This window comes from Scyliorhinus torazame, chromosome 3 (assembly GCF_047496885.1).
Source record: "Scyliorhinus torazame isolate Kashiwa2021f chromosome 3, sScyTor2.1, whole genome shotgun sequence".
Taxonomy (NCBI): domain Eukaryota; kingdom Metazoa; phylum Chordata; class Chondrichthyes; order Carcharhiniformes; family Scyliorhinidae; genus Scyliorhinus; species Scyliorhinus torazame.
In genome coordinates, this window is record NC_092709.1 from 327,996,437 (window position 1) to 328,119,795 (window position 123,359).

The following is a 123,359-nucleotide window of genomic DNA, read 5'->3' on the forward strand; positions in this document are numbered from 1 at the left end:
ACCTCTGAGATCTCCTGGCATGTTGTACTCCTTCCAGATATGGGAAATATTGTTATGTATTCGTGCCAACCGCGCTTCTCCGCCATGTGTTAGTGCTTCGGAGGGGATTCCATCTACTCCTGATGCCTTGGTGTTCTTTAACTGTCAGGCGGCCTTTTCTACCTCGTGCTGGGATGGTAGCGGGTATCATACTGTGTGATGGAGTCGATGATGCTCGCATTGACGACAGAGTGTCTGATAAGGAGATCTTCAATGTGTTCCTTCCAGGGGGTGATGACTGCCTCTCTTCTTAATGAGCATCTTTCTGTTCATGGCCAGCAGTGGGGGGGAGCCTTGGGTGTTTGAGCTGTAGGTAGTCTTGACTGTGTTAATGAAACCTCACGTCTCATGGTTGTCACTAACCAGAGTCTCCTGTGCTTTCCCTACCCACCATCTATTCTTTAGGTTGTGATTTGTTTTGCTGGACCCCAGCCTTCAGCCATCTGTAGAGTCGCTTTCTTCCTCTCGAGTTGGGTTTACCGCTTCAGGTTCAGAAAAGCTTTGCACCTGTTGCTTATTAGCTCCAGACCCGGAGTCACAACACAATTGAATTAACCAATAATTCTTAGAACAATACCCAACGTCTTTGCCCTTGGCTGCCCAATAATTCCAGTCACCAGGTTTGTAAATTTAAACATAATTACATTTTATTTATAACATTTATAAGGGACGCACGGTGGCACAGTGGTTAGCCTCCGACCTTGGGTGACTGTCTGTGTGGAGTTTGCACATTCTTCCCTTGCCTGCGTGGGTTTCCTCCAGGTGCTCCGGTTTCCTCCCACAGTCCAAAGATGTGCAGGTTAGATGGATTGGTTACGCTAAATTTTCCCTAGATGGGATTACGGGGATAGTGTGGGAGATTGGGCCTAGGTAGGGTGCTCTTTTGGGAGGGTCGATGCAGAATCGATGGTCTGAATGTCCTCCATCTGCACTCTAGGGATTCTATGGCTCTAAGAACTATAATGAAATCTGCAGCAAATAAAACTGGTAAACTATTATCTAATTCCTAATCCTCCACTTTAACTTCCACTCCCCCCCCCCCCCCACCCCCCATCCTCTACACACACACACAAGACAGACAAACACAGAGGGGAGATGGGGGGCGAAAATAATAAATGGAAAAAGAGTCTTTGTTTCAGATGGTTCTCTTTATGTAGATCTTCCTTTAAAGTAAGCTTTCAGATCCAGGTATCTACCTGCAGCCTGTAATGATTTCTTCTGAGTGTCTGAGAATTCAAACTGAGCTCCTTGGTGTGGTGATATACATCACTGTACGTACACAAAAGAATCTGGTTTTGAGGCTTTAAAATTTATTTTCGTGTTTCGGGACATTTCCCCCTTAAGTGGGCGTGGTCCGGGGCTTCTGACATCATGAAGCTTGTGACGTAGAGCGTAGGAAGCGATTACGCATGCGAAGATTACTGGTCCTTTACTTGGGGCCTTTTTCGCAATTGTGCATGCGCGGCTTCTCGCACGTGCGCAAATGGACCTTCCCATTCTGTGCGCTCTTCCCGTAACTGCGCATGTGCAGCCCCTTTTCCAAGATGGCTGCAATTCAAAACTGCCATTCGTTGCTGTAAGCCTACCTCGTGGTGAGTTTTGGCACCTATTTTACCTTTTCTTCTTGTATGTTCCTCACAGAATTCTTGGAATTTGTCCAGGACTGCCTGGAAGTCGCTCTTGTTTTGCCCCTTTGAGTATTTGAGGTCTGGAAGATTTCAGCTGCTTCTGGACCCGCGATGATAAGTAGAAGCTTTATGTTCTCTGCATCCGCCACGCCATCTAGGTCGGACGCTACCAGGTAGATCTCGAACCAACGCCAGTTTTCACTGAGATTGCCTTGGTACCTGAGTGGTTGTGGAACCGGAATCCCGAACATCATCTTGGCTGGCTATTGTTGCTGGTTGTCAATGTTCGCTGAGTTGCAATTATATGGATTTAACAGTTCACTCCTGGAACCATGTTTTGTTATGCTCTTGTCGTAGCATAAGCTGCTTCCTTGATGTGCACTCTGACAAAGGAAGATTCAGACTTGGAGATAGCTTTAACAAGTTTATTAAACTATTAACAATTCTCCTACTTGGATTCAACGCTACTGTTAATCCTGCTATAGCTACTCAGACTGACAAACCAGTCTGCTACAATCCATGTGGTGGGAGTGATATTCAATCAACCCTGTGTCTGTACTCACTGAGAGTCTCCTCTGGAAAGAGACTGAGCATGTGTGATGTGTCCTTTTATATGGGTTGGTGTAATGCCCTCCTGTGGTAGTGTCACCTCTGTGTGTATCGTGACTGCCCATTGGTCGTGTCCTATCTTACTGACCTATTGGTTGACTGTGTGTCATGTCTCTGGTGTTCCCTCTAGTGTCTAGCTAGGTGTAGTGTATGTACATTAACCCTTTGTGTACATTCAGTGATGTATATCACCACACTTGGGTCTTTCCAAATCGTTCCATTGCGAAAGACCCAATCACCACCTGTTACCAGACAGGATAAGGCTTTTTTGCCAATTCATTAGCTACCAGTCAATCAATCGAACCGAGTCCCACCCCATCTCTTGGGTGCCGAGAATCCTGGGTCTTGCTATCCAAAGCTTGCAACACCATGTACTATGGTGCTCAGGGCTGTGTCAGGAGTCCTCAGTGCTCACTCGGGTGTTCTCTTCTTTTCAGTGAATGATTCTGGATGAGGGGCGAGAGTCTCAGTGGCATCTTTCCTTTGACCATTCCCCAACCCCACTCACCCCCAAACCTGGCGTGAGGTGAAAGAGCAGTTGAATGGGTGCATGAGACCAATATCCGCATCCTCATGGGGTACCTCAAAGATAGTCCCGTCTTGACCTTATCCAACACGGGGTGAGTGATGATAGACCTCACCATTGCTATTTGCATAGGGGAACATATCAGTGTTATCTGGGTCATGGTAACGCTTGTATGAGCATTGGAGTTTAATACTTGGGACCAATGCTTCCAAAGGGTTAACAACTTGGCTCCAATCAATGGCACTAATGTTTAGCTCTGCAGACTTTATTGGTACAATTAACTAATCAATGAAGCGTGAGACATCATATCAGGCAAATGGCTGCCTCTTGTGGCAGATGAGGCACAGCTTATAGAATCATAGAATTTTCAGTGAAGAAGGAGGTCATTCGGCCAATCGAGTCTACACCGGCCACTGAAAGAGCACCCTACCCAAGCCCACACTTCCACCCTATCCCCGTAACCCAGCTACCCCACGTAATCTTTGGACAGTATGGGGCAATTTAGTATGACTAATCCACCTAACCTGCACATCTTTGGACTGTGGGAGGAAACCGGAGCATTCGGAGGAAACCCATGCAGACACGAAGAAAACGTCCAGACTACGCACAGACAGTGACCCAAGCTGGGAATCGAACCCGGGTCTCTGCCGCTGAGAAGCAACTGTGCTAACCACTGTGATACCGTGCCGCTGATTAGACTGAAGCCGGCAGTTAGTTTGACAAGCACATACCTAGAAGGCAACCTCGTTCTCCCATTTCATAAATTCTGCAGAGGTGACAAGCCTTCCATCAGCCATTCCAGCCCAATGCTAACTCCTGATAGTTAAACTTAGTTGGCAAACAGATTTGAACTTCCATACAGCTTAACCCCTTTGTCCTTACAATGCTGCCTGAGTGTGGTTCTACTCATAATGCAGTTGTCCTCCCCAAGTGAGCGGATCGTCATGCCTCATAAGGCAGAGATTCAACCCATTTTTGAATCACCCATTCTACCATTAGAGCTTGGCCTCTCAGGGAACTCCACCAAAGGGCCTCACAGTAGCCCCCCCCCCCCGTGCTGATCCTCTATAATAACCTCCTCCCACCAACTTTCCAGCTCCCACTAAGGACGGGCACTCCCTCAGCGGTGCCAGCCTCCAGGCCCCCCCTAAAGCAAGGGGCATCTGAAATGAAGGGAAGGGAAGGCACCCTCCATCTGAGAATGAGAGACTGACCCCCACCCCTGGGCCCAAGTTGAATTTTCCTGTGTTCTGTGCATCCTCTCTGGTGCAGCCTGAGTATTGAACACCTTGGAGATTCATGGCTGTCTGAATGCTCACTTTCAATATCCTCCTTAGAGATGAGGCCGGCAGGTTCAACCTGTTGTAAACCTGTTGTAAAAGGTGCCGGTGTAACGTCACGCCAGCGCCCATTGAATATTCGGTGAAGGGAGAGGGTTTGAAGTGAGAGCTCGCCAATGACATGCTGATGGGTAACACGGTAGCACAGTGGTTAGCACTGTTGCTTCACAGCTCCAGTGTCCCAGGTTCGATTTCCGGTTTGGGCCACTGTCTGTGTGGAGTCTGCACATTCTCCGTGTCTCCGTGGGTTTCCTCCGGGAGCACCGGTTTCCTCCTACAAGTCCCGAAAGACGTGCTGTTAGGTGAATTGGACATTCTGAATTCTCCCTCGGTGTACCCGAACAGGCGCTAGAATGTGGCGACTCGGGATTTTCACAGTAACTTCATTGCCGTGTTAATGTAAGCCTACTTGTGACAATAAAGATAATTTTTTGAAAAATGTATTAATATGAGGTTCCGGGCTCCCACGGCGTGATCCACACTACCCCACCGGAGTGGGTGGGTGAAAACCACAATCCTGATCTCACTGGAGAGAATCCCGTTTTCCCATTCTCTCCAGATTTTGAGCCCGGGCCACCGTTCTCACTGTGTAACTTACCACCTTAATGTGTAAAATTGCACTTGATCTATTGAATGGCGTAGCAGACTCAATGGGCTGGGTGGGCTACTCCGGATACTAATTTACAGGTTTGTATTTTCACATGTACTTGTTACTCAACGTACTCACATACACTACACACTGAGAGCATAGACATGATATTTTAAATAAACACGTGGACGGTTAAAAGGAAGGAGCAAAATAAAAAAACAGTCTTTGGAGAGGAATTTAATAGAATTTCGGACTGGAAAACTGGAGTAGTGTCTGAACCTCGCACAGCGCTCACATCATCATGGTTATCACATGAAGCCGTTGACCAGTACCTCTCTGGAATTTGGGACACTGAAAAATAGCAGCTTGACAAAATATTGCATTGCTAATATAATAAATTGTCCCAAGGTGCTTCTTCGAGTTAACATAAAACAATATTTCACACCAAGCCACACAAAGAACAGGTAACTCAAAAACCCGGTCAGGTAGATAGCGAGGTGGAAAGGTTTAGGGAAGGAAAAGCAGACTTTAGGAACATCACAGCCGAAGGCATGAGCACCAATGTGGCTGATGAAAATAGGGGATGCACAGGAAGGCAGAATTGAAAGAGTGTAATATCGTACATGGCATGTTGTGGGGTTGGAGGAGATTACAGAGATAGGGTAGGGTCAAGGCAGCAAGGTGGAACAGTGGTTGGCACTGCTGCCTCACACGCCAACGACCCAGGTTCCTTTCCAAACTTGGGTGACTGTGTGGAGTTTGCACATTCTCCCCATGTCTGCGTGGGTTTCCTCCGGGTGCTCCACTTTCCTCCCACAGTCCAACGGTGTGCAGGTTAGGTGGACTGGCCATGCGAAATTGCTCCTTAAGTGTCCAAACATGAGCAGGTTAGGTGAGGTTACTGGGATAGGGCGGGGGAGTGGGTCTACCGGTGCTCTTTCAGAGGATAGGTGCAGACTCAATGGGCCGAATGGCTTCCTTCTGCATTGTATCAATTCTATGGTTCCAATGGAGGATTTGAAATCAAGGCTGAGAATTTTAAAATCAAGGTGTTGCTTAAGTGGAAACTAATATAGCCAGACCCAACAGTGCTTTTTGTGATCCATCCAGATATGGAGGTGGTTGGCCACACAAGTTGTCTGTTATCTGCATTCAAGCCTGCATTCCATGGACTCACGGGAGTGGAGGAGAGAACCATACAAGGGGGAGAATGGCCAAGGTCAGAGAGAGTAATGGATTTACTGCCAACTAAAACACCAAGGTGGAGGTGAGGGTGTGGTAGCGCAGATCGGCAGAAATATTGTGGTAAATAAAGGGCCAAAAGCTAGAGATCTGTGAATTTGAAAATGCAATTATAAGCTGACCAGGGGGGTAGTTTTTTTTTCCCGGATAGGAAGACAGAATGAAGGAGTGTTGGGACATTGAAGGGGAGAGCGAGACAAGGAAGCGATGTGCTGAACTGTGATTGATATATTGGGAGTGACGAGGCCTCATGACACTGTACAGTCAAACAGGTGGCAGCGAATTTGGGTTGGGGAGCTTGCATGGGGGAAGGGACGAAGGAAGGATTGGGCAGTGATCTCAGATTAATTTAAAATCATTGAGGGTGACGAGTCACTTGGTGCAGAGGCTGAGGGAATACAGCAGTGAAGGTGTCTCAGAAAGTAACTCGGCCTGGTGCCTGGCTGGACAATAGAGAATGAGGGTTTTAAATGAGAGGCGAGGGAGGTGGAACAAGGTGGGATGCTCAAAGGAGGGGAAGATGCCAGAGGGGTGAATGAGGTGTGATTTAGTGCGAAGAGTAACACTAACACCATGGTGGTCGCAAGTGCAAGTGGCAGAATGTTTTGTCAGGGGAGGAAAGGAGCCATCAGCCAGGTTTCAGTTGAGGTCATGATGTCAAAGCAATCGTCCGCAATGAGGTCACATGTGGCAAGGACTCTTTACTCCCAAGCGAAGGGATGTTGTGAGGGGAGATGCGGCGAGGAGCGGTGACAACCGGACCACTGACCGAGCCCACAAGGGCAGCTTTCATACAGGCTAGCTGGGGTTTGAAAGAAATTGGCCAGGCAGAGCAGGATGGAGGACCTGGGGTAAGGAGCCCTCAATGGGTCGCTGAGTGAGAGGTAGAGGGAGGCTGCAGACTTGTCGAAGAGAGAGTCAAGACTTTGATCCCAACAGGAGAGTAGGAAATTCAAGGAGTATTGAATGGTGAAACTAGAGAACTAGAAAATAAGTTACCGTGGCAGCTCAGGGCGTAAAAAAAAATCTTCCAAAACCCAGCTCTGAACCAGGCCCAGCCCACAGGGGGAGACCTTGGGGAAGGCGTGAAGAAAGCAAGTTGGAGAGGAGCAAGCCCACGTTGACAGAATCCTTTACCCTGGGATGGATGTAGGTCCTCCCTGGATACTGGGAGTTTTCTTTGATTGATAACCTCAATGACAGTCAGTATCTGTTCTGCATTGCCTGAACCCATGTGAGCAGGCATCAAGAATAATGAAGTCCAGCCCCTATCAAGACAAAGGGCCAAGGGTTAGGGACTGAACTGATGAATGCAATAGGTTAGTCGATCTGAATCCAGTAACAAATCAAGAGCAGAGACATCCTTGGGATTTGGGCAGCTATCGACTATAAGCACACGCACGCTGAATCAGAGAATTTGACTTTCTATTACCAAGTTACAAAAAGGCTTGTGAGGTGAATCTTTGATTCTGGGAAGGCATTCACGATTTTCTGAGTGCATTAACTTCCTCAATTTTATGGTAGAGAATCTTTTCCCAGTCTTCTCCTCTCTTCATGACCGTACAGCGAGTGTCCATTGTCTCCAAAGCACGGATCTCAGGTGGAATCTCTGGAGTTAGCCCAGCCTTCAGCACAGCCTCCGGGAACTTCGCCGCAGCAGCCGTCGCGAGGCAGCATCTAGGGATGCTGTCAGGTGAAGAGAATTAAGGATCAGGAAATATGTTTTTGTTTCATTTAATTATTTATGGACAGTCACAATGAAGGAAAAAGAGGCAAAGATGTCTGTCTCCTTATGTTGCTATTTTACAATGTCGAATCACTTATTCTCCTCTTCCCCAAGGAAACCAGCTCTTTCTCACTGTTTCTTTCTTCCTGCCCCATGCATCATGCCCACAAACATTCTCCATCCTCGTCACAACATCCCTCTCCCACTCATACTTCCTTTGTAGTTTGGAAGAGACATTAAACAAAGGTCCGAATCTGCTTGCTTGGTCAGTCACTATTCCAAGAACAGGGGGTCTTCGCTGCTGACTATCGGCCCTCCCTCAACTCACATCATCAAAACTAGTCAGCCAACAGGGGCAAGATATTCAGCTGCTCAAGCCTGTTCTAACATTCAATTATGTCAAAACTGACCTCTGTCTTAAATTCATCTTGGTACCTTTAATTTATTTCGGGAGGCAGTGGCGTAGTGGTATGGTAACTCGACTAGTAATCCAGAGATCAAGGGTAATACTCTGGGGACGTGGGTTCAAATTCCGCAAGGGCAGATGGTGGAATTTGAATACAATAAAAATCTGGAATGAAAAGTCGAATGATAACCATTGTCGATTGTCGTAAAAACCTATCTGGTTCACTACTGTCCTTTTGGAAGGAAATCTGCAGTGGGCAGCACAGGGGTGCAGTGGTTAGCACTGCTGCCTCACAGCACTGAGGACCCGGGGTTCGATCCTGGCCCCGAGTCACTGTCCGTGTGGGGTTTGCACATCCTCCCGTTTCTGCGTGAGTTTCACCCCCACAAAGATGGGCAGGATACGTGGATTTGCTGTGCTAAATTGCCCCTTAAATGGGAAAAAAAGAATTGGGTACTCTAAATTTATTGAAACAAAGGGAAAGAAACCTGTCATCCTTACCTGATCTGGTCTACAAGTGACTGCAGACCCAAAGCAATGTGGTGGGCTCTGAAGTTCCCTCAGGGATGGGCAATAAATGCGGGCTCAGCCAGTGAGGCCTACTTCCCAGGAACAAATTTTAAAAAAGAAAACCTGTTTTGAAATTTTCAACTGACCTCTTTGTTCACAACAGCTTTTATGGACAGAGAGTGCCAGATTGCCACGTGTGAGGAAATACTTCCTAATATCACCCCAAAACAGCCAGCTCTAATATTATGTCCCTTTATTCTGGTCTCCCCTCCACCAAAGGAACTAGCTTCTGTCTATCAACCCATCAAATCCGTTAATGATCTTAAACAGTTCAATTGCATTTCCTTCGGATGCTCTGGTTTCCTACCACAGTCCAAAGATGTGCAGCTCAGGGGGATTGGCCATCATACATTGTCCCTTAATGTTGGGTGAAGTTACGGGGATGGGGTAGGGGAGTGGGCCTGGGTAGGGTGATCTTTCGGAGGGTCGCTGCAGACTAGACGGGCTGAATGGCTTAATTCTGCACTGTAGGGGTTCTATGATTCTATGTATCTCATTGCTACCTCTGGGATCCTGCTGTGTGAAAAACCAATGCCTCTTTAGTCGTAGAATCACAGAATCCCAACAGTGCAGAAGGAGGCCATTCGGCCCATCTAGTCTGCATCGACCCTCCGAAAGAGCACCCCGACCCACGCCCCTGCTTATCCCTGCACCGCACCTAACGTTTTATTTTGGGGGGGGGGGTACATTTAGGGACAATTTATCTTGGCCAATCCACCCAACCTGCACAACTTCAGACTGTGGGAGGAAACCGAAGCACCCGGAGGTAACCCACGCAGACACGGAGAGAGATGACAAACTCCACAGTCACCCAAGATCAAAATTGAACCTGGATCCCTGGCGCTGTGAGGCAGCAGTGCTAACCACTGTGCTGTCGTGCCTCCCATAACAGTCTCCATCATTGCAATGCAGTGCGTGTGAAGTGCTTCAAGATATTTCATCCAGGTGTAAGGAGGTGTGATATGAATTTTTCTGCAGATAAATGGGTGTTAACACCTTGTTTCGCAGCTGAACAGCTCCTGCATGTTTGGTGCACTGATTTAAAGGTTGAACAGTTGAGTGAGCTCATGGTTGTCCTGTGCCATTACCTGTTTGTGCCCAGGTCCATTTGCTGATAATGGTAGGAGACAGCGACAGCAGAGTGAGGACACAGTAGATACTGATTCTCCTTCCAACAGCGGAGCATAGTTTCAATCACATTCTCATCATTCACAGTGGACGAACTGAAAGCTTGCGAGAGCTGCATGTTAAGTAAGAAAGTCAACAGGTTAGAGGTCGCCTCAGTGACCCAGAAATTGTCACAGTTACATTGAACCTCCCTCACTTCAGCTGTGGCCTCCAGCAAGCCCCCTATTCCATAAGCCCTGCCTCACTCTTTACTCTTTTGGGTGGTGGGGAACGGGGGGTGGAACGGGGTGGAGGGTGGGGGGGGGGGGGGCGCTAGTGGTTAGGGTTCAGCCGTGTACCTGGCATGCTTTGGAGTCTACCATCATGTTTAAGAGCTGGGAGGAATGAGACCATTGCTTTCAAAACACTTTGGATGCAGAGGCTGTTAATATTTTGCTGGGGAACTATTTCACTGCTGTTGGCTGCCCTATTGATACCTCACTGAAGTAACCATTCCATATACGAGAGTCTGGATGATGTACAAGCTGGCAGGTTCTTTGATCGCGGCGGTATCATAGTGGAGTCTGATGCGAACATACGAATTAGGAGCAGAAGTGGGCCATTTGGCCCATCTCGTCTGCTCCGCCATTCAATGAGATCAAGACTGATCTGATGTGATAATCCTCCACTCCACTTTCCAGCCTTATCTCCATAACCCTGGATTCCCTTACTGATTAAAAATCTGTCTATCTCAGCATTGAAAATACTTAACGCACCAGCATCTACAGCCCTCTGTGGTGAAGAATCCCACACTTTCACTGCACTTTAAGAGAAGAAATTCCTCCTCACCTTTGTCCTAAATAGATGACCCCTTACTCTGAGATTATGCCCGCTGCTCCTGGACTCTCTCACAAGGGGAATCAACCTCTCAGCATCTATCCTGTCAAGCGCCCTGAGAATCCTATATGTCTCAATGAGGTCGCCTCTCATTTTCCGTGACTCCAATGAGTACAGGCCCAACCTACTTAACCTCTCCTATTAGGAAAATCCCTCCATACCAGGATCAAACCTTGTGAACTTTCTCTGGACTGCCCCCAATGGCAGTATATCTTTCTTTTGATAAGTGGACCAAAACTGTTCACAGTATTCCAGGTGTGGTCAAACTAGTGCCTTGTAGAATTTAAGCAGACTTCCCTATTATACTCCATTCCCTTTGAAATAAACGGCAACATTCCACTTCCCTGCTGAATCTGCATGCTAGCTTTTTGTGTTATATGCACAAGGACCCTCAAATCCTTCTATGCAATCTTTCTCAATTTAAATAATACACAGCACCATTATTCTTTCTACAAAAGTGCATAATTTCACATTTTCCTGCATTATATTCCATCTGCCAAGATTTTTTCCACTCACTTAACATGTTTATATCCCTCTGTAGACTCTGTGTGTCATTCTTTAGATCCAAGGAAGCAGCATATAAATAGGCCAAGAAAGACAACAGTTCTGAGGATTGGGGGCAGTTTAGAATTCAGCAGAGGACCAAAGGATTGATTAAGAACGGGAAAATAGAGTACGAGAGTAAGATTGCGGGGAACATAAGAACTGACTGTAAAAGTTTCTATCGGTACGTGAAAAGTCAAAGACTGTTGAAGACCAATGTACAGTCAGAAACAGGGAAATTTATAATGGGGAACAAAGAAGTGGCTGAGCAACTAAACACATACTTTGGTTCTGTCTTCACAAAGGAGGGCAGAAATAAGATGCCAGAATTGTTGGGGAATACAGGGTTTCGTGAGAGGGAGGAATTGAAGGAGGTCAGCATTAGTGGAAAAATGGTGTTGGGGAAACTGATGGGATTGAAGGTCGAAAAATCCCAACGGTCTGATCATCGACATCCCAGGGTACGTAAGGAAGTGACCTGAGAAATAGTGGATGCATTGGTGGTCATCTTCCAAGATACTATAGACAGGGACAGTTTCTACTGATTAGAGGGTAGCTAATGTAACCCCATTATTTAAAAAGGGAGGTAAAGAGAAAACAGGGAATTATAGACCTGGCAGCCTGACATCAGTATTGAGGAAAACTCTAGAATCCATTATCAAATATTTTGAGTAGTGCATTTAGAAAACAGTGACAGAATCGGACAGAGTCAGCATGGGTTTATGAAGGGGAAATCATGCTTGACAAATCTACTGGAATTCTTCGAGGATGTAATTAGTAAAGTTGATGAGGGGGAGCCAGTGGGTGTGGTTTATTTGGACGTTCAAAAGGCATTCAACAAAGTTTTGAAAAATTTGTTCATGTGATGTGGCCGTCGCTGCCCATCCCTGAGCATTTAAGATTCAACCACATTGCTGTGGGTCTGGAGTCACATATAGGCCAGACCAGATAAGGACGGCAGATTTCCTTCCCTATAGGACATTAGCGAATCAAATGGGTTTTTATGACAATCGATAATGGTTCCATGGTTCGTCGTTAGACTTTTAATTCTAGATTTTTATTGTTTTTTTTTTACAAGGTTTCCCAGAGTCGCTCTGACTTTTTAATTGGATTGAATCTTATGTTCTTATGTTCTTATGATGATCTTACAGTGAGGCAAACCTGATTAAATTGCAGAAAAAGAGTGATTAAGGAGCGGGCAGATCAACATTCATTCGATTCAGGGCAGAACTATTCATGGACACCCAGAGGCGCACCAGATGTCATATTACTTACTGTAATATATGTTACTCATTTGCTTCATACCAAGATGCGCTGAAACTCAATGTTGATTAAAACTCGTAGTCGTCCAATAAAAGCCAATAATTTATTGAGTAACTAAAACAAATAAACTTGTGAGTTTGTTTTATCCCAACACTTTTACTAGATATTAAATAAGCAAGATTGAATAAGAATAAACTATGATTAACTACATTTGCACTCTAAGCTAACTCTCTACACCTCTGGTCACTAGTCACAATACCCATGAAGAGGCGGGAACTCAGATTGAGTCTGTCTTTATACCCCTTGTTCGTGCTGCCATCTAGTGATCACTTAGCTGTTATGACTATTCATTAACCCCTTATGTATATATCGATATGCAGATCCCTGCACCGGGAAGCAGGGTTACGAGGAGTTCCCTGCAGAAGATTCACTTTGACGCCCCCTCCCCTCGGGAGCAGATCTTTATCGTCCGGGCTCTCGTTAAGGATGTCCTGATGGTTAACATTTACGTTGAAGGTTTGGGGATGAGCGGGGTGGGGGGGGGGGGGGGGGGGGGGGGAGGCAAACATCTATCTCTCGTGCCCCTTGTAGCGTCGCCGGCAATCGATGCAGATCCTTTGAGGCGTCCTGACTACTTAAGTTGTGCTTTGTTTACTGGGTCGACCAAGGTGACCACACCCCAGGAAGCCAAACCTGTGCTATGGTGCCCATGCCGGGGGGTGCCCCACCTGTCTTCAGCACTCTGCGGGTTGAGGCAAACATAAAGCCGTCGGCCCCCTGCATGCCGGCCCTGCACGCCAGGCGGCAGCCCCAGCAGCCCCTGCGGCTGGCAGCGGGAGGAGGAGGAGGCACCATCATTCCGAATCCAGCCGGCGATGCCACATTTTTATTGAATCCAAATTCCACCATCTGCTATGGTGGGATTCTAACTCAGGACCCCAGAGCATTATCCTGAGTCCCTGAATTACCAGCCCAATGACAACACCACTACACCACTGCCTCTCCTCATAAGAGATTAGTGTGTAAAATTAAAGCCCATGGGTTTAGGGGTAGTGTACCGACATGGATAGACAGACAGGAAACAAAGGGTAAGAATAAACGGGTTTCATTCCAAATGGCAGGTGGCACATTTTGGAGCAATTGAACTATTAAATGGAGTAATAATTGAAAATTATTTAGGAACGATCCCTTTGGCCCTGAAAAATTAATTAAACAAGTGTTTACAAATAGAGCCATGTGGCTCACTTACCCATGCTAGAAGTTACATATATTCACACACAGGGCCCTGTCCTTTGCAGACTGATGGAGCATATCCGCACATTGTGCCTTTTTCAACCAGCCATTGACCAACCATTCCCTGGTTCATTCCCCATGGAAATACCTTGCCCAATCAGAGTTGACGTGCCAGGTTTGGATTTGAATAAAAGCTTGGTGGTTAGCTATTCCCTCCTGCATTCTGTGGCAGCACCTCTACCAGTCAGAGTCCACCTGCCAACCAGTCAGCACTCTCTTCTTGTGCAGTATAAATAGTTATTCCCTTTACTATTGATATTCTTGGTAACTGTCCTGTGAGTGCAAGATGAAAAGCTTTGACAGCATGCCTCCTTTTTCAGAAATTCTGTTTATTTTTTTTCTGTGTCTCTTTTTTCTCTCTCCCTTAATTCCCCCTATATGTCACAATTTTATTTTATATTTTCTACCTCATTTAAATCTAATTTGCATTTCCTGCTGTATATTTACTAGTTTGGATTGTTTGTGCCTCAGTGAGGATTCTTCAATGAGACATTATGGAGTCTCACTGTTGCTTGCCCTGTTCACAGGTGCCACACATCAGTGGTAAGGGCACCACATGAGAAAAATGGGAATCCCCAACGACAAACTCACATAGAGACTGTGGGCAGTTGTTGGCGAGTTGAATGGCCAACGCCGCACAGAACACCAAATCAATTATCAAAAAGAAAAAGCCAAGTACAGACCTTTGTGGACAAGGCTTCCGGCACATTGGCTTTGCCCAGTTTCTGGAACTCCTCCATCATCGTTTTTATCAAGACGCTATCCTTTCCTGACAGCAGCCAAAATATTCTCTCCATGTTGTACGGTTCCTGCAGAAGTAAGAAAAGTAGGTTCACGGTGTCAACTCGGAGCACTCTCATCTCTGGGTCAGAGGGCTGGGGATCCAAGTTGCAGAGCTTGAGTACAAAAATCAAGGCTGACATTCCAATGCAGTATTGAGTGGGTGCCGCGCTGTCAGAGGTGCTGTCTTTCAAATGGGAAGTTAAACAGGGGCCCCATATGCCCTCTCAAGTGGATATAAAGGATTCCATGGCATTATGTAGAAAGAGAGTAGTGATATAATCACTGGTTATGTAATGTGCTGGTGTTTGGCCGGTAGGAATTATGCACAATAGAATGTCTAGTTCTTAACTAGTTAAAACATATTATAAAATAAATGCATGGTTTCAGATAACTATGATAAATATATTACAAACTACTAATTATGATAAATTATCCAAGAGCTACTGCAAGTATGAATATCCACTAACACGACTATCTCCAGACTGCTTGAGGTACAGAGTCATGTGGTAGATTTACACTGCCACCTGCTGGTTGGAGGTCATTTACATTACTATTTAGATGATTGTTTGATTGATTATGGATAACATCAGAGTGTCCTGGCCAATATTTATCACTGAATCAACAGCACAAAAGCAGCTTATTTGTTTGTGAACAAATTGTTGATAGTGAGAGCTTGTTGTGTGTGAATTGGCTGCCACATTTCCCAAATTACAAGTGACTGGAGTTCAAAATTATTGCATTGTCTGTGACATTGCAAAACACCCAGTGTGAATTCAAATCTTTCTTTCCTATTCAGCTTGCCTGGCTGAGCAGGAGGTGTTAAGGAACCTCTCATCTCTTGCACAGGGACAGAGCTGGGAGATCCCTATCTATTGTGGAGTCACTGACTGCCTCTATTGAGCAGGCTTCATGTTCACATGCGTCTGTACGGCTGGACACTGTCGTGGAGAATCAATCAACAGACCCAGGAACCAACCTCAATATTACAGGCGGTTGGTCTAGATAGGACACGTGATCAGGATACAGGTGGTTGGTCAAGATAGGACATGTGATCTGTGATATGGTACGACTTAAGTAATGGCATGATGGGAAAACTGGTCAATGGGAAGACTGGTCAAAAGGTTTGAGACAATACCAGATAGACTGAAACTACTCATTCCAGCTCCCCAGGCCCAGGTAAAGAATGTTGCCCTAACCATTTTCAGACTAGTATGGCCATAGGCCAACTCTGCATAACATGAAGTCTGAAAAGATCAGCGAAGGTCGAGCCATTCCAAAACACCGGACCTCGGCAACTCCTGATAAAACTAACTCAGCATAACCCAGGGCCGTAGGAATTTAAAACAAAGATAAGTTCAGGAAGAAACAAATCTATTCTGACCTTTCAATGTTCCCTCCGAGGACTAAATAATGGTATGAGTGATATGACCAAACATGGTCTGGTCTTTGCTTCCGTTTGTATTTCCCATTAAACTCCTGACCATATTGTTGTCACATAATCTTGATAAAGTTAATGTATAAATATTAACTTAATTCTCTGCGAAAGTGCAGAACTTGTGAAAGACTGAGCAGTTTTGTTGACTGCCCTCTTGCTTCAAGTTTCAGCAGTTGTTTTCGAAACTAAAGCTTGTTATTCTGTCTTAACGAGTGTGTTGAATTTTTCTCTCACAGAAGCGAAAATATTGACTTTCACAGATCGGCGCAGGCTTGGAGGGCTGAAGGGTGTGTTCCTGCTCTGTATTGTTCTTTGTTCTCTTTGTATTAGCATACCTGAATGTCAATGGATGGTGCCAAGGAAGGTTTAATTGAATCAGCCAAAGAGAAGTCACCATTCTGAATGGTTCTGTGAATTATGTCATTTTCGTTGACGGCTGCGACTAATCGAATTGGAAGACCCATCGTTTGAGCAATATATCCAGCTGGGAAAGACAGGGAAGGAGGTGAAAGAGAGACAAAAGAAAATCCTGATATCTAAAAGGAACTTAGAACTTGGACGGTAACCCGAGCAAATCAGTATTCCTAGCTTGTTTTCCCATAGTCCATAACAACCGGGAATGCATGTATCTCAGTGCTACATTAAGCCTAGCACACCAAACCACAAGCCAATTAGTCAGTGGCGCGGCCACTAGTGGGCCTTCCCCTGGACCGCACCCCCCCCCCCCCCGTGGCGGGAAGACGGAAGTCCCACCTGTTGAGAGCTACCAGCCAGCCAGAGACCGGCTAAGCATCGCAGCTGGTGAGAAGGTGTCTGCTGCCGGAAAACACTTGGCAGAGCCCCAGGATTACAGTGCGACCCAGGCCACAGATAATTAATGTGCAAGGTCGGGGAGTTCATGGGATTGGGGGGGGGGGGGGGGGGTTGCGGTTCACAGGCAGAGAGATGCAGGGAGGTCGGCAGCAAGTCCCCCTTCTCGATAGCCAATTGCTCGAGCAGGCTCTGAGGGCTTTTGATCGACGGACACCCCACACCCTCCACCCTGCCATGGTGGGAAGCTGACCTCATGGTGCCAGGCCCACCTGCAGCTGGGTTTACACCAATAGAATGAAGCCTTTAAATGGCCGTTAATCGGCCTCTGCAGGGTTTCAAGAGGTGGCTCAGCGGGAAGGTCGACCTTGGGCCTACCCGTACAGACTATGGGCGAAATTCTCCCCCAACGGCGGGATGCCCGCCGACTGGCGCCAAAGCCGGCGCAAATCAGACGGGCATCGCGCCGGCAAAAAGGTGCGGAAGTCTCCGCATCTTTGGCGGCCTAGCCCCAACATTGAGGGGCTAGGCCGACGCCGGAGGGATTTCCGCCCCGCCAGCTGGCGGAAATGGCGTTTGTTGCCCCGCCAGCTGGCGCGGAAATGCGGCGCATGCGCGGGAGCGTCAGCGGCCGCTGTCAGTTTCCCCGCGCATGCGCGGGAGCGTCAGCGGCCGCCGAAAGTTTCCCGCGCATGCGCAGTGGGGAGAGTCTCTTCCGCCTCCGCCATGGTGGAGGCCGTAGCGGAGGCGGAAGGGAAAGAGTGCCCCCACGGCACAGGCCCGCCCGCGGATCGGTGGGCCCCGATCGCGGGCCAGGCCACCGTGGGGGCACCCCCCGGGGTCAGATCGCCCCGCGCCCCCCCCCCAGGACCCCGGAGCCCGCCCACGCTGCCTGGTCCCGCCGGTAAATACCAGGTTTGATTTACGTCGGCGGGACAGGCAATTCCTGGGCGGGACTTCGGCCCATCCGGGCCGGAGAATCCAGCGGGGGGTCCCGCCAACCGGCGCGGCTGGATTCCCGCCCCCGCCCAATCTCCGGGAGCGGAGACTTCGGCGGGGGCGGGGGCGGGATTCACGGCGGCCAACGGCCATTCTCCGACCCGGCGGGGGGTCGGAGAATGACGCCCTATAAATCTGCGGCTTCACCATCCCATCCAATTACAGCCCCCTACCCACCTCCAAGCTCGCTGCCGACGAGAACAGAAGGTTCCATCCCAGAGCACATAAACTGACATTCCTGGTGTCGTGCTGCGGGAATTCTGCACTGTTGGAGGCCCCCCTCTTTCCTCTGGGATATTAAACCAAGCCATCCTCTGTCTTCACAGGTGAATGGAAGTGAAAAGAAGAGCATCTGGTAAAACACTGTCACTGTACAGTTAAGCAGGGCTGCTGTGTGAGCCAGGATATTCTGCAGCACCCTTACCTGTGACATTGCCAGCTGCTCCAGTCGGCACAACAATCTCCACCACAGGAAGGGGAGTCTCCTTCATCGAAGGGCTACAGTGGAAGTATGCGTAGAAATGGTGCGCGACCTGCACCATGACACGGGTCCAGTTGATGGAGTTTAAGCTCATTATGTTGTGTCTCTTCACAAACTCGGTGTCAGCAAACACATTCCGGATTGGCTCGTCCAGCTCATCACTTGTGCCGTCAACTGAATGAAAAGCAAAGGACAGAGTCAAAACACAGCAATGATGTGGAGAAGACAACATGGAAACAGGACGTTCACACAAACCAGAGAGCAAACAGCTCTAGTCACAGAAACCCATCCCATTCACACAGATCTTCAACCATCTGTCCCACCTAATTTGCAATGACGTTTGCCTGAGCCACTGTGTTGTCTTTAAAGAGACAATCACCATAGCCACGAGAGGTGAACAGTTTGCGCTGACTGACATATTTACAATCAGAGTCACACTCTACACCATCTACATCAAATTATCAGTGAATAACCGGACAACATTATAATAACAATGACAATCGTTTATTGTCACAAGTAGATTTCAGTGAAGTTACTATGAAAAGCCCCGAGTTGCCACATTCCAGCCCCTGTTCGGGGTGGCTGGAACAGGAATTGAACCCGCGCTGTTGGTCTTGTTCTGCATTACAAGCCAGCTCTTAGCCCACTGCGCTAAACCAGCCCCTGGCTGTGGCCCAGGTAATATACTGAATGGTAGGGACACCAGAGTTAGAAAGTCAGCGCATTTCCAACATCAGATTTTACCCAAGGGAATATGAGGCTTGGTTAAATCCCTGCTCGCTGTTAAAAAAACAAAGTTAAAATGAACATAGCTTTGCTCTCCACCCATTGCAGATCATCATATCAAATAGAATTTGCAGTTCAAAAACAGGGCATTCGGTTCAGCTGGTCTGTGCCTCTACTCACCTTTCTTCATCGATCTCCATCAACCTATCCTTCCATTCTATTCAGGATATCGTCCGCCTGTGCGATATTCCAGCGGGTTATGGAGAGCATCCTCCAAGGGCACCCAAGGGCGGCAGTTTATTTAGACAACATCCTGATCACCGGAGTCACTGGGACGGAACACCTGGATAATTTAGAGGAAGTCCTCTGCCAGCTCTCCGAGGCAGTGTGTATTCCACGCGAAAGAGGAGGGAGCAAGGAGTTCCGCCGGATGAACCAGCTCTTTGTCCTTTCTGCCCATCATCCAGGGGCCAAGGAGCCACACTCCTCAAGAGCCAGGACGCAGAGATGTGCAAGACAGAAGATTCTGGGTCAGACATTGAAACAGAAGGCTCCATAGTCTCATAGAACATAGAATATACAGTTAAGAAGGAGGCCGTTCGGCCCATCGAGTCTGCACCGACCTACTTAAGCCCTCACTTCCACCTCATTCCCGTAACCCAATAACCTGTCCTAACCTTTTTGGTCACTAAAGGGAATTTATCATGGCCAATCCACCTGACCTGCACGTCTTTGGACTGTGGGAGGAAACCGGAGCACCCGGAGGAAACCCACACAGACACGGGGAGAACGTGCAGACTCCGCACAGACAGTGACCCAGCGGGGAATCGAACCTGGGACCCGGGCGCTGTGAAGCCACAGTGCTATCCACTTGTGGTACCGTGCTGCCCGTCGGTAACGACAGTTTGACCAGGGACAGGGCACCATCAGCCCCCCTCCCCCAGACGTTCAGCGTGGAAGCAACACTGCCCGCGCATTACGCTCACCCCGATCTGACTCTGCCACCACTGGAAACGTATCCACGGGTGAAGCGACGAAAGAGACCTCCTCCAGCCTCAACGACAGAGGGACTTACAGACTTCGGGAGGGGGGGGGGGAATGTAATAACCCCCACGAGACCGACAGGGATGACCAAATTGATCTCCTTATGGAGCTCATTGGATACAAGCTCGCCCGCTGAGGGGCGGAGACCTAACAGCAGGGCAGTTTAAAGCCGGCCAGGAATGGAACCGAAATCTTTGAATAGTCCCGGCTGGGACTGGAGTACTGCACACCCACCTTGCTTTTCTTGAACAGTGTGTTTAAGTCTTCACAGGACTCCTGTGAATATCACAATTGCCCAATCCTTGGCAATTTCTGAGTTCTGATATAATTCCAGTAATTTATTTTTGCATCTTACTCTCATGCAAGTTTACACAATCTGTCTCAATTGGATTAATTTCCTGTCTGAATTTAAAAAAATGATTTCATGGGATGTGGGTGTCATTGACTAGGCCAGCATTTAAATTTTAGGAGCAATTTAGCAAGGCCAATCCACCTACCATGAACAGCTTTTTGGGTTGTGGGGGTGAGGCCCACACACGGGGAGAACATGCAAACCCCACACGGATAGTGACCCAGGACCAGGATCAAACCCGGGTCTTCGGCACCATGAGGCAGCAGTGCTAACCACTGCACCACCGTGCTGCCCTCAGGCCAGCATTTGTTGTCCATCCCTAATTGCCCTTGATTCTGAATTCTCCCTCAGTGTACCCAAACAGGTGCCGGAGTGTGGCGACTAGGGGACTTTCACAGTAACTCCATTGCAGTATTAATATAAGCCTTGTGACAATAGTAAACGCGTTAAGGTGCTAAACTGGGGAAAGGCAAATTATGATAACATTAGACCGGAATTGAAGAATTTGGATTGGGTGCGGCTGTTGGAGGGTAAATCAACATCGGACATGCGGGAGTCTTTCAAGCGACAGTTAATTAGGATTCAGGAACGTCACGTTCCTGAGAGAACGAAGGATAAATATGGGAGGTTCAGGGAGCCTTGGATAACGAGGATATTGTAAACTTCGTCAGAAAGAAAAAGAACACTTTTGTACAGTCTAGAAGGGTGGGGACGGTTGAAACCTTTGAGGAGTATAAAGAAAGTAGAAAGGTACTTCCTTCCTACTAGGGCAGCACGGTAGCATAGTGGTTAGTACTGTGGCTTCACAGCGCCAGGGTCCCAGGTTCGATGGCCCGTGCAATCGCACAGACAATCACTGTCTGTGCGGAATTTGCATGTGACCCCTGTGTCTGCGTGGGTTTCCTCCGGGTGCTCCAGTTTCCTCCCACAGTCCAAAGATGTGCAGGTTAGGTGGATTGGCCATGGTAAATTGCCCTTAGTATCCAAAAAAGGTTAGGAGGGATTATTGGGCTAGGGGGATAGGGTGGAAGTGAGGGCTTAAGTGGGTCGGTGCAGACTCGATGGGCTAAATGGCCTCCTTCTGCACTGTATGTTCTATGTGCTGAAGCGGGAAGCTAGGAGGGGTCATGAAAAGTCCTTCGCAAGTAGGATTAAGGTGAATCCAAAAGCTTTTTATTCTTATGTAAAAACCAAGAGGATGGCCAGGGAAAGGATTGGACCACTTAAGGACAGTGGGGGGAATCTATGTGTTGAGCAAGAGGAAATGGGCAAGGTACTAAATGAGTACTTTGCGTCAGTGTTCACCAAAGAAAGGGACTTTGTGGAAGTTGATTCTTGGGTAGGGCATGTGGACAGTCTGGATCATGTTAACCTTGAAAAGGAGAGGGCAGCATGTGGTGCAGTGGTTAGCACTGGGACTGCAACGCTGAGGACCCGGGTTCAAATTCCAGCCCTGGGTCACTGCCCATGTGGAATTTGCACATTCTCCCCATGTCTGCGTGGGTTTCACCCCCACAACCCAAAGATGTGCAGGTTAGGTGGATTGGCCACGCTAAATTGCCCCTTAATTGGAAAAAAAATAATTGGGTACTCTGAATTTATTTCAGAAACATTGAAAAGGAGGAGGCATTGGGTCTTTGGAAAGATATTGAGGTAGATAAGTCTCATGGGTCGGATGGGATTTATCCCAGAACATTGAGGGAAGCAAGGAAGGAAATTGCTGGGGCCTTGACTGACATATTTGTATCCTCATTGGCTACAGGGGAGATCCCAGAGGACTGGAGAATAGCTAATATGGTACCGCTGTTTAAGAATGGTAGCAGGGATAATCCTGGAAACTATAGGCCGGTGAGCCTCACGTTGGAGGTCGGTAAATTATTGGAGAGAATTCTCAGGGACAGGATTTATACCCATTTGGAAACAAATGGACTCATTAGTGATAGACAGAGTGGTTTTGTGAAGGGGAGGTCATGCCTCACTAACTTGATCGAACTTTTTGAGGAGGTGACAAAGATGATTCATGAGGGGAGGGCAGTGGATGTTGTTTACATGGACTTCAGTAAAGCTTTTGCCAAGGTGCTTCATGGCAGACTAGTACAAAAGGTGAAGTCACATGGGATCAGATGTGAAGTGGTAAGATGAATACAGAACCTTATTGAGTTCACAAACCTTATTGAGTTCTTTGAGAAGGTGACCAAACAGGTGGATGAGGGTAAAGCAGTTGATGTGGTGCATATGGATTTCAGTAAAGCATTTGATAAGGTTCCCCACGGTAGGCTATTGCAGAAAATACGGAGGCATGGGATTCAGGGTGATTTAGCAGTTTGGATCAGAAATTGGCTAGCTGGAAGAAGACAAAGTGTGGTGGTTGATGGGAAATGTTCAGACTGGAGTCCAGTTACTAGTGGTGTACCACAATGATCTATTTTGGGGCCATTGCTGTTTGTCATTTTTATAAATGACCTGGACAAGGGCGTAGAAGGATGGGTGAGTAAATTTGCAGATGACACTAAAGTGGAGTTGTGGACAGTGCGGAAGGATGTTACAAGTTACAGAGGGACATAGATAAGCTGCAGAGCTGGGCTGAGAGGTGGCAAATGGAGTTTAATGCAGAAAAGTGTGAGGTGATTCATTTTGGAAGGAATAACAGGAAGACAGAGTACTGGGCTAATGGTAAGTATGTGGATGACGATCCCTGAAAGTTGCCACCCAGGTTGAGAGGGTTGTTAAGAAGGCGTACGGTGTGTTAGCTTTTATTGGTAGTGGGATTGAGTTTCGGAGCCATGAGGTCATGTTGCAGCTGTACAAAACTCTGGTGCGGCCGCATTTGGAGTATTGCGTGCAATTCTGGTCGCCGCATTATAGGAACGATGTGGAAACATTGGAAAGGGTGCAGAGGAGATTTACCAGAATGTTGCCTGGTATGGAGGGAAGATCTTATGAGGAAAGGCTGAGAGACTTGAGGCTGTTTTCGTTAGAGAGAAGAAGGTGAAGAGGTGACTTAATTGAGGCATACAAGATGATCAGAGGATTGGATAGTGTGGTCAGTGAGAGTCTTTTTCCTCGGATGGTGATGTCTCGCACGAGGGGACATAGCTTTAAATTGAGGGGAGATAGATATAAGACAGATGTCAGAGGTAGGTTCTTTACTCAGAGAGTAGTAAGGGCGTGGAATGCCCTGCCTGCAACAGTAGTGGACTCGCCAACACTAAGGGCATTCAAATGGTCATTGGATAGACATATGGACGATAAGGGAATAGTGTAGATGGGCTTTAGAGTGGTTTCACAGGTCAGCACAACATCGAGGGCTGAAGGGCCTGTACTGCGCTGTAATGTTCTATGTTCTATGTTCTATCGGTCAAAGAAGGCAAAGGTAGCAGTAGATGGGTGTTTTTCTGAATGGTAGAGTGTGACTAGTGGTGTTCCACAGGGATCTGTGCTGGGGCCTCTGTTGTTTGTTGTGTACATAAACGATTTGGAGGAAAATGTAGCTGGTCTGATTAGTAAGTTTGCTGATGACACCAAGGTTGGTGGCGTGGCAGATAGTGTTGAGGATTGTCAGAAGATACAGCAGGACATGGATAGGTTGGAGACTTGGGCAGAGAAATGGCAAATGGAGTTTCATCCGGCCAAATGTGAGGTAATGCATTTTGGTAAGTCTAACATAGAGGGGAAATATACCGTAAATGGCAAAACTCTGAGGAATATAGAAAGTCAGAGAGATCTGGGCGTGCAGGTCCACAGATCTTTGTGAGCGGCAACACAAGTGGACAAGGGTGTCAAGAAAGCATACGGAATGCTTGCCTTCATTGGACGGGGCATCGAGTATAAAAACTGGCAAGTCATGCCAGTGTTGTATTAACCTTGCATTAACGGCGTTCAAAAGGCATCTTGACAAACACATTGATAGGATGGGTATAGAGGGATACGGCACAAGGAAGTGCTGAGGGTTTTGGCAAAGGTTGGTATCATGACCGGTACAGGCTTGGAGGGCCGAAGGGCCTTTTCCTGTGCTGTATTGTTCTTTGTTCTATGGATTGAGTGGCTTGCTTGACCATTTCAGAGGGCAGTTAAGAGTCAACCGCATTGGTGTGGAACAGGAGTCAAAAGTAGACCAGACCAGGTGAGGACTGCAGATTTCCTTGCATTAGTTCACAAGCTGGGCTACTACAACAGGTAATGATAGTTTTATGGTCACTATAACGGAGACTAGCTTTATAATTCTGGATTTGATGAATTGAATTTAAATTCCACCAGCTTCCCTGAGTCATTTTCAATTATGTAATGAAACCACTGCTTCATAAGTAGCCAAAATGCAATAAAATGCGTGGTGGAATTGGTCTGTATCTCCAACAAAAACAAATTAATATAGAATCATCACTACTGTTCAATGTTTTAAGTTTTATTAGCCCACATTTTAGGTCACTGCAGGCAACATAAAGGATCTTGCCTTTTGCTGTTACCACCGCCCTGAATACAGTAGAGATCAACTGGGCATATATGGGGTGAAATTGGATGATACCAAGTGAAATACAGGCATGTCACAAATATGTATTGAATTTTCCACTGCACCTGATTTTGCTTCCACTGAAGTTCACAGAACAATAGTCCAGTCTCTTCTTGGACATTTGTTGTGAGTATCACTGCCAGGGTTTTATATCAAAACTGTTGGTAATATTTTCCAAGTCAATGGAAATAAACACTGGCGCAGTGCTTAACATGCCGTCGATTCACTCGGAGTCCTTTTAGCATTGCTGGCATAGACCAATTTCATCCCCATGGAATTATCCAGGCAGAAGGAGGCCCATTGATCCTGGGTCTGTAAATTAGGCCAACTCCTCTCCTCTTTCTCCCATACAAATGCAAATGTTTCAAATACCTTGTAAAGTGCTTGGTGAGTGGGGGGGGGGGGGGTCAGTTTACTCATTCTACTTAAATGAAAGTTCCTTCTTTGTTCTTTATATGTCAATATAGATATTGGATGTGATGTAGCTCTGTGCCATTAGGAGGACTTCACTCCTAGCCAAAGCACATTGGAAAATCGAGTTGTGCTTGCCTCTGATTTTCCAGGTACCAATCTCTCAATGGGTAGCTCGCCATTATCCAGCATTTGGTGACTCTATGCAGACTCCTGCTGATGTGAAAAGGCCTCGCAAAGTCCCCGCAAAATGTCAGTGTCATGAATAGGAAACAGTTACTAACCTGCAAAAACGTGGACGTTATCTTCAATGACGGTCGTCATCTGCAACTCTTGAATTGGACTACATCGACCACTTGGCAGCAGCACGATGATATTCACGTTGTCCACGCCCCGGACACTCTCAATGGCAGCGCTGCCAGTGTCTCCTGATGTTCCTATGGTTGAGATCAAGTTGATGGCTTTTTGCTTTGTTGAAGTTAATGGCTTAAGTTTCAGAGAACCCAGGCAGTAGTCACGATAGAAAGAAAACAATAAATCAAGCGATTAAGAAAACCTGTACATGGTACTCGGTATTACGGTATTACCGTAATGTCCCTTGGGGAAGGAAATCTGCCGTCCTTACCTGGTCTGGTCTATATGTGACTCCAGATCCACAGTAAAGTGGTTGATGCTGAACTGTCCTCTGAAATGGCCTAACAAGCCACCCAGTTCAAGGGTAATTAGGGTGGGCAACAAATGTTGGCCTTCCCAGTGACACCCATACCCCATGAAACTAAAATTAAGTCCTGTTCACTCATTAACCTTATGTTGACTACATTGGCTCTCGATCTCTCAATGACACAAACTTAAAGAACAAACAAAGAACAAAGAAAAGTACAGCACCGGAACAGGCCCTTCGGCCCTCCAAGCACGTGCCGACCATGCTGCCCGACTAAACTACAATCTGCTACACTTCCTGGGTCCATATCTCTCTATTCCCAAGCTATTAATGTATTTGTCAAGATGCCCCTTAAATGTCACTATCGTCCCTGCTTCCACCACCTCCGCTGGCAGCGGGATCCAGGCACCCACTACCCTCTGTGTAAAAAACTTGCCTCGTACATCTACTCTAAACCTTGCCACTCGCACCTTAAACCTATGCCCCCTAGTAATTGACCCCTCTACCCTGGGGAAAAGCCTCTCACTATCCACTCTGTTTATGCCCCTCATAATTTTGTATACCTCTATCAGGTCGCCCTTCAACCTCCATCGTTCCAGTGAGAACAAACCGAGTTTATTCAACCACTCCTCATCGCTAATGCCCTCCATATCAGGCAACATTCTGGTAAATCTCTTCTGCACCCTCTCTAAAGCCTCCACATCCTTCTGGTAGTGTGGCGACCAGAATTGAACACTATACTCCAAGTGTGGCCTAACTAAGGTTCTATAAGGTTCCTGAAATGCTCCCCTACAGAAACTTCTACCACCTGGCCGGGCTCATTCCCCAATACCAGATCCAGTACAGCCCCTTCCCTAGTTGGACTGTCTACATATTGTTTTAAGAAGCCCTCCTGGATGCTCCTTACAAACTCTGCCCCATCTAAGCCCCTTGCACTAAGTGAGTCCCAGTCAATATTGGGGAAGTTGAAGTCTCCCATCACCACAACCCTGTTGTTTTTACTCTTTTCCAAAATCTGTCTACCTATCTGCTCCTCTATCTCCCGCTGGCTGTTGGGAGGCCTGTAGTAAACCCCCAACATTGTGACTGCACCCTTCTTATTGCTGATCTCTACCCACATAGCCTCGCTGCCCTCTGAGGTGTCCTCCCACATTACAGCTGTGATATTCTCCCTGACCAGTAGCGCAACTCGCCACCCCTTTGACATCCCCCTCTATCCCGCCTGAAACATCTAAATCCTGGAAAATTGTCAATTATGTGTTCAAATTCCTCCCTAGCCTCACCTCTTCCCAGCTCCTCCAGTCCTCAGAACTCTACATTCCTCCAATTCTAGTCTTTTGAGCAGCCCTCAATTCCTTTGCTCTGCATCTTCGGCAGTCTTAACGCAAAGGCCAGGAATTTCTCCCCTTATCTTCTCTTTTAAGATGCCCCTTTAATCTCTTTGACCACATTTTTGGTCAAGTCAATTCTTGGCTCAATGTCAATTCTTTTTTGTCTGATTACGTTCCTGTGAATGCCACTTTTTAAACAACATTAATAGTGCTATATGAATGCAAGCTGGTGCTGATGAGTAAGTCAAGATTTTAAGAAATAATTAATGAGTGTAGGAAAGTGGGAGACGAATCTTAATGTCAGCACAGTATGCATGCAGCATAAAGAAAGTCTATGTAGGACATTGTGTTCAGCAGACGTAAAAAGGTTGGACATGCCAGCGATGGCTATTGGAAATAAAATAAGCTAGAATAGTGGTCCTTCAAAATGATTCATCACAATTACAGAAAGAGTTATCCTTGTGACTAACCTCGTACCACTGGTTTTAGTGAGATAGTCACGTCTGTTCAATAGTTACTAAATAAAACTAGCTAATAAAACCTATCTGGTCCGCAAATGCCCTTTAGGGAAGGAAAGCCTACATTTGACTCCAGATCCACAGCAATGTGGTTGACTTTAAAATGCCACTCAGGACAATTAGGGAGGGGCTACAAATTCCTGCGATGCCCACATCGCAAAGCCGAATTTAAAAAAAAGTCTATATCATGATATCCACATCAGCATATCATGGTGCAATCACACACACACTGATGGACAGGTAGTTGGACCAACCAACACACACACAACATCGCAGCGTGAGAGCACACGCACTATAAAACAGGGAACACCACAGTTCCCGCTCATTCTACCAGGAGATAGCTCACAGCACAGAGCTCACAGCGTGTCACTCAGACATAGACCATGTGCTGAGTGCCTCATCAAGATAGTGATAAGGCTGGGTCCACAGGTTAGCTGGTGAAGCACGAACCTAAGCCAGCAGTAAGTAGTTGTCGTTGTTTAAGACAATAAAACAGAGTTGTACCATCTACAGCTGTGTTGGATCATTTGTGCATCGGAACACCCAAAACGACATGATACCAGTAGGGGAAGCTAACCCGCGACTGTGAGACCTACCTACACCCTTTCAGAAATCCGCCATCCTGCTCCATGGAAAACATCAGCCCGCCACAGCCGCTCCGAATCGCTGGTAATCTCGGCGTAAACTGGAAGCTGTTTAAACAGCGCTTCCAGCTCTTCCTAGAAGCCACAGACAAGGAGAATGCATCGGACACCAGGAAGATTGTCCTCCTCCTCTCCACGGCGGGGCAACACGCATCCACATCTACAACTCCCTGGCATTTGCGAAAGGCGAGGACAAGACTAAATATAAGACGGTGCTTCTAAAGTTCGAGGAACACTTCAGCGTGGAAGTCAATGAGAGCTTCGAGAGGTACATTTTCCAGCAGCGCCTGCAGGGTAAGGATGAGCCTTTTCAATCTTACTTGACACACCTCCGTATCCTCGCACAGTCCTGCGGCTATGAGGCTACCTCCGACTCCATGATACGGGATCAGATAGCTTTTGGGGTCACCTCGGGCATCCTACGCCAGCAGCTCCTCAAAATTAAGCGCCTCACCCTAGCAACTGCCATCGAGACCTGCGTCCTCCATGAGAACGAGACCAGCCGGTACTCCCATTACCAGGTGGCCGAAACGGCACGGCACGGGTCCTACGAGGCGAGCGGGTCCAGTCGATCGAGTTCCTCCCGGCTCGTGGCCCGGACGAGGGCGGCCATTTTGTGTGCTTTCCGAGGCCTCACGCACTTGTACGCGGCAAAAGAGGGGACGTTCACGCAGAGGGACGTGATGCGCTCTACGCAGGACCGTACCACGCATGCGCAGTGGCGCAACGAACGCCATGATGTCACGACGTGCAGCAACTGTGGCTCCGCACATTTAAAGCGGCAATGTCCGGCCAAAGCGCGACAATGCCTCCGCTGTTGCAGGATGGGCCACTACGCTGCCTGCTGTCGAGCAGCTCAACCTGCCAACTCCCAACAATTCCGTCAGCCTCGCAGGGACGTGCGGGCAATTCAGCCCCCCTACACTGAGTCATATCTAGATAGTATGCAGACCAACGATACCGAAGACAAGGAGCCCTTCCGCGTTGCAGTAATCCACAAGAACCGGATGTCCCCAAGTCAGAACCACCAGCCGATGCCAGTGCACAGCATTAATCCGGGCGATGAGTGGTGTGCCACCCTAACGGTCAACCGATCACAGATCACATTTCGCTTGGACACTGGTGCCTCCGCCAATCTCCTCGCATGGTCAGCCTTCCAGACCTTGAAGGTTAAACCACCGATTCTGCCATCCCACTGTCAGCTGGTTGACTACAATGGAAACGTGATCCCGGCCACGGGGTCCTGCCAGCTCGATGTTACACACAACTCACACAAAGCTACATTGTCGTTTGAATTAGTTGGGTCCTCGAAGGACTCTCTGTTAGGCGCACAGGCGTGCAAAATCCTCTACCTCGTTCAGTGGGTACACACTCTGTCTCCAGAAGGCACGTCCGATTTCCCGGATGCAGACTTTAGGGCGCAGCTCCACTCACTCCTCGCGCACAACCAGGAGGTTTTCGAGGGCATGGGCACACTGCCCTACATGTACAGAATACGGCTCAAACCGGACGCCACCCTGGTCATTCATGCACCTCGTAGAGTCCCAGCACCACTCAAGGACCGCCTCAAGCAGCAGCTGCAGGACCTGCAGGACCAAGGAGTGCTTTCCCGGGTCACGGAGCCAACGCCATGGGTCAGCTCCATGGTGTGCGTCAAGAAGCCCTCCGGCGAACTCCGGATCTGTATCGACCCAAAAGACTTGAATAACAACATCATGAGGGAACACTACCCCATACCCAAACGAGAAGAAATCACGAGCGACATTGCTCGGGCAAAAATATTCACCAAGCTTGATGCCTCAAAGGGTTTTTGGCAGATTCAATTGGATCAGTCCAGCAGGAAGCTGTGCACTTTCAACACTCCATTTGGCAGATACTGCTGCAATAGGATGCCATTCGGCATCATCTCGGCCTCCAAGGTGTTCCATAGCATCATGGAACAAATGATGGAGAGCATCGAAGGGGTACGCGTCTACGTAGACGACGTTATCATCTGATCCACCACACCACAGGTGCACATCAGTCATCTCCAGCGTGTCTTTGCACGGATAAGAGATCAGGGCCTGCACCTCAACCGAGCCAAGTGCTCTTTTGGCCAGACTGAGCTGAAGTTTTTGGGGGACCACATCTCCCGGTCAGGTGTGTGGCCGGATGCCGACAAAGTGGCAGCCATCGCAGCCATGCAGCAGCCGTCAGACAAGAAGGCAGTGCTGCGCTTTCTCGGGGTGGTCATCTTCCTGGGGAAGTTCATTCCTAACCTTGCCTCACACACGACTGCTCTGCGCCACCTGGTCAAAAAGACAACGGAATTCCAGTGGCTGCCCGCACACCAGAGTGAATGGGAGGAGCTCAAGGTCAACTCACCACCGCCCCGGTACTGGCATTTTTCGACACCACTCGGGACACAAAGCTCCCAACTGACGCCAGCCAGTCTGGCATTGGGGCGGTACTCCTGCAACGGGACGACACTGCATCATGGGCCCCGGTCACCTATGCGTCGCGGGCCATGACCCCCACAGAACAGCACTATGCGCAGATTGAGAAGGAGTGCCTAGGCTTGTTGACTGGCATCGACAAATTCCCCGATTATTTATATGGTCTTCCGCGGTTCACTGTGGAGACCGACCATCGCCCCCTGGTCGGCATCATTCAGAAGGACCTCAACGATATGACGCCTCGCCTCCAGCGCATTCTGCTCAAGCTCCGGAGGTGCGACTTCCAACTTGTCTACACCCCAGGGAAGGATCTCATCATTGCAGATGCTCTGTCCAGGGCAGAGAACACACCGCCCGAATCGGAGGGGTTCGTTTGTCAGGTCGACGCACAAGTAGCCTTCACATCGGCCAATCTGCCGGCCACTGATGCACGTCTGGCCCACATTCGCCGTGAGACTGCGGCTGACCCCCTTCTACAGCGTGTAATGCGCCACATGACGGAAGGATTGCTCAAGGGGCAGTGCCCACAATTTTACAATGTCCAGGATGACTTGGCCGTCATTGATGGTGTCCTCTTGAAGTTGGACCGGATCGTGATCCCACACAGCTTGCACCGGCTTGTCCTTGGACAACTGCACGAAGGCCATCTCGGAGTTGAAAAGTGCAGGCGGAGGGCCCGAGAGGCTGTGTACTGGCTGGGCATCAGCGACGACATCGCCAACATGGTGCTCAACTGCCCCACCTGTCAAAGGTTTCAGCCGGCGCAACCCCCTGAGACACTTCAGCCCCATGAGTTGGTAACGTCCCCCTGGGCGAAGGTGGGTGTGGACCTCTTTCATGCGCTCGGCAGGGACTACATCATTCTGATTGACTACTTCTCAAATTATCCGGAGGTCATACGCCTGCACGACATGACATCATCAGCTGTCATCCGGGCATGCAAAGAAACCGTTGCTCGCCATGGAATTCGGCTCACCGTCATGTCTGACAACGGGCCTTGCTTTGTGAGCTAAGAATGGTCTTCCTTTGCCACTTTTACAACTTCACGCACGTGACGTCCAGTCCCTTGCATCCCCAGTCGAATGGCAAGGCGGAAAAGGGCGTCCACATTGTGAAGCGGCTCCTCTGCAAGGCTGCTGATGCTGGATCTGATTTCTGTTTAGCCCTGCTGGCCTATCGCTCAGCCCCACTGTCCACGGTCCTCTCGCCAGCCCAGCTGTTGATGGGTCGCACCCTCAGGAACACTGTGCCATCCATTCATGTTCCTGAACCTGACCATGCTCCAGTACTGCGGAGGATGCAACAACAGCGTGCTCAGCAGAAGGTGGCACATGACGCTCGGGCGACTGATCTTCCTGCCCTAGGGCCTGGAGACAACGTCCGCATACACCTGCCGGCGGGTGGCTGGTCGGCAACCGCCGAAGTTCTCCGCCACGTGGCTCCCCGCTCATTCCTGGTTCGCCTGCCTGATGGCTCCATTCGCCGCCGTAATCGGCTGGCCCTTCGTCTGGTTCCGCGCTCGCTACGAGATCATACACCGGCGGTGCCACGCCCTCCTGTTCCCTGATGTCAACTTCGTTGAGCTTCCTGCCACTTTGCCTCTTCCTCTCTCGCCCCTGGCCAGGCCAATTCCTCAGCCGGTGGATCCTGACCCACCCTTGAGGCGGTCAACCCGAATTCGTCGCCCACCTGAGAGACTTGACCTTTGAGCCTGATAGCACATTGGACTCACTGAATTGTTTTACAGTACTGTTAACGTGTTTCTCTCTTGTCGTTTATTGTTCCAGAAGTTTTCTCCCGTCGTTTGCTGATTGCATTTGTTCTGTTATTGGTACAACCTCGTTGTTCTGTTGCACCTGACACCTTCCTATGTATATAGTTTAGCTTCATGTACATATTGTAAATATTGCACACACATACTCAGATGCACTCAGTACACATTTCTATTTATTAGCATGTGGGCACATATCCTTGTGAAAGGGGGGAATGTCATGATATCCACATCAGCATATCATGGTGCAATCACACACACACTGATGGACAGGTAGTTGGACCAACCAACACACACACAACATCGCAGCCAACCACCAGTGAGAGCACACGCACTATAAAACAGGGAACACCACAGTTCCCGCTCATTCTACCAGGAGATAGCTCACAGCACAGAGCTCACAGCGTGCCACTCAGACATAGACCATGTGCTGAGTGCCTCATCAAGATAGTGATAGGGCTGGGTCCACAGGTTAGCTGGTGAAGCACAAACCTAAGCCAGCAGTAAGTAGTTGTCGTTGTTTAAGACAATAAAACAGAGTTGTACCATCTACAGCCGTGTTGGATCATTTGTGCATCGGAACACCCAACAAGGCAGTCTACAGGCCAACAACTAGTAGGAAAGATGCTGAGGAAAATATTTGCAAAGAAATGACAGAGAAGTGCAAGAATTATAGAGTAGCTTAAATGGAAGCTTCAATTATCCAAATATAGACTGGGAGAGCAGAAGTGTAAAGGGCAGAGGGACAAGAGTTAATAAAACTATAATCAGGAGAACTTTCTGCAAACAGTATTTGTAGGGTAATGTCATAGTGTTGTCTCTCACTGAGAGAGGAACTTGCGCCATGTCCTGATGTCTAACAATCTTGAATGTCGGATAAAGATTTTGAAGGAAAGACCACTCCCTCCTGCAAAATCTTTTCTGGGATAAGAAACCAATGTCTCCTGAGACAGCCCCAAATTAAAAGAGTGCGTTTCCAATCCAACAAGAAAGGAGGTACTGTGGGGCCTGGTCCTCAAGGATGAGGTGAGCCAAGTGGATCAAATTTAAATAGGGGAACATTTAAGGAGACGGTGATCATTGTATCATAAGGTTACGGCTGACTATGGAAAAGATCAAAGTACAATCCAAAGTAAGAATAGTTCCATAGGGATACTAACTGGAGCCAGGCTGGGTGACCCTGAGGTAATGGAGAGGCAGAGACGGGGCCAGCGCGGGCTACGTGACTCGGGCGAGATTAAAAGGAGTCCCTGCCGTGAGACAGGAAGCGGATGGAAATGCTACTGTTGCTTGGAGGAGACGCATTCAATAACCGGGTGAGAAACAGCAATAACTGTCCAACCGGTTCTGACAATGGAAGAGATGGCCCTTCATGGGCTTTCCAGTGAGAAATATAACCATTGTTGGTGCCCACTCACATTGTAATGGAGGAGCACATTCAACCAGGTTCCGGCTGGTAAAGCTTCACAGGACACAGGTATGGAAATGGCAGCATCTTGGCAGCACCAACTGCTCACCAAATTCTTGACTTTGGTTGCTATAATGCCCCAGAGGATGACTGACACACACCACATTTACCACACCCTTTGCCCTTCCATATTCCCTCTCTCCACTCCTCTCATATTCAGCCTTGACCAAGACCTCCAGCTGCACAATCTCATGGCATAACAATGAGGCTCAGGAGGAGCAAGCCAGCAGGGTAGTGATAGATATCAGGAGCACAGCATGCCATCTGGGCGTGACAGGAACCAAAGCCATAGAATTCATCCAGACCCTCTGCATCACCAGATCCTGCCAATATTAGGCATTGATGAGATAGAGAACGTGGCTCGTGTATGGAAGCATGTGTGTGTGTCCATTTCTCAAGCCAGAACGTCTCACAGGAGGAAAACTGGAGAAGGAGTAGGAGGGGCCACACCCCACCTCAGGACCTCCAGATCCTGGAGGAGGAGATCCAGGGATGGGACACAATGTAATATCCACCTAGTTATAGAACCTGCCCACAGAAAGCAAGGTGGCATGGCAAGAGATAACCACTACCGTAAGCACAGCAGATGACCACGTAGACTCATGAATTCAATGTAGCAAGAGGTTCCATGACCTGCTGTATTCCGGGAAGCTGCGTTTCTCAGCACAAACACACAGGGGTCCTGAGATTGTTCCCATCTGAATGCTGCACTTATGGTGGTAGGCCAGGCACATACCACACCTATAGTATGGGGACTTGTATTCCAAGATGCTCCTGCAGGTGTGCACACCCTAGGTGAACACTGTACACGTACAAGAGAGTAGTCCCTGTGGCACTATACATTTGTGAGGTAGCATGTCCCTTTAAGGAACGATACTTCGCGGGCCTCGTAATGGCCTAGAGCCTAAGTGAAAACTGTGCACAAACGTAAGCCTATCAGGAGTTTAGGCGCAATTCTGGCCGTTAGGGCATGATCAGAGTTAGCCCAGAAGTCATGGGAATAAGGCTTGTGTATTAGTTGTGCCGTCCAGCGTATATAGTTCACCTCAGTTCACTAAACCTCTGTTGTGTTTCAACACTGCCTTGTCAATTGCGTTGCAATATTACAGTTTAGGGGTACAGTTTATGGGCTAGTTTAGCACACTGGGCTAAATCGCTGGCTTTTAAAGCAGACCAAGGCAGGCCAGCAGCACGGTTCAATTCCCGTACCAGCCTCCCCGAACAGGCGCCGGAATGTGGCGACTAGGGACTTTTCACAGTAACTTCATTTGAAGCCTACTTGTGACAATAAGTGATTTTCATTTTTCATTTTCATTCAGTTAGGCCAACATTACTCTTTAGTAATAATCTTTATTGTCACAAGTAGGCTTACATTAACACTGCAATGACGTTACTGGTTACTGTGAAAAGCCCCTCGTCGCCACATTCCGGCATCTGTTCGGGTACACGGAGGGAGAATTCAGAATGTCTAAATTACCTTACAGCACGTCTTTCGGGACTTGCGGGAGGAAACCGGAGCACGCGGAGGAAACCCATGCAGGCATGAGGAGAACGTGCAGATTCCACACAGACAGTGACCTAAGCCGGGAATCGAACTTGGGACCCTGGAGCTGTGATGCAACAATGCTAGCCACTGTGCTACCGTGCTGCCCTTCATGTTGTATCTGCAGGACTCGAGGGCCCAGACTGGAGGGTGGGTGCCCGAAGCTACGGGCGATAAGGAACATGGAAGAGATGGCCATGGATTTAGCCAAGGTGCCTGCGTGGCTGATTCTTGGGGATGGAAAATTGCCTATCACAGGTCTAAAGGTTGGGATAGAGATATTTTGGAACATGGTGGTCACTGTGGTGGTGATGATGTTAGTACACCGAGCAGAAGGGGTCATTGGGGTGAGAGGGAATACCAAGGTTGAGTTTTATGAAGTGATGGTGTTGTGCCACTACTGGACTGGTGATCGAGGACTCAGGATCTGAGGACCCGATTTCAAATCTCGTGGAGCGGCATAGTAGCACAGTGGTTAGCACTGTTGCTTCATAGCTCCAGGGTCCCAGGTTCGATTCCCGGCTTGGGTCACTGTCTGTGTGGAGTGTGCACGTTCTCCCCGTGTCTGCGTGGGTTTCCTCCGGTTTCCGCCCACAAGTCCCGAAAGACGTGCTGTTAGGTCACTTGGACATTCTGAATTCTCCCTCAGTGTACCTGAACAGGGGCCGGAATGTAGCGATGAGCCTGCTCCACCATTCGTTATAATCATGGCTGATCATCAAGTTCAATACTCTGGTCCTGCCTTTTCCCCCCTATCCCTTGATCCCTTTAACCCCAAGAGCTATGTCCAATTAATTCTTGAAATTACACAACATTTTAGCCTCAACTACTTTCTGTGGTAGCAAATTCCACAGATTCACCACTCTCTGGGTGAAGAAATTTCTCCTCACCTCAGTCATAAAATGTTAACCTGGTCAGAGTTTAACCTGGTTGTCCTCTTCCGCCCTGAGTCATTAGAGGGGGTGGATTATCTTCTCTTCCAACGACCCTTGGGTGTCAGCCACACTTCTGTGATTGGACTTGTGGAAGTTCTGCGGGGCTTGCTGAACAAAAGAGAGCCGGAGCTCCCCAAAGAACACTGCTAAGTTTAGACCTTCTCCTCAAATGGACGAACACCACACAGTGGACGCAATTCTCCCATCGGGAGACTAAGTCCCGACGCCGGAGTGAAAACCGGAGTGTTTCACTCCGGCGTCGGAGGCATGCACAGGTTGCCGTCCTCCCCGTGGCCACCCCGCAAGGAGATGTCAGATGGATCTTGCGGGGCAGCGGAGGAAAGGAGGTCCTCCTTCAGAGAGGCCGGCCCGCCGATCGGTGAGCACCGATTGCGGGCCAGACCCCTTTTGAGCTCCCCCCTGCCGGTCGGTGCAGGAATCCCCCTCCCCCACAGGCCGCCCCCCCCAGCGTTCCCGCCGGCAGTGACCAGGTGTGGATGGCGCTGGCAGGAACCTGTCGTGTTGGGCAAGCCGCTCGGCCCACGGCAAGCGGCGATTCTCCCAGCGGGCAGCCGTGATTCGCACCGCACCGGTTTGGGGGGGGGTGGTGGGAGGCGTCCGAGTGTCGGGACGGAGTGGCGGGACTCGCGCGGCACCCGGGTGATTCTCTCACCCAGCGTGGGGGGGGGGGGGAGAATTCCGCCCAGTGTGTTTCAGAAACCTGAGTGGCCAAGATCACTCTTCAGTGAAGGCAGCTGCACTGTTAAATGTGCCGCTGCCTTTGCAAGTCTGACTCGTTCCTCCCAGAATGAACGGTGGCGCAGAGCCCTTCCATTCCCCTGAAAATTCAGGTCTATGAGAAGAGACTGCCACCTCACAAAAAGGGAAAGAAATCTGCAGGCAGATAAATAGCAAATGGGTGGTAAGTGGATGGGTGGGCCGATTGGGTATCAATGAGTAGAACTATGCCTTCAGAGAGAGGCATGGTTGAGATATTTTCTTTACCAAGGAAGAAGATGTTTAAGCAGTCATTGTGAATAGGAGATCATTCAGGCACTTGAAGGCTTTAAAATTGATGTCGAGGAGGTATTGGATAGGCTGTGTGCATACTGAAAGGACTGGATAAGGTGCATCCAAGCATGCTAATGGAAGCAAGAAGGCAAGTTGTTGGCATACACAACATTGCCTTACTTTACGTATTTAAAGGGCTGAATTATCCCCATGGTTACTAACCTACCTTCCAATGCAAACAGTTTCTTCCGATCAACTCTCATCAAAAGCTCTCATCATTTTCAATACTTCCAATAATCTCCCCTTAACGTACTCTGCTCCAACTCTCAGACTAAACATAAGAACATAGGACTTAGGAGAAGGAGCAAAGTCATTCAGCTCCTTGAGGCTGCTCCACCATTCAATAAGATCTTGGCTGCTCTGATTGTAGTCAACTCCATTTTGCCTTCTACCACCCATAAGCCTTGACTCCCTGAATTGCCCATAACATCGTCTCTACACCCTCTCCGACGCCTTGGCAGCTTTCCTAAAGTTCCCAGAATTGGAGACAATACTCCAGCTGAGGCCCAAACAATGATTTATCAAGTAATCTGAGAAGAATCATGCAAAATAAACCAACCTGTAAGGTTTTCAGGCAGAAGAACCTCTCTCCTCATATTCCACTTACCTACCACGATAGTGACCTGCTTCTTCCTCTTCTCCAGGAAATACTGGAGCAACTGTCCGACACAAGATATCGCAAGGTCCTTAAAGGCATAGGTCATGCCATGCCACAGCTCCAGAACATTCAACCCGTTTTCCAGACTGGCTAATTCCACGACGTCTTTGTGTCGAAATCTCCGGAATGCCTGGCTGATTAGGTCTGAAAATGATAAAATCAGCCATGTTAAAAACTGGGATTAAAAACAAGACGGCATTTTTGAGCCGTAACTTCCGAGCTTGGCAAAGGGCGGCACGGTGGCTCAGTGGTTAGCGCTGTTGCCTACGGCACTGAGGACCCGGGTTCGAATCCCGGCCCTGGGTCACTGTCCATGTGGACTTTGCATATTCTCCCCGTGTCTGCATGGGTTCACCCCCACGGCTCAAAGATGTCCAAGGTGGCTTGCCCCTTAATTGGAAAAATAAATTATTTAAAAAAAACTTGCGAGCTTGGCAGCGTGGGTTGGAGCGGGATACCCCACAGATGCACTGGCGAATTCCTCTCAGAACTTCACAGGTAAGATTTGCAACACAGTTGCCCAGAAACACAAACGTCACTTGGGCAATTACACTGCACTGGAAACCATACGGAATTGTGATTTAAATCGCTAACTTCAGATGGTTCCAACAGAGTTACACAAATAGTTACACTGACAGAGTTAGAAAAATTAAACCCCCTCCTAACTTCTGGTTACCTATTGTAAACACGCAGACCAATTCCCGTCCCACAGCACTCCCTCCGCATCCCCCACCCATCAGGACACTCCCCCATGCCCAGGCCTACTCAACCCTCCCCCACCCCACCCCCGCTGCTTTCCCTACCCCCTAAGGATTCCCCCGACACAGAGGCCCAATCCGAACCCCTGTCCAACCCGCAGACCCAACCCACTGCCCAAACATGTGGACATGAGCTGAACCTCACCTCCGAACCTACCCACCCCTAACCTCACCACCCCCACCTTGACATCTGATTCCCCATGCCCGACTTCTGAGCCCTTCCCCCCTGACACCCCTGAAGCTTCACATCTGACTCCCGCATCCATGACCTCCAATCCCCCCAGCCCTTGACCTCTGACCCTCCCGCCCCTGACTTCTGACCCCACCAACTCCTAGCCCTTTGCCTGACCTCCAACCCCCCTGACCATCCAAATCTCATCCACTTGCCTTAGACACGTTTAGCTCAGTGGGCTAGACAGCTGGTTTGTGATGCAGAACAAGGCCAGAGTGTGGGTTCTATTCCTGTACCAGCTTACCCGAACAGGCGCCGGAATGTGGTGACTAGGGGCTTTTCACAGTAACTTTATACTTGTGACAATAAAAGGTTATTATTATTATTAGACACTCACCTTCTCCCTGGCCTGTCAATTTCACTGGGCCCTTTAAACGTACCTGCTTTATGACAGACAGTGCATTAAAAACAGCGGGCGGGGTCTCCTTTAATCCGCCGGAGCTGGGCTAAACTAGGGCCTGCAGGGATTTTTTTTGATGCAGGCCCCAAATAGCTCCGGCCATCGGAGTTTCAGCACAGCTTTCAACACCAGGTAAGTGCATATTAACGTCTTCTAATTCCTGCAGGCCATCGTTATCCGATGCGAGCCAGAGGTTATGGCCCAATATTTCAGGTCGAGATGAACTTTCAGCAGCACCAGCTCTACAGTAATAGCTTTCTCCAGCTCGGGTGTCTTGCTGGCTCTCCAGCCGATGGCGCCGACACCGGTTGCCTCCATAACATTCCCCCCTCAATGTCCTGAAGTTCCCACATGGAGCAGGATTTACAAGCCATAGGTCTTAGATGCCCGTTATTGATTTAAAGAAATCACTATTCCCTCCTTTAGAATCTGCAAGTACCTCATCCAAATTATTAGTTTTAAATACTGCCTCGAGACCCACTCTGTACAAATGCTTTTATTATTATTTCACTAACTGTGAGACTTTCCCTGCTCAATATTTTTAGTGTTTTATTTTGTCCCCTTACGCACATGTGCAAGTTGCTTTGCTACTCTGTTCCCAAGCTCCTTCAGAAACATGGGGTGAAATTCTCCCGAAACGGCGCGATGTCCGCCGACTGGCACCCAAAACGGCGCCAATCAGACGGGCATCGCACCGCCCCAAAGGTGCGGAATGCTCCGCATCTTTGGGGGCCGAGCCCCAACATTGAGGGGCTAGGCCGGCGCCGGAGGAATTTCCGCCCCGCCAGCTGGCGGAAACGGCCTTTGTTGCCCCGCCAGCTGGCGCGGAAATGACATCCCTGGGCGGCGCATGCGCGGGAGCGTCAGCGGCCTCTGACAGTTTCCCACGCATGCGCAGTGGAGGGAGTCTCTTCCGCCTCCGCCATGGTGGAGACCGTGGCGGAGGCGGAAGGGAAAGAGTGCCCCCACGGCACAGGCCCGCCCGCGGATCGGCGTCCCCGATCGCGGGCCAGGCCACCGTGGGGGCACTCCCCGGGGCCAGATCGCCCCGCGCTCCCCCCAGGACCGCGGAGTCCGCCCACGCCGCCTTGTCCCGCCGTTCAAAAGATGGTTTAATCCACGCCGGCGGGACAGGCAATTTATCGGCGGGACTTCGGCCCATCCGGGCCGGAGAATCGAGTGGGGTGGCCCGCCAACCGGCGCGGCCCGATTCCCGCCCCCGCCGAATATCCGGTGCCGGAGACTTCGGCAACCGGCGGGGGCGGGATTCACGCCAGCCCCCGGCGATTCTTCGACCCGGTGGGGGGTCGGAGAATGACGCCCATGTTCTTTACCCCCGAGGCTCAGCAAGCAACCAGACTGTATAGGCCCAGAGAGCTGGAGAATGCTGCTGCCTTTCTGTTGGATAAATTCTAACTCACAACACGAGGATATGTTAATATCAACAACTTGAGAAAGTTGTTAAAGCTGGCAAAGTTGCAACTAATGGGAACATAGATATAAAATAACTTCAAAAGATCATATGCGACACAGCCTGAAAAAATATCGCTCTTGTATTTGGTCCCCCTGTGCAAGCTTGCTCTGTAGAGGAGGGGGAGTCTGGGGCTATAGCTGTTGCGTGAACAGCACCACAGTTGGTGGAGCCTCGTGGCAGACACTACCGGCAAAGGGTTTTCCAACATTGGACATTCCGCATGCAGATGTTGGAGCTTCAGTGTTGGAGAACATTGCACCTGTCCTGGACGATGGTGGACTACATTTGCCACATCTGGACATACCTTCAGGCTGCACAGGTTTGGCAGTGCTCCCCTTCTCGGTGTGCAGGGCTGGAGGTGTGTCACTCACAGGGAGGGAGTTGTCCAATGGATTGGACACCCAAAGTGTCTCATGGGTGAAAGCCCCCAGGCTGCGTCATGGTCTCCCTCATGGGGTTGAGGGCGGTGAGGCTTCTGGATCCGACTACAGCTGCCCCGCTATCCTATGAAGGAGACCAGGGCCCCAAGGCACCCGAATGGAAGAGGGGCAGCAAGGAGAGCAGCCCGGGGCTTCCCACCCAGGAGACCTTGAAATAGAGGACAAGCTGGAGGAAGATCCAGAAGCCCCGCCCTCCACTGGTGTTGACACGTATGGATTCCCACCAGTACCTGCATCATGCATTGAAGCTCTGCACCATGGGGTTCATGGCCTCAGCCGTGGAGGTTGCCATAGAACAAACTGAGCTGAGCCATAGAACAAACATCCATGGAGTGCAGGTCCTGCACCAAGGTCTCCACTGCGGATGCGACCCTTGCAGTGTTAGCCTCCTTGTGTAGGAGGTGCAGCACCACCTCTTCAGAGAGAAGGCAATGGGACTCCTGCAATCCCTTCCTGATGCTGAAAGTACAACCTTTACTCGTGTGAAGCTTGAGGAATGACTGCGTGTCTTAAGGGTTCTCACTTTTGTCTGCTGCCCCACTTTGCTCTCTGCGCAGGCACGGTCCGGCGTCTCTCTGGCCAACCCAAGGGCTCTTCCCTTGAAGGCTGTGAGATATTCTAGGTCGCGCATGACTCCAGTTGACTGTGCCGCTCACACCTGTTGTACTTGAATTTATCCTGCAGTGAGACAGCTGGAGAGAGTGCTGATGGGGAGAGTACAGCTGGGGAGAGTGTAGCTGGGAGAGTGCAGCAAGGGGAGAGTGCAACTGGGGAGAGTGCAGCTGGGGAGAGTGTAGCTGGGAGAGTGCAGCTGGGGAGAGTGCCGCTGGGGAGAGTGCAGCTGGGGAGAGTGTCGCTGGGGAGAGTGCAGCTGGGGAGAGTGTCGCTGGGGAGAGTGCAGCTGGGGAGACTGCCGCTGGGGAGAGTGCAGCTGGGGAGAGTGCCGCTGGGGAGAGTGCCGCTGGGGAGAGTGCAGCTGGGTGTGGGTAGGTGGGAGAGTGTAGCTGGGTGTGGGTAGGTGGGGAGAGTGTAGCTGGGAGAGTGTAGGTAGGGAGAGTGCAGCTGGGTGTGGGTAGGTGGGGAGAGTGCAGCTGGGGAGAGTGCAGCTGGGGAGAGTGCAGCTGGAGGGGAGTGCCGCTGGGGAGAGTGCAGCTGGGGAGAGTGTAGCTGGGGAGAGTGCCGCTGGGGAGAGTGTAGCTGGGGAGAGTGTAGGTGGGGAGAGTGTAGCTGGGAGAGTGTAGGCGGGGAGAGTGCAGCTGGGGAGAGTGTAGGTGGGGAGAGTGTAGGTGGGGAGAGTGCCGCTGGGGAGAGTGTAGCTGGGGACAGTGTAGCTGTGGAGAGTGTAGGTGGGGAGAGTGTAGCTGGGGAGAGTGTAGCTGGGAGAGTGTAGGTGGGGAGAGTGTAGCTGGGGAGAGTGTAGGTGGGGAGAGTGTAGCTGGGGAGAGTGTGGCTGGGAGAGTGTAGGTGGGGAGAGTGTAGCTGGGAGAGTGGAGGTGGGGAGAGTGTAGGTGGGGAGAGTGTAGGTGGGGAGAGTGTAGCTGGGGAGAGTGTAGCTGGGAGAGTGTAGGTGGGGAGAGTGCAGCTGGGGAGAGTGTAGCTGGGAGAGTGTAGGTGGGGAGAGTGTAGGTGGGGAGAGTGTAGCTGGGGAGAGTGTAGCTGGGAGAGTGTAGGTGGGGAGAGTGCAGCTAGGGAGAGTGCTGCTGGGGAGAGTGTTGCTGGGAGAGTGTAGGTGGGGAGAGTGTAGCTGGGGAGAGTGTAGGTGGGGAGAGTGCAGCTAGGGAGAGTGCTGCTGGGGAGAGTGTTGCTGGGAGAGTGTAGGTGGGGAGAGTGTAGCTGGGGAGAGTGCCGCTGGGGAGAGTGTAGGTGGGGTGAGTGCAGCTGGGGAGAGTGCAGCTGGGGAGAGTGCAGCTGGGATAGAGTGTAGGTAGGTAGAGTGCTGCTGGGGAGAGTGTAGCTGGGAGAGTGTAGGTGGGGAGAGTGCAGCTGGGGAGAGTGTAGGTGGGGAGAGTGTAGGTGGGGAGAGTCCAGCTGGGGAGAGTGTAGGTGGGGAGAGTGTAGGTGGGGAGAGTCCAGCTGGGGAGAGTGTAGGTGGGGAGAGTGTAGCTGGGAGAGTGTAGGTGGGGAGAGTGTAGGTGGGGAGAGTGTAGGTGGGGAGAGTGTAGGTGGGGAGAGTGTAGGTGGGGAGAGTTTAGGTGGGGAGAGTGCAGCTGGGAGAGTGTAGCTGGGAGAGTGTAGGTAGGGAGAGTGTAGGTAGGGAGAGTGTAGCTGGGAGAGTGTAGGTGGGGAGAGTGTAGGTGGGGAGAGTGTAGGTGGGGAGAGTTTAGGTGGGGAGAGTGCAGCTGGGAGAGTGTAGCTGGGAGAGTGTAGGTAGGGAGAGTGTAGGTAGGGAGAGTGTAGCTGGGAGAGTGTAGGTGGGGAGAGTGTAGGTGGGGAGAGTGTAGGTAGGGAGAGTGTAGCTGGGAGAGTGTAGGTGGGGAGAGTGTAGGTGGGGAGAGTGTAGCTGGGAGAGTGTAGGTGGGGAGAGTGTAGGTGGGGAGAGTGTAGCTGGGAGAGTGTAGCTGGGAGAGTGCAGGTGGGGAGAGTGTAGGTGGGGAGAGTGTAGGTAGGGAGAGTGTAGGTAGGGAGAGTGTAGGTGGGGAGAGTGTAGCTGGGTGAGGGTAGGTGAGGAGAGTACGGTGGGGAGAGTGTAGGTGGGGAGGGTGTAGGTGGGGAGAGTGTAGCTGCCAGAGTGAAGGTGGAGAGAATGTAGGTGGCAAGAGTGTAGCTGGGAGAGTGAAGGTGGGGAGAGTGTAGGTGGGGAGAGTGTAGGTGGGGAGAGTGTAGCTGGGAAAGTGAAGGTGGGGAGAGTGGAGCTGGGGAGAGTGTAGGTGGGGAGAGTGTAGCTGGGAGAGTGTAGGTGGGGAGAGTAGCTGGGTGAGGGTAGGTGGGGAGAGTGTAGGTGGGGAGAGTGTAACGGGGGAGAGTGTAGGTAGGGAGAGTGTAGGTGGGGAGAGTGTAGCGGGGGAGAGTGTAGGTAGGGAGAGTGTAGGTGGGGAGAGTGTAGCGGGGAGAGTGTAGGTAGGGAGAGTGTAGGTGGGGAGAGTGTAGCGGGGGAGAGTGTAGGTAGGAAGAGTGTAGGTGGGGAGAGTGTAGCGGGGGAGAGTGTAGGTAGGGAGAGTGTAGGTGGGGAGAGTGTAGCTGGGAGAGTGTAGGTGGGGAGAGTGTAGGTGGGGAGAGTGTAGGTGGGGAGAGTGTAGCTGGGTGAGGGTAGGTGGGGAGAGTGTAGGTAGGGAGAGTGTAGGTAGGGAGAGTGTAGGTGGGGAGAGTGTTACGGGGAGAGTGTAGCTGGGAGAGTGAAGGTGGGGAGAGTGTAGGTGGGGAGAGTTTAGCTGGGTGAGGGTAGGTGGGGAGAGTCTAGGTGGGGAGAGTGTAGCTGGGTGAGGGTAGGTGGGGAGAGTGTAGGTGGGGAGAGTGTAGGTGGGAGAGTGTAGCGGGGGAGAGTGTAGGTGGGGAGAGTGTAGCTGGGAGAGTGAAGGTGGGGAGAGTGTAGGTGGGAGAGTGTCGCTGGGAGAGTGAATGTGGGGAGAGTGTAGGTGGGGAGAGTGTAGCTGCCAGAGTGAAGGTGGAGAGAATGTAGGTGGCAAGAGTGTAGCTGGGAGAGTGAAGGTGGGGAGAGTGTAGGTGGGGAGAGTGTAGGTGGGGAGAGTGTAGCTGGGAAAGTGAAGGTGGGGAGAGTGTAGCTGGGGAGAGTGTAGGTGGGGAGAGTGTAGCTGGGAGAGTGTAGGTGGGGAGAGTAGCTGGGTGAGGGTAGGTGGGGAGAGTGTAGGTGGGGAGAGTGTAACGGGGGAGAGTGTAGGTAGGGAGAGTGTAGGTGGGGAGAGTGTAGCGGGGGAGAGTGTAGGTAGGGAGAGTGTAGGTGGGGAGAGTGTAGCGGGGAGAGTGTAGGTAGGGAGAGTGTAGGTGGGGAGAGTGTAGCGGGGGAGAGTGTAGGTGGGGAGAGTGTAGGTGGGGAGAGTGTAGGTGGGGAGAGTGTAGCTGGGAGAGGGTAGGTGGGGAGAGTGTAGGTAGGGAGAGTGTAGGTAGGGAGAGTGTAGGTGGGGAGAGTGTCGCGGGGAGAGTGTAGCTGGGAGAGTGAAGGTGGGGAGAGTGTAGGTGGGGAGAGTTTAGCTGGGTGAGGGTAGGTGGGGAGAGTCTAGGTGGGGAGAGTGTAGCTGGGTGAGGGTAGGTGGGGAGAGTGTAGGTGGGGAGAGTGTAGGTGGGAGAGTGTAGGTGGGGAGAGTGTAGCTGGGAGAGTGTAGCGGGGGAGAGTGTAGGTGGGAGAGTGTCGCTGGGAGAGTGAATGTGGGGAGAGTGTTGGTGGGGAGAGTGTAGCGGGGGAGAGTATCAGTTCAGATGGTCATGAGGTGTGGTATTTGAGCGGGAGCTGGGGTGTACGAAGCAAGGCACAACACGTTAGGAAGGATGTGAAAGTATGAAGTGGGTATGTACAATGGTTCCTGGATTGAGTGAGGATGAGTGAGAAGCTGAGACCAAATTTGATGGACGTGTTTAAAATTATGAAGGGTTTAGACAGATTAAATAATGAGAACCTTTTTCCATTTGTGGAAGGGTTAAAGGTCACAGATTTAAGATGTTTGGCAAAACAACCCTGAGATTTATTGAATTTGGAATACACTGCTTGAAAGGGTCGTGGATATGGAGTCAACAGTTGCCTTCAAAAGGGAATTGGAATAATACTTGAAAGAGAGAAAATTGCAGTGTTATAGGGGAAGATTTGGGGAGTGGAACTAAGCTGATTCCTCTTGGAGAGAGCAAGTGCATGCGCAACAAGCCCAATGGCCTCTTTTTTGTGTTGTTTTATTCTAACCACCGCATTTCTAACATGGGAAATGTGAGCATTTGGGCAAGGCACTGGCAGACTACCTGGCAGTAACTAACTGATGCTCGATCAATAACTCCAGAAGCGAGATTGGATGGCAATTGAAGGCTTTATTGGACTAGATGTTCCCCCCCCCCCCCCCCCCCCCCCCCGCAGCGCAGGTACAGAATGCAGCTGCTAGGGAGACACAGACTCTTATACTCCGCCTTACTGGGCGGAACCAGCAGGCAGGCTCCACCAATGATATTGCTGTCTCAGGTACCTCCCACACCAATAGTCTTACAGCCTCAACCTAGGTACCGTAATACCTCTAATACAGACTACCACACTAACCTGTGCCTCATCATGACCTAACAAGATGAAGGGAGGAACTGTAAAATAAGACAAAGAAACGCCTACCACTTAAATCTTCCCTTGGCAAGTCCTCGCTGGAAATGAAAAGAGAGCAAATCTCCTCTACCAGCTGCGGGTAAGAGTGAGCGCTCCATGTCTGCAGTGTGGCCAAGTCAAGGCTTGGGATTTCTTCAGGCATAAAAAGACCACCATCCCGGGCATAGCCAGAGAAAAGGACCTCCTCGAAGCTCACGTCGGTCACTTCACCCCGCGTACTGGTGTATTTCATTTCGCTCCACCTGTGTGACAAGAGTTAAAAAGGAAAAAGTGAGAACAGAAAAAGAAACCGGCTTGTGCAGACAGAGGGCACTTTGCATTACTTAGAAAACTTCACCTGTTGAAATGCATGTTGCAGCAGAGATATGGGTAGGATTTAAGCAGATAGAAAGTGGATAGAAACGAGATCTGCTGGGACCTCTGTTGTTTGTTGTACATATAAATAATCTGGAGGAAAATGTGGGAGGTCTGATGAGTAAGTTTACAGATGACACAAAGATTGGCGGAGTTGATAGTGCTGAGGATTGTTAGGGGATACGACAGGATATAGATAGATTGGAGACTTGGGCACAGAAATGGGCAGATGGGGTTTAATCCGGAGAAATGTGAGGTGATGCATTTTGGGGGATCAAATCTAGTTATGAATTATACTGTAAATGGCAGAACCCTTAGGTTCATTAACATACAGAGAGATCTGGGCATGCAGGTCCGCAGTTCCCTAAAAATGGCAACACAGGTGGCCAAGGTGATTAAGAAGGTATATGGAAAGCTTCATCAGCCGAGGCATCGAATACTGGAGTTGGGAAATCATGTTGCAGCTGTATAAAACCTTGGTTAGGCCACATTAGGAGTATTGCGTGCATTGAGGGAGAACTAGGGAATAGGGACAGTGTGGCTCTGAGGCAGAGCAGACGGGGAGGAGTTGCTGAACACAGCGGGTCTGGTGGCCTGAAGTGCATATGTTTTAATGCAAGGAGCATTACGGGTAAGGCAGATGAACTTAGAGCTTGGATTACTACTTGGAACTATGATGTTGTTGCCATTTCAGAGACCTGGTTGAGGGAAGGGCAGGATTGGCAGCTAAACGTTCCAGGATTTAGATGTTTCAGGCGGGATAGAGGGGGATGTAAAAGGGGAGGCGGAGTTGCGCTACTTGTTCGGGAGAATATCACAGCTATACTGCGAGAGGACACCTCAGAGGGCAGTGAGGCTATATGGGTAGAGATCAGGAATAAGAAGGGTGCAGTCACAATGTTGGGGGTCTACTACAGGCCTCCCAACAGCCAGCGGGAGATAGAGGAGCAGATAGGTAGACAGATTTTGGAAAAGAGTAAAAACAACAGGGTTGTGGTGATGGGAGACTTCAACTTCCCCAATATTGACTGGGACTCACTTAGTGCCAGGGGCTTAGACGGGGTGGAGTTTGTAAGGAGCATCCAGGAGGGCTTCTTAAAACAATATGTAAACAGTCCAACTAGGGAAGGGGCGGTACTGGACCTGGTATTGGGGAATGAGCCCGGCCAGGTGGTAGATGTTTCAGTAGGGGAGCATTTCGGTAACAGTGACCACAATTCAGTAAGTTTTAAAGTACTGGTGGACAAGGATAAGAGTGGTCCGAGGATGAATGTGCTAAATTGGGGGAAGGCTAATTATAACAATATTAGGCGGGAACTGAAGAACATAGATTGGGGGCGGATGTTTGAGGGCAAATCAACATCTGACATGTGGGAGGCTTTCAAGTGTCAGTTGAAAGGAATACAGGACAGGCATGTTCCTGTGAGGAAGAAAGATAAATACGGCAATTTTCGGGAACCTTGGATGACGAGTGATATTGTAGGCCTCGTCAAAAAGAAAAAGGAGGCATTTGTCAGGGCTAAAAGGCTGGGAACAGACGAAGCCTGTGTGGCATATAAGGAAAGTAGGAAGGAACTTAAGCAAGGAGTCAGGAGGGCTAGAAGGGGTCATGAAAAGTCATTGGCAAATAGGGTTCAGGAAAATCCCAAGGCTTTTTACACATACATAAAAAGCAAGAGGGTAGCCAGGGAAAGGGTTGGCCCACTGAAGGATAGGCAAGGGAATCTATGTGTGGAGCCAGAGGAAATGGCCGAGGTACTAAATGAATACTTTGCATCAGTATTCACCAAAGAGAAGGAATTGGTAGATGTTGAGTCTGGAGAAGGGGGTGTAGATAGCCTGGGACACATTGTGATCCAAAAAGACGAGGTGTTGGGTGTCTTAAAAAATATTAAGGTAGATAAGTCCCCAGGGCCTGATGGGATCTACCCCAGAATACTGAAGGAGGCTGGAGAGGAAATTGCTGAGGCCTTGACAGAAATCTTTAGATCCTCGCTGTCTTCAGGGGATGTCCCGGAGGACTGGAGAATAGCCAATGTTGTTCCTCTGTTTAAGAAGGGTAGCAAGGATAATCCCGGGAACTACAGGCCGGTGAGCCTTACTTCAGTGGTAGGGAAATTACTGGAGAGAATTCTTCGAGACAGGATCTACTCCCATTTGGAAGCAAATGGACGTATTAGTGAGAGGCAGCACGGTTTTGTGAAGGGGAGGTCGTGTCTCACTAACTTGATAGAGTTTTTCGAGGAGGTCACTAAGATGATTGATGCAGGTAGGGCAGTAGATGTTGTCTATATGGACTTCAGTAAGGGCTTTGACAAGGTCCCTCATGGTAGACTAGTACAAAAGGTGAAGTCACACGGGATCAGGGGTGAACTGGCAAGGTGGATACAGAACTGGCTAGGCCATAGAAGGCAGAGGGTAGCAATGGAGGGATGCTTTTCTAATTGGAGGGCTGTGACCAGTGGTGTTCCACAGGGATCAGTGTTGGGACCTTTGCTGTTTGTAGTATATATAAATGATTTGGAGGAAAATGTAACTGGTCTGATTAGTAAGTTTGCAGACGACACAAAGGTTGGTGGAATTGCGGATAGCGATGAGGACTGTCTGAGGATACAGCAGGATTTAGATTGTCTGGAGACTTGGGCGGAGAGATGGCAGATGGAGTTTAATCCGGACAAATGTGAGGTAATGCATTTTGGAAGGGCTAATGCAGGTAGGGAATATACAGTGAATGGTAGAACCCTCAAGAGTATTGAAAGTCAAAGAGATCTAGGAGTACAGGTCCACAGGTCATTGAAAGGGGCAACACAGGTGGAGAAGGTAGTCAAGAAGGCATACGGCATGCTTGCCTTCATTGGCCGGGGCATTGAGTATAAGAATTGGCAAGTCATGTTGCAGCTGTATAGAACCTTAGTTAGACCACACTTGGAGTATAGTGTTCAATTCTGGTCGCCACACTACCAGAAGGATGTGGAGGCTTTAGAGAGGGTGCAGAAGAGATTTACCAGAATGTTGCCTGGTATGGAGGGCATAAGCTATGAGGAGCGATTGAATAAACTCGGTTTGTTCTCACTGGAACGAAGGAGGTTGAGGGGCGACCTGATAGAGGTATACAAAATTATGAGGGGCATAGACAGAGTGGATAGTCAGAGGCTTTTCCCCAGGGTAGAGGGGTCAATTACTAGGGGGCATAGGTTTAAGGTGAGAGGGGCAAGGTTTAGAGTAGATGTACGAGGCAAGTTTTTTACGCAGAGGGTAGTGGGTGCCTGGAACTCACTACCGGAGGAGGTAGTGGAAGCAGGGACGATAGGGACATTTAAGGGGCATCTTGACAAATATATGAATAGGATGGGAATAGAAGGATACGGACCCAGGAAGTGTAGAAGATTGTAGTTTAGTCGGGCAGTATGGTCGGCACGGGCTTGGAGGGCCGAAGGGCCTGTTCCTGTGCTGTACATTTCTTTGTTCTTTGTTTGTTCTTTGTTCTGGTCACCACATTAACAAAGGACGTTGAAACTTTGAAGAGAGTGCAACGAAGGTTCACCAGGATGTTGCCTGGTCTCGAGGGTGTTGGGTATGAGGAGAGGTTGAATAAACTAGGATTGTTTTCACAGGAAAGGCAGAGGCTGAGGGGAGACCTGATAGAGAGCTACAAAATTATGAGTGGCATAGACAGGGTGGATAGTCAAAGGCTTTTTCCAAGGGTGGAAGTGTCAATTACAAGGGGGCACAGGTTCAAGGTGAAAGGAGGAAAAGTTTAAGGGAGATGTGTGGGGTAGGTTTTTCATGCAGAGAGTGGTGGGTGTCTGGAATGCGCTGCCAGAGGATGTGATAGAAGCAGGCACATTAGCAGCATTTAAGAGGCATCTGGATTGATACATGAATAGGGAGGAAACAGAGGGATATGGACCAAGTAAGGGCAGAAGGTGTGGTAGTCACAACTGTTTGTATATATGACGTATATGAGAAGTAATACGGAAAGGCTCCCAGGTCTGTGTGGAGTGCAAATCGCACTTCTACCGGCCAGACCGAGCATACCTGGTGAAGGCCTCCCGTCCCTTTGAATGCCTCAGCATGGATTTCAAAGGGCCCCTCCCCTCCACCGACCGAAACACGTACTTCCTTAACGTGGTCCAGATTCCCCTTCGCCATTCCATGCCCCGATATGACGTCTGCCACAGTCATCAATTGCATCTTCACTCTGTTTGGTTTCCCCGCTTACGTCCACAGCGACCGGGGATCCTCCTTTATGAGTAATGAGCTGCGTCAATTCCTGCTCAGCAAGGGCATTGCCTCGAGCAGGACGACCAGCTACAACCCCCGGGGAAACGGGCAGGTGGAGAGGGAGAACACTGCTGGCCCTACGGTCTAAAAATCCCCCAGTCTCCCGTTGGCAGGAGGTCCTCCCCGACACACTCCACTCCATCCGATCGCTACTTTGCACTGTGACCAATGCAACCCCCCATGAACGTCTCCTTGCCTTCCCTAGGAAGTCCACCTCCGGTGTTTCGCTCCCAACGTGGCTGGCAGCTCCAGGACCCATTCTCCTCCGCAAGCACGTGCGGCTCCACAAGGCGAACCCGTTGGCCGAGAGGGTACAGCTGCTACATGCGAACCCGCGGTATGCCTACATGGCGTACCCCGACGGCCGCCAAGACACAGTCTCCCTCAGGGACCTGGCACCAGCTGGGTCCCCCCCCACCTAACTGCCCCGACGCTACCCTTCCTCCCACCAGCACACCTCACCACAGCCCCCGCTCCAGGACGATCCGCCCCCCCATTGGTTCCACCCCGGGATGAAGATGAGGACTGCACGCTCCCGGAGTCACCGGCGACCAAGCCGGCGCCTGCATCGCCCCCGGGACTGCGATGCTCACAACGGAGGATCAAGGCACCCGACCAGCTAAATTTGTGAACTTTTCCCCAAACGGTACACTTTAAAAATGCTCACATACATGTAAATAGTTTTTCCATCACCCCCGCTGGACTCTTTTTTAACAGGGGGTGAATGTGGTAGTCACCACTGTTTGTAAATATGACGGTAAGGCTCCTGTACTACAGGTATGGGGGTAGATCCCTGCCTGCTGGCTCCGCCCAGTAGGCGGAGTATAAATGTGTGTGCTCACCGAGCTGCAGCCATTTCAGCAGCGGCTGTAGGAGGTAACACATCTCTGCTTAATGAAGTCTCGATTACTCTCTATTCTCGTCTCATCGTAATTGATAGTGCATCAGAAGGTTTTTATTTGGTTAGGGCATCATGATCGGCACAGGCTTGGAGGGCAGAAGGGCCTGTTCCTGTGCTGTACCTTTTTTTGTTCTTTTTTATTTTGGTCCCCTTATCTGAGGAAGGATGTTGTAGCTCTGGAGGGAGTGCAGAGTCGGTTTACTCGGTGAGTTGGATGATCAGCCGTGATCACAATGAATGGCGGAGCAGGCGTGAAGAGCAAAGCAGTCAGCACGCTGGCACTGCTGCCTCACAGTGCCAGGGACCTGGGTTCAATTCTGGCCTTGTGGTAGACAGCTTCCTTGGGAAACCTTTCGAGGATGTTTTCCATCAGCTGCTGGAAAATTGCACAAGGTGACGACACCCCAAATGGAAGCCGGGAGTATTCGTGGATGTTGATGATGACATATTTTTATGACGCCGCGTCAAACTCCAACTGGAGCTACAAATGGCACCGGTCCAAGCAGGTGGCCCTGTCTACTGTCAGCTTATAATCGGCACACAGGCGGAGGGACATGCCCGGCTTCAGCACCGAGAACTGAGAACTGGACCGGCTGTATGATGCCCAAGTTCTCTAGTAGTCGGCTCAATTTTTCACCCATTTTCGTAAAGGCGGCTTATGAGACCGGCCAGGCCCTGAAGTATTTGGGCTGAGGCTCTGGGTCAACATAAATTTTTGCTTTGGCCACCTTTATTTTTCCTTGGTCCTCCTGGAAAACCTCTGGATCCTTTACGAGGACTTCATACAGACCACCAGTACCAATCCGGAAAATCCATTGCCAGTCCAGATGGAGTTTTGTAACCAAACACGGAGGCTGGACCCAGGTTCTTGCACCATTACTAGTGGTAGCCTAATCAACTGTTGTCCATAAGTATCCGGGGTCATCATGCTACCGACGATGGTCAATGGTTACCCTGCTTAGTTGCTAGCCGGGCCTGTGTATCCCTAAAGCCCAGGTGCAGGGTTCCCAAGCGGCGCTTATAGAAAGTTTGTTGTCCGATTTTATAGGCATCAGCCCCCGTGTTGCTTTCCATGTCTAAGGGGTGACCATTGATTTGAAGCCGTATTGTAATTAGAGCTCTTCTGGGGGCCATGATTGTTACGGCACACTGGGCTAGTGTGTAGTTAATTCTAGCCCATGTGCCCTGGAGTCATGACACAAGTGAATTAATCAATAATTATTATAAAAATACCCAGTATTTGGCCTTTGGCTGCCCAATAATTACATTCACTAAGTTTGTACGTTTATACGTGATTATTGTTTATTTATAATAAGGTCTATCATGGAACATACAGTAATTCAACTAGTTGACAACAAGCTAATACCTACTACCCACTTTAACTGTTCCACCCTCTACCCACACACACAAGACAGACAAACTCAGAGGGGTGGAAAGGAGTAAAAAAAAACAGGATGAAGGTCAAAAGATGTCTTTGCTTCAGATGGTGGTTCTTTAGCACACTTTCTTCACAACAAGCTTGCTGGTTAAAGTCTCTAATTTACAGCTGGTAATGGTCTTCTTTGTAGAGTCATTCATTCAGGATCCCTATAGTTTAGAAAAATGCAGTATTCACAAGCAGCAGGCCTTTCTGGAGAGGTACTTTATTTCTCATCAAACTGGGCCTTCAGCTCGAGGTTCACACTCAGGCCTCTATCTTTCTGGAGAGACACTTTATTTCACATCAAACCCTTGCTTTCAGCTCATAGTTTGACTTACGCCTCTGCAGTCTCAAGTGAACAGCAGCCAGACTTGCTGGAGAGAGAGTCAGCCCTCGCAGTTGCCTTCTGGAGAGAGTTAGTTAGATCTCTTCATCAGGCTGCCAGAATCAAAGCTGGAACCAAACTGGAACCTCGGGACTCTGAAAAAACATATCAGTGGGATCAGATCCATTCACCATCTGTTACTGGGCACAGCACAGCCCTCTGGGCCAATTCACTGGCCACCAGCCAAATCAATCAAACCGATCCCTCACTGATACCTGCCAGTCTGTAAGCACAATGTTAAAACAGCACAGCCTCCTGGATCCTTTTGTTTCAATTCAAGGTACAGGCTTCTGACAGGCTGTTACTCTTAAAGTGGCAGGTCCAATAATAATCCACGGATCAAAAGTGTAACGGCAAAATAAAAGAAAGGGTAAATAAGGGAATAAACAGGGAACAAACAGGAAGGACCCTTACATAGGTTGGACTGAATTAAATCTTCTTCCTCAGGTGGGACAATGTGCAAAGCCCCAGCTTGGGGAACTTGTGTCACCCAGCTAGGGCAAAGTGTTCACTGTTGATTCAGGTAGCCTCGACTGCCATGGCTCCTGCGACCGCGAGGGCAGCACTGTTGTGTGACTCCTCTTCGTCCTCTGGACAGACCGTGGTGACCCTTGACCATCGAGTCTGCCCGTGACTGGGTTACGTGAGCACTATCCTCGGGGTCCGGCCAACGCAGTGCACACCATAATTCCTGGATCCTTGGAGCTCCTGGACTCCTTTCCCGTATTCTCACAGGAGGGTGATAGTTCTCTGACCTTTTCAGGTCCCAGGCCGGAGCCACTAACAGCTTACTTTGAGCCACCATATTGTTAATGCCACAAAGCTAATGATCTCTTGACATCTCAGGGAGGGATGTCCCGAAGTCACAATGTTCGGCTAACTTGCGAAAGTGCGTCAGAAATTCCGTAACCAATTTCCCCGTGGTCTATCGGGCCGTATTGAACAGTGCCTCTGCCTAATTACTGACATCTTAGGGTCATAACGATTCGCAACAAATTCCACAAGCGCTCAATACGTCTTCTAGTCCAGGGCCGGCAGGTAGGTGAGGCTATTGATTACACTAACTGTCGGGGCCCCGCAGGCTACCAGGAGTATTACCTTCTGTCGGTCATCCTCAACAGTACCGTTTGCCTGGAAGAAATACCGCACCCTTTCTGTATACTGGGCCCAGTTTTCCACACCTGTGTCAAACGCCTGTAGTTTACAAAAGCAGCATTTTCAAACAACCATTGACTTCGCTTCCATGCTGGGGTATTCCGATGTGGTCAGGATGTGGTTCACAGCCGCTGATTTCTCCCTCGGCAGTATAAAAGCTCAGGAAGCCCAAGAAGGTGAGTTAAACAGTGCTTAATAAACCAACGCAAGGTAAAGGGCCCAACGCGGCTCACAGTTAAAAGATCCCAACCGGTACTACGGATCACGCTGGTCCCAGCAGGGGCCGGCTTTTACGAGGCAGATATTTACGAGCCCCAGCTGGGCAGGCCTCCACTCATTTGCGGGGGACATCGTATTCCACAAGTCCTCCGAGGAGATCATTTGAGGTATCTCCGTGGGTCTGGTGAAGTTTATCACATGGACACAAGGAGGCAAGGTCTTCAAATACATAGAAAGAAAATAGGAGCAGGAGGAGGCCATTCGGCCCTTCGAGCCTGCTCCGCCATTCATCATGACCATGGCTAGTCATCCAACTCAATAGCCTAATCCCGCTTTCCCCTATATCCTTAGATCATCTTCGCCCTAAGTGCTATATCTAACTGCTTCGTGAAACCATACAATGTTTTGGATTCATCTACTTCCTGTGGTAATGAATTCCACAGGCTCACCACTCCTTGGGTGAAGACATTTCTGCTCACCTCTGTCCTAAATGGTCTACCCCGTATCCTCAGACTGTGACTCCTGGTTCTGGACACACCCACCATTGGGAACATCCTTCCTGCATCTACCCTGTCCAGTCCTAATAGAATTTTATACATTTCTATGAGATCCCCTCTCATTCTTCTGAACTCCAGCGAATAATCCTAACCGATTCAATCTCTCCACATATGCCAGTCCTGCCGTCCCAGGAATCAGTCTGGTAAACTTTCAGTGCTCTCCCTCTATAGCAAGAACACCCTTCCTCAGATAAGGAGACCAAAAACTGCACACAATGTTCCAGTGTGGTCTCATCAAGGCCGTGTAAAATTGCAGCAAGACATCCCTGCTCATGTACTCGAATCCTCTCACAATGAAGGCCAACACACCATTTGCCTTCTTTACTGCCTGCTGCACCTGCATGCTTACCTTCAGTGACTGTTGTATGAGGACACGCAGGTCTCATTGCAAGCTCCTCTCTCCTAATTTATGGCCATTCAGATAATAGCCTGCCTTCTTGCTTTTGCTACCGAAGTGGATAACCTCGCATTTCTACAAATTATTCTGTATCAGCCACTCGTCTGCCCACTCACTCAACTTGTCCAAATCACACTGAGGGATCTCTGCATCCTCCTCACAGCTTGCCCTCCCACCCAACTTGGTGTCATCTGGAAATTTGGAGATATGGGGCTGGATTCCCTACCCCGCCATGCCACATTTCAGTTTCACCCCGCCGGCAGGATGCTCCGTTACGCCGGCTGGTCAATGGGATTTCCCATTGTGGGGCAGCCCCATGACGTCGGGAAACCCCCGGGCTGCCAGCAAAACAGAGCATCCCGCCAACGGAGAATCCAGTCCATGACATTTTGTCCTCTCATCTAAGTCATTAATATATATTGTAAATAGCCGGGGTCCTAGCATTGATCACTGCGGTACCTCAATAGTCATTACCTGCCAATTGAAATTTTTTTAATGGAAATCGTTTATTGTCACAAGTAGGCTTCAAATGAAGTTACTGTGAAAAGCCCCTAGTCGCCACATTCCGGCGCCTGTTCAGGGAGGCTGGTACGGGAATTGAACCTGCGCTGCTGGCCTTGTGCGGTTTTACAAGCCAGCTCTTTAGCCCACTGTGCTAAGCCAGCCCCTAAACCAACCATCAAAACCAACCAATTTGAAAAAGACCGTTAATTCCGACTCTTTGTTTCCTGTCTGCCAACCAGTTTTCTATCCATCTCAAGACACTACCCCCATTCCCATGCACTTTAATTTTACATGTTAATCTTTTATGTGGGACTTTGTCAAAAGCCTTCTGAAGCCAAGTACACCACGTCCACTGGCTCCCCCTCATCAATTCTGCTAGTTACATCCTCGAAGAATTCCAGTAGATTTGTCAACCATGATTTCCCTTTCGTAATCCCATGCTGACTCTGTCCTATCCTGCCACTGTTCTCCAAGTGCTCGGCTATAAAATCTTTGACAATGGATTCTAGAATTTTCCCCCCGCCGACGTCAGCTTCAGTGGTCTATAATTTCCTGTTTTCTCTCTACCTCCCTTTTTAAATAGTGGGGTTACATTAGCCACCCTCCAATCTGCAGGAACTGTTCCAGAGTCTATAGAATCTGGGAAAATGACTACTGATGCATCCACCACAAAGCGGAGATCAGTCAGGACGGCACGTGGTCCAGATGTTGGCACTGGGACTACGGCGCTGAGGACCTGGGTTTGAATCCTGGCCCTGGGTCACTTTCCGTGTTCACTTTGTGCATTCACCCCCACAACCCAAGGATGTGCAAGTTAGGTGGATTGGCCATGCGAAATTGACCCTTAATTGGAAAAAAATAATTGGGTACTCTAAATTTATTTTAAAAAGGAGATCAGTGACAAATTCAGGTTTGGGAACCTGAATTGTAGCTCCAGTATACAGGAGGTTGAGAGTAGTGAGGTCATGAGTAAGGTTTTAAAGTTGCAGGAGTGTACCCGCAGGCAGGAAGGTGGTTTAAAGTGTGTCTTCTTCAATGCCAGGAGCATCCGGAATAAGGTGGGTGAACTTGCGCCATTGGTTGGTACCTAGGACTTCGATGTTGTGGCCATTTCGGAGACATGGATAGAGCAGGGACAGGAATGGTTGTTGCAGGTGCCGGGGTTTAGATATTTCAGTCAGCTCAGGGAAGGTGGTAAAAGAGGGGGAGGGGTGGCATTGTTAGTCAAGGACAGTGTTACGGTGGCAGAAAGGACGTTTGATGAGGACTCGTCAATTGAGGTAGTATGGGCTGAGGTTAGAAACAGGAAAGGAGAGGTCACTCTGTTAGGGGTTTCTATAGGCCTCCGAAAAGTTCCAGAGATGTAGAGGAAAGGATTGCAAAGATGATTCTGGATAGGAGCGAATGCAACAGGGTAGTTGTTATGGGGGACTTTAACTTTCCAAATATTGACTGGAAACGCTATAGTTCGAGTACTTTAGATGGGTCTGTTTTTGTCCAACGTGTGCAGGAGGGTTTCCTGACACAGAATGTAGATAGGCCAACGAGAGGCGCGGCCATATTGGATTTGGTACTGGGTAATGAACCAGGACAGGTGTTAGATTTGGAAGTAGGTGAGCACTTTGGTGATAGTGACCATAATTCGATTAAGTTTACTTTAGTGATGGAAAGGGATAGGTATATACCACAGGGCAAGAGCTCTATCTGGGGGAAAGGCAATTATGATGCGATGAGGCAAGACTTAGGATGCAACGGATGGAAAGGAAAACTGCAGGGGATGGGCACAATGGAAATGTGGAGCTTGTTCAAGGAACAGCTACTGCGTGTCCTTGATAAGTATGTGCCTGTCAGGCAGGGAGGAAGTGGTCGAGCAAGGGAACCGTGGTTTACTCAGGCAGTCGAAACACTTGTCAAGAGGAAGAAGGAGGCTTATGTAAAGATGAAACATGAAGGTTCAGTAAGGGCTCTTGAGAGTTACAAGTTAGCTAGGAAGGACCTAAAGAGAGAGCTAAGAAGAGCCAGGAGGGGACATGAGAAGTCTTTGGCAGGTAGGATCAAGGATAACCCTAAAGTTTTCTATAGATATGTCAAGAATAAAAGAATGACTAGGTAAGAGTAGGGCCAGTCAAGGACAGTAGTGGGAAGTTGTGCTTGGAGTCCAAGGAGATAGGAGAGGTGCTAAATGAATATTTTTCGTCCGTATTCACACAGGAAAAAGACAATGTTGTCGAGGAGAATACTGAGATTCAGGCTACTAGACTAGAAGGGCTTGAGGTTCATAAGGAGGAGGTGTTAACAATTCTGGAAAGGGTGAAAATAGATAAGGCCCCTGGGCCGGATGGGATTTGTCCTAGGATTCTCTGGGAAGCTAGGGAGGAGATTGCAGAGCCTTTGGCTTTGATCTTTAAGTCATCTTTTGTCTCCAGGAATAGTGCCAGAAGACTGGAGGATAGCAAATGTTGTCCCCTTGTTCAAGAAGGGGAGTAGAGACAACCTCAGTAACTATAGACCAGTGAGCCTTACTTCTGTTGTGGCAAAATCTTGGAAAGGTTTATGAGAGATAGGGTGTATAATCATCTGGAAAGGAATAATTTGATTAGACATAGTCAACACGGTTTTGTGAAGGGTAGGTCGTGCCTCATAAATCTTATTGAGTTCTTTGAGAAGGTGACCAAACAGGTGGATGAGGGTAAAGCAGTTGATGTGGTGTATATGGATTTCAGTAAAGCTTTTGATAAGGTTCCCCACGGTAGGCTACTGCAGAAAATACGGAAGCATGGGATTCATGGAGATTTAGCAGTTTGGATCAGAAATTGGCTAGCTGGAAGAAGACAAAGGGTGGTGGTTGATGGGAAATGTTCAGACTGGAGTCCAGTTACTAGTGGTGTACCACAAGGATCTGTTTTGGGGCCACTGCTGTTTGTCATTTTTATAAATGACCTGGAAGAGGGCGTAGAAGGATGGGTGAGTAAATTTGCAGATGACACTAAAGTCGGTGGAGTGGTGGACAGTGCGGAAGGATGTTACAAGTTACAGAGAGGCATAGATAAGCTGCAGCGCTGGGCTGAGAGGTGGCAAATGGAGTTTAATGCAGAAAAGTGTGAGGTGATTAATTTTGGAAGGAATAACAGGAAGATAGAGTATTGGGCTAAGGGTAAGATTCTTGGCAGTGTGGATGAGCAGAGAGATCTCGGTGTCCATGTACATAGATCCCTGAAAGTTGCCACTCAGGTTGAGAGGGTTGTTAAGAAGGCGTACGGTGTGTTAGCTTTTATTGGTAGAGGGATTGAGTTTCGGAGCCATGAGGTCATGTTGCAGCTGTACAAAACTCTGGTGCGGCCGTATTTGGAGTATTGCGTGCAATTCTGGTCACCGCATTATAGGAAGGATGTGGAAGCATAGGAAAGGGTGCAGAGGAGATTTACCAGAATGTTGCCTGGTATGGAGGGAAGATCTTATGAGGAATGGCTGAGGGACTTGAGGCTGTTTTCGTTAGAGAGAAGAATGTTAAGAGGTGACTTAATTGAGGCATACAAGATGATCAGAGGATTGGATAGGGTGGACAGTGAGAGTCTTTTTCCACAGATGGTGATGTCTAGCACGAGGGGACATAGCTTTACGAACATGAATATCGCTTATTGTCAGAGTAGGCTTCAAATGAAGTTACTGTGAAAAGCCCCTAGTCGCCACATTCCGGCGCCTGTTCGGGGAGGCCTGCAACAGTAGTGGACTCGAAAACACTTAGGGTATTCAAATGGTCATTGGATAGACATATGGACGATAAGGGAATAGTGTAAATGGGCTTGAGAGTAGTTTCACAGGTCGGCGCAACATCGAGGGCCGAAGGGCCTGTACGGCGCTGTAATGTTCTATGTTCTATGTTCTAAGTTATGTTAAATAGTATTTACAGCTCGGAAACCTGGTTCTTTAGCCCGACTGCTCCATACTGGTGTTTAGGCTTCACAAGTGCCTCAGTCTATCACAGAGTATTCTCTATTCCAGGCATTGTCAGACTGAGGAGCGCGACCTGCAGGTGGGTCACGGGCGGGTGTCGGGAGGGTCGCAGAGCCATCCGTCGCGGCACTCCCGAATGCACAAATCCGGGCGCAACAGCCGCAGCAGCCATCTTTTAATAATGCCGGCTGCGAGCGGCCTTCAAAATAGCCAGAAACAGATTTTTAAAATTTGCCCGCACTGCGCATGCGCACCGATGATCAGGCACGCATGCGCACTGCGGCTGCATTTTCTTTTACACGGTCGCAGCTTTTTTTTTTCAAGTTCGGGGGGGCCAAAGGGACAAAGGGACCATTGGGACCAAAGGGACCCAAAACCAAGGGCGGGATTCTCCGACCCCACGTCGGGTCGGAGAATCGCCGGGGGCTGGCGTGAATCCCACCCCCGCCGTGTCCCGAAGTCTCCGCCACCAGAGATTCGGCAGCGGCAGGAATCGCGCCGTGCCGGTCGGCGGGAGCGCCAAAGGACTTTCCCGCCAGCCGGTGGAGCGCAAACCGCTCCGGCGCAGGCCTAGCCCCTCAAGGTGAGGGCTTGGCCCCTAAAGGTGCGGAGACTTCCGCACATTTGGGCGGCCTGAAGCCGGAGAGGTTCCCGCCACTCCATTACGCCGGAACCGCCCTCCCCGCCGGATAGTGGAGAATCCCGCCCCATGTCCTCCATTTTTGTCGGCAACATAAGAACATAAGAACTAGGAGCAGGAGTAGTCCATCTGGCCCCTCGAGCCGTTCCGCCATTCAATGAGATCATGGCTGATCTTTTGTGGACTCAGCTCCACTTTCCGGCCCGAACACCCTAACCCTTAATCCCTTTATTCTTCAAAAAACTATCTATCTTTATCTTAAAAACATTTAATGAAGGAGCCTCTCCTGCTTCACTGGCCAAGGAATTCCATAGATTCACAACCCTTTGGGTGAAGAAGTGAAACAAGGTAAGAGAAAAATGGTGGGTCGCGCAGGTCGGCTGGCGTGGGCCGCAAAGGTCAGCCGGCGTGGGTCGCGAAGGTCGGCCGGGTTGAGTCCCGAAGGTTGGCCGGTTGGTAAAAATGGGTCCCCGGAAAAAAAGTTTGAAAAATACTGCTCTATTCCTTCCTCTCTCACCTGTTTATCTCATTTCCCTTCCATCCACCAATGTTCTTCACCTTAACTAATCCATCTAGTGGCAGGATCCTCACTTGAACCACTCCTGTAATAATTTTATCCTCAAATCCTTGCGGATTTATTCGCAACTATCTTATCATTGTGGCCCCTATCAACCTCCTCCACAAGTGGAAATATCTTCCAAATACCAGGGGCGGGATTCTCCACTCCCACGCCGAAGTGGCCGCGCCGTCGTGAACGCTGTCGAGGTTCACGACGGCGCGGAACGGCCCCGGTCCCGACCGATTCAGGCCCTGACAATGGGCCAGTATCGAGGCCGTGTCATATACACGCGCCAGGCCTTATCGCCCGCGTAAAAGCGGCGCCGCATAGATGACGCGGTCGGCGCCACATAACGGACGTCATCCGCGCATGCGCGGGTTGGCCGGCACCAACACGCGCATGCGTGGTTGCCGTCCTCTCTAAGTCCGCCCCGCGAGAAGATTGGGGACGGATCTTGCGGGGCCGTGGAAGGAAGGAGGTCTTCCTTCAGAGAGGACGGACCGACGATCGGTGGGCACCGATCGCGGGCCACCCCACATTCCAGGTGAAGCCCGGTGCAGGATCCCCCTCGCCCCCCCCACAGGCCGCCCCCCCCCAGCGTTCACGCACCGCCCACGACTGCAGTGACGGTCAGTGCCACCCTCAGCAAAGCACAGATGTCAAGCCAATGCGATGACAGTGGCAGACTGCAGTAAATGTCACCTCCAGAGCTGGCAGCCAAGTATAAATACATTGATGTGTCACACAAGAGTTCAGCAGCACAGCCTCTTGAAACATTCCTTTTTGGTCAATCTGACCTGTAAAACACCGAGATTGTTCAGCTGGAAAGACAATCTTCGCGGTCCTCGGCTGATCTCACAGCTCACTCCCTCCTTTGGTACAGTTTAAATTACTGGTGTTAATTTTCACCTTTATTACTCCTTCTGTGCTTGACCGACGCTCTGCAGACTTTGCTCGGCACCAGTTTTTATGACAGCTGGGAGCAAGAACGCTCAAATCTGTTGAGACTTTAAACTCCTCACACAGCACCCTCTACACAGGAAAGCCTCAACAGGCTTTCCGATCACACTGTACGATGGCAGTGCAACTCTCCCAAACCATGCCTGTGCTTTTCAGCAAATATGCACATTTTGATTGCGTACAGTGCAGAAAGAGGCCATTCGGCCCACCAAGCCTGCACCAACCCTCGAAAAGACCAGACTACACAGCCCCCGCCCCTGGGTCCCTGGCACTGTGAGGCAGCAGTGCTAACCACTGTGCCACCGTGCCACCTATTAGGGTCTCAGTTAGGTCATTGGGTGAAGGGGAATTAGGTAAAAGGGACTTGGTGCACGTTTATCATGTCCCTTTCTTTAGAGAAAGAAAATCATGGCAGCACAGTAGCACAAGTGATTAGCACTGTGGCTTCACAGTGCCAGGGTCCCAGGTTCGATTCCTGGCTTGGGTCACTGTCTGTGCGGAGTCTGCATGTTCTCCCCGTGTCTGCGTGGGTTTCCTCCGGGTGCTCCGGTTTCCTCCCACAGTCCAAAGACGTGCAGGTTAGGTGGATTGGCCAAGCTCAATTGCCCTTAGTGACCAAAACGTTTAGGAGGGGTTATTGGGTTACGGGAATGGGGTGGAAGTGAGGGCTTAAGTGGGTCGGTGCAGACTCGATGGCCTGAATGGCCTCCTTCTGCACTGTATGTTCAGAGCTGAGACAGAGATACAACCAACACCGAGTTCGGGAAATTAACAATATAGTTCGACTCACAGGTAAGTTAAGATTGTCCCAGTTTTCATTTCCAAGCACATTGATAATACCAAAGTGAGACAGCCCCACAACTGAGTGCGTGTTTATGCAATGCGAGGCTGAACAGCTTGAGAGTAGCATTATCAATTTACGCTGGTCCAGGTCTAAGAGTCGCAAATTTCTTACATTTTTCAATTTGATCCCCGCTGATGTTTAATGTGAGGGCATCCCAAATCCTAAAAGGGAAGCTTGGAATGATGGTTCTTCAATAGATCTGAAGCTCAGCCAGGAAAGAGGCGAAAGAGAAAATGCTGGAAAATCTCAGCAGGTCTGGCAGCATCTGTAGGGAGAGAAAAGAGCTAACGTTTCGAGTCCAGATGACCCTTTGTCAAAGCCCCCTTTGGAAAGGGTCGAGTCTTGTTGTAAATTATTCAAGTAACAAAACGTTTCCTGAACTTTAAAACACACAACAATAATGGCACCAGTAAAGAACAACATTTACAATTAACTACAATAATGGTTACCCAGACATTATGCTTAAATTACCCCTCTGCCCAATCCAAATCCATCATCTGAGAATACACCTTGCCCAAAGCAACATCTTTTGTAGGTTCTAGCACTATAAGACCATAAGATAGACAAACAGAATTGTGTCATTCGGCCCATTGGGTCTACTCCACCATTCAATCATGGCTGATATGTTTCTCATCCCCACTCCCCTGCCTTCTCCCCATAATCCCTGATCCCCTTATTAATCAAGAACCTACCTATCTCTGTCTTAAAGACACTCAGTGATTTGGTCTACACAACCTTCTGCGGCAAAGAGTTCCACAGATTCACCACTCTCTGGCTGAAGAAATCCCCCCTCATCTCTGTTTTAGAGAATTGTCCCTTCAGTCTGAGGTTATGCTCTCAGGTTCTAGTTTTCCTATTAGTGTCTCCACGTCCTCTCCACGTCCACGGAATGAAGAGCTTGTCATATGAGAAGCAGTTGAGGACTCTGGGTCTGGACACAATGGAGTTTAGAAGGATGAGGGGGGATCTTATTTAAACTTACAGGATACTGTGAGGCCTGGATAGAGTGAACGTGGAGACTAGAGCCCAAGGGCACAGTCTCAGACTGAAGGGATGATCCTTTAAAACTGGATGAGGAGGAATTTCCTCAGCCAGAGGGTGGTGAATCTATGGAATCTATGAAACTTACAGAATACTGAGAGGCCTAGACAGAGTGGACCTTCCTCATATCTCTTGTATTCTTATGTCCTTCTTTTTTATTCTGAGGTGGAATCTCTGAAACTTTCAACTATTCCTTCACACCTTTTTAAGATTGTTTAAAATTTAGAGTAGAGTTCCAATTGAGGGGCAATTTAGCGTGGCCAATTCACCTACCCTGCACATCTTTGGGTTGTGGGGGCGAGACCCACGCAAACATGGGGAGAATGTGCAAGCTCACCATGGTCAGTGACCCAGGGCCGGACTTGAAACCAGATCATTGGTGTCATGAGGCAGCAGTGCTAACCACTGCCCCACCATGCTGCCCCTTTCTTCTCTTACCTGACATGCATTTTTCTCACCTTCCCATTTACTACCCCTCTCAGACCTAAAAGGGTGTCGAAAAAAAGTTTTGCTCTATGATCATAGTCATCTGCAAGTGCTGCAGCTTGCCTGGCAGTTTTAACTCTTTGTTCCTCCACGTGAGTTCTTCTCATTCCAGGTAATTAATTTTTGAATTCTTCTGAAAGAATTAGATTTCGAAGAGCCAATAAGTTACTTCTATCTTTGTTGTTATTATCCACCTATCAAAATTACTCTGTTTAACCATTTTGAATTTAATATAAGTCTGTCCAGACTGCTCTCTTTCATTTTGCTACTTTTGTTTGTAAGGCCCATGTACCAACTGATGCGCTTTCTTCACTGTATCCTATCAGGCATCTCAACAAACTGCCCTGCAGGGTGAGCAGATGCCTTATGATACGGTGGCTCACTCTGGCCCAGTCACAGCTGTCAGTGCCTATGACCCAACCTTAAATGCAGCGGACGAGACAAAAGAGGCATTCTACTCCAGCTTCGATCATTTGCTGTCCCACATCCCAGAGGGAGACAAGCTGATTCTCCTCAGTGAATTCAGTGCTAGAGTTGGGAAGGATGCAAACCTTTGGAAAGGTGTGTTAGGCAGTGAAGGGGTGGGGAAACAAACACCAATGGAGTTCTCCTCCTGACAAAATGATTAGAATTTGACTTGATCACCACAAACATCCTTTTCCGCCAGAGAGACAAGCAGAAGACCTCATGGCAACACCCCCGCTCCAAACACTGGCACCTATCATCGTCCGGGAAAGGGACCGTAAAGATGTCAGCATCACTGACACCATGATCGGAACCGATGACTGATGGACTGACCACCGACTAATCCGCTCTTCCACCTCCATCACCCAGGCTCCAAACCAGCACAGGCAGAAAAAACTCTGCTGCAGGAGACTCAATGTCGCTGGACTCAGAGACTCTGAGAAGAAAGAGCGACTCAGTCTGCGCCTCTCAGCTACCCTGGCGATGACCAATGAGCCAGAGCTGCAGAATGTCCACAGTACCTGATCCACCTTAAAAGCGACCATAGCCAACACCTGCGAGGAGTCCCACGGGCTCTCGACCAGGAAATACCAAGACTGATTTGACAAAAGTGATCAGGGATCCAGGATCTCCTTGACCACAAACGCAAGGTTCTCCTGAACCGGCAGCTCCACCAAAACCCAAGTGAGAGGAAAAAAACTGCAGGAAACTGAAATACGAGGTGCAACAAAGAACTCATGATCTAAAGATCAGATGTTGGATGGAAAGAGCGCAGGAACCTGCGGCAGGAACTCAGCAACCTGCCGGCAACCTGAACGTGCACAGCTTCTTCAGAGCACTTTCTCCTGCCCTTTACCTTAAATCTGTGCCCCCTGGTCATTGATCTCTCCACCAAGGGGAAACATTTCTTCCTATCTACTCTATCTATCTATGTCCCTCAATTTTATACATCTCACCAGGTCCTCCCTCAGTCTCCTCTGTTCTAAGTAAGTAAGTAAGCAAGTAATCTTTATTGTCACAAGTAGGTTTACGTTAACAGTTCAATGAAGTTACTGTGAAAAGCCTCTAGTTGCCACATTCCGGCGCCTGTTCGGGTACACTGAGGGAGAATTCAGAATGTCCAAATTACCTAACAGCATGTCTTTCGGGACCTGTGGGAGGAAACCGGAGCACCCGGAGGAAACCTACATAGACCCAGGGAGAACGTGCACACTCCACACAGACAGTGACCCAAGCCGGGAATCGAACCTGGGACGCTGGAGCTGTGAAGCAACAGTGCTACCCACTCTGCTACCATGCTGCCCACAAGAAAACAACCCCAGTCTATCCAATCTCTCTTAATAACTAAAACTCTCCAGCCCCGGCAACATCCTGATAAATCTCCTCTGCATCCTTTCCAGTGCTATCACCTTCCTCCTATACCGTGGATTCCAGAACTGCACACAATACTACTCTAGCTGTGGCCCAACAAATGTATCCAGTTCCAGCATAACCTCCCTGCTCTTAAACACTATGCCTCAGCTAATAAATGCAAGTCTCTCATATGCCTTCTTAACCACTTTATCCACCTGCCCTTCTACCTTAAGGGACCAGTATACATGTACACCAATGTTACTCTGATCCTCGGTGCTTCCCTGGGTCATGCTATTTATCATGCCTTGCTTGTCATCCCTCAGTGCATCATCCCACACTTATCCGGATTGAATTCTATTTGCCACTGACCAGCCCATCTGACCAGCCCGTCTATATCCTCCTGTAACCTAAGGCTATCCTCCTCACGATTTACCATCCCACCAATTTTCCTAACATCGGAATGTGAACCTTTTATGAACTGGTTCCAATGCAAGTACATCACTCCTCAGGCCTAATCTGTACACAGTACTCTGGGTGTGGTCCCATCAATGCCCTGTATGGCTGCAGCAAGACCTCGCTACTATTATACTCCATCCCACTTAAAGGAGACAGTCTCTAAATCATGCGTAGACCATATCAGACAAATCATTTCATCACTGTCTCCCCCATCAAAAGCCACATTGCGATTTGATTGACTTAACACAAAATAACAATTTGCCACACGCAGATTTCCCCACCAGAGGCAAAGTGCACTGGGCTGAACTTTACTTAGCTCAGCCCTGTGTACCTTTTAACTTAACAACATAACTTTTAGATTTCAGGCTCTTGTGTAGCCTGATAGTAATGAATACGATAAGATTATTTGGATTTAAAGAATTTGTAAGCTATCACCAGATCTGTGTGGAAAACTTTCTGCCCACACCCCATCACCCCTCCCTCCTAAGATTGCGGGTTCAGTTTCAAATGCGCAATCAGTTTATTATAACTGGATTAATTTATTCTGCTTTATGAATGAGACAAAGGGAGGGCAAATCCGGAGCTCTGTCTGCAGCTAAATAGATCATTGAGGCACAGTTTAAAACCGGTGACAGGCCCAATATATGCCTTGTTGTCCGGTAGGATTTCATCGCACGGAAAAACAATTAACACCCAAACTGACCTGCTGGGCGTATGATGAGGGGTGGCTGGGAGGGAGAATCTTTTGTCACTCTTTCACATATAAAGAAGGAAGAAAGCAAGAGTTGCATTTATATAACACCTTTCACAATCTCAGGGAATGCCAAAGTATTTTACAACTGATGCTGCACAATCACTGTTTTAATGCTGGAGACATTGCGGCCAATATCCACACAGCAAAGTTGCACAAACTGCAATAATCCAATCATCTTTATTTTAGTAATGTTGATTGAGGGAGAACTTGATACACTATCAACAATACACAACGAGTTGATAAAGTTAACTGAGGCTTTAATACACTAAACAGCAAGCATCCTGCCTCTGGACCCGAACTGGGGCCGGAGGCGGAGACTTGCCACTTTTATACAGAAGCCCCGAGGGGAGGAGCCACAGGCGGAGCCAACCTGGACCTAGGATACAGTACAGTCCAGACAATACAATCACGTGGTTTACCACATTCACCCCGTTTTTAAAAAGTCCGGCGGGGGTGAAGTGGCCTTAAAGGTCCAGTCTGTCGGGGGCCTTGACCTTCCGCCGTGATCGCCTCAGTCCCAGCTGTGGAGTTGGCGCCGGCGACGAGGCCTGCGCGTGTGGGAGCGTGTTGTCATCAGCTTCTTCAGCCAGATGTTGAGTCGGCGAAGGAGGGGGCGGTATAGGGGCGGAGGTGGTGGTATTTGTCACCGGTGGGCCTGTGGGTGTCAGTTCGTGAGGGAGGTGGGCAGGGGTGGTGGAAGACAGTGTAGCGTGGGGGGGTGGTGGTGGTGGTGATGGTCTCCGGGGAGCCTGCAGGAGCCAAATCCTGAAGGGAGACTGTGTCCTGTCACCCGTCCTGGTGTGTCACGTAGGCATATTGGGGGTTTGCATGGAGCAGCAGGACCTTCTCGACGAGGGGGTCGGTTTTATGGCTCCTCGCATGCTTCCGGAGAAGGTCTGGCCCCGGGACTGTCAGCCAGGACGGGAGCGAGACCCCGGAGGTGGACTTCCTGGGGAAGGCAAACAGACTTTCATGAGAGGTCACGTTAGTAGCTGTACATAGGAGCGACCTGATGGAGTGGAGCGCATCGGGAGGGCCTCCTGCCAGCGGGAGACTGGGAGATTCTTCGACCGTAGGGCCAGGAGGACAGCCTTCCAGACTGTCGCGTTCTCCCTCTCCACCTGTCTGTTTCCCCGAGGGTTGTAGCTGGTCGTCCTGCTGGAGGCGATGCCTTTGCTGAGCAGGAACTGATGCAACTCGTCGTTCGTAAAGGAGAAACCCGATCGCTGTGGATGTAGGCGGGGAACCCGAACAGGGGAAAAGTCTGTGCAAGGCCTTGATAACGGAAGCAGAGGTCATGTCAGAGCAGGGGATGGCGAAGGGGAATCTGGAGTACTCGTCAACGATGTTGAGGAAGTACACGTTACGGTCAGTGGAGGGGAGGGGCCCTTTGAAGTCCATGCTGAGGCGCTCAAAGGGGCGGGAGGCCTTTAGCAGGTGTGCTCTGTCTGGCCGATAGAAATGTGGTTTGCACTCCGCGCAGACCTGGCCGTCCCTGGTCACGGACCTGACCTCCTCGATGGAGTAAGGCAGGTTGCGAGCCTTGATGAAATGGAAAAAGCGGGTGACCCCGCGTGACAGAGGTTGTTGTGGAGGGCCCGGAGTCGGTCTACTTGTGCGCTTGCACATGTACCGCGAGAGAGGGCATCTGGGGGCTCATTGAGCTTCCCTGGACGATACAAGATAATTGTAGGTGGAGAGCTCAATCCTCCACCTCAGAATCTTGTCATTCTTAATCTTGCCCCGCTGTGCGTTATTGAACATGAAGGCAACCGACCGTTGGTCAGTGGGGCGAGTGAACCGCCTGCCGGCCAGGTAATGCCTCCAGTGTCTCACAGCTTCTACGATGGCTTGGGCTTCCTTTTCGACAGAGGAGTGTTGAATTTCGGAGGCGTGGAGGGTACGGGAGAAGAAAGCCACGGGCCTGTCTGCCTGGTTGAGCGTGGCTGCCAGAGCAAAGTCCGACACATCGCTTTCCACTTGAAATGGGATGGACTCATCCACAGCGTGCATCGCGGCTTTGGCAATATCTGCTTTAATGCGGTTGAAGGCCAGTCGGGCCTCAGCTATCAGGGGAAAAGTGGTAGTTTTGATCAGTGGGCGAGTCTTGTCCGCATAGTTCGGGACCCACTGGGCATAGTAGGAGAAGAACCCCAGGCATCTCTTCATCTCTTGGGGCAGTGGGGGAGGGGGAGTTCCAGGAGGGGGCGCATGCGGTCTGGGTCGGGCCCTAGGACTCCGTGTTCCACGACGTAACCAAGGATGGCCAGGCATGTCGTGCGAAAGACGCATTTCTACATAGAACATAGAACATAGAACAATACAGCGCAGTACAGGCCCTTCGGCCCACGATGTTGCACCGAAACAAAAGCCATCTAACCTACACTATGCCATTATCATCCATATGTTTATCCAATAAACTTTTAAATGCCCTCAATGTTGGCGAGTTCACTACTGTAGCAGGTAGGGCATTCCACGGCCTCACTACTCTTTGCGTAAAGAACCTACCTCTGACCTCTGTCCTATATCTATTACCCCTCAGTTTAAAGTTATGTCCCCTCGTGCCAGCCATATCCATCCGCGGGAGAAGGCTCTCACTGTCCACCCTATCCAACCCCCTGATCATTTTGTATGCCTCTATTAAGTCTCCTCTTAACCTTCTTCTCTCCAACGAAAACAGCCTCAAGTCCATCAGCCTTTCCTCATAAGATTTTCCCTCCATACCAGGCAACATCCTGGTAAATCTCCTCTGCACCCGCTCCAAAGCCTCCACGTCCTTCCTATAATGCGGTGACCAGAACTGTACGCAATACTCCAAATGCGGCCGTACCAGAGTTCTGTACAGCTGCAACATGACCTCCCGACTCCGGAACTCAATCCCTCTACCAATAAAGGCCAACACTCCATAGGCCTTCTTCACAACCCTATCAACCTGGGTGGCAACTTTCAGGGATCTATGTACATGGACACCTAGATCCCTCTGCTCATCCACACTTTCAAGAACTTTACCATCAGCCAAATATTCCGCATTCCTGTTATTCCTTCCAAAGTGAATCACCTCATACTTCTCTACATTAAACTCCATTTGCCACCTCTCAGCCCAGCTCTGCAGCTTATCTATATCCCTCTGTAACCTGCTACATCCTTCCACACTATCGACAACACCACCGACTTTAGTATCGTCTGCAAATTTACTCACCCACCCTTCTGCGACTTCCTCCAGGTCATTGATAAAAATGACAAACAGCAACGGCCCCAGAACAGATCCTTGTGGTACTCCACTTGTGACTGTACTCCATTCTGAACATTTCCCATCAACCACCACCCTCTGTCTTCTTTCAGCTAGCCAATTTCTGATCCACATCTCTAAATCACCCTCTCTCTATTATAAGTGAAGTTCAGGAGTTTCGCGGTGTGGAGGAAGTGCTGGAGGTTCTCGTCATGATCCTGCTGGTCACGGCAGCAGATGGTGACGTTGTCCAGGTACGGGAGTGTGGCCCGCAGCCCGTACTGGTCAACTATTCGATCCATTTCCCTTTGGAAGACCGAGACCCCGTTAGTGACGCCGAAGGAAACCCTGAAGAAGTGATAGAGGCAGCCACCTGCTTCGAAGGCACTGTATTGGCAGTCCTCCGGGCGGATGGGGAGCTGGTGGTACGCAGACTTCAAGTCGACTGTAGAGAAGACTCGATACTGCTCAATCTGATTGACCATATCAGATATGTGGGGGAGGGGGTACGCTTCGAGCTGCGTGTACCGGTTGATGGGCTGGCTGTAATCGATGACCATCCGGTGCTTCTCCCCACCACTTGGGCTCTCCAGGGGCTGTTACTAGCCTCAATAATCCCCTCTCGTAGGAATCCCTGGACTTCCGACTGGATGAAGGCCCTGTCCTGGGCACTGTAGCGTCTGCTTCTGGTAGTGCCGGGCTTACAGTCCAGGGTGAGGTTTGCGAAGAGGGAGGGTGGGGCGACCTTAAGAGTCGCGAGGCTACAGATGGTGAGAGGAGGCAGGGGTCCGTTGAACTTCAAGGTAAGACTCTGGAGGTGGCATTGGAAGTCGAGATCCAGTAATAGGGCAGCGCAGAGGCTGGGGAGGATGTAGAGCCTAAAGTTGGTGTACTCTACGCCATGCACAGTGAGGGTCGTGATGCAGTACCCCTGGATTTCCACAGGGTGAGATCCGGAAGCCAGGGAGATTTTCTGGGTCGCGGGTAGGATGGGTAGGAAGCAGCGCCTTACCATATCAGCGTCTATGAAGCTGTCTGTGCACCCGGAGTTGAAAAAGCAGGCCGCCCCGTGCCTGTTGATCCGGACGGTCATCGTGGACTTCGCGAGGTGGTGCAGCCGGGACCTGTCCAATGTGACGGAGGCGAGTATCGGAAGACGGTTGGCGGGCCGGTCGGCGGTAGCAGCGGCCAGCGTACGGTTGGGCGAGCTGGGTTCCCGGGAGGCAGCGGAGGGTTCCCAAGATGGCAGCCCCCATGAGTCACACGTGCGGGCGAGGTGAAAGATGGCATCCAAGATGGCGCCCACCGTGGGTCACACGTGGCGGGCGAGGTGCAAGATGGCGTCCAAGATGGCAGCCCCTATTGGTCGCACGTGTTGGCTGAGATTAAAGATGGCGGCCCAGGCATGTATGATACAGTACAGTCCAGACAATACAATCACATGGTTTACCACAGAACCATAGGCCAGGATGCCAGGGAGAACTCGCCTGCTCGTCTGTGACTAGTGAAATGAGGGCTGGAATTTTCCGGACATTCCCACCGGCAGCGCAGCCCCCACTGCTGACCCTTCCGCCACCCCCCTGCAGGTTTCCCGGTGGCTTGTGGAGGCTTCAATGGGAATTCCGATTGACAGCGGCGGGAGCAGAGGATCCCGCTGCCAGTGATCGGCGCACCGCATCCCGCCATCAAGAAAAACGCAACTGGGAGGCCGGAGTATCTAACCCGCGATCTTTTACAGCCACCTGAGAGCCACGCTTCACTCAAGATGAACTCCTCACTCAAGCCTGATCGCCTGGACTGGGCCCACAAGCAGCTGACGCTACAGAGACTTTTGAACACTGGCTAAGCTGCTTCGAGGCCCACCTCGCGTCCTTCAACGAGGACTTCACGGACTTCCAGAAGAAGCAGGTCCTCCACGCACGGGTGAGCCCAAGAGTTTTTAACCTCATCGGGGACGCCCCATCGTACGCGGATGCGATAACGCTGCTCAAGGGACACGATGTGAAATCCGTCAACCAGGTATATGCTTAACATCTCCAAAAGATAGAACCTCCAACAATGCAGCACTCCCTGAGTGTGGCATTGGAGTGACAACCTGGTGCGTACGTCTCTGGGCCTGAATCCACAACCTTCTCCTTTCTCCTCAGTTTGCAAGCAACACCACAGAACAACAACAAAACAATTGACTGGTGTGTGTTTAATGCAGCAAAGCATCACAAGACACTTTATCGGAGTGAAGTCAGTAAACCTTTGCACTAAGTCACGTAAGAAGATGCTCGGACAGATTACCAATAACTCAGTCAAAGAGATAAGAAGCACGGCCGGGCTTCTCCCCTACCAGGCGGGGCGGGGGGTCATGGTGGGATGGAGTGTCGGAAATCACTCCGGCGTCAGGCCGCCCCAAAGGTGCGGATTTCTCCGCACCTTTAGGGGCCAAGCCCTCACCTTGAGGGGTGAGGAGCGCGCCGGAGTGGTTGGCGCGCCACCGGCCGGCGGGAAAGGCCTTTGGCACCACACCAGTCGGGGCCGAAAGGACTTCACCAGTCGGCGGAAGTCCGCGCATGGGTGGGAGCGTCAGCGGCTGCTGACGTCATCCCCGCGCATGCGCAGGGGGGGTGTCACTTCCGCATCGGCTATCGCGGAGGCTATGGCCGAGGCGGAAGGAAAAGAGTGCCCCCATGCCCCAGGACCCCGGAGCCCGCCCATGCCGCCAGTCCTGCCAGTAAGGTAGGTGGTTTGATTCACGCTGGCGGGACTGGCATGACAGCAGTGGGACTTCGGCCCATCGCGGGCCGGAGAATCGGCAGGGGGGGCCCACCGACCGGCACGGTGCGATTCCTGCCCCCGCCGAATTTTCGGTGCCGGAGAATTCGGCGGCCAGCGGAGGCAGGATTCACGCCGCCCCCCCCGGCGATTCTCTGACCCGGTGGGGGGTTGGAGAATCCCGCCCGAGGACAGAGAAGAGTAGAGGTTAAGGGAAGGAATTCCTGGAGAACTGAAGATACGAGCAGCAATAGATCAGGCTTACTATTCCTGTAACTTCCTCCAATCCAAAATCCCTTCAAGATCTTTGCGCTCCTCTGATTCTGGGCACTTCCCATCCGTGATTATAACCAATCCACCTCTGGCAGCTATGCCTTCAATTGCTTAATTATTAAGCTCTGGAAATCCCTCTCAAAATCTCTTTATCCCACTATCTCTCTCTCTTTAATTAAGATGCTTCCTAAGCCTGACTCCTGGGCCCAACTTTTATCTGTCCTAAAATGTCCTTCTCACAGAATCACAGAGCGGTGACAGAATTGAAGGAGGCCACTAGTCTCAGAATGATCAACTCACTGAGTGTCATTCTCCCGCCTTCTCCCTATAACCCTGCACATTCATCCTTTTCAGATAATAATCCCTTTCCTTTTGCCTCGATTGAATCTGCCTCCATTACACGTTCGGGCAGTGCATTCAAGAGCCACTCACTGTGTGAAAACATTTCTCCTCATGTCTCCATTGCTTCTCTGCCAATTACCTTAAATCTCTGCCCTCTCATTCTTGATCCTTCCACCTGTGGGACCAATTTCTCCCTCGCCACCCTGTCGAAACCCCTCATGATTTTGAATGCCTCTATCAGATCTCCTCTCAACCTCCTCTTCTCCCAGGGCAACAGTACAAACCTCGTCGATCTATCTGCGTCAGAAGATCCACATCCCTGGAACCATTGTTGTGGAGGAGTTTTTAAAAAGTATGTTTATTAAAATATTTTTCCATAATAATCAATACAAACCAGAACAAAAGAAGTGACAATCAAATATATAAAAGTAAAACAGAAAACCATCATTAACTTAAGTATTCAATTTAACCTAAACTCCCTCACAACTGATGGTGACTAACTCCCTAAAAAAGGAAATAAGTGATTGCCATCTGAGGTAGGAACTCTCACCGACCCCCTGATGGTGAACTTGACTTTCTCCAAATATAAGAATGACATTAAGTCACCTAGCCAAGCAGAGGCAACTGGAGTGGAGTGGGAGACCTCCAACCAAGCAACATTCACCTCCAGGCTATCAGCAAGACAAAGCCAACAACATCTGCCTCTATCCCAGACTGAGATATTTGAATCATCGACAGCCACAGGAGAGGTACCTGAAGAGTGGGGGGTAGTAAATGTTCTGCTCTCATTTAAGAAGGGCTGTAGGGCTAAGCCTGGGAACTACAGACCGGTGAGCCTTACTTCTGTAGTTCGTAAACTGTTCGAAGGTATTCTGAGAGACAGGACCTACAGGCATTTAGACAGGCAAGGTCTAATTAAGGAAAGTCAACATGGCTTTGTCAGGGGAAGTCATGTCTCATGAATTTGATTGGGTTTTTTGAAGGGGTAACCAAGAAGGTACATGAGGGCAGTGCAGTCAACGTTGGTCTACATGGACTTTAGCAAGGCCTTTGACAGGTACACATGGTAGGTTTTTGCAAAAAATTAAATCTCACGGAATCCAGGGTGAGGTAGCCAATTGGATACAAAATTGGCTTGACGACCGAAGCCAAATGGTGGTTCTGGAGGGCTGTTTTTCAAACTGGAGGCCTGTGACCAGTGGTGCGCCTCAGGAATCGGTGCTGGGTCCACTGTTATTTGTTATATATATTAATGATTTTGATGAGAATGTAGGAGGCATGGTTAGTAAGTTTGCAGATGTCACCAAGATTTGTGGCATAGTGGATCGTGAAGATCTACAATTGTAACAGAATCTTGACCAAACACCATCTGCCAGTGTGCCGATGAATGGCAGATGGAGTTTAATTTGGATAAATGTGAGGTGATGCATTTTGGTAGATCAAATCAGTACAGGACCTACTCAGTTAATGGTAGAGAGTTGGGGAGAGTTACAGAACAAAGAGATCTAGGGGTACAGGTTCATAGCTCCTTGAAGGTGGAGTCGCAGGTGGACAGGGCGGTGAAGAAGGCATTCAGCATGCTAAGTTTTACTGGTGAGAATATTGAATACAGGAGTTGCGATGTCTTGTTGAAGTTTCACAAGACATGGGTAAGACCACACATGGAATACTGTGTTTAGTTCTGGTCACCCTATTGTAGGAACGATATTGTTAAACTAGAAAGAGTGCAGAAGAGATTTACGAGACTGCTACCAGGACTTCATGGTCTGAGTTATAAGGAGAGGCTGGATAGGCTGGGACTTCTTTCTCTGGAGCGTAGGAGGCTTAGGGGTGATGTTATAGATGTCTATAAAAAAATGAGAAACATAAATGAGGTAGAATGTCAACACCTTTTCCCAGAGGTAGAGAAGCCTAGAACTAGAGGGCATAGGTTTAAGGTGAGAGGGAAGAGATATAAAAGAGACCAGCGGAGAAGGTTTGTCACACAGAGGGTGGTGAGCACCTGGAATGAGCTGCCAGAGGCAGTGGTAGAGGCGGGTACAATTTGTCCCTTTAAAAAACAATTAGACAGTTACATGGGCGGGGTGGGTATAGAGGAATATGGGCCAAATGTGGGCAAGTGGGACTAGCTTTGTGATAGAAACTGGGCGGCATGGACAAGCTGGGCCGAAGGGCCTGTTTCCATGCGGTAAACATCTATGACTCTATGAATCATCGGCGAATCTGACACCCCAAATATGGCCACCAGCAGACACGGGTCTAAATCCACATGGAGTATCACCAAAATGGTATTAAAGAATGAAACCCAGAAACCTACAAGTTTGGGGCAGTACCAGAACATGTGCTTGTGGCTAACCTGGCCAAAAGAATAGCGATCAAACCTATCCTCAACATTAGGCAAAATGCACTCATGCTTGCCCTCGTCAAGTGCGCCCTGCGTAACACCTTAAAACTGAATCAGTTCCGCCAGGCACATGATGATTTTTGAGTTAATCCTGTGAAGGGCCTCGCTCCCCACCTCACCAGTAAGAATGGGGCCCAATCCACTTTCCCATTTCACCCTCACACCACATAACGCAGCAGAATCCAATAAGAATATGGCCAATAGATCTGAAATAGATCTGTCGCCAGGCCAAGCCAGGAACAGAATCCTCTTTAGCAGGAAAGAAGATGGTGCCAGAGGAAAGCCTTCCATGAGAAATCACAAAGTTGAAAATACCTAAATAGGCTGGAAATGGACAGCTGCAACCTCTCAGCTAACTCCCTAAAACTGACAAACCTCCGCTCCACCAACAGGTCCCCAAACTGGTCCATTCCCAAGATTCACATGTTGGGTCCAACCCAGGCATTAGGAAGAGGTGAGTGTTGCAAATAGGGACTTGTGAAGACAGAGAAAGGAGCTTGATGTGCTGTCTAAACTGTTTCCAAATCCTAAGAAAGGAAACCACCACTGGGTTTGAGGAAAATATAGCCGGGGAAAAGGCAATGGTGCAGTGGTTATGGCAAGAAAAGTAGAAGTAGTGCAGGAGCGAGCCTCCATTTGTCCCCAATTGCAATTGGGATCACTGATCCACAACAGAATTGTTTGAATTGTAGCGGCCCAGTAATAGAACAATAAACCGGGGAGGTCTAAGCCTCCTGATTGTCCGCATGGAGCAGAACGCTATGTATTCTAGGATTCTTACACGGAAAAATAAAAGAGGATATCAATTTAACGACCTTAATAAAAATGGACTTGGGGAGAAAAAGGGGAAGACACTGAAAGAAAAAGAAAAACCTCGGGAGCCCGCTCATTTGAATACTTTGAATCCTATCTGCCAAGGATAGAGGAAAGCTGTTCCACTTCTGAAAATCTATTTTGATACTATTAATCAGACTCGTGGAGTTCAATTTATGAAGTGAGGCCTAGTTGTGGACCACCCGGACCCCCAGATAGCAAAAGGTTGCATTAGCAAGGCAAAAAGGTAACTTCCCCAATTGGACTCGCCCCTCCTCCAGCGGGGGGTAAGCTGGGAAAGATTCATTCTTGCGTACGTTCAATTTATACCCAGAGAAGGAGACAAAGGTGCGAAGCGACTTCAATATGCCATCGATGGAGGGGCCTGGATCCGCAATATAAAGAACTAAATCATCCTCATAGAGAGACAGATGCTCCACCCCATCCCAACAAATACCCTTCCACTGACTCGAGGACCTCAACACTATAGAGAGTGGCTCTATTGCCAGAGCGAACAATAGTGGAGAAAGTGGGCAGTCCTGCCTAGTGCCCCTATTCAAAGGAAAATAATCAGAGTTCAAAGCGTTCGAATGAAAACTATAGAATAGTGGGAGCATTATATAACAGGTGAATCCAGGAAGAAAATTTATCAAACCCAAACCTTCTAAGAATCTCAAATGAATGCTCCCATTCCACTCTGTCAAATCCCCTTTCAGCATCCAGAGATACTATCACCTCAGGTGCAGATACTACAGAGGGGGAAAGTATAACATTTAACAGGTGATGTATATTGGCCGACAATTGTCAGCCTTCACGAAGCCTGCCTGATCCTCCAAAATTATACTGAGAAGCAAGGTTCTAATTCCGGAGCACAAACACCTTAGCGATTAGCTTGACGCCCGCATTCAACAACGATATAGGGCGGTATGAACTACACTCTGTCGGGTCTTTGCCACTCTTAAGGCCACCAGCCTCTACTGCTCCAACCTCGTTGTCCTCAACATATATGCTCGATAAGAGATAACTCCTCCCCTGAGGACTGCCTTGAGAGCCTCCCACAACGTGGAAGTCGAGATTGAATCGGACCTATTTGATTTTATATAGTCATCTATGGAAGTGGACATAAACTCACTAATGTTTTTATTAGCTAACAATGTGGTATTTAATCTCCAGGGTGGACATTGAGTCGGCGAAGTGCGGGGTCTGAAATAGCAATTGAGTACTCAGCCACCACCACCGAATGGAGGAGTATCCTATCCCCCCCGGAAGAATCAATGCGGGAATATGCATGGTAGACATGTAAAAAAAAACGAGAAGTCTCTATTGTTCGGGTGTAAAACGTGTTAGGATCTACCCCCTCTTCCCCCCCGCCCCCTCCCCATCTGAGTCATGAAAGAAGACAAAGCCCTGGACATCCAGGGCAGCACGGTAGCATTGTGGATAGCACAATTGCTTCACAGCTCCAGGGTTCCAGGTTCAATTCCGGCTTGGGTCACTGTCTGTGCGGAGTCTGCACATCCTCCCCGTGTGTGCGTGGGTTTCCTCCGGGTGCTCCGGTTTCCTCCCACAGTCCAAAGATGTGCAGGTTAGGTGGATTGGCCATTCTAAATTGCCCATAGTGTCCAAAATTGCCCTTAGTGTTGGGTGGGGTTACTGGGTTATGGGGATAGGGTGGAGGTGTTGACCTTGAGTAGGGTGCGCTTTCCAAGAGCCGGTGCAGACTCGGTGGGCCGAATGGCCTCCTTCTGCACTGTTAATTCTATGAAATTTGTCTATCCCCAATGGAACAAAGGATTTAGGCTTGGAACGATGCAGTCTAGGGTCCAAAACAAAGATCCGCAGTAACTTCATTGTAGTGTTAATGTGAGCCTACTTTTGACAATAAAGATTATTATTTTTACATTTCAGATCACCATCTAAAATGAGCTGGCGTGAGTCGAGGTTCGGGAGGGAGGAAGGAGGGAGTTCAAAAAATTTGTATCATTCCCGTTGGGGACATAAATGCTGGCCACGACCACCGGGGTATTTAACAGGTAGCCGCAACAATGACATATCGACCTTTGGGGTCGGCTATAATCTTGGAGGAGGAAACCCGGACCATTTTGTTAATTAGAATCGCCGTACCTACCATCAAAACTGGAATGAGAAACCGGCCCTAACCACCCCTTGCACTGCCTGGTCTGATCCCTGACAGGCAAGTGGCTGTCATGCAAAAGACAACATCGGAGTTTAACTTCTTGAGGTGGGCAAATGCCCTTGACCTCTTCACTGGGCCATTCAAACCTTCAACATTCCAGGTGACCAAGCGGCTTGAAGGTCTCCCATCCCCCTTAATCCGGAGACAGCAATTTCTATCTCGAGCAATTAACCAAGGCACATTGAAAAACTAAAGCAAAAAGCTCCACACAAGATGGCCACCAATCCAAGTCAACATACTGGACAAAGGAAAACCAACAGACACCGTCAGCAGACTACCCCTCTCCACCTCACCCAACAGCACCATCACCATTGAATGTGACCGCACCCAAAAGCAAGTCAAAGCGAGGCAGACAAAGACTTATCCTAAAACAAAAACCTACGGTTAACAAAACCAAACAAAATAAAAACTCTAAACTCATTTTCGAAAACAGCCCCTCTAATGAGCTGCAGCGAACTCTCCAAAACCACTCCCATTAACTAACTGTCTAGTTAACAGGGAGACTCTCAACTGGAAAAAGGAAAAATAGATAAAATAAAAAACTACCAAAACCCCATTTAACTTGCGTACCCCACCAACGAACAACAACATTGAAGAAAGAAAGGAAACCATATATTAATATAAAGAACAAAACCCCACAAAGTGTCACAAGTAAGCTTAAATTAACACTGCAATGAAGTTACTGTGAAAATCCCCTAGTTGCCACACTCCGGCGCCTGTTCGGGTACTCTGAGGAAAAATTCAGAATGTCCAATCCACCTAACAAGCATGTTTTTTGGGAATTGTGGGAGGAAACCGGAGCGCCCAGGGGGAAACCCACACAGACACAGGGAGAACGTGTAGACTCCGCACAGACAGTGACTCAAGCCGGAATCGAACCCGGGTCCCGGAGCTGTGAAGCAACAGTGCTAATCACTGTGCTACCGTGTCGTAGAGAACCTGAGATCTAATTGGAAACAATGTGAACTCATCCCCAACAAGAACAAGAAAAAAAACAAGAACCAGAATTACAAGCAATACAACAAACCCGTCGACAGAGCCATAAAACAAATCACATGGAAAAACATTTGGTCAGGCATGAGGCTGAGACATTGAAGTCACAACAAGCCAGAGAACTCAGATGTGCATCATCGGGTAGATGGATATTGACGCAAGAAGGGTCAACACTTCACCATTACTGTAGAGTATGAAGATCAAGCGTGCCTCAATTAGTCACCTCTGAGGCACAAGGTCATGGTTCCCACTCCAGGGAGCTAAGCACAAATATTTAGACTGACACGTTATTGCCGTTATCAGAACAGTGAGCTATTTGACTTGGAACGTTAACTCTGTTTCCCTCTCCACAGAAGCTGCCAGATCTGTTGAGGTTGACCAGTACTTTCTGTTGTTTTGGAATCTTCAGAAATTTGCTTCAATTTAAATATAAATGAACCTTCTTTCTTTACATTAACGTAATAGCTAACAATGCTAGCAATCCCCCTTTGTGACTTAATAAGGAACGGAGAGCACAACCGAGTAGACGGGCAAGAAATGTTGGCCTAACCACCGACGCCCACATCTCGTAAATGAATTTTTAAAAAATTCAGAACAGGAGATCCCAGGTTTGATTCCCTCTCTGTGCTTTGTCATTTGATCCAGTGAAAACAGTAAATGGATGCTGATTGTATGGGTTAAGTGTCATTAGTTATTGGTTATTAAGCTTGTTGCTTTGGTTACAAAAAGAGGCAATGTCCAATCGATAGCCAAACCACAAATTGATTGATAAGGTCAAACATTTCAGCAGAGTGCAAACTACAGAGGCAAATGGGGCAATTCACCAAAATGGAGACAATGTGTTCGCGCCGTCGTGAACGCCGTTGTGTTTCACGACGGCACGAAATGGGCATGGGGGTGACCGATTCTGTCCCCCACAGGGGGCCAGCACAGCGTTGGAGCGTTCACGCCGCTCCAGCCTGCCTTCCCGGCACCAAATGGGCGCCGTGCCAACCCGCACATGCGCAGTTGGGCCACGCCAGCCTGCGCATGCGTGGGGGACTTCTTCAACGCACCTGCCCCGCGCAACATGGCGTGGGGATTCCGGGGCCGGCCGCGCAACAAAGTAGGCCCGGGGAGGGAGAGGCCGGCCCACCAATCGGTGGGCCCCTATCGCAGGCCAGACCCCATCGGAGGCCCCCCCCCGGTGAAGGAGCGCTTTTCCCCGTCCCACAGGCTGTCCCCCGACCGTTCGCGCAGAGTTCCCGCCGGCAGCAACCAGGGGCGAACGGCGCCGGCGGGACTCTGTCGTATCCACGCCGCTGCTCCGCCTATCCAGGCCGGAGAATCGGCGGTCTCACCGATTCCAGCGGCTGGCGGCCAGCGCCGCACCAAAAGCACCGGCGCAAACGACGCCGATTCTTCGCACCTCGGAGAATTGCGCGCTGGCGTCAGGGCGTCGTGGCGCGGTTGCGACGATTCTCCGGCCCAGCACGGGGCTCGGAGAATCGCCCCCAAAGTTTGCAGGTGTTTAACTCCTGCTTTGCTCAGCTGGATCTCTGACAAGATGAAATCTATACCCGTGCAGAGGAGTCTTGACAAGGTGCTGAGTTCACACTCCTTTCCTTGTAAAGACACAACCCATTCACCCAATAGTAGATTCCATTTACTGAAGGAGACGAGGCTTAGGACATCCAAGTGTCTGGAGGGGAGGAGAGTTTCGGGGTTTAAATTGCCAACACATCGCTGCTCACCGGTGAAGGAGTAATTTGAGCATGAGGAGAAATTTCTTCACTTGGAGGCTTGTGAACTTTTGTATTTTCTACCCCAGAGGGTTGAATATATTTAAGGCAGGGGTGGACAGAGTTTTAATCTCTCACGGTATCAAGGGATATGGGAGCAGGCAGGATAGTAGTGTTGAAATCCATAGCCGTACTGAATCGACAATCAATGTGGTCTAATCCTACTCATTGTTTTTATCTTCTTGAATTCTTGAGATATTCAAAATTATGATTGGCTTGTTAAAGCAAGTGAAGAGAAACTGGGTACGATTCAGGGATCCCTTTGTGCCCTGGCGCAATGGGTGAATTGTGTGAGAGCCCAAAACAAGGCTCCGCGCAAGGCACCGGGCCCATCACAATTCACCCGACTCGCCCCGCCCAGCGGAATCTGGATCTCACCCTCAATGCATATTTAAATGAGCCGAATGACTCATTTAAATACCCGGATGCGCCCTGCGCCCGAGACTCAACAGCTGCACCCGTGAGACCTCGCCAGGGCGCCGTTTAATACTGGTCCACGCAAACTTGTGCCAGGCGTAACAGCACCTTGAGGGTCTTGCAGGGTATTGGAGACCCGGATGGTCAGGGACAAAGCACGGTGTTACATTGGCATTCCGACTGGCACCCTGGCATTGCCAAGGGGTCTGAGTGGCACTTCCAGGGTGTCAGGGCCAGGGTGATGGGCTGGAAATGCCAGAGTGCGCAGGTGGCAGGTTGGCAGTTCCAGGGTCGGGCTCGGTGGGGGGGGGCTTTGTCAATTGGAGGGGGGATTGATTGAGGGTTCCCAGGGGCCTAGACAAGGTTGGGGGGGGTGACGTGGTCCAGAAAGCGAGCGGGACCTGAATGGAGGAGAAGATCGGGGCTGCCGATGAAAATGGTGCCCCAATCTGCGAGCACAGCTCGCCAACAGGAAATCTTTCTCTGCGGCCTCGGCAGGGAGAGACTCACCGAGGCCAAAGAAAACGGCAAAGTGCCGATGAATAGCGGGGTGATTCTTGGTGGGGCAGCTGTCGAGATACACCCCGCCAAATACACCCGAAAGCCAACTTAGTTTTATGTCCACTGAATCATGCCCTATGTCTGCTGGCAAGTGGATTGATCATCAGTCATGGATTCAAAATAGTTAGTTAAAGAACTGGAGGGGAAATCTGGAAAATTCTTTCCACGCAAAGAGTTGTTACATTCTTGGGTGCACTATCTGAAAGGGCAGTGGAAGCATATTCCTCAAGAATTTTCAAAAAGCAAATGGATATATACTTGAAGAGGATGAATTTTCAGGGCGGTCAAGGAAAGGAAAAGCTGGAATTTCAATCTAAATAGGACAGCCATTTCAGAGCCAAGCAGAGACACGATGGGCTGAATGGTCACATTCTGTGCTGTAAGAATCCATGATGCTGTGATCAGTGCAAGCACAGAAATCCTTGTTGCCACTGAACTTCTACCTGAGAACGGACCAAAGGCAAATTCTACCCCAAAGCCCTTTGATCTTGTTAAAGAAACAGAAACATAGCAGAAAGGAGCAGGAGGAGGCCAATCGGCCCTTCGAGCCTGCACCGCCATTCGTCGAACTCAACAGCCTAATCCTGCTTTCTCCCCATAACCCTTGACCCCATTCGCCTCAAGTGCCATATCGAACCGCCTCTTGAATGTATTCAATGGTTTAGCCTCAACTACTTTCTGTGGTAATCAGAGAGGCTCAGCACTTTGGGTGAAGAAATGCCTCCTCATCTCTGTCGTAAATGGTCCACCCCGAATCCTCGGACTGTGACTCCTGGGGCGTCATTCTCCGACCCCCCGCCGGGTCGGAGAATGGCCGTTGGCCGCCGTGAATCCCGCCCCCGCCCCCTCCGAAGTCTCCGGTACCGGAGATTGGGCGGGGGCGGGAATCGGGCCACGCCGGTTGGCGGCCCCCCCCCCCCCCCCCCCCGCTCAATTCTCCGGCCCGGATGGGCCAAAGTCCCGCCCAGAAATTGCCTGTCCCGCCGGCGTAAATCAAAGCTGGTATTTACCGGCGGGACCAGGCGGCGTGGGCGGGGTCCTGGGGGGGGCGCGGGGCGATCTGACCCCGGGGGGTGCCCCCACGGTGGCCTGGCCCGCGATCGGGGCCCACCGATCCGCGGGCGGGCCTGTGCCGTGGGGGCACTCTTTCCCTTCCACCTCCGCCACGGTCTCCACCATGGCGGAGGTGGAAGAGACTCTCCCCACTGCGCATGCACGGGAAACTGTCGGCGGCCGCTGACGCTCCCGCGCATGCGCCGCATTTCCGCGCCAGCTGGCGGGGCACCAAACGCCATTTCCGCCAGCTGGCGGGGCGGAAATCCCTCCGGCGTCGGCCTAGCCCCCCAATGTTGGGGCTCGGCCCCCAAAGATGCGGAGCATTCCGCACCTTTGGGCCGGCGCGATGCCCGTCTGTTTGGCGCCGTTTTTGGTGCCAGTCGGCGGACATCGCGCCGTTGGGGGAGAATTTTGCCCCTGGTTCTGGACACACCCACCATCGGGAACATGATCCCTGCATCCACCCTGTCTCGTCCTGTTAGAATTTTATATGTCTCTATGAGATCCCCCGTCATTCTTCTGAACTCCAGCAAGAACAATCCCAACCTAGTCAATCTCTCCTCATATGTCAGTCCCGCCATTCCCGAAATCAGCCTGGTAAACCTTCGCTGCACTCCCTCGAGAGCAAGAACATCCTTCTTCAGAAAAGGAGACCAAAACTGTACACAATGTTCTAGGTGTGGCCTCACCTACCCTGTATAATAACAACAACACAACCCTGCTCCTGTACTCGAAACCTTTCACAATGAAACCTTTCAAAGAAGGAAGAGAGGTGACTTGATAGAGGTGTAGAAGGTGATGTGAGGCATGGATAGAGTGGATAGCCAGAGACTTTTCCCCAGGGTAGAAAAGGCTGTCACGAGGGGACATAATTTTAAGGTGATTGAAGGAAGGTATAGGGGAGATGTCAGAGGTCGATTCTTTACACAAAGAGTGGTAGGTGCGTGCAATGCGCTGCCAGCAAGGGTGGTGGAATCAGAGTCATTAGGGACATTTAAGCGACTCTTGGACAGACACATGGATAGCAGTAAATTGATGGGGTGTAGGTTAGGTTGACCTTAGATTTGGATAAATGTTCGGCACAACATCGCGGGCCTAAGGCCTGGCCTGTACTGTGCTGTACTGTTCTATGTTCTATGCTCTATACCATCTGCCTTCTTTACCGCCTGCTGCACCTGCATGCTTATCTTCAGCGAATGGTGCACAAGGACACCCAGGTCCCACTGCACATCCCCCTTTCCCAATTTACAGCCGTTCAGGTAGTAAACTGATTTCTTGGTCTTGCTTCCAAAGTGAATAACCTCACAATTATCCAAATGATACCTCATCTGCCACTGATTTGTCTACTCACTCAACCTGTCTAGATCATGCTGAAGGATCTCTGCAACCACGTCACAGTTCACCCTCCCATCAAACTTGGTATCATCTGAAAACTTTGAGATGTTACATTTTGTTCCCTCGTCCAAATCATTAATATATATTGTGAATAGCTGGGGTCCCAGCACGACCCCTGTGACACACCACTAGGTACTGCCTGCTAATTTCAATATGAAATGGAGCAATGTCAGTACCAAGTAAGACACTCCTGTCCCAATTTAAATTACGCTTGAACAAACACAAAAGTCCAGCCATTCAATGCATGTTCCAATTTACTCAGCAAATAGGGAACACATTTTTAAAATTACAGGTATTTATTTTTACAGATATATGTACTGCATCAACATTTGCAGTTGATTGACAATCAATTCAAGTCCAGCAAAGATCTAATCTTCAATCGCATAAAGCCAATATGAAATTCATTAAGCAATTACAAAGGGCATGGTTACAAACAGCAAGCTGCCAATATGTTTTATGCCTGATTAAAGGCTACACAAACTGGAAAGCAGTAAATTATATTTTGATTCCTTGAAATACAACTATATAATATGCCATGGCCTGGATTTTACAGCTCCTCTTGCTCAGCAGGATATTTCAGTTCTGTTGATGCAAACAGCAAAGTAAATGGCCCGCCATGGGCAAGCAAGCCATTGTGAGGCTGCACAAATCCTGGCCCATGTTCATTCTGCCATTGGTGGATATTAATGAATCTCTCAGTGGCAGCACGGTGGTGCAGTGGGTTAGCATTGCGGCCTCACGGCGCCGAGGTCCCAGGTTAGATCCTGGCTCTGGGTCACTGTCCGTGTGGAGTTTGCACATTCTCCCCGTGTTTGCGTGGGTTTCGCCCCCACAACCCAAAAATGTGCAAGCTAGGTTGATTGACCACGCTAAATTGCCCCTTAATTGGAGAAAATGAATTGGATACTCTAAATTTATAAAAAATAAAAATTAAAATTAATGAGTCCCTCTCCCAGTCTCCACTCTAAAGTGACAGCCAGGAGAGTCACTGGTAATTGTCCTCAGAGCTGTTGGTCTCATACAGCTCCCAGTGGGATCCGCGCTCCTCTATTGTTCTCTCTCCACCTTTTCCCTGATGCTCCCCCACGGCAGGTACTTTTTCTTTTACCTCAGGTTGCCAATCCACGATGTGACCGGTTCACTTTTCACCACGTCAGCGAAGTTGGCCATAAGTTATGAACTCCAGCGCCAACAATCTGCAAAGTTTTTCAAGATTGAAATAGAAGCGGAAAATGTTGCAAACACTCCGCAGGTCAGACAGCATGTGTGGAGAGAGAATCAGAGTTAATACTTAGCAGAAGCTCAGAGGTGCAATTGAATTCACGTTAGATATGAACACTGATTTTCTCAGTCAAAGAAATAAAAAGCATTTCAACCTCTTTGTTATAAGTCGCTTGGGTCTTATGTGGGAGGGATGATCCACTTGCAGAATACGAACTCCCACAATCAGAAGGCGGCGGACCCTTAACTAAGTCGATCTGCTTTTGTACAAATAGACTTGTCCAGTCAGGTTCTGACTGGAGAAGATCCAGTAGGGAAGTACTGGAGCTGCACACAATAAATGTGTTAAACAAAATAAGTTTTACTTTTCTCTACAAACACGGTGTGGACTCTTTCCGTTGCCACCGACAAAACTCTTAATGATTCAGGTCAAAGATATCAGAGCCCTTTCTATACTGTTCTGTAAAGTTTCCCAATTTTGTTTGTGGTCCTGCCTTGAACTGCCAAGGCCTGGTGCCTTCCTATTTTTAAAAATGTTTTTATTGGCATTTTCAATTTTAGACATAGACACAGAATTTACAGTGCAGAAGGAGGCCATTCGGCCCATCGAGTCTGCACCGGCTCTTGGAAACAGCACCCCACTCAAGCTCACACCTCCATCCCACCCGTAACCCAGCAAACCCTCCCAACCCCTTTGGACACTAAGGGCAATTTAGCATGGTAAATCCACCTACCCTGCACACCTTTGGACTGTGGGAGGAAACCGGAGCTCCCAGAGGAACCTGGGACCCTGGAGCTGTGAAGCGACAGTGCAACTCACTGCCAGAGTGAAACTTTTGTGTCCGATATTTACAAGTTCTTCAGTTTCTTATTTACATACATCTTTCTTGGTATATCTTCTCCCCTCCCCCCTTCCCCGCTCCCTGCCCCCCTTCTCTGTCCCCTCCTTGGTATCCCCCTCTTCCGACCTGGGTGTTCTATCCCAGGCCTGGTTTCTTTCTAACAATTGAAAATTTCTGACACTTACATTTGTAAAAGGTAATCCATTTCTTGTAGCAGCAGGGATTATTTTTTGAATGTTCATTACTCTTATTTTGCACATTCTCCCCGTGTCTGCGTAGGTTTCACCCCACAACACAAAGATGTGCAGGTTAGGTGGATTGGCCACACTAAATTGCCCCTTAATTAGGTACTCTAAATTAAGAAAAAAGTTCATTGCTCGTAATACTTTTAAGTAGATCAGGTAAATTAACAAGGAAAGAAGTTAGGACAAGCTTTCATTCATCTGCCTGTGAGCAGCACGGTAGCACAGTGGTTAGCACTGTTTCTTCACAGCTCCAGGGTCCCAGGTTTGATTCCCAGCTTGGGTCACTGTCTGTGTGGAGTCTGCACGTTCTCCCCCGTGTCTGCGTGGGCTTCCTCCGGGTGCTCCAGTTTCCTCCCACAAGTCCTGAAAGACACCCTGTTAGGGAATTTGGACATTCTGAATTCTCCCTCTGTGTACCCAAACAGGCACCGGAATTGGCGACTAGGGGATTGTCACAGTAACGTCATTGCAGTGTTAATGTAAGCCTACTTGTGGCAATGATAAAGATTATTAATATTATTACTAGCGAAGAGTGGGAATCCTGTGACGAAGGAGGCAGGAGATATTGGGCTCCATGTCGCACAAGGCTTGGGATTTTCTCTTTGGGTATGGGAAACAGGAGTCGGGACTGTTTCTGGGTCCTGAACCTACCTCCTGGAGGAAAACATTTACTGACCCGGGATTCTCCTGATGGCACCAATTGGCATGGAGGCTTTTTCTCGGTTCGGTGAAAGTTGGCAGACATGCTCTTGAAACGGGGGGCGGGGGGGGGGGGCATTCAGAAATATGGCTTAAGAGGACAGGTTGCAGTAAAGGGTCAGTAACTGAGAGGATACTTCAATGTGGAGGTACCCTCTCACCAAAATGCAATAAATATCAGAAAAAAACACCATCAGCACCAATGTGGGGTGGAATCTCTCCACAGGCGACCTCTGGCTGCTTCCCCACCCGGGCGAGATTGTGGTCAAGCTGGGCTTGAGATTTGGTGAGTGGGCCATATCTCCCTCAGGACAGAAAGTGAACATGCAGATTCGACAATGAGGAAATCAACCACCGTGGAATTCTCAGTAACTTACTCTGAAGACCCTTAATGATGCTTCGTGTGCAGATTAGGCATTTAAATGAATTGCTTTTATCCAGTTAATGAATGGCAACCTGAACCACCAGACCTGGATAGAGGTCGCTTTCTAACTAGCTTTCCGAGACACGCGTCCACCCACATGGCTGCCTGGGCTCTGCTCCAAGGGTCAATGGGCCTAACACCATCCCCCACCTGCACTCCCTGTGACCCCACATCTCCCCACAACACCACCACTCCACCAACCCAACCCAGCCCCTGATTTGGGGTCCTTTTTACACAGGCGAGTCAGGTGGGTCACAAAACGTCCCAACTCGAGCTACCTGCCTCGATCACAAAAACCTAGCCCACAGTCTTTGGAGTGAGATGTTAAACCAAGGCCCCTCTGCCTTCTCAGTAGTAAAGAAGATCGCTGTGGTAAACCACTGTGTTCTGATATTAGAGTACAGTAGAACCTGCACTACAGGTTCACCCGTGGCCCCTGCATGCTAGCTCCGCCCAGGAGCCGGGTTATAAATATGCGTGGCCTCCAGCTCGCAGCCATTTCGCCAGCTGCTGTGGGAGGCCACACATCTGATACTAATAAAGCCTCAGTTTGGATTCAACGTCGTCTCCAGTTGACTTGATCGTGCCTCAATTTATTAGTATCAGATTCAGAAGATGGACCTCCGGATTCAACCAGATCGCCTGCAGCTGGATCCACACTCAAGCGACACCAGAAAGGACTTCCAGCACTGGCTAGCTTGTTTTGAAGCGTATATCAACTCGGCGCCGACCCCTGTTCCAGAGGCTCAGAAGATCCAAATATTGTACTCCAGACTCAGCCCCAAAGTCTTCCCGCTGATCCAGGATGCGCCCAATTACGCTGACGCTATGACTCGACTCAAAGAGAGTTATGAGCAGAAGACGAACACGCTCTTCGCCAGACATGCGCTTGCAACGGGTACTCAACTACCTGGTGAGTGAATCGAGGACCTCTGGAGGGCCCTGATCCCATTAGTTCGGAACTGTGACTGCCAGGACATTACAGCTAAGGAGTACTCAGATCTCCTTATGCGGGACGCTTTTGTGACTGGGATTGGGTCTGGTGTTATCAGGCAGCGGCTCCCAGAAGGAGCCACGCGGGACCTGGCAGAGACTAAAACACTAACGCTCTCCATGACGATCGCCCTGCGCAATGTCCAGTCCAAAGCCCCCAACCGCGCGGCCCACTCCTCCTACACTTCATGGGCCCCACATGCAGCCGCCCCAGCGGGGGCGCTACCCATCCAAATCGTCTGCGCGACACGCCAGTCAGTGATCCCCGGGGGCCCCGATGCTATTTTTGCGGCCAGCAAAAACACCCCCGCCAACACTGCCCAGCATGCGCTGCCCTTTGTAAGGCCTGCGGGAAGCAGGGCCACTTCGCTGCAGTGTGCCAGGCCCGCTCAGTGGCCACGGTCGCCCCCCCGCACCCCCCCGGTCACGGACAATCGGCACCGCCATCCTCCTCTCCTCCCCAGGCCATGTGCAATCAATGGGCGTCGCCATCTTTTCCCCCGCACAACACGTGCGTTTCATGGGTGCCGCCATCTTGCTCCACCCCCGCAACGTGGGTCCCATGGGCGCCGCCATTTTGTAATCCCCAGGATCTCCGGGCGCCGCCATCTTGTCCACCCCGCAGCAAATGGACACCAACGGCGTTCCAGGACCTCAACTCAACGGCCGCCTCACTACCCGACGATCAACCACGGCTCGCCTCCATGGCAATTGACCAGTCCCGACCACATAATTTGACCAATGCATCCACCAACGTGAAAGTCAACGGCCATGTGACCTCCTGCCTACTGGACTCCGGGAGCACCGAGAGGTTTGTACACCCAAATACGTTAAGGCGGTGCTCCCTTCAGGTACACCCTACCAATCAAAGTATCTCCCTGGCCTCCGGATCCCATCGCGTGGCGATCCGGGGGTACTGCACGGTCACGCTCACAGTCCAAGGCGTAGAGTTCCACGGCTTTCGCCTCTACGTCCTCCCTAACCTCTGTCCTGCACTTATCCTCGGCCTGGACTTCCAGTGCAACCTCCAGGGCCTGACCCTTAAATTTGGCGGACCCTTACCACCCCTCACATTGTGCGGCCCCGCGACCCTAAAGGTCGATCCTCCTTCCCTCTTTGCCAATCTAACTCCAGATTGCAAACCCGTCGCCACCAGGAGCAGACGGTACAGCACCCAAGATAAGGCCTTCATTGGAAGCGGTTGCTTCAGGAGGGCGTCATCGAGGCTAGCAACAGCCCCAGGAGAGCTCAAGTGATAGTGGTTAAGTCTGGGGAGAAAAACCAAATGATCGTGGAGTACAGCCAGACCATCAACAGGTACACGCAGCTCAACGCGTACCCCCTCCCACGCATATCTGACATGGTTAACCAGATTGCACAGTACTGGGTCTTCTCAACGGTGGACCTGAAATCCGCTTACCACCAGCTCCCCATCCGTAAATCGGACCGGCCATACACCGCCTTCGAGTCAGACGGCCGGCTATATCACTTCCTTAGGGTCCCCTTCGGCGTCACCAACGGGGTTTTGGTCTTCCAAAGGGAGGTGGACCGAATGGTCGACCGGTACGGCTTGCGGGCCACGTTTCCGTACCTAGACAATGTGACCATCTGCCGCCATGATCAACAGGACCACGACGCCAACCTTGCTAAATTTCTCCGCACCGCCACTCTCCTCAACCTCACGTATAACAAGGAGAAGTGTGTGTTCAGCACGACCCGCTTAGCCATCCTCGGCTACATAGTCCAGAACGGAGTTCTGGGGCCCGATCCCGACCGCATGTGCCCCCTCATGGAGCTCCCCCCCCCCCACTGCCCCAATGCCCTCAAACGTTGCCTGAGGTTCTTCTCATATTACGCGCAGTTGGTCCCAAACTATGCGGACAAGGCCCGCCTACTCATACAGTCCACTCATTTCCCCCTGACGGCAGAAGCCCAACAGGCTTTCGCCTGGATCAGAGCTGATATTGCCAAGGCCGGGATGCACGCTGTAGACGAAATACTTCCTTTCCAAGTACAAAGCGAGGCATCGGACGTCGCCCTTGCCACCACCCTCAACCAGGCAGGTAGGCCCGTGGCATTCTTTTCCCGCACCCTCCATGCCTCTGAAATTCGGCACTCATCCATCGAAAAAGAGGCCCAGGCTATCGTTGAGGCTGTGCGACATTGGAGGCATTACCTGGCCAGCAGGAGATTCACTCTCCTCACTGACCAACGGTCGGTAGCCTTCATGTTCAACAACACACAGCGGGGCAAGATCAAAAATGATAAAATGTTGTGGTGGAGAATCAAGCTCTCCACCTATAATTCCGAGATTAAATATCGCCCTGGCAAACTCAACGAGCCCCCAGACGCCCTATCCCGAGGTACATGTGCCAGCGCACTGGTAGACCGACTCTGGGCCCTGCATGACAGCCTTTGTCACCCAGGGTTCACTCGGTTGTACCATTTCATTAAGGCACGAAATGTGCCCTACTCCATCGAGGAAGTAAGGACAATCACCAAGGACTGCCAGGTCTGTGCGGAGTGCAAGCCGCACTTCAACCGGCCGGACCGCGCGCACCTGGTGAAGGCTTCCCGCCCCTTTGGATTTCAAAGGCCCCCTCCCCTCCTCCGATCGACACACATATTTCCTCAGTGTGATCGATGAATGCTCCCGGATTCCCTTCCCCATCCCATGCTCCCACATGACGTCTGCCACCGTCAATAAAGCCCTTAATTCTATTTCCACTCTGTTTGGCTTCCCCGCCTACATCCACAGTGACAGGGGATCCTCATTCATGAGTAATGAGCTACGTCAGTTCCTGCTCAGCAGGGATATCGCCTCCAGCAGAACGACGAGCTACAAGCCCCGGGAAACAGACAGGTACAAAGGGAGAATGGGATGGTATGGAGGGCCGTCCAGCTGGCCCTGAGGTCCAGAAATCTCCCGGCCTACCGCTGGCAAGAGGTCCTCCCTGATGCACTACATTCCATTTGCTCATTACTCTGCACTGCTACTAACAGTACACCGCATGAACGTCTTTTTAACTTCCCCAGGAAGTCCACATCCGGGGTATTGCTCCCAACTTGGCTCACAGCTCCGGGAACCGTGCTTCTCCGTAAACATGTGCGGTTCCACAAGTCAGATCCGTTGGTGGAAAGGGTGCACCTGCTCCACGCAAACCCACAGTACGCCGATGTGGCGTTCCCCGACGGCCGCCAGGATACCGTCTCCCTCAGGGACCTGGCACCAGCAGGTTCCACCCCCACACCACCCCCCTCGCCTTCGCGCCACCCTCCCCTCCCCCGCCACCCCCATCACCCCCCTAGGACCGTCCGTCCTCCCCCTGCCCACACCCGTTGATGAAGAGGATTTTGGCACTCTCCCGGAGTCAACTTCGACCACGACAGCGCCAACATCGCCGTCACCACTTCGTCGATCTCAAAGGACCATCAAGGCACCGGACCGGCTGAACCTCTGACCGGCCCGCCGGATAACCAGAGACATTTTTTTTCACTGTTCTGTAAATATTAAAGATTGCGAATTGTATATAGCTATCCACCACCCCCCGCCGGACTCAATTTTAACAGGCGGTGAATGTGGTAAACCGCTGTGCTCCTGTATTATGGGTTGTACGGTAGAACCTGCACTACAGGTTCACCTGTGGCCCCTGCATGCTAGCTCCGCCCAGGAGCCGGGTTATAAATATGCGTGGCACCCAGCTCGCAGCCATTTCGCTAGCTGCTGTGGGAGGCCACACATCTGATACTAATAAAGCCTCAGTTTGGATTCAACTTCGTCTCCAGTCGAATTGATCAATCGCTTACATTTAGATGGCGCCTTTCACAACCTCAGGCTGTCAGCAGGTTCTAAAGCGCTTTACACCCAATCAAATACTTTTGAAGTGGCATTACTGTTGGAATGTTGGAAATGGTAATGGTGCTGTAGCTAATTAAATGGACCAGTGGATTAATGCTCAATATGGTGCTGAGTTATATAGACCAACAACATTCACTGTTCAATCCACAATCTGTGCTGAAGTTTTAAAAATGATTTAATGGAGCGTGGGTGTCACTAGCTAGGCCAGCATTTGTTGCCCATCTCCAATTGCCCTTGAGAAGGTGGTGATTAGCTGCCATCTTGAACCGCTGCAGTCCATGTGATTTATGTACATCCACAGTGCTCTTAGGGAGGGAGTTCCAGGATTTTGACACAGCGATAGTGAAGGAACGGAGGGGGCGGGGGTGGTATAGGATGGTGTTGGGTGGTGTGTTACCCACCGCCAACACAAGGCATGGGTTATTCACCTTCCAGGACTTCAGCGATTCAAGAAAGAGGCTCACCACCATGTTCTCAAGCGTTATTAGGGATGGCCAATAAATGCTGGTCATGTCATTCACACTCACATTTGGTGAAAATATTTTTAAAATTCCAGCCCTGACCTGCATTGATAACCACAGTAATAATATGACTAGTCTAAGAACAAAGAACAAAGAACAAAGAAATGTACAGCACAGGAACAGGCCCTTCGGCCCTCCAAGCCTGTGCCGACCATGCTCCCCGACTAAACTACAACCTTCTACACTTCCTGGGTCCATATCCCTCTATTCCCATCCTATTCATGATGCCCCTTAAATGTCACTATCGCCCCTGCTTCCACCACCTCCGCCGGTAGCGAGTTCCAGGCACCCACTACCCTCTGTGTAAAAAACTTGCCTCGCACATCTATTCTAAACCTTGCCCCTCTCACCTTAAACCTATGCCCCCTCGTAATTGACCCCTCTACCCTGGGGAAAAACCTCTGACTATCCACTCTGTCTATGCCCCTCATAATTTTGGAGACCTCTATCAGGTCGCCCCTCAACCTCCGTCGTTCCAGTGAGAACAAACCGAGTTTATTCAACCGCTCCTCAAAGATAATGCCCTCCATACCAGGCAACATTCTGGTAAATCTCTTCTGCACCCTCTCTAAAGCCTCCACATCCTTCTGGTGGTGTGGCGACCAGAATTGAACACTATACTCCAAGTGTGGCCTAACTAAGGTTCTATACAGTTGCAACATGACTTGCCAATTCTTATACTCAATGCCCCGGCCAATGAAGGCAAGCATGCCGTATGCCTTCTTGACTACCTTCTCCACCTGTGTTTCCCCTTTCAGTGACCTGTGGACCTGTACTCCTAGATCTCTCTGACTTTCAATAGTCTTGAGGGTTCTACCTCAAGTTTACCTCAACCTTCGGTTTCTGGTCAATGGTAATCCCCAGGATGTTGACAGTGGGGGAATCAGCGATGATCATGCCGCCTGATGTCAAGGGGGTTAGATTCTCTCTTGTTGATGGTGGTCATTGCCTGGCACTTGTGTGGCACGAATGTTACTTGCCACCTATCAGCTCAAGTCTGAACATTGTCCAGGCCTTGCTGCATTTGGGCAAAGGCTGCTTCATTATCTGAGGAGTCGCAAATGGTGCTGAACATTGTGTGTTATCTGCGAACCTCTGTGAAGCAGTTGAGGATGGTTGGGCCTGGGACACTACCCTGAGGAACTCCTGCAGTGATGTCCTGGGACTGAGATGATTCCTTTGTGCCATCTTTCAACCGCAGAGAGGTTTCCCCCTGATTCCCATTGACTCCAGTTTAGCTAGGGCTCCTTGATGCCATACTCGGTCAAATGCTTCCTTGATGTCAAGGGCAGTCACTCTCATCTCACCTCTTGTTTGAACCTTGATTGTGGTGATGGTAGCAGCAATGGCATAATTGGCGATACAGTTATGAAAAAGCACCCATTGTTTCCGCTCCAGATCTTTGTGCATTGCACTCCCATTCTCACACAACAATCCTCTGAAGAGGATGAGGAGGAATTGGTTCCCTCTGATATTCTGCCAACACCCGGTGGGCAGATTTTCACCTTCCTTGGTGACAGTCTGGTTTACTGGGCTGCCTGTCCTTTATAGCAGGGTTTTTCAAAGTGCGGGTTGCCACTCACAGGTGGATCGCGGGCAGGTGTCGGGAGGGCTGCGGAGCGATCAGTCATGGCATTCCCCCAGTGGTCCCAATTGCGGGAGAAGCGCCCAACAGCCGCTATCAGCTTTTACATCGTCGGGTTACCGTCCGTGTGGAGTTTGCGCATTCTCCCCGTATCTGCATGGGTCTCACATCCAGAACCCAAAGATGTGCAGGTTAGGTGGATTGGCCACGCTAAATTGCCCCTTAATTGGAAAAAATGAATTGGGTACTCTAAATTTAAAAAAAAAGAGAATGGCGGCCACTTCACCTTTTAAATGGAAATAAATTAGGTTGTGTGGAGTCTTCTAGCCAGAACATAGAACATAGAAAATACAGCACAGAACAGGCCCTTCGGCCCACGATGTTGTGCCGAACCTTTGTCCTAGATTAATCATAGCTTATCATTGAATTTTCAGTGCAGAAGGAGGCCATTCGGCCCTTTGAGTCTGCACCGGCTCTTGGAAAGAGCACCCTACCCAAACTCAACACCTCCACCCAACACCAAGGGCAATTTTGGACATTAAGGGCAATTTATCATTGGCCAATTCACCTAACCTGCACACCTTTGGACTGTGGGAGGAAACCGGAGCACCCGGAGGAAACCCACGCAGACACGGGGAGGACGTGCAGACTCCGCACAGACAGTGACCCAAGCCGGATCGAACCTGGGACCCTGGAGCTGTGAAGCAATTGTGCTATCCACAATGCTACCGTGCTGCCCTTAAGAACAAATAAATCTACACTATATCATTTTACCGTAATCCATGTACCTATCCAATAACTGCTTGAAGGTCCCTAATGTTTCCGACTCAACTACTTCCACAGGCAGTGCATTCCATGCCCCCACTACTCTCTGGGTAAAGAACCTACCTCTGATATCCCTCCTATATCTTCCACCTTTCACCTTAAATTTATGTCCCCTTGTAATGGTTTGTTCCACCCGGGGAAAAAGTCTCTGACTGTCTACTCTATCTATTCCCCTGATCATCTTATAAACCTCTATCAAGTCGCCCCTCATCCTTCTCCGTTCTAATGAGAAAAGGCCTAGCACCCTCAACCTTTCCTCGTAAGACCTACTCTCCATTCCAGGCAACATCCTGGTAAATCTTCTTTGCACCTTTTCCAAAGCTTCCACATCCTTCGTAAAATGAGGCGACCAGAAATGTACACAGTACTCCAAATGTGGCATTACCAACGTTTTGTACAGCTGCATCATCACCTCACAGCTCTTAAATTCAATCCCTCTGTTAATGAACACGAGCACACCATAGGCCTTCTTCACAGCTCTATCCACTTGAGTGGCAACTTTCAAAGATGTATGAACATAGACCCCAAGATCGCTCTGCTCCTCCACATTGCCAAGAACTCTACCGTTAACCCTGTATTCCGCATTCATATTTGTCCTTCCAAAATGGACAACCTCACACTTTTCAGGGTTAAACTCCATCTGCCACTTCTCAGCCCAGCTCTGCATTCTATCTATGTCTCTTTGCAGCCGACAACAGCCCTCCTCGCTATCCACAATTCCACCAATCTTCATATCGTCTGCAAATTTACTGACCCACCCTTCAACTCCCTCATCCAAGTCATTAATGAAAATCACAAACAGCAGAGGACCCAGAACTGATCCCTGCGGTAAGCCACTGGTAACTGGGATCCAGGCTGAATATTTGCCATCCACCACCACTCTCTGACTTCTATCGGTTAGCCAGTTCGTTATCCAACTGGCCAAATTTCCCACTATCCCATGCCTCCTTACTTTCTGCATAAGCCTACCATGGGGAACCTTATCAAATGCCTTACTAAAATCCATGTACACTACATCCACTGCTTTACCTTCATCCACATGCTTGGTCACCTCCTCAAAGAATTCAATAAGACTTGTAAGGCAAGACCTACCCCTCACAAATCCATGCTGACTATCCCTAATCAAGCAGTGTTTTTCCAGATGCTCAGAAATCCTATCCTTCAATACCCTTTCCATTACTTTGCCTACCACCGAAGTAAGACTAACTGGCCTGTAATTTCCAGGGTTATCCCTATTCCCTTTTTTGAACAGGGGCATGACATTCGCCACTCTCCAATCCCCTGGTACCACCCCTGTTGACAGTGAGGACGAAAAGATCATTGCCAACGGCTCTGCAATTTCATCTCTTGCTTCCCATAGAATCCTTGGATATATCCCGTCAGGCCCGGGGGACTTGTCTATCCTCAAGTTTTTCAAAATGCCCAACACATCTTCCTTCCTAACAAGTATTTCCTCGAGCTTACCAATCTGTTTCACACTGTCCTCTCCAACAATATGGCCCCTCTCATTTGTAAATACAGAAGAAAAGTACTCGTTCAGTACTGTCAGAAGTGACAGCAGTGAGCAGGTCACGTGCCCTGCATGCACACTTGACATCAAGCACCCTCCAGGTACATGCTTCTGGCACCAAATCATGGAGCAGTGTTGCTTCCATGTTCCTGGCAAGCAAGGCAAGTGGGCTGTGATGGTGAATGGTTTTCTTAAAAGTAAGAGACGGCCAGCGACTCATATAAGCAGTTCACCTATTGGACAGGATCTCACAACAGAATCTGTTCGAGAGTTGCACAGGCGAGTCCAATGCAGGACCAGAGCAGTGCTAGTATAAGTTTTGTACAGAGCTCCAGGGCCTCTGGTTAACAGCCTACAAAGAAGAAATTTAATTGGGGAATAAAGCAGTATAAGGGTGATTTCTTGAGGTATGATTTTATCAATTTGCCACTGCAAATAAGGATGCAAAGCCCATGTGTGTTATATGCAGGAAATTACAGGAAAATGAGAGGAGAAGCTTCAGATTTTGACAGAGAAGTGTTGGGTGAAAAATTCCTTTTGACATTGAGACCTCAGTGCCAGGTATTACCTTACTGCTGACTCTAAATGAAAAGACTACGCTGCTGTAGCTGAACTGTAATACCACATTAAAAACATGGCAAAAGCTCATAAGGCTGTCAGCATTCCGGTGTAGCATCTCCCAGCAGTATCCAGTGCTGAGTAAAACACACATTTTGTTGCTATTGCCCTTCTCAACAATCTACATGTGCGAGGTTGGATTTTACGTTTTCAGAAGGATGAAGACGGCACCAAGGATCTGGGTGAAGTCTGCACCTGATATGCGCATTGTCCTCTCCTCCCCTGAACTTGATTCAAGTGAGACTGTGAGGAACACGCAGGCTTCACTTTCGCATTAAAGATAAGTGAACGTGGCATGTGTCGCGACAGTCGGCCGCCGTGGGTCCCGAAAGTCGGCAAAAATGAATCCAGGGGAAAGAAAAGTTTGAAAAACGCTGCTTTTTCCGGTCTGCCAAATTATCATTCATTCCTGGATCCTGAAGAGCAAATTTGATCTCTTAATGTCTTATCTTGCACTTGAAGAGTGCCGGCAAGCACAAAGGATTTTAAGTAAGGAAGAACATGTATTTATAGACAACTTTCCACATCTTAACGGTAACCTAAGCTCCTGGCCCTCAGAGCAACCAGATTTAACATAACAAAACCCCTGTGAATGCAAGTTGAATGAGCCACTATATGGTGGCATAGGTTGAGGGAAGGTTTCTGACCTAAACATAAGGAGCCCCCTTCACATCCACCTGAGCAGAAAATCAGGGCACTTAGTGTTTTGTTTGAAGGACTCTCCCTCTGACGAAGGGACCCACATTCCGTATTGGCACAAGAATCTATCCTGATTATATCTGCTCAATGCCTTGGTGGGGCTTAAATTTAGAGGCTCTGAATTCTCACAGTTTTTTCAATCTTCAGCCATCACTTCATTCGGCATACAGCCTGAATACCATAAAACCGGAAAACATTCTTTCTCTCGAGGCAAGAGCAGGTTGAACAGTGACCCGAGGGTAGTTATGAAAGGGCTTCGGGGACAGCACGGTGGCACAGTGGTTAGCATTGCTGCCTACGGCGCTGAGGACCCGGGTTCGAATCCCGGCCCTGGGTCACTGTCCGTGTGGAGTTTGCACATTCTCCCCGTGTTTGCGTGGGTTTCACCCCCACAACACAAAGATGTGCAGGCTAGGTGGATTGGCTATGCTAAATTTCCCCTTAATTGGAAAAAATAATTGGGTAAAAAATTTTTTTTTTAAATGAAAGGGGCTTCGGTATTGTAGACGGAGCGAAGATGTTTCAATTTATGAGGGAATCCAAACTAAGGGTCAAAAATATAATATAATCCTTTGTTCATACATGCACTATTCTTCACTCAGAGAGTGGTGAGAATGGAGAACTCGCAACAGCAGTGAGTCTTTGAGGTGAATAGAATAGATGCTTTTAAGCTGAAGATAGATAAGCAGATGAGGGGAAAGTACAAATGATGATGTTAGATCACGAGAGGTAGGAGGAGGCTTCCGTTAAATACAAAAAGACAACATGAACCAGCTGGAAAGAATAACTTGTTTCGGTGGTTTGGCTTCAACATAATTCGGTGTGAGCCATCTCCCTTCAATGATCCAGCGCCAATGCTCAAGCAGCAGAGCAGAATAACACTTGTGCAACTTCGGGGCCATAACCTTTTGAGGGAGTATAGCCAACCGTCCAAGCTGCACCTTATTGGCAGCTCGAACAGAGCATGAGTCAGCACATCCAAGTGAGCAGATTGGGAAAAGGGGCTTGAGGGTGTTAATGGCTACACTGCTTCTTGCCACATCAGAGCTGAGTCACTCTCATACGTTGTGTACGTGAGTTAATGATTCAACATCACACCTTCAGCTTTTCAATGTAAAGAAATCCCTGCAAAGCAAGGTAGCAGTCTCATAGACTTTCTCATCCTGCTGTGTTGCGCAGAGAGGACTCTCTGACAATGGCTTTCAATGGACACTATAAGCTGCAGAGGCAGAGGAATTTTGCATCTTTTATGAAAGCTATTGGTAAGTGTACAGTGACAATTTAAAGTGGGTTTGTGTTTGAGATCATGGCATGAAATTCTAAAATATTTGACATCAGTTGAGGTCACGTCTGTTTAATGGGCAAAGTGACCTCAAAACCAATGATACTTTGCAAGAAAGCATAAGCTGCACTGTTTAAAGTAACAAAACTGCAAAGGATGAGGATTGGCTATTCCAACGTACACCAAAATACATTGGGTAATGTTGATCTCCCTGTGTAGCGAGAGGGTGAGGTTGATTTTGACTATGTGATATGGCAACTGTGAATCATCAGTTCGCTTTGCCTCTTGCTGAATTTGGTGTCAACACCAGGAGGGATGGTAGGTGACTGGCCCTGTAGCACCTGTAATAGGGTTTCACACAAAAGCCAAGACCGACCCCAGTCGCTCCATATCTGACAAATCACAAAACCTGTTGTGTGCATGAATCGGTTCCTCGGTTTGGGGACTCTGGGGTGGGTTTCCTCGTACATCACTGAATGACTAAACTGAATGGGGTACAGTTTACTTTAAATGAGCAACTCAAACAGTGAACTGAAATGATTAATTTCATTTCAGTCTGTTTTCATAGCTCCTAGTGCAATGCTTTCAAAAAACATTGTTTAAACAGAACAACTAACAGTCACCGTATTGTTTCAGTGGCACACTTAAACTTCTCGAGCCTGTACTGTGCCTCCATTTTCGATTCCTTTTGCACAAATAGTGTGATATCAAAGTTTGGTGAACCGATTAGGCAGCTTCCAAAGCGAAGGAAGGTGGACGCTAAAAAAAAGACAGTGCCAATTTAAAAGATCAAACCTGAGGTACATAATTGAACCTGGAAGAAGAAGATCATTAGATCAGAATATTCTGTCGTTGTGGAGGATCTCCCTCATCCAAGTTTATTTTGTGATCTGGTGAATCAGCACCTCTGGAGTGACAAGATTGAATCAGGTCAAAGTGTCACCTTCATTTTCGGCAGCAGTCCCAAGATGTGCAGGTTAGCTGGGGTTACGGGGATGGGGCGGGGGATTGGGCCTAGTTAGGGTGCTTTTCCAGAGGGTCGGTGCAGACTTGCTGGGCCGAATGGCCTCCTTCTGCACTGTAGGGGTTCTCTGGATTTTATGGAACTGTGAAAGCTCTGGCTATTCAGGCATGTCAATTCCTGTTGCTTTTATCCAACTTCCAGGAATCTCCGATGATTTGATTGAAAGCGGGAAGTACAAAGAGGGTACGTCTGAAATTGTCGAAACTGGAGACCACTTTAAGATCACTGTCACAGCGGGCAGTGAAGTGCTCATTAATGAGTTTGTAATTGGACAGGAGACAGAAGTAGATTCTCCCACAAGAGACAAAATTAAGGTAATACTTCCCTCCATTAGATACAAAGGACAAACATTAAGGCAATGCTTCATGGTGCTAGATGCATGGGGCTGTGCCGTTCTTTGGCTTAATTTCATGTGTATTCTTAATTAAAGACTCAAACTGGAATGATGAAATCTTAAAGTTATACAGAGAAGGCACTTTAGTCTATTGCAATTTGCCTGCTCTCTGCAAGTGCAATTTAAATAGTCCCACTGACTTGGGAGGAGGCAGTGGCATTGTGATATTGTCACTGGATTGGTAATCCTGCATACCCAGGGTAATCCTTTAGGGGATTTGGGTTCAACAATCTCCCCCTTAATGCCAGCAAAACTAAAGAGCTGGTCATTGACTTCAGGAAGCAAAGTGTTGGACACACCACTGTCTGCATCAATGGGGCCGAGGTAGAGATGGTTGATAGCTTCAAATTCCTAGGTCATCACCAACAAACTGTCCTGGTCCACTCATGTCGACGCTATGACCAAGAAAACACAACAGCACCTATACTTTCTCAGGAAACTTGATATGTCCACATTGACTCTTACCAGCTTTTACAGATGCACCATTGAAAGCATCCTATGTGGCTGCGTCACAGCCTGGTATGGCAACTGCTCAGCCCAAGACCGCAAAAACCTTCAGAGAGTCGTGAACACGCCCAGTCCATCACGTGATCCTGCCTCCCATCCACTGACTCTGTCTACACCTCCCACTTCCTTGGGAAAGTGGGCAGCATAATCAAATACCTCTCCCACCCACCTTACTCACTCTTCCAACTTCTTCCATCTGGCAGGAGATACAAAAGTCTGAGAACACACACAAACGGATTCAAAAACATTCGGCGCGATTCTCTGCTCCCGCGCGGGTTTGGAGAATCGGCAGGCGCGCCATTTTTCCCCGCGACGCCAGTCCGACGCCCTCCCGCGATGCACCCAAGCGGCGGGAATGGCCCCGTCGAGTTCTGCGCGGCGCTGGCCGGAAAATCGCCCGGCACACCCAAAATGGCGATTCTCCGCTACACCCGCTGTTCTCCGGCCCGAATGGGCCGAGCGGCCTGCCCAAAATGATGGCTTCCCGCCGGCACCATCCACTCCTGGTCGCTGCCAGCGGGAACAGCGCGGGAACGCTGGGGGGGCGGCCTGTGGGGGGGGCGAGGGGGGTTCTTTCACTGGGGTTGCACATCGATCGGCGGGCCGGCCTCGCTGAAGGAGGACCTCCTTTCCTCCGCGCCCCACAAGATCCATCCGACATATTCTTGCGGGGCGGCCTCGGGAAGGATGGCGACCACGCATGCGTGGGTGACGGATGACGTGGCACCGCTTTTATGCGGCGCCAGTGCCCGGCGCGCGCTGTCGACGCTGCTTTAGCGACACGCCCCCCGAGTTTCTTGCGGCCCCAATCCTAGCCCATTTTCGGCCCTGAATCGGTCGAGATCGGGTCCATTTTGCGCCGTCGTGAACCTCGACTGCGTTCACGACGGTGTAGGCACTTAGTCGCGGGAGCGGAGAATCGCGCCCATCTTCTTCCCGCTGTTACCAGACTCCTAAATGACCCTCTTATTGACTGATCTGATCTCTTCACACATCTTCTCTACTGAGTAGTACTGCACTCCTGTATGCTTCACCCAATGCCTGTGTCTATGTATTAATATTGTGGATTTTATTTTTGACTTTTGTATTTTCTTTTCATGTACGGAATGATCTGTCTGGACTGTAAGCAGACCAATACTTTTCACTGCACCTTGGTACACGTGACAAAAAACAAATCCAATCCAACCTGCCATCCTAACCTGGTCTGGCCTACCTGTGACTTCAGTCCCAAAGCAACATGTTTGATTCTTAACTGCCTCTCAGTTTAAAGGGCAAATGCAGGCCTTGCTAACAATGCCCGCACCCATGAAATAATTTAAAAATGTTAAATGAATATCAGGACTCATTTGAAAACTTAGTTTTTAATGTCTCATTTCTTAATTATCTAGATTATCATTAACCGTGAAGGAAAAAACAAACTTGTTGCCAAGATACAAAACATTACCTCAGTTATAGAGATCACTGGAGACCATCTAGTTAATGTAAGTTATGGCAAATTCTCTTTTGGGGTTTCTTGTATTTTGTGCTGTGGGTTTGATCCTCTGAGCCAGTCACGAGCAGCTGTAGGCAGTGGCCATGTTTCCCTGGGTGAGTGTGACGTTGATGTACGTATGATGATGGGGTAACAGGATTTTAAATGGCATTCAACTTCATGTGTCCTTCAGATTCCACAGATTGGGAAGGAGAGAAAAAATGCCCAGACTCTTGCCTGCTGTCCTACAATCCTTCCTTCTCAAGCATGACTGTGGAGAATATCAGGGTTGAATAAAAAAAAATTCACCATGACCAAGTAGCTTGCTGGCCCTCATTGTCAAGGATACCACTTCAATGAGGACCAGAGGTTGCCCAAAGTCAATGGAATGATACGCCACCCTTCAGAACAGGAAAAGAACAAAAATCTTCATATATCCAATTAGCATGTAAAAATCTCGAGGAAATAGGAGGGAATCAGACCCTGTTGGTGATAGAGTGCATGGAATGCACTGCCTGTGGAAGTAGTTGAGTCGGAAACATTAGGGACCTTCAAGCGGCTATTGGATAGGTACATGGATTATGGTAGAATGATGGGGTGTAGATTAATTTGTTCTTAATCTAGGACAAAGGTTCAGCACAACATCGTGGGCCGAAGGGCCTGTTTTGTGCTGTATTTTTCTATGTTCTATGGGTGCAGCCTCAGTTCCCATGACTTGCACAGAATCAATTTGTTCACAGTAAAATCTCACAAACACCAATTCAATAAATGTCCTGTTACTCCGTTTTTTATGATGTTGGCCGAGGAAGTAATAGTTTTATTGAAATAATACTTTGTTATCTTTAACGTTCACCAGAAACACATTGAACTCAATATCGTGCCCAATATCTACCCTTCAACCAACATCACAAAAGCAGATTATCTGAATGCTATCACATTGCGGTTTGTGTGGTCTTCCTGTGTCCAAATTGGCTGCTGAGTTTCCTGCAATGACTGTGGGCAAGGTTTTCCAGCCTCGCCCACTGTCGGGATCATCCAGTCCCATCAAAGGTTAATGGGCTTTTGGCTGGACCCCCGCATCCCCCACGGCGGGTATTGCCACGAGGGAACCAGAAAATCCCAGCCTATACTTCAAGAAAATATTTTGTTGGCCGTAATGCATGTCAGGATCCTGAGGTCGTGTGAGGTGGCAAATGAATGAAAACCTTACTTTCTTTCTGTGGCATTAAAGTGTCAGTTTAGAGAGGATCTTGAACTCAGGAATGTTTGACTCGTAGGGAAATGTGCTGTCAACCAAACAAAGCTGGGATCAATCTCAATGTTGCCCAGTGTTCCTGGATAAAATTAAATGATTTAAGTTCTATTTTCCCATTTCAGACCACGGCAATTGGAGACATCACCTACAAGAGAATCAGCAAAAGAGTCGGTTGAAACCATGGAAGAACACTTTATGTAGCTAATTGTATGTTATCGGATTTATTTTAAATTAATTGTATGTTATCGTATAATATTAAAATAAATCCGATGCTACTCTGCAATGATTTGTCTGAATTGTATTTACCTCTTCAGTGACAAGCATTATAAATCAACTAACCACATTTCACTTCAGAGATCAGTATTAATCACTTTGAATCAATGGAATGCCCTAAGGAGGTAAAGATCCCTGATTATAATGAACAGTGTAGCAGTTTATAAATTCCGCAATGTCAGTTTAGGTCCCCAATGGGATCCATATGTATGACTTTGGATACCTTCTCATTGTATTATTTAGTAACCCACTTGTCTGCGTGGGTTTCCTCCGGGTGCACAGGTTTCCTCCCACAAGTCTGGAAAGACGCGCTTGTTAGGTGAATTGGACATTCTGAATTCTCCCTCTGTGTACCCGAATAGGCGGCAGAGTGTGGCGACGAGGGACTTTTCACATTAACTTTATTGCAGTGTTAATGTAAGCCTACTTGTGACAGTGGTAAAGATTATTATTTTTATTGCCGTGCCCTAAATATCTACGGGAAATGCCAAGACTTGATGGGCACCTACCAGTTAACCCAAGGACACGTTGCTCAGTTTTGCTTTCAAGGTCCACAATAATCAATATGTCTCTGCATCTCTTTAGGGCAATTGGAATAATCCACAATAGTCACCAGCTCAGAGGCTCCTGAAAAATTAAGTTTCCAGAATTTAGAGATAGCTGGACCATAGAATTTACAGTGCAGAAGGAGGCCATTCGGTCCATCGATTCTGCACCGGCCCTTGGAAAGAATACCCGACTTAAGCCCACACCTTCACCCTATCCTCGTAACCCAGTAACCCCACCTAACCTTTTTAGACACTAAGGTCAATTTAGCATGGCCAATCCACCTAACCTGCACATCTTTGGACTGTGGGAGGAAACCGGTGCACCTGGGGAAACCCACAGAGACACGAGGAGAACATGCAGACTCCGCACAGACAGTGACCCAAGCCGAGAAGCGAACCTGGTACCCTGGAGCTGTGAAGCAACAGTGCTAACCACTGTGCTACCATGCCGCCAGGCCTTGCATCCTCTGATTTGGGTCTCCTCATGAATGCTGAGATGTCTTCTTGTATCAGGTTGCCTGACAACTTCTGATAATATCAAATTTTTGTTTGCAGCTTCAAAAGATAGGAACAGCTATGCAGATACTCACATCTATGTTAACAATCACCTTCTGGCATCTGGACCCAGTTGATTTTTGTCAAAGAATGGTGACACAATGGGCACACCTTCAGAGTGATGTCTGGAAGCCTACATTCCTTGACACCCGTCTGATGGAAATCCAAAAATGAAAAGGGCTGTAGGCGTATCTTAATTTTTGCCATCATGGCTGAGGAACACCGGTGTACAAAAGGGCTACCAGCTACGGAGAATAAAACACTCACTACATAGGCCACCCAGTTTTCAGAGAGAAGAACTTGCATTTATACTGCACTTTTCATGACTTCCAAAATGGATACAGCTAATGAGAACAGCCACAACTTGACAGTCCCTTTTCTATAGCAAAACATCCCAAAATGCTTCACAGGAACATTATCAAACAAAACAGTCATGGAGCCATTTCGGGAGATAGAATATAGAACATACAGTGCAAAAGGAGGTCATTCGGCCCATCGAGTTTCACCGACCCACTTAAGCCCTCACTTCCACCCTATCCCCATAACGCAATAACCCCTCCTAACCTTTTTGGTCACTAAGGGCAATTTAGGATGGCCAATCGACCTAACATGCACGTCTTTGGACTGTGGGAGAAAACCAGAGCACCCGAAGGAAACCCACGCACACACGGGGAGAACATGCAGACTCCGCACAGACAGTGACCCAGCGGGGAATCGAACCTGGGACCCTGGTGCTGTGAAGCCACAGTGCTAGCCACTTGTGCTACCACGGTTAACAGATCTGCTCTATGTTAGCAGATTTACATTTGTATCACCTACCATGACTTGACAATGTTCCAAAGTAGTTGACAGTCAATGAAATACTTTTTGAAGTGCCGCCACTGTTGCAATATGGGGAAGAAAGAAAATATTAGGACAGCTGAGCATCATGTTGGTTGAGGAGTTCGGTTTGAAACAATATCTTAAAGGAGGGGAGCCAGGAGGAGAGAGACAGAGAGGTTCGGGAGGGAACTCCAGGGTCGAAAACAGCTGAAGGCACAGCCACCAGTTGGGGAATGATGGAAATCTGGGATGCGCCGGAGGCAAGGATTGGAGAAATCTCAGAGGGTTGGAGGTGGTTAAGAAGATAAGGAAAAGAGGGAGTTTGCTAATAAGGGCGAGAGCTTTAAAATTGAGGCACTGCTGGGCCAGGAGGCAATGTCAGTTAGTGAGCACAGAGATGATAGGTGAACTGCACTCAACACAAATCAGGTCAGAGGAGTTCCCGATTGGTCGAAGAGTAACATTGGAAAAAATATGGGAGACCAACCAGGTATGCATTGGAATAACCAAGTCCAGGGGTAAAAAACACATGGATGCAAATTTCAGCGGCAGAAAAGCTAGGACAGGGCAGAATGCAATGGAGGAGAGGGAGATATATGCAATCTTATTCACGGTGAATCAACTGGGTTGCCGGACTGCAAAATCTTGGTTCAACCTCTGGCAGTGTTCAGGGTAGGGAATGGAGATCGTGGCAGAGATGAAAAACTTGCTTTTTTCAACATTTAATTCGAGCACATTTTTACCCATCCAATGCTGAATGTACTACTTTCGAAATGTAGTTACTTTTAAAATGTAGGATCGATGGCAGCTAAATTGCAGAAGCCTCTCTCGATTCAAAAGTTAAATTGTATAGAGAAGACATTAGATTGGCAGCTTGTATTCCTACTTTGCTCATTTTAATGTGGTTTGCAAATAAATACAATCATTACTCCAGGAAAAATTACACATGATGATTTAAGCAGCATAGCAAGTACATTCAAAAACAAATAGTGAAACAAGACGCGAGGTGCTCCGGGCCCCCTGCCTCGTGTTTCTCGGCAGCCCGCTGTTCACTGGCGGCAGGATTCTCTGCTTCCACCGCTTTCAATGGAAATTCCTATTGAAGCCACCCCGTGCCACCGGAAAACCTGTGTAGCCATCTGGGATGGCCACTTACAAAGTAAACCTGGATACTTGCAAAGACCCAAGGGAAATATGGCCAATACAGGATTCAGGCAAACCCAGTGCCTAAAGTATATTTGCTAACAGAGAACCAGACAGTATCAAAACCCTTAGCCGATTTGCATTCTAATGGCCCATTTCCCCAGGACAAAGGACTGGTACTCAGGTATCAGATACAATTCCAGACACATTGGCACCACTCCCTTCACCCAGGAAGCCCAAACAGCCAAGGTCAATGACCGCTCAGAACACGCCCAGCCATCAAGGCACCCGCCCCTTTATTGGCTCAAATCGAAGGCAGTAATCGAAGCCTGGGTCCAAAGCTAAGGACTGCCCAAAAGAGCGCGAAACCCCAAAGGATAAAGCGAGATACTGCCGTGTGTTCGATCTCTTTTGGCCCTGGCACACCGGCACTCTTCGGCCCGGCCTATACCTGAAGCCAACTGCAGCACCACGACCAGAAGCAAGTTCAAGATCAACGATCGCTACCAGACGGATGAGCCCAGCAGAACCGAAGTTACTTCTCCAGACCCAGCCACTACAGATCCGAACAAAGGCCTTGTTCCTCTGCCAAAGCCGGGTGCCTGAAGTTAAGTACAGGTTGTTGTAGTGTTAGGTGTAGTTTAGCTTGTAGTGTTTTTATGTTGCATGTGTGAGTTAATCTTGTGTGTAAATAAACCATTATTGAACCTGAACTAACTGACTGGTTGTTGGGTCTTTGATAAATATCCGGTTGAACCTTGTGGTGGTATCATTTGATACATGGCGACTCTGAAAGCAATATTACTCAATATTAAGAAGGGCCACATTATTGGTGCCTCCGGTGCAGAATTGGCAACAGTTATTAGTAACGCAGGTGGGATAGTATTCCGCTCATTAAAATTGGCAACGCCTGCGATTGGGAGTACCCTGCCCACGGGACCAGGGAATCCCACTGCCAGCGAACGGCTGGGGAATGCCTGCCAAGATCAGATGTTTTCCCCCATCTTCTTCCATCCTTCATGTTGCTTTCTCATGATAAAGGGGCTGAAATTAAGATTGACTAGGACCTTCTAACCCGACTCATTGTTATCAAAACCTTCGAACCGCAGTTCCTTACATGGCTCGATCTCACCCTTTTACACCCTTTTAAAACCAATGAATGGATCATTACTTTCTACTGATTGGGTGGTATTATCCAGCCATTCCCGCCAGCGGGATCTTCAATCTCGCTGACGGTGGTGTCCCCTCCACAGGCTTCCTGGCAGTAAAGGATGCAAACAACAAGAGGCCTTGTTGACAGTGGCGGGGCTGAAGACCCCTCCACCGGCCAATGGTTAGGCTGCTTCCGCGCCTGCAAACAAACGGCAAGGGGTGCATGGGGGAGGGGAAATCTCTTCAAACACACTGCTCTGTGATCTTTGACCCTTCCCTTTGTTTCTCATGACAAATTATTACCTGTGTCTGCGTTTTTCTTAATTCTCTTCCCCAGCCTGAGGAAAATTAGTCCAATTATATTCAAAATATTGAGCCCAATTAGAGAGGGTAATAATCCAATTGTATGGATAACTAATCCAAATGATGTAAGGTGAAACCTCACTGTGGCACTTGCGGTCAGTTTAAGAAACCCTGGAAATCGAAATGTTGGTGGAAAGGGATGTCAAATTGGGGTAAAAATGCAACAGGCTCAGAATCCAGTTCCTAACTGGTTTAGAGGCTCCAGCGCCCAGACTAATGTGGTTGACCCTTAACTGATGTAAATGGCCTAGCCAGCTACACTGCTGTCTTAAAGTTTCTGTCGCGTGACAAGTGCAATAAAGGGCAGGCTTGCCAGAAATTTACATGTGCCAAGAATGTAATTTTTGAGGAGGAGGAGGCCAAGGATAATTAAAACAAATATATAAATTTAGAGTGCCCAATTCTTTTTTTCCAATTAAGGGGCAATTTAGCGTGGCCAATCCACCTAGCCTGCACATCTTTTTGGGTTGTTGCGGTGAGACCCACGCAGATATGGGCAGAATGTGCAAACTCCACAAGGACAGTGACCCGGGGCAGGGATTGAACCCAGGTCTTCGGCGGCATGAGGCAGCAGTGCTAACCACTGTGGCACCGTGTTGCCCTGAGGAAGAGGATGATGAGGCGGCGCCGGAACAGCAGGGGCTGGAGGATGAGGCCAGGGGGGAACCTGAGGATCAGCCGAAGGCTGCAGGACAGACGGAAGCAGTGAGAGTCTGGCAATAATCACCCGATTCACTTAGGATGTGGCCTGGTCCGTCATCCCCCACTCCCATTTCCCACCCTCCTAGAGCATGTGTCACATCACTTCTGGGTGCTGGGATTGTGTCAGCCCGATCAGCGGGTCACTGTCGACTCCAACCTGTCTGCTGAGTGTTCGTTCACACCCATCACTTGCATGCGGTGTGCCCGTGCCGGGAGCCTGTCTGGAGAGATGGGCCGAGGGTTCGGAGGTCAGCTCACATTGCGGAAGAAAGTGACAGAGACATCATAATGGTTGTGCACAAGGGTGTTTAATATGTAATACAATTCCCGATGGTGCCACCCTGGCAGTGGTACCTGGGTGCCAGCCTGGCATTGCCAAGGTTCCCAGGTGGCACTGCCAGCTAGTAGAGGCACTACCAGGCTGACATTGCCAAGCTGGCATTTTTTCTGCGATGGGCATCTGTCCCTGGGTGCCCTGCATGGGTACAAGGGATACAGGGAGCCTGAGGAGCCCCTTACAGCTGAGTTATGGCTTTGGGGGTGTTCAGGGGTCGCGTCAGGGGATCAAAAGATTGAGATGCCAATTCAAAATGGCGCCCCAATCTCCTTCTGCACTGAGGAGTTCCAGCGGGCAGGGCTCCTCTGTGCAGAAAACGGGACTAAGTGCGGCCTCATTGGGGAGTTCCCCGCACCCGCCCCCCCCCCCCCAAAGCCCCAAATCCATAGAGTGGGGTTTCTCGGCAGTCCGAGCGCAGGGAAACACCCGGCTAAACATACTTGTTATGGGGAGATTTCAGCCATGTAGAGGGACAGGTAGTATTGGGGAAGCGGAGAGCCTGCAGGAGGACGCGGACAGGCTAGGAGAAAGGGCAAAGAAGTGGTTGATGTTTACATTGTGGGTAATTGTGAGGCTGTGCACTTTGGAAGGAAGAATAGACATATAAACTGTTTTCTAAATGGGGAAAGGCTTTGGAAATCTGGGGCGAAATTCTCCGTTATTGGCGGAAAGTCCGCCGATCGGCGCAAAAAACGGCGCAAATCCGACTTGCGTCACGTCGGAAAAATGGGTCGAAAGTCTCCGGTCCGAAATGGGCTAGCAGCGACATAACGGGATCCGCGCTTGCGCAGTGGTTCACGCCGTGCAGCATCATACGCGCCGCACGGCGTGACGGCTCATAAGGCCGCGCTGCTCCCCCCCACCCGACCGGAACACCCGACCGCAACACCCGACTGGGTGGCTGCCGCCGCTCAGCCCCGAGGTTCGAGTCACGGGATGTGGAGGCTCTCCTGGACGCGGTGGAGCAGAGGAGGGACGCCCTGTATCCCGGGCATGGCCGCAGAGTTGCCCCACGCCACAGCCGGCGTCTGTGGAGGGAAGTGGCAGAGGCCGTCACCGCTGCGGCCCTGACACCACGGACAGGCACCCAGTGCCACAAGAAGGTGAACGACCTCGTCAGAGCAGGCAGGGTGAGCCTCCCCCATATCCCCCTCCCCCATATCCCCCCGCCCCCATATCCCCCCTCCCCATATCCCCCATATCCCCCCTCCCCCATATCCCCCATATCCCCCCTCCCCCATATCCCCCATATCCCCCCTCCCCCATATACCCCCATATCCCACCCTCCCCCAGATCCCCCATATCCCCCCTCCCCATATCCCCCATATCTCCCCTCCCCCATATCCCCCCCTCCCCCATATCCCCCATATCCCCAAGTGAATCTAGCCCTAACCTTAACCTCTGCAATGCACGCGCAACCGATGGCGTGCATTCATTTACCTGCCTAACAGTGTTGCCTTTTACCCCTGCCACCCCACCCCCCCCCACAGGATAAGCGCGCACACAACACTAGGGAGCATGTGAGGACTGGAGGAGGCCCCGCTGATGAGAGGCCACTGACCGAACACGAGGAAAGGGCCCTGGAACTGGCTGGCGGACCTGAGGACCGGGAGGTTGCTGATGCAGAGGTCGCGGGCATAGTAGCAAGTGAGCCACCGACAGCCCGTCCCCATATCCCCCCTCCCCTATATCCCCCTCCCCCATATCACCTGATCACTGCCTGATGTCTAACCATGCATGCTTCATTGTGTATCACAGGACCAAACGTCCAGGCACCCATCCCCGCAGATGCAGACCGCCCGCAGGATGCCCCTCGGAGGCCACGGGACACGGAGAGACCCGGACCCTCCAGCATGCGACGCCCGCAGGATGCCTCTCGGAGGCCACGGGAGACGGAGAGACCCACACCCTCCAGCATGCGACGCCCGCAGGATGCCCCTCGCACACCACGGGAGACGGAGAGACCCGCACCCTCCAGCATGCAACGCCCGCAGGATGCCCCTCGCACATCACGGGAGACGGAGAGACCCGCACTCTCCAGCATGCGACGCCCGCAGGATGCCCCTCGCACACCACGGGAGACGGAGAGACCTGGAGCAACAGGGAGACGACACCCCCGTCACGTGCGGGAGCGACCACCCAGCGATGAGGGGGGCAGCCATAGGCCCCCGTCACATCCGAGCCAGGACACCACTACCCAGGACACCACTACCCAGGACACCACTACCCAGGACATCACTACCCAGGACACCACTACCCGGGACACCACTACCCGGGACACCACTACCCGGGACAGCACTGCCCAGGACACCCCTACCCGGGACAACACTACCCAGGAAGAAGAAATACCGAACAGTGACTCAGAGTGGATGGGTGGAGACGAACCCCCACCCCAAAGTGCCATGGACTCAGAGTGGGACGAAGAGCACGACACAACGCCACTGCTGTCACCAACACCCTCCACCATCGCAGAAACACTCACCTCGGTTGGGCACTTTAGTGATGAGGCGTCTGGTACACTCACTGGTGCGCACAACACAGCCGTCCCGGTACAGCAGGTGGAGGTAGGAGCAGCAGAGGGGCCGGGCGGTCGGAGGGCAGCCCAGCCCAAGCGAACATCTGCCGCCCAGATGGATCCCGGGTTCCTGGAGTTACCACACCCACACATAGATCCGATGCAACCACCGACCCGGAGACGAGCGAAGAGGGTGACGGGCGGCTTGCGGCGGCTGCAGTCGCAGGTGGAGGAGTCCACCCGCGTCCAGGAGCTGGGAGTGGTGCCGGTCATGCGTGCCACCCAAGCTGACACCGCACGGGTGGCGTCCGCGGTGGAGGCAATGGGTGCGACGGTGTCAGACATGGGGAACGGTTTGCGAGGCCTGGGGCTTTCCGTGCAGGCGGCGTCTGTGGCCCAGGAAATGGCTGCCCGCTCACAGGAGGCCATGAGCCAGTGCCAGCGCCAGATGGCAGAGGCGCTCAACGCCATATCCCAGTCTCTGCAGGCCAAGGCCCAGTCTCAGCAGGCCATTGCCCAGTCTCTGCAGGCCATCGCTGAGGGCATCGGCGCCAGTGGCCATGTGCGAGCCGGCGTCGCACTGTCACAGACAGGGTTTGCCAACCCCCTGGGCTCCATGGCTGCAAACCTGCAGACCCCTGTCGATACCAGCACGGGCCTCCAGGACTGGCAGCGCCAGATGTCGGGGGGGCGTTGGATGGCCAGTCCGTTCGCATCCCCCACCCATGTAGAGGCCTGGGGGCCATCGGGCATCCCGAGGGAGGAGGAGGTGGTGTGGTCCGTCCCGGCTCCCCCTGTAGGGGAGGTCCCGGTACACCGCGACACCTCGGACTCCCCCCCTTCCGTCCCAGGTGCATCGGGTGGGCAACGGGCAGGACAGGCTGGCAGCACGCCATCCCAGTCGCCCGGGCCGCAGCCTGGCCCATCTAGGCCAGGACTCCCCAGGAAACGGCAAAGGGATCCAGTGTCAGAGGGCAGGAATCACAGGAGTCCACCTCCAGTTCTGCTGTAACGTCTGGGGAACCACGTAGACGTAGTCAAAGGGCCCGTAAGGCCAAACGATTAGACACTGAGTAAGTTGGCACGGGTGCAGGGCACAGATGAGTTTTAGGGGCTAGGGCACGTGCATGAACTCCTTTGGTTATTAAAGTCAATGTTACACCTACAGAAGCTGCCTTTGTGCTCTGTCCAAAGCGTGCGGGGGTGTCATGTACGTTGAGCGCAAGTGTGTGTGTGAGGGGTGGTCTTACCTCAGCCCCAAGTGAGTCTGCCCCCTTCCCCCTGGGCCGCCATCAACATCCCCCCGGGCAGAGGACGGAACCGTGCGCTGCAGTGTCACAGCCGTACGCAGGGATGGTCCGGGTGGATGGTGGTACTGTGGCCATGGGTCAGACATAGTCCAACGATGTAGAGCCAGGAGCTCACCGCAGGGCGGGTTGTCATCATCCTCCATGGCCTGCAATAGACACGCGTCCACCCGCAACTGTGTGAGCCCGGCCCGTTGTGCCGCAGGTGGATCGGCAATGGGGGGGGTGGTGTGCATGCGGGTGGGGTGGGTGGGGTTGGAGAGGGGGGTGAGGGTGCTGGGTGGGTGGATGGGTGGGGGGTGTGGGTGGTCGGCTGTTGCCATGGTGTGCGGTCTGTGGCCATACTACCCGATTCCCACGCCCATCTAGTCAGTGAAGCGGGCGGCTATCAGTCTGTCCCGTGCCCGCTGGGCCAGCCGGTAACGGTGGACAGCCACCCGCCTGTGTCTACCCCATCTGCCCTGACCATTACCCCCATCCCCCTCATCTGGGGAGGACTGCGCCTCTTCCTGCTGCTGCTCCAGTCCGCCCTCCTCTGCCTGCGGCACATCGCCCCTCTGCTGGGCTATGTCGTGCAGGACGCAGCACACCACAATGATGCGGCCGACCCTATCTGACCGATACTGGAGGGCGCCCCCAGAGAGGTCCAGGAACCTGAAACGCATCTTCAGCACACCAAAGCACCTCTCTATCACTCCCCTTATCGCTACATGGGCATCATTGTAGCGGTTCTCCGCCTCATTGCGTTGCCTCCGTATAGGCGTCATCAGTCACGATCGCAATGGGTAGCCCCTGTCGCCCAGCAACCAGCCCCTCAGCCGGGAATGGCGTCCCTCGTACATGCCGGGGATCGATGACCGCGATAACACGTATGAGTCGTGTACACTGCCTGGGTAACGGGCGCAGACATGCAGGATCATCATGCGGTGGTCGCAGACTACCTGTATGTTCATCGAATAGGTCCCCTTCCTATTGGTGAACACGGCCCTGTTATCTGCAGGTGGCCGCACGGCGACGTGCATCCCATCGATCGCGCCCTGGACCATGGGGAACCCGGCCACGGCAGAGAAGCCCACGGCCCGGGCATCTTGGCTGGCCCGGTCCATGGGGAAGCGGATGTAGCGGTGTGCCATGGCATATAGGGCATCTGTCACTGCCCGGATGCACCGATGCACCGATGTCTGCGATATGCTGGACAGATCCCCACTCGGTGCCTGGAATGACCCCGTTGCATAAAAGTTCAGGGCCACCGTAACCTTGACGGACACGGGGAGAGGGTGTCCCCCGCCAGTGCCACGCGGTGACAGGTGTGCCAGCAGGTGGCAGACGTGTGCCACGGTTTCCCGCCTCATCCAGAGTCTCCTCCTGCATTCCCGGTCCGTGAGGTCCTGGTATGACTGCCGGGGCCGGTACACACCGGGCGCCCTTGGGTGCCTCCGTTGCCGTGGGGCCGCGACGTCCTCCTCCCCCTCCTCGTCCTGTCGGTCAGGTGTCCCTCCAGCCTGGGCGGCTGCCGCCTGTCCCTCTGCGGCAGCCTGCGCCGCCTCTCTGGCACGCTCCTCCTCTTCCTCCTCCTCCTCCTCATCCAGGGCAACATAGGCATGAGCGGCTGCCGCCACGGCGGCCAACATCGCTGGATGATCGGAAAACATGACGGCCTGGTGGGGGGAGGGGAACAACGACATGTCATCATTGCCCATATCCCCTCCTCCCCCCAGCCAGGTGGCATGGACCGCATGTGTCCAACTGTTGGAGGTTGGCACCTGGCCAGGTGGACCAACTCACTTGCCCTCGCATCCCCCTCCCCGGCACGGACCCCACCCCAACCTCCACCCCGGCACGGACCCCCCCCCCAACCTCCACCCCGGCACGGATCCCCCCCCAACCTCCACCCCGGCACGGACCCCCCATCCCCCTCCCCGGCACGGACCCCCCCCCCCAACCTCCACCCCGGCACGGACCCCCATCCCCCTCCCCGGCACGGAACCCTCCCCCCCACCTCCACCCCGGCACGGACCCCCCACCCCCCTCCCCGGCACGGACCCCCCCCCAACCTCCACCCCGGCACGGACCCCCCCACAACCTCCACCCCGGCACGGACCCCCACTCTCCTCCCCGGCACGGACCCCCCCCCAACCTCCACCCCGGCACGGACCCCCCATCCCCCTCCCCGGCACGGACCCCCCCCCCCAACCTCCACCCCGGCACGGACCCCCCCCCAACCTCCACCCTGGCACAGACCCCCCATCGCCCTCCCCGGCACGGACCCCCCCCCAACCTCCACCCCGGCACGGACCCCCTCCCGTCACTCCCCCGGAGCCCAGCCTACTTTAACGACCCCCCCCCCCCCCCACCGCACACACACACACACAACCCGAGACACACCTCTCCTCACGCATTCAGACTGCGGCCACGCCATCGCCTGCCCAGAGCCAACCCCCCAGGCCGTCACTCACCTCCACGCTGGTCGGCGTGACCCTGGAGCACAGGGTCACGCCGATGAAAAGGAGGTTTAATTTACGTCGACGTGAACGGTCATCACGTCGACGGGACTTTGGCCCATCCGGAAGGGAGAATATCGGCAGGCCCAAAATCGTCTGCCTTGCGCAGACCCGTGACATTCTCCGACGGCAGCGGCGACATTAACGCCCCGCCGACTGTTCTCCCTTCGGAGACTTCGGCAACCGGCGGGGGCGGGATTCACGGCGGCCAACGGCCATTCTCCGACCCGCTGGGAGGTCGGAGAATGACGCCCCTGAAGTGCAAATGGACATAGGAGTCCTAATTCAGGATTCTCTAAGGTTAACATGCAAGTTCAGTTGGCAGTTCGGAAGGGAAATGCAATGTTGCATTCATTTTGAGAGAGCTGGAATAGAAGAGCAGGGATCTATTGCTTAGGTGTATCAGGCTCTGGTCAGACCCCATTTGTGAGCAGTTTTGTACGCCATATCTAAGGAAGGATGTGCTTGCCTTGGAGGGGGTCCAAAGGAGGTTTACAAAAATGATCCTGGGAATGAAGGGCTTGTCATATGAGGAGCGGTTGAGGACTCATCTATATTCAATGGAATTTAGAAGGATGAGGGGGGAATCTAATTGAAAATTACAGAATACCGAGAGGCCTAGATAGAGTGGACGTTACGACTAGGACCCGAGGCCTCAGACTGAAGGGACGATCTTTTAAAACTGAGATGAGGAGGACTTTCTTCAGCCAGAGGGTGGTGAATCTGGGGAACTCTTTGCCGCAGAAGGCTGTGGAGGCCAAGCCACTGAGTGTCTTTAAGACAGACACAGATAGGTTCTTGATTAATAAGGGGATCAGGGGTTACAGAGAGAAGGCAGTAGAATGGGAATGAGAAACATCAGCCATGATTGAATGGTGGAACTGACTCGATGGGCCGAATGGCCTAATTCTGCTCCTGTATCTTATGGCCTTCTACTTCATTCTGAATTCCTCTTCCAGGTTATCTTTGATGGCCCAATGTTTGGTTGAACAGTAAGGAGGATGTGTTGGTAGATTTTCTTTTGAATTTCATTTTTAAAAACTGTATATAAGTCCACAATACAAAATATTGCCCCAAATATCAAAATTATCATAGGTATTCATTTTTAAGTTAGAAAGGTCCTGTAATCTTTATTCGTGTCAATGCTTTTCTTGGAGTTCTTTCTACTTGTTCTGGTGGCATTATCATTCACCACTCTTGTGAGCAGGCATGAAGCCGAGTTCTGCAGAATCTTCACCAATTGTTTTCTTAATTGAAGTTTAATCAGAGTTGATTGTTATGATTTAAACATTGGCATCCTTCTCTGAATGCCTCTGGAAATAGCCTGATTTCAATTAACAAGCTCTTATTTTCTCCTAAATCACACCAGGCTGAAGTTCCTATAAATTGTCTCTTTTGCTTGCTGTTCAAGAGTCTCTTTAGCTTTTTTTTTTTATTTCTAAGGTAGCCTTTTGCTTAACTAGTGGTCTCCTTTTCTGCACCCATTGATGAAGAGGTTTTTATATAGTCCTGCTCTTCCATAGTGGATTGTAGTTTGTTGGGTTAGGGCTAATTTACTCTGAGCAACAAGTTAATATTTATTTTTGTGGAAAGTCACTTAATCTAACATTGCTACAACTTTACATTTCTAGATGATTTGAGAACAGGGGAATAATAAGGGAGCCAAAAGTTAGTCCGGAAATTTGTACCTTAAATTTGTAAAGGATTTTTTTTTTTTTTTTTGGAACAAACTTTTTTTTTCTTTTGAGTGTGTAATTATGAAGTCTAGTTTTTTCTGCCAGTGACTATCTTGTGTATTGGTATTCAGCCTTTGGTTTAATGATGGCACTTTTTAAAAGAAGGCTTTGGTCTTTTTTGTGGTGTAAATTATTGGTTCAATATGGCTAGTCCAGTATTTCCTGGGTTGCTTTGAGTTGAGTGAATTGTCAGACCACTTTGATCAGAATGTTGCATTTTATTGAATCATAATATTGTTTGACAAGATAATGGTCTAATTTGATCCGAAATGGAATGAAATGAAAATTGCTTATTGTCACAAGTAGGCTTCAAATGCAGTTACTGTGAAAAGCCCCTAGTCGCCACATTTCGGCACCTGTTTGGGTTTGGGGGGGGGGGGGGCTGGTACGGGAATTGAACCGTGCTGCTGGCCTGCCTTGGTCTGCTTTAAAAGCCAGCTCTTTAGCCCTGTGCTAAACCAGCCCTAATGTCACTTGTATAATTAAATGGTTCCTTGCTACTTGATTTTTGTCTTGTGGTAAATAATAAGCTGGAAATTTAATTGTCTTGGGATCCTTATGACCAGGGTCAGGCTTTTATTGCCTTTTCCTCATTTGCTCTTTTTTTGACTAGATGTGTTGGTATTTAAAGGCACTTGGTTGGCAACTTGAACAACATTGGTAACTAAAAAGGCAACCGGTTTGTTTTTTATACAAAAACCTGTTTTTGGGCCCTAAATACATTTTGTGAGCTGCTGTTTGATATGGTTACTGGTGTTCCATAGTTTGCAGTGTAGGAATATGGTATAGAAGATGAACTCTAGAGGTGGGAATTGGAGCTGACTTGAACTCTCCTTGGGTGGAGTGGATGTCATTTACTTGGTTCCTTGACTCTGTGTGCAGTCACCCAAAGATGGGTTCCAACACTCGTTTTGATCAAATCTTGATTTCACATCGGAGAGCTTAATGGAGCTATTTGACTTTTAACATATTGATTTTTGTTAAAATGGAAGTTTTGAGCAGATAAGGGCAGAAGTAGATGCTTGTACAAGTAGATGCTTGTACAAAAAGGAAATGGCATTTATAATAATTACACTGGCAGGTGAAGCTAAAAGGGAATGTAAAGTATAAACAGTTGGTGTACTGCTAGGTAACTTGTTGAAACCCACTAGTACAGAATGGTGACCACCTTCAGGATCAAAGTTGGATCTTGGTCTTACCAGTGGCTAGTTTTACCAGCAAGGATATCCAGGCACTTAAGCATTTAAATGAGCACGAAACTCCAGAAGCATAAAGCCCAATGCTGGAAATGGGATGGGGAGTAGATGGGTGCTTGATGGCCAGCGCAGATATAAAGGGCCCCTTTGTGTGGCATAAGACTCTTATGGCATTCTTATGGGTGTTGAGCAAGCACAAGAACCCTGGGGAGTAATTAATGCAATTTGCAGTTTCCTAGAAGTGGGTAGATGCACAGACCCCACAAAGAATTGGACTGATTTTTTACTGAAGGGGGTGGGTTTTGTTTTTGTTTTTTTTTATAATAAATTTAGTGCACGCAATTCATTTTTTTCCAATTAAGGGGCAATTTAGTGTGGGCAATTTAGTGTGGCCAATCTACCTAGCCTGCACATTTTTGGGTTGTGGGGGTGAAACCCACACAAACACGGGGAGACTGTGCAAACTCCAGGGTTTTGTTCTTGATACATGATGATGAGTTGATATTGAAACAAATGTGCACGGAATAGACTATTGAGTACTTTGCCAAATTAGAACTTGATATTGATTACTGTCTCCGGTAAAGGATCCATATAATCTATTCCTATTCCCCCCCCCCCGCCCCCCCTCTCTCAAATTCTTAACCATTAGAATGGACTTCAGTGGACGGTATGAACTCCAGAGTCAAGAAAATGTGGAACTATTCATGGAAGCTCTGGGTAAGCTGAAGATCAATTGTAGAATGTCAAAATATTGATGGACGAGCTTAACCTTTTACTGCTGTCCCAGGAGACTGGATTGAGATACAGAACATTGAAAGCACAGGGGTGTGGGGAGGCTTGGTTTGTGCTGGTCTTGGTTATCTGCCTGGTATCTTTGATGGATTTTGATATGCGATGTCCGTTCATTCCGTTCAGTCCGAATGAACGGACATCGCGCAACAATCACCAGGCAGGAATGTTCCCTTCCAGTCGGGGAACACTTCAGCAGTCAAGGGCATTCAGCCTCTGATCTCCGGGTAAGCGTTCTCCAAGGTGGCCTTCAGGACGCGCGACAACGCAGAATCGCCGAGCACCGAGCAGAAACTTATAGCCAAGTTCCCCACACCTGAGTGCGGCCTCAACCTGGACCTGGGATTCATGTCGCATTACATTCATCCCCTCACCATCTGGCCTGCAAAATCCTACCAACTGTCCTGGCTTGGTACAATTCACACCCTCCTTTAACCTGGGGTTACCCCATCTCTGGATCTGTAAAGATTTATTCACCCTGCTAATGGTCTCATTCCATAGCATTGGTTTGGCATCTTTGAATTTGTCTATATATCATGTCTTCTGGAACAGACCTCTTCATTCACCTGAGGAAGGAGCAGCGCTCCGAAAGCTAGTGACATCGAAACAGAACCTGGTTGG

General features: G+C 49.9%; 3 protein-coding genes across 4 annotated transcripts in view; 1 reads left to right on the forward strand and 2 right to left on the reverse strand.

Annotated features, from left to right (window-relative positions):
• Positions 1–2,078: 2,078 nt before the first annotated feature.
• LOC140409283 (threonine synthase-like 2) lies at positions 2,079–63,243 on the reverse strand. Of its 2 annotated transcripts, none has more exons than XM_072497655.1 (9): positions 63,152–63,243; positions 46,923–47,155; positions 38,311–38,505; positions 25,611–25,763; positions 18,230–18,460; positions 16,332–16,480; positions 14,462–14,587; positions 9,764–9,915; positions 2,079–7,659 (listed from the first exon to the last, which is right to left on the reverse strand). In XM_072497655.1, the coding sequence occupies exons 2-9, from the start codon at positions 47,143–47,145 to the stop codon at positions 7,455–7,457; spliced, it is 1,434 nt and encodes a 477-aa protein (XP_072353756.1). In that variant the 5' UTR covers positions 47,146–47,155; positions 63,152–63,243; the 3' UTR covers positions 2,079–7,454. The 2 variants fall into 2 exon arrangements, with proteins under 2 accessions (XP_072353756.1, XP_072353755.1); XM_072497654.1 differs by having other exon boundaries at positions 63,040–63,199.
• A 38,728-nt stretch (positions 63,244–101,971) lies between these two features.
• On the forward strand, positions 101,972–107,082 carry LOC140409284 (fatty acid-binding protein, liver-like). The gene is made up of 4 exons (XM_072497656.1): positions 101,972–102,128; positions 103,314–103,486; positions 105,462–105,554; positions 106,922–107,082. The coding sequence occupies exons 1-4, from the start codon at positions 102,062–102,064 to the stop codon at positions 106,973–106,975; spliced, it is 387 nt and encodes a 128-aa protein (XP_072353757.1). The 5' UTR covers positions 101,972–102,061; the 3' UTR covers positions 106,976–107,082.
• A 534-nt stretch (positions 107,083–107,616) lies between these two features.
• LOC140409433 (threonine synthase-like 2) overlaps positions 107,617–123,359 on the reverse strand; it is a 61,004-nt gene continuing 45,261 nt past the window's right edge. The window contains exon 5 of the mRNA XM_072497867.1: positions 107,617–107,699. Coding sequence (XP_072353968.1) covers positions 107,617–107,699 — 83 coding nt within the window. The remainder of the gene's footprint in view (positions 107,700–123,359) is intronic.

Coding starts and splice junctions, on each gene's coding strand:
- LOC140409284 (XM_072497656.1), top strand. CDS start 102,062: ATGGCTTTCAATGGACACTATAAGCTGCAGAGGCAGAGGAATTTTGCA. Junction 102,129..103,313: donor ATCTTTTATGAAAGCTATTG/GTAAGTGTACAG, acceptor TCCAACTTCCAG/GAATCTCCGATGATTTGATT. Junction 103,487..105,461: donor CCACAAGAGACAAAATTAAG/GTAATACTTCCC, acceptor TTAATTATCTAG/ATTATCATTAACCGTGAAGG.
- LOC140409283 (XM_072497655.1), bottom strand. CDS start 47,145: ATGAAATACACCAGTACGCGGGGTGAAGTGACCGACGTGAGCTTCGAG. Junction 14,588..16,331: donor CACCATCCATTGACATTCAG/GTATGCTAATAC, acceptor TTACTTCTGCAG/GAACCGTACAACATGGAGAG. Junction 9,916..14,461: donor CGGAAGCCTTGTCCACAAAG/GTCTGTACTTGG, acceptor CTTAACATGCAG/CTCTCGCAAGCTTTCAGTTC.